The 129,794-nt window shown below is 34.3% G+C and overlaps 9 protein-coding genes across 13 annotated transcripts; 5 read left to right on the top strand and 4 right to left on the bottom strand.

Annotated features, from left to right (window-relative positions):
* Positions 1–874: 874 nt before the first annotated feature.
* On the top strand, positions 875–11,789 carry LOC105342016 (NFX1-type zinc finger-containing protein 1). Its single transcript, XM_066083828.1, has 4 exons — positions 875–1,016; positions 1,722–7,785; positions 7,982–9,070; positions 9,395–11,789. Exons 2-4 carry the CDS (start codon positions 1,725–1,727, stop codon positions 9,460–9,462), a joined length of 7,218 nt encoding a protein of 2,405 aa, XP_065939900.1. The 5' UTR covers positions 875–1,016; positions 1,722–1,724; the 3' UTR covers positions 9,463–11,789.
* A 2,069-nt stretch (positions 11,790–13,858) lies between these two features.
* LOC136275276 (vesicular glutamate transporter 2-like) lies at positions 13,859–20,176 on the bottom strand. Its single transcript, XM_066083829.1, has 12 exons — positions 19,734–20,176; positions 19,248–19,366; positions 19,031–19,148; positions 18,603–18,690; positions 18,095–18,181; positions 17,592–17,725; positions 17,340–17,486; positions 16,117–16,249; positions 15,728–15,838; positions 14,772–14,899; positions 14,596–14,680; positions 13,859–14,193 (listed from the first exon to the last, which is right to left on the bottom strand). The coding sequence occupies exons 1-12, from the start codon at positions 20,067–20,069 to the stop codon at positions 13,991–13,993; spliced, it is 1,689 nt and encodes a 562-aa protein (XP_065939901.1). The 5' UTR covers positions 20,070–20,176; the 3' UTR covers positions 13,859–13,990.
* A 3,334-nt stretch (positions 20,177–23,510) lies between these two features.
* LOC105347399 (NFX1-type zinc finger-containing protein 1) lies at positions 23,511–69,472 on the top strand. 2 transcript variants are annotated; one of them, XM_066083823.1, is made up of 18 exons: positions 23,511–23,631; positions 23,843–23,891; positions 30,108–30,760; positions 30,848–31,165; positions 32,475–32,747; positions 33,666–33,971; positions 34,042–34,326; positions 35,176–35,463; positions 35,587–35,619; positions 41,530–41,652; positions 42,936–43,148; positions 43,693–43,986; positions 51,344–51,463; positions 52,326–52,523; positions 58,652–58,686; positions 59,395–65,458; positions 65,655–66,749; positions 67,075–69,472. In XM_066083823.1, exons 3-18 carry the CDS (start codon positions 30,187–30,189, stop codon positions 67,140–67,142), a joined length of 10,287 nt encoding a protein of 3,428 aa, XP_065939895.1. In that variant the 5' UTR covers positions 23,511–23,631; positions 23,843–23,891; positions 30,108–30,186; the 3' UTR covers positions 67,143–69,472. The 2 variants fall into 2 exon arrangements, with proteins under 2 accessions (XP_065939895.1, XP_065939894.1); XM_066083822.1 differs by having other exon boundaries at positions 30,041–30,760.
* Positions 69,473–71,066: 1,594 nt separating this feature from the next.
* Positions 71,067–85,469, bottom strand: LOC105342017 (vesicular glutamate transporter 2). 4 transcript variants are annotated; one of them, XM_011448798.4, is made up of 13 exons: positions 85,336–85,469; positions 76,497–76,925; positions 76,006–76,124; positions 75,789–75,906; positions 75,329–75,416; positions 74,824–74,910; positions 74,342–74,475; positions 74,090–74,236; positions 73,654–73,786; positions 73,300–73,410; positions 72,442–72,569; positions 72,274–72,358; positions 71,067–71,868 (listed from the first exon to the last, which is right to left on the bottom strand). In XM_011448798.4, the coding sequence occupies exons 2-13, from the start codon at positions 76,830–76,832 to the stop codon at positions 71,666–71,668; spliced, it is 1,689 nt and encodes a 562-aa protein (XP_011447100.3). In that variant the 5' UTR covers positions 76,833–76,925; positions 85,336–85,469; the 3' UTR covers positions 71,067–71,665. The 4 variants fall into 4 exon arrangements, with proteins under 4 accessions (XP_011447100.3, XP_019928436.3, XP_011447099.3 ...); XM_020072877.3 differs by lacking the exon at positions 85,336–85,469 and adding an exon at positions 79,629–79,955 and having other exon boundaries at positions 76,497–76,914; XM_011448797.4 differs by lacking the exon at positions 85,336–85,469 and adding an exon at positions 79,629–79,954.
* Positions 85,470–85,494: 25 nt separating this feature from the next.
* LOC136275275 (uncharacterized) lies at positions 85,495–86,952 on the top strand. The gene has a single exon (XM_066083826.1). It carries the CDS (start codon positions 85,605–85,607, stop codon positions 86,784–86,786), a length of 1,182 nt encoding a protein of 393 aa, XP_065939898.1. The 5' UTR covers positions 85,495–85,604; the 3' UTR covers positions 86,787–86,952.
* Positions 86,953–88,096: 1,144 nt separating this feature from the next.
* On the top strand, positions 88,097–93,566 carry LOC105342018 (MOXD1 homolog 1). The gene is made up of 8 exons (XM_011448800.4): positions 88,097–88,398; positions 89,176–89,305; positions 91,277–91,381; positions 91,477–91,647; positions 91,736–91,914; positions 92,015–92,255; positions 92,340–92,436; positions 92,724–93,566. Exons 1-8 carry the CDS (start codon positions 88,198–88,200, stop codon positions 93,250–93,252), a joined length of 1,653 nt encoding a protein of 550 aa, XP_011447102.3. The 5' UTR covers positions 88,097–88,197; the 3' UTR covers positions 93,253–93,566.
* A 95-nt stretch (positions 93,567–93,661) lies between these two features.
* Positions 93,662–106,837, bottom strand: LOC105342019 (general transcription factor IIH subunit 1). Its single transcript, XM_011448801.4, has 13 exons — positions 106,699–106,837; positions 106,215–106,386; positions 105,697–105,898; positions 105,072–105,162; positions 104,068–104,130; positions 103,511–103,604; positions 103,052–103,201; positions 102,783–102,862; positions 102,209–102,682; positions 101,967–102,057; positions 101,440–101,555; positions 96,166–96,258; positions 93,662–93,974 (listed from the first exon to the last, which is right to left on the bottom strand). The coding sequence occupies exons 2-13, from the start codon at positions 106,366–106,368 to the stop codon at positions 93,888–93,890; spliced, it is 1,695 nt and encodes a 564-aa protein (XP_011447103.3). The 5' UTR covers positions 106,369–106,386; positions 106,699–106,837; the 3' UTR covers positions 93,662–93,887.
* A 14-nt stretch (positions 106,838–106,851) lies between these two features.
* On the top strand, positions 106,852–111,253 carry LOC105342020 (ciliary microtubule-associated protein 3). The gene is made up of 6 exons (XM_011448803.4): positions 106,852–106,991; positions 109,011–109,156; positions 109,518–109,616; positions 109,967–110,103; positions 110,295–110,421; positions 111,038–111,253. The coding sequence occupies exons 1-6, from the start codon at positions 106,985–106,987 to the stop codon at positions 111,104–111,106; spliced, it is 585 nt and encodes a 194-aa protein (XP_011447105.1). The 5' UTR covers positions 106,852–106,984; the 3' UTR covers positions 111,107–111,253.
* Positions 111,254–114,228: 2,975 nt separating this feature from the next.
* Positions 114,229–120,342, bottom strand: LOC105342021 (uncharacterized). The gene is made up of 4 exons (XM_011448804.4): positions 119,017–120,342; positions 118,722–118,904; positions 115,964–116,098; positions 114,229–115,757 (listed from the first exon to the last, which is right to left on the bottom strand). The coding sequence occupies exons 1-4, from the start codon at positions 120,002–120,004 to the stop codon at positions 115,258–115,260; spliced, it is 1,806 nt and encodes a 601-aa protein (XP_011447106.3). The 5' UTR covers positions 120,005–120,342; the 3' UTR covers positions 114,229–115,257.
* Between the last annotated feature and the right edge of the window lie 9,452 nt (positions 120,343–129,794).

The raw sequence follows: 129,794 nt of genomic DNA, 5'->3' as shown, positions 1-129,794 counted from the left end.
TCACAGGAAGGTCATAGTCCTTGGTAATGCAAACTAAAACTGGGAGACACAGCTATATGCAGCTTAACATCATCGAATAACTTTTCAATTTGCATTTTATTTGAACCTAACTAAAAGCAAGTAGATTTATTATTATTTATATTTTATTCATTTTATTATTATTATTATTTATTTTCTATAAGGTTAGTTGATGATTTATCTCATATCGATACTATGAGTTAAGTATTTCATTTGAAATGATCTATTTTTTTTATAAACGTAACATAAAAGATAAATAACGATGTTGCCAATTTTTTCAACTGTGAAAACATCCCATCGAGTTTATTTAAAACATTGTGATTCAGTTGTTTTTAAACATACATATCTTCCGTGGCTTAATTGGTCATGTATAATATTTCGTTATTTAAGCCATGCCATTATGATTCAATATTATGTTAAATATCAGTTTTATTCAAACATGTACATGTATACAAACAAAGAGGGTTGTTATTGAATGGGATACTTGGTCAATCATTTAAAGCAATCGTGGATCGGATAGGGATTTTTTTATGTATTTATGTATTTATCCTGAAAAAATGCTATGTTAAATGTATCGGGTTGAGATTTGACTGTCATTTTATCTTTTATTTCAAAGTAAGTACTAATTAATGATATTCATCTTAAACGAAAGTACAGAAAAAGGCGAAATGCGTAAGTTTCAAAACACCCGCTAAGGCTACATGATATTGATGTGACTACCAGCTTCTTACCCTCATTTCTCTCTCTCTCTCTCTCTCTCTCTCTCTCTCTCTCTCTCTCTCATTCAGTGACCTATTCTGACAGCGTATCTTTAACTCATAAACTCCTTCACTCTGCTACAAACCGACTTTAAATGTATTTGAATATATTCTTAATGTGCGATACATTATGACACAAACTAGTTGTCGTAATTTTAGAAAAGCGATATCCACCAGCCAATATTTACAACAGTGTTTGTTTTTGTATGTGAAAGATCAATTGAAGATGACTTGATATCAGTAAGTATGGACATTTCTCTCTCGATTTTGTCTGGTGCTTACCAGGGGCTCATCATAAAGCATGCAAAGATTTTGACTTTAAGTAGGGTCATAAGTAAGACTTAGGCGGAATCCTAGGACCTACATAACATAAAGCAAACTTAGCAATGTCTTTACTAAGTCATGCTTATATTAATAAATGAAAAAAAGAATTTTTTATTTCTTATATCGAATTTGAATGTATTGGTAAAAAATTTATTGTCTTGGGTTAATACATTGTATCTAGTTTATTTATAGATACAAACATTTGATATCTTTTATATTAGATAGGGGTAGAAGTAAATGTACAGACACAAAACTCAAGGTGGCATAAGTATATATATGTACCTAAGTTATGTGATTAATACAGTGTATTCAAATGCTGAATTGCAACAATATTAACAATGAAACTTCTGAATGTGTGTAAACAAAACTTGAGATAAAAGTAAGTCACCTCTACCGACCGCCTTAGTTTTGGGTAAATTGTCCTAGCTAAGCACTCTTCTATTAACGGCCTTAAGTCTACGAATGTACAAAAGTCCTACTTATCACTGTCTTAGACTTATGTATCCTTTATGTTGCGAGCCCCTGGTCGTGAGGCATTTATCATAGACAAGAATTATATGTCATTAGTTTAATAATTAATATGAATGAGATGGTCATTTTCAACATAACGTTCTATTTTAGACAATGGAGGGAAACAGGGGATTCCGGGGTAGAGGGGGTAGAGGAGGGCGTAGACCATGGCGGGGGAGACCAAAGTCACAAACCAGATCCACAGATAACATGGCGGCTTCAGGTACTTCTCAGGAGCAAGCTGAAGACGAGGGAAACCAAGGACGTCATTCAATTCCAATATATGACTCCTCGGAGTTTGAGGATAATAATTCTGGCTCGCGAGGAAGGGGGAATAGAAGAAGGCCAAACTACAGGGGAAGGGGATCAGGAGAAAGAGGACACACATCCCAACGGAGACCAAGATCTGCATCCATCCAAGACAGGGGTGATAGGCAAGGCAACGGACGAGGCAATTACAGAGGTCAGCGCTCTAGCAGTAGTTGCAGAAATGAAGGACACATGAGAGTCATGGGGTACAGACGACTGGAGGAGCTTTACAAGGAAGATGATCCTGATGCTGTACTTCTTCAGTTGGTCACAGGCAGGAATGGATTTGAAAAGTTATTAGATACACAGCTGCAAGGCGAGTGGATGTTCTTTCTTATACCCATTTTAGCAAAAGCATATAAATCCACAAAAGACCAAAATTGCAACGAATTAACTAAGATATTGAGTGCAAAACAACTAATTCCAATCCACCTCATACCCTTTTTGGATAAACTTGAATTTGATATTATTTCGTTTACTGATGACCAAAAGACGGGAGACTTGTTATGGAATCTGTGTCAACTAACCCTGTGTTTATTTCAAAATATGCAAAACAGCATTCCATTTTTAGCCCCATTTCTGGACAAATTGGAAAAACTGGCTAATGATAAATACAACTCTATCTGTATTTCGTATTGTCCGAAAATATTTACCGAACTTAAAGATCTTCAGGAGGCAAAAACTGAAATTCACAAGAACTATATCAAGAACTTACACAAAGAGGAAAGACCGAAGAGACGCCCTGAACCAGAGAATAAGGAGCCACCAGACGATTTCCACGATCTTTCCGTACTTCCGACCTTGCAAGACCTACAATTTAATCAGAAACCATTCCTGCGAGTTAACAGAACAAAAGGGGGATATAATGACTTACAACAATACTTGGATATTCAGTTTCGTCTTTTGAGAGAAGATTACTTGCATCCTTTGAGAGAAGGTATTTTAGACTATCGAAGAGAACTTGAAGAGGCAAAGAGGGTAGGACGAAAACGACAAACAGACATACGAATGTATGAGAATGTCGAAATACTTCGTCCTCTGTGCTCAAAACAAGGAGTCAGGCACGTCATCAGATTTGACAATACAAAATTCGCAACTATGCGATGGGAGTCGTCAAGGAGACTATTGTATGGATCATTGCTTTGTTTATCATCAGATGGTTTCCAAACAATGCTGTTTGCCACAGTAACTGAACGAAAGGTAGCGGATTTACAGAACGGTATATTGGAGGTACAGTTTACGGAAGACGCTCACTCTTTTAATTTATCAGCAAACCAGTTATATGTGATGGCTGAAACAACAGCATACTTTGAAGCCTACAGATACATTTTGCAAGGACTTCAAGAAGTTGGAAATGATATGCCGTTACAATCCTCAATTGTTCATTGCAAACCCAACGAAAAACCTCCTAGGTATCTAATTCAAGCTGGATCTGTTATGCCATATGACTTCTGCCCCCTTTTACAAATGGACAAAAAACCAAGAGAATTTAAATGCCCCGTTCTTAATACTAGAAAGTGGCCTTCAGCTAAACAACTTGGAATGGATGACTCACAACATAAGGCTTTACAGATGGCTATAACCAAAGAAATCGCAATAATACAGGGACCTCCTGGTACTGGTAAGACATATGTTGGACTCAAAATTGTACAACTTCTTCTGCACAACAAGGAAATGTGGACAGAAAATAGAAAAATGGATCCCATATTAGTAGTTTGTTACACCAATCATGCCTTAGATCAATTTCTCGTCGGAATCTCTGAGTACTCAGAGAAATTAGTGAGGATCGGTGGGAGGTGTAAAACAGAAGAGTTAGAGGAATATTCCTTGCAAAATTACCGAATTAAAGCCCGTGGAGACAAATCGATTTCAAGAACTATCCACGAGAAAAAAAGTGAATGCCGCATGAACATGGCAAGCTGCAGTGATAAAATAGAGCGGGTTAGCGAAAAATTAAAATGCGCAAAACAAGGAATTCTTCGTCTAAATGAACTATCCCAATTTATGGATGATGTGCATGTTAACAGCTTCAAACTTGATTCAGGGAGTGAAAGTCAGCGTGCCAGTATTGATGAGTGGCTCGGATTTGATGTTAATATGATGGAAAATGCTCACGAAAGTGATGAAGATAAACATAAAAATATGCTGATGATTGAATGGGAAAACGAACTATCTAACGGATCAAAGGTTGAAAGAATGAAACAAGACGAAGCTTACCTTGTCAAACATCCATGGCAGCTCAAGTTGCACGAGAGAGGGGCTCTATACAAGTGTCTTCTTAAAGAGTTTCAGGATTTCCTCGGTAATCAAATTACTTTATTGAAAAATGACGCTATCAGAACTAGAAAAGCAAAATCGTCAAAAAGCCCCAAACCACAGGAAGAGATTAATAGCTACTTAAATTTGCTTACGAATTCTGAAAAATATATTGTAGAAGTAAAGTATCTTATAGACTTCATGCCAAAATATTTTAAGCGAATACCAAAGATGATACAAGAGGAAGGGAGCATCATTGACTGGTTGTGTTTAGATGGCTCACCAGAAAACTGCAAGCGAATAGCTGAAGTGTTGCTTGAGGAATACTTGGATGCAAAAGAAGAGGCTGAATATGAAAACGAAGAAAGAAGACTCGAAGAAGAAGATATTGAAGACGATGATGAATTGAAATTTTTTTCTGGATATAGCCAAAATAATGAAAAAGATGAAACATCTTCAAAGAATTTAAGTGATGCGTCTTTTGCAATACTTTACAGTAAAGTTGACAGGTCACAAGACACAAATGGGTGGGCTGTTCAGATAAGTCGAAGCAAACTCCGAAAAAATTTGAAGAAAATTATAGACAGTAATGATATCATGAGCACATCAGAGGTAGCAAAAGTGAATGATGTATGGAAACTGAAACCCTTTGCACGTCAAAGACTGTATCGTTATTGGCTGAGTTGTTATATCACCTATATGAAAGGGTCCATACAAGAAGCAGAAAAACAATACGACGATCTCTGTAAAGGATATAGAGAGGTTTTAGATGCAGAAGATGTGGAGATAATGCGGGGAGCAGATGTGATAGGAATGACAACAACTGGTGCTGCAAAATATCGAAATATCTTACAGTCAATAAGGCCAAAGATAATCATTGTCGAAGAAGCTGCAGAGGTTCTTGAGTCTCATATTGTCACAACGATAAATTCAAACTGCCAGCATCTTATACTCATTGGCGATCACAAACAATTACGACCAACACCAACTGTTTACTTTCTTGCCAAGAAGTATAACCTTGACTTATCATTGTTCGAGAGAATGGTTAACAATGATCTAAACTACGTGACGCTTGGAATACAACATAGAATGCGGCCAGAAATATCCATTTTGATGAGGTATGAACATCTCTATCCGGACCTCAATGACCATGAGGACGTCAAAGTCTATGAGCATGTAAAGGGTGTTACATCAGATGTGTACTTCTTAAATCACAGTGAACCAGAAACGGATAATAGAGAGACAAAGAGTAAGTCCAATATTCACGAGGCAAAATTCGTCAAACGGCTGTGCAGGTATTTTCTTCAGCAAGACTATGAGAGAGGTCAGATTACCATTCTCACTGCCTACACTGGGCAAATACTTGCTCTAAAAAAAGAGATGCCGAAAAACGAATTCGAAGGAGTCCGCATTACGTCAATCGATAATTTTCAAGGAGAAGAAAATGACATCATTATCCTTTCACTTGTTCGAAGTAATAGCATGGGAATTACTGGGTTCCTAAAAATAGATAACAGAATTTGTGTTGCCTTGTCAAGAGCTCGCAAAGGACTATTTGTTATAGGAAATTTTGAACTTCTTTGTTCCGAGAGCGAATTATGGAGGTATGTTGTAAATTTAATGAAAGATAGAAATAGTTTTGGAAAAAGCTTGATTCTACAATGTGGAAATCATCCAGGAAATAGTGCAGAAGTAAGCCGAGATTCCGACTTTGATCAAGTGTCAAATGGTGGTTGTTATCTGCCTTGTAATTTTATTCTCAATTGCTCTCACAAGTGTGGACAAATTTGCCATGTTTCAGACCCTAAACACGAACTATACAAGTGTTTACAGCCATGTCTGAAAAAATGTGACAATGGACATTTCTGCCAACGAAAATGTTTTCAGGATTGTGAAGCTTGTAAGGTTAAAGTTAAAAAGACCATACCATCGTGCGGACACGTCGAAAATGTTCCATGCTCTGTCAATGAAGATCAATGGTCTTGTAAAGCACCATGTAACACAATTCTTCCATGTATTCACATCTGCAAAGGAGCTTGTGGAAACTGCAGGACGCAAAACACCCATGCGCAGTGTTTAGAACCTTGCAAAAAGCGACTGTCTTGCGGACACATTATTGATGCGAAATGTTCCGATGATGAAAAAAGTCTAATCTGCAAGTCACCATGTAATAGTAAGCTTGAATGCGGACATTTGTGCACTGGAACTTGTAACGCATGTCAGCAAGGTCGCTTGCACATTCCATGCCAATCTAAGAGCGATGGAAAACGTCTGTCCTGTGGGCATATTATCGATGCTATATGTTCTGCAGATGAAGAAAATCTCGTCTGCATGAAACCATGTGGTGGTAAGCTGGAATGCGGACATGTTTGTAGTGGAAGTTGTAATGATTGTCAACAAGGTCGCTTACACATTCCCTGTCAATCTAAGTGCAATCGAAAACTTATCTGTGGTCACAGATGCTTAGCCCTCTGTGTCAAAGGTTGTCCTCCTTGTGACCAAAAATGTCAAACTGAGTGTGAGCATAGAAAATGCAAGACAAAATGCAGTGATCCTTGTGAGAATTGTAAGAGTCCTTGTTCTCGGCGCTGTATTCATCAGGCATGTGAAAAAAGTTGTAGTGAAAAGTGTATTAAATTACCCTGCTCTCGAAACTGCGCTAAAACACTTTCATGCAGTCATTCCTGCCTAGGTATTTGTGGCGAAAATTGTCCACTGATGTGTACAGATTGTCACTTGTTAACATTTCAGGATTCGTCATGCGAAATAAACGATGGTGTTCGTTTAGTCACACTTAACGATTGTAATCATACTTTTAGCGTTGATTCTCTGGACAGACACATGTTTAATAAGAGTTCATCAGTTGCATTGACATTGCCACAATGCCCAACATGTTTTGCTCATATAAACAAAAGTGTGAGATATAAACATGTTATTGAAGAAATTAGAAACGATATGGAAATCATAAAAAGGAGAATAAACGATGAAAACACTTCGTCTCTGAAAAACAAACTTAAATATGTTAAAGAAAAGGTGACGATGTTGAAGGGAAAAGACCCAGAAGCTGTGGGTTTAATCATTAAACAACTCAACGAGGACAAGGCAAAGGTCAATGAAAGAGTCGAATTTGCACATGCACAGGTGATCATTTTGGAAATAATTTACAAAATATATCAAAGTATTTTACTATCTGTTATTGAAGATACCAAAGAGGAAAAACAGATAGGGTTGCAGTTGACAAGAATTCGTCAATGGTTATTCAAATGTCATCGGGCTATAACCAAGAAGAAAACGAAGACACTGCAACTCCAAACTAGATATTGCTTCTCTAGGCAGGAGCTCTCTGAGGTACGTCTCGAGTTATTGAGACTGGCATACCTGGTTCAATTTCTAAAGTTCACCGAATCTAGTGGAATAAAATGCACAACAGAAGTTCAAGAACTGTTTAAAAAGTCTCCATTTTTAGAAGCAAAATGTACGCGTATCCGATCGTCGGCAAGAGTTTATGGAATTGGATTTGATGAAGGACTTTTTAATGACTTGGTCAGCCCTGATGTATTACAACACTATAGAATATGGCAATATGGGACTTGGTTTAAATGTAGAAGTGGTAAGTAGGTTAAACAATATACTCTAATTCTCGTATTTTATATCTTAGTATTTTAATTTCGGCGATATTTATAATCTAGTGATAACTCGCAGGATAAACATTACACAAAATGAGTGCATTTGATTGTTTTTGTTAGAGTAATATATTCTTAGTGATTAAAAACAGATTTGGTATAAAAGTTGTTATTCTTTTATAGGCCACATTTCGAATACAGACCAGGACCAAACCAAGTGTCCCTCCTGTGATATAGTCATTGGTATGAAGGTATGTCATGAAGTTATTCCTCCCAAACTGATTGTGTCGGTGCCAAAGCCAGACGATCGGAAAAAGAAAGCAGCGGGTTCGCTTGATGATATAATTCAGAAACAAATGGAAATGATGAAAAGAATGCAAACTGTTGAAAAAAAGATAAGTGAATCAAATCCTCAATCAGATTCTACTTTAAAGAGTCTCCCCGAAAGAAATATTTCTAAAAAGGTAACTGAAAGTTCGCACAAAGAGAACATTGATGTTAGTTTGTTGCCTAAAACAGAAAATAAAGCAAGTGGCATCCTTTCTTGGCAAAAGGTTTCACAAAATCAAGAATGCAGAAAACCCGACACTGACTATTCTTTGGTTTCTAATGATTCAGAGTATCCTACTGAAGTTAAAAAATGGGCTGTACACAGCAATAGAATTTCAACAGATGGGAACATCCCTATGGAAAACAAGCAAACTTCATTAAAAAGTTTTCAACAAGCTTCTCTGGCCGAGGCTCTGAGCAGTCCAGAAATGAAGTATGTTCAGCAAAAGACTGACTCTACTACACGAAAAATTCAAAACGAGATCCCCAATCCTACATACGTTTCAGGCTATAAGTCTGCTTCATCCGGCGGTGATCAAGAATTGACCAAAAAGGTTTATGGTACGAAGGAATTATTAAGTTTTAAAGAAAATCAAGGTGCAGGGTTTGTAGAAAGAAAATTGCGGGAGAGACACGAAGAGGATATGGATGTTGATTACGCTGATGTGAGTGTTCGGCAGGCTTTAGGGGGAGCACGCACTTATACCAAAAGCAGCAAGTCTGTTTATACCAAAAGCAGCAAGTCTGTACGTAGCCCTATTGATTTAGACATACAGTATGACGACCTTGCTAAGGAGAGGGGAGCCCAAGTCGCAGTTATCAAGTCTGAAGGAAAAGAAAACCAACGAAAGGAACCGGAGATTGAAAAGCCTTCAAAACCAGATGTATACCAACCAGATGTATACCAACCAAGGGGTCTACGGAGACGTGAATGTCCTAAAGGTTTGATACTTTTATAAAACTACATTATAATCAAATATATCACGTAGTTTCCGAATTTTTTTTAGACTCACATGTTTATTGAAGTCCTAAAAATAAACTTTAAATAACATTCGAATGATGAAAATTATTTCATCATTTTAAAAAATGCGTTGAGCCAACTGTAATTAATAAATGTTCGCTAATATTGAAAATATCAAATCCATGCGTGTTTATTACTGGTAAAGTTGTATCTCGCTTATCGTTTATAATGCAAGTATATATTGATATATTTTAAGCATCAAATTTAATCAAGAAAAAAAACGATGTGACAAATTCATATTGTAGGTCATATGCTGTTTAGGGATGATGAAAAGTGCCGATGGTGTGATCCATTTCGAGATAGTCCTGTCTAAAACAGTTCTGCAAACGAGACAGGCCCATGTGAAGTATCAAGGCAAAATACTTTGCATTGCATTACATATTTACCTTTATTCGCGATTTAATTTAAAATTATTCTTAAGAGTTAAAACATTCCATTAAGTTCTTTGTTATGTGTTGTTTATATTTTATTGCATACATTTTTAATAGAAATCTGAATCTTAGATGTATGGCAAAAAATTGGTAAGGGGATGTTAGCGCTAATTGCCTTATTTTTTGGTTGAATCATAAAATGTTTATGTTAAGAAAAATAAGACGTCATGCTATGTAGTTATTTAAAGAAATATGAACTATCAGTTCCTTAGCAATGGTTATAGGGATTAACTTGTCTTTTTTAAATAAAACACAACCTACAAGTTGCAAGTGAAATAACGACGAAGTTAAAAACCAGAACTGTCATTCAAAGTACGTGTACATTTGTGATGATTTTGCATTAAATACATGTAAAACTGTATAATCAGTTATTCATAGGAAAGAGTAGCTTTGAAAAACTAAATGATACAAGATTAAAATTAAAGCTAACTAGTACACAAACCTTTGGTTTATAGCCATTCTATAAACCTTTTGGTCAGAGATAGAGATAGAGGGGGTGATGGGCGGCTAAAGAGAGTGAAAGCAATAATTTGTAAAATTAATATTTAAATAAACTCTCATGTATTACATTCCCACTCAATATTGAAATACATATCATTTATTCTGAAGCAAAAGAGCCTATATTATATCCAAATGCGTAAGCTAGTTAAGAAGGGGACAGGAAGAAATCACAAATTAAATGAAATAATTATATGTATGAGTAAGTGAGAACAAAACATGATTAATTGGGGAGGGATGGGGTGAACAAGTGGCAAGTTAGTATGTATGAAAAGTATTGATTTGAAAAAAAAATTGTTGAATTAAGAAATTAATAAATGAAAAATGAAAATAACAAACTATCAACCATCTCAAAAATCCATTAATTTATTTTTAAATAAATTTAGACATGATATCGTATCTCAAATAGCTGTTGTGCAATTGTGCGATGTAACCAATGGGCGCCTATAGTAAAATAATTTTTTATGTAAATTCCTGTATGGTTCAGCTAGAGTAGAGGAAATTTTTCAGAAATTTATTAAACCAATTGTTTAAAGAAATTTTCTACTAGATTTTTAATGAGACAATTTCGAATTACGAAAATATATTTTATTGGTATTTAACTATTGATTCAGAAATGAAATGAAATGATTTGTAACCGATCTTATATATAGTGTTTTAATTTATCGTTTAATATAATTCTAGCATCATCCAAGACTTTTTCAGACAATTTAATCCAATATTCAATTTTTTGTGCTTTAAATAAATATGCGCTATGCACGTATCATCGGGCGGGGTAACTTTTTAAACAACATTTTTTTTCTTATATCTATTATAGACAAAAAAATACAAATTAAATGGCCTCTCATTTCCTGTGTGGTCCCTCCACTCGCTACGATGATTCCTGCCTATGCAGATTTGTGGGATGACTGTAGATGCACATATTTTACTAGCATATGATTTTCTTTTTATTATCAATATTTTTAATTTCTTTCAGTTTAAAAAAACAAATCTCAAGTTCAAATAATGTATATAAAGAAGGGTTGATCCGAAAGTGTTGCCAAGTGATAAAATCGTGAAAAATCGGCGTAAAGTGAAAATTTTTCCTGTTTTGAGATACCATTTCGATGCAGATTTGAAAACTTTAATGCAGAAGAATGATTATTACTTAGCTCCACGGTCCATCAATCCGAATTTCTCATGGAGCTGCACTGCGTCTGCTATAGTTACATAGTGTGATATTATATAAATAGTGCCTGTTTGGGAGGGTAACAGTTGATTGACACCCCGAGAAAACCATTGTTAACCGACGCGAAGCGGAGGTTGACAAGGGTTTTCGAGGGGTGTCGATTTCAACTGCTATCCTCCCAAACAGGCACTATTTATTTTATTATACTGAATGTCAATTTTAAAGAAAACTTAAATGCTTTTCTATAGGAATGACTTGAATTCTACTGCGAACCGTACGCGCATCATTTACGCGCATGTAACAATTCGTTATGTTACCCGTTGCTAAGTGTGTTGCTAACGCTGAGGGTAATAGAACGGATTATTAACTGCGTCTAAACCAATCAGATTCTAGTATTTAACATGAAATTATAATAAAACGTTTTGATCAACTCTTGTATCGTTGAATATCACTTGGAAGTAAATGTTTAAATTAAAGTGAATAAAACTGTTATCGTTGATTGTCAAATATGTCACCGTATAAAATAAACACTTGAAGTGTGCAGTTCGTGCTTTCTTTCATTTCTAAGATTTGACATGATTTTTTTTTCATATGTGAAGGTCATTTAAAGATTTGTTTTCAATCAGAATTTTGTTATGTATCAGTCAAATTATAATGATATCCCTAACGATTAGTTTAAGGTGATTAATCACATAAAGGGGCAATATATGTAGCAATTAAGATATGAAGAGAACAAACACATGTGATAGACTTCTATATTTTTCATTATTTGCCGTTACAAAAATAAATATATTGATTTGAAATAATAAATCAGGGCAAAAAAGTACATATTTCTTAAAAAGCTCGAGGTGAAGACTAAACAGAAAGATAGAAACAATTATGCACAGAAACTAAACTGCGTGGATTCTTTACACGGAGATGTAAGTAATGTTGCGAGCTTTGTGGTTGCCGGTGGGAGGAATCCATATGGATATCGACTCCCGTTTGGAGTGAGGGCTTGGAACGTATGTGTAAGATTTGGGAATGCTCACATGACGTTTTGCGAGATTCTGGTTGCTGTCTGGCAGGAAGTACGTCACACCGATTTCCTTAACAGCGAATTTCTGGATAGGAGACACCCTCTTTTTGGCGTGTTTGTTAGGGACCATATCCTTCTTCTTTGGTGCATAGGCTTTAAATGCAGTTTGCCGGTGGACATGGTCGATGTAGCTGGATTTTCTCTGAGGCGCCCACTGGACCGGTGGTAACCTTGGGGAACACTGCTCGTGCAGGACCTTACACCTAGGGACATAAAGCTCCTGGAGGTTGAGGGCTTGACTCTCCGTGTACTCAGAATCAGGACTACACTTGTGAGATGCTGACCTCCAACCGTCAGTTGAAAACCTGTTCATCTTACACGGTGACACAATGTTAGAATACACTCTCTTGATTGGAGCTGAAGTGGTGGAACCAAGAGAGGAAGTTGGCGGAGCGGGGGGAGGGGTTCTGTGTTTCAATGACAATTCTTCCGCATAGTCCGCGGTGTTGTCACGCGAAGAGAGAGGGGTACTCCGAGACTGGCGGGAAAACTGATCATAGAAATCATGGCTGTATTGCACGGTGTCGATATCCTTGTACAGGGGCTTGGAAGCGAGCTGCTGTATGTCGCACAGAACGCACTCCCCCCTCCCCACGTCGGCCAAGTAGCCCCTCCTCCACTTGATAATGCGGCGGTAGTACTCCTCCCTAGCGTGCGAGACGAGATGTGGGTAGTGACAGAGGGTGTTCCAGACTTTTCTTTCAAACCATTCCTCTGGGACATCCTCGTCGTTTAGAGGAATCTTGTGAATCTTACATTTCTTTTTCTTATTGAGTTTTTCCATTAGCCTTCCTTCTTGCTTATTACATACATGGAGACGAAATATTCCACCGCCTACCGTCTCTTCAGCATGCTTCATGGTGGCCAGTTCTTGAATCGGCATTTTTTTCATTTTGACTTTCATGGTCAATGAAACTTTCGCCTTCCTCCTGACCCGCTGTTTACTTACTTTAGGCACCGCCCTCTCTTCGTCCTCATTTATTGGATCATCGGCTTGCTGTGCCGTAGATTCGTATACTTTTGATGGAATCACTATAACAGGAGAGATGTTTTCAGTTTGCCCCTGATTTGTGTCTACTTTCACCGATTTCTCCGTTAAATTCTTTTGACCTTCAATACATTTGATATTCGCATGCGCTTCTTTTGTACTTCCGCACTGCTTTATTCCATTTAAATCTGTGACTTTTTCTGAGGAGTTTGAGGTATTTTCTGTTTGCAAACTGTTCTGACCAACAGCGATATCATCATCTGATGATAGCTGGTTTTTCTCAACTTTATCTGCTATGTAGATTCTCTTCCGTTTAGGTTTATTGGCTTTTATCCGAGGATCATACAATTTTGGAGAGATTCTCGGACCCCGGTATCCATCGCTGTCCAAATCAACTTCATCGGTTTCCCTCTCCGTCGGGACTTCAGACAAAGACATGATTAGTGATTTGTCATAATGAAAACAACAGCTGTCGCGAACAAGAAATGATGACGTCACAAATAGAATATGAACTTTTCTATCATAATAACGCCACGTCATAAAAAAGTAACGTCATAGTACCAACAATAAAGAAATGAACAGAGCCAAACGTCACGGGTTTTTGCTGATTGCGATGTAAACACAATGATGATAAATTGGCAAATGATAAGAGCAAAGTACACATTTTAAACAAAATAATCAATCTTTATTTGCAGCTGTTGACATTCTGTGGACTACTTTGTTAATCTGTTCGGGTGTGGGATCCAGGGAAATTTTATCATTTTTAGTTTCATTTGTTTTTTTCTGGCTATTTTCAACTGGGTATGGCTTTCTAGCAAAAGGGTCAACTTTTTGTATCAGCACAATATTTTCTGGCGGATTTGCCCATGGCTGCTCTTCCCCTGTAGGTATAGAAAAACATTAAGGAAAAATTTAACAAATTGCCAGAAAAGTCGGTGGATAACCTTACCTTAAAACAAGTCAGAACAAAAAAAAAATAATCAGCAGTATTATGGAAAGCTTAATTTCTTAAACAGGTGTGATTTCAGTAAGTCAGAATAATTGTGGCATCTATTTGTCTTAAATTATCCTTCTGTGGTGTTTGCAGTTATGTTTTAGTAATGTGATACAAATATTGTACATGTTTATTCTATGTTGTAATTATATGTAATGGTATTATGTCGTCGGAAAATAGCTCCTCAGAGCTAATGTTTATTGCTTTTAAAACCCGACTTTAAATAAATATTCTCTTATCTTAAGAAATAGAAAAATATCATATAAAATTTGTAAAATAAAACCAGTACCTGAACCGAAAAATATAAAAACCAATGCGGAAAACAGCACTATGGCACTAGTAATGTAGAACGTCCCATTCCAACCCGTTATATTCTGAAATTTATACAAGATTAGGCGATGAGAGTTATATCAAACGAAACAAGAGTTGTGAGCATCATTCTCAGTTCGCCAAGAACGAACTTACGTTCGGGGACAGGAACTCGCCGGCGACTATGGGGGTGATCACACCGGCCAGAGCAGCAAAGCATGACGAGATACTGACCAGGATGTTGGCATAGCGACTAGAGAGGTCATAGTAGTTCACCTGCCATCCTACAAACAACCAAAGGCTGAATTAAATTGTACAGTGACGTAATACAGCACAGGATTGCAAAAGTTTTGATACAACAGGAAGCCACTTGGAAACTATAAAGGTTCCTTTGTATACATGATTGTATGTTTTTCAGAAAAAACCCCCAAACAGAAACAGATTAAGAAGAAAGTATTTCGTCAATGTGGTATGATACTTATAACAAGCATGACAAAATAGCTTGGGAAAAATTAGAAACCTGGAATTAATTTTGGATGTTATCTTCTTTAAATAAGACGCAATTATATATATTTCCTTACCTCATTCTCCAGTAACTAAATGTTCAAATTGGTATATAAATTGACTGGAGTAAAGAATAACTCTTTATGCGATTGACAAGTAGTTTAGGGAAAGGTATTTTAAAAGAGCTTTAAGATTTTGATTTTGACGAACCCAAAACATAATCAATAATGGAGAGAGATTACAAAATACTAGTAGACATGATTAATTCGCCTTGAAGAACTAATCTAAGTTCCATTTGATGAGTTATACCGTCTATCGATCGCTTGTATCGAATAATTTTTAAAAGAAGGGCCTCAGATACAAGAAACTAACATCAGTGATCATGTAGTATTTAACCGAGACGGAGAAAAAATCCCATGGGAACTGACAGTACCGCTAGTACGGGGGTCCCCGTCTGTAGGATCAGGGAACATTACTACACGTTAATATAGTATTTACCTGAGACAGAGAGACTAAGAAATCCCATGGTCAGTCACAGTACCACTAGTACAGGGGTCCCCGTCTGTAGGATCAGGGAACACTATAGTACACGTTAATATAGTGTTTACCTGAGACAGAGAGTCCAAAGAAGCCCATGGCCATTGACAGTACCACTAGTACGGGGGTCCCTGTCTGTAGGAAGGTCAGAAGGAGGAAGCACGCTGACTGGGATATAAAGCCTGGGGGACAAACACAAGATGGGGAAAAAATGTCCTTTAAAATTGACACGTACATGTATATGTACAAATTATGATTTTAAAAATATAAAATTTTGTATTGACAGATAATATAAGAAGTATTTATAAATTCATTTAGTAGCATTTTCTGTACTATATAGCTGTATAAAAGGTATTTTCTTCTTTTTTTGACATTATTAAATGTATTTATAATACAAATTTTTTAAAATCATGGTTACAACGTTTTCTTTGAACGGTATAGATATACAATGTGATCCTACCGAATCCCGTCAGCAGCTTCCGTATAAACGTGGTGGAGTACTGTGGATTCAGATGGAGATAGTCCGCGATGTACCCACTGGTGAATGTACACAGCACTAACATCACGTGGGGGATGGACGAGTAGATCCCATTCTGGTCCAAACAATCATTTTATATCAATAAAATTGCAAATTATTTCTACGTCAACATTATTCAGATTCAGATATCCGTTTTCTGTTTACATTAAACATATTAAGTAAAATGCAATATGGAGTATATAGAAAAGTATGAATCTGGCACTGTACCTATGCTTACAGTCTTAAAATTCAGACATAAAAAGTAATAATTTTGAATTTTGAATTGATTTCGACAGTAATTCTTAAAGCTATACACGCTATAATTTGCGTCAATTTTGAATGACAGTGAAAACGCATGTGTTTGTGTACTTATAAAAGTTATCCTTAATCTGTAAATTACAATGGTGAATTCCATCTCGTTACAAAGATATAGATTTTTAATTGTTTATTTTCCTGCCAGGAAAATATACCTTTTCATGAATATTGATGAAGGAAGAGCGAAACCGACCTCTTTGCGCATGTCCGCGGAGAACTAGGTGGTCGTTATTGTTTGCCTAATTAAATATCCAACTTGATTTTTAATATGCTTAACAGTTGTTTATTTGAAATACATACATGTATAATGAGTAAAATACGTTTGTCATTCACGATACCCTTAATTCTGCATTAACACCTATAGGATCTATAAATAGCACATATGGGAAACACACAGGTCTACGTCATTTTTTAAAAGGAAGTATTCATATCTACTCACAGGCTTGTATTTTTTTCTTTTGTTTGTACTCGTATATCGGACAAATTTATGCTTTACTGAAAATATCATTTCCTTTGTGAAACTATCACAATTATGAAGATGATGACCCTTCACCAGTTTTGGTATGATAGACTAAATTTAGCTGTCGATATCACGTGATAGATTGATATTCACGAGGAGGCATTACTTTCCTGGCAGGAAAATAAATATTTTTAATTGTTTAATATTTAATATATCTGTTACGTGATCGAATTGAGCATTATAATTAACAGCATAAAGGTAACTTTTATTAGTAATTAAACACATACATTTTCCCCTTTATTCAAAATTGACGCAAATTATAGCGTGTATAGCTTTAACCAAACCCCCTTTACAAAAAATTACATAGGTTAAAAAAAATCAAGGAACGCACCTCGGCTACGCTGAACCCAAACATACTCAGATAATACGGCTCGTTAGTCAGGAGTAATATGATGACCCAATTTCTGGCGAAATGACACAAACATAGTGAGATCACCGGTAATGACGTCAGAATGTGTCGGTACGGGACCTTGAGATTCTGTGGAAAAAAACCAGAAAGTCATACAAATATAGGTATATTAATCATAATTAAAGATAAAGAAATAAAAATAATCAGACTTACTTAAATAAATGGAATATTTACCTCGTATTCTATGTTTTGTTTCCCTTGATTTTTAAAAATATACTCGTATTCTGATTGGCTGATAGAGGGGTCGTGAGAGGGTTTCTCAAAAACAAAACACAGCCATGCAAAATACCACATAATGCAAAGTCCACCTAGAAAAATGGTTCAATGCATAACGTGTACTTAATTGACTTACAGACCATGTTAATATTTCATAATTTCAAAAACAAATTAATAATGAAAATACTATCATATTATTCGAGAATTTACTATAATAAATGTTTAACATATATATTGTAACATGATACATAATATCATCTGTCATACAGTACTATTACCCCAAACTACTCATTATTTAATGATATGTATAAACACACACTAGGTAAATGATGGTCAAAGTGGGGAAAAAATAATTCTAAAATGAAATGTTGATTGTATCAATATCTCTTTTACGTTTACATTCAAATGTTGTTACTAAAACACAGCAATGTAAGCTGTGTAAAGTGGGTAGAGAGTCTTACTGGAGACATAGTAGACATACTCCCAGGAGATGTAGTGTGTTATCAACCCACTCATAGGGAAACCAACAATGGCGCCTGCATAGGTCCCTGAAACCGACAGGATTCACGAACACGTTAAAAAGAGACACAACGAAAGACTAACCAAACAATACCTCTCAAACTTCAGAGAAAGAAATTTTATAGAAAATACTTTGACTAAATTCATTTTTTTTTTCAAAAAAATTAAGTAATTTATAAAACTGTTTAATACAGAACCATTTATGCATTTAAAATGTAAATCAATAAATATTTATAATTTTATATGACATGTTTTGATCAATAAAGATATCGGAGAAATAACTATTTTTGGAATACGATGGTAATTTCATGTAAAGGAAGGGTTGAAAAAAAATTCCAATTTAAACAAAGGATTATCGAAATAAAATTCGCTGACGTAATCACAACACGTGTGGACAGCAGGTGTATAAGCCTCAACACGCTGAAAATAAATCTGATTTAATCAAAATACCTGTAAGAACGGCTGCTACAAGACGCCCACGTTCATTGGTTGTTGTCCAGTGACGTAACACGCCGTAAGAGGCGGGGTACAGGAAACCCTAAAGCATGTCAAATTTCAACACATCATTCGAACATATTAAATATTTTTGACACATTCACTTTAATAACATTTTCTACAGCTTCTCTGTGAAAGCCACGGCAGGTGCAACAGATGGTTGTTTATTAAAAAAAGCAATTATGAATCATCAAAATGCACGAGGATTTGATACACTAAACACGTACTTAATAATAAAATCGATTTGAGGGCTTTGAACAAACTTAGGACTTCTAACACGAGTGTACTTTTGTTATCTTATACTTTTTTGGTGATTATTTCGTGACAAATTTATGACACCTCTCTCTCTCTCTCTCTCTCTCTCTCTCTCTCTCATTCGTTACCTCCCCCGCCCCCTGGAGAAATCTGATGACACAGCTAGTTGTGTAGCCCAGGTGTTCAATACTGACCGGTAGGAGAACGTTCAGACTGGCGGAGAAGAGGATACACGCTCCAAATGCTCTGAAAAACCAAATGAAAACTATGCTGTTAATCAAATCGTACTTAACGCCTCAGCTAGATGATAACGGTTTTATGGTATAATACGACTTTGGGACTTACTTATTGCATGCCCACCTAGAGGTGAGATAACCTGCCGGAAGCTGGGACAGGAAGAAACCGATGTAGAACAAACTATGCAGTAGTTCCGCCATTTTGGTGTCCCATTCCACTGTCGGAAGCTTTAACAAAAATCACAAGTTAATTCAACCTGAAAAGTTTGTAAATACTTTTGTGAAAATTGTCATAAAACGGTTCAAACGTCTCTATGGTTACATTTAAAAATTGATTGTTAGCTCACTTATGACGGACTTGTTAAAGAAACGTATCAGACTCAAATATTTGTTTTATTATATAACAACCAGGGCTATATCTTTTTCATCTGCAGTTGTTTGCAGATTTTTTTTTTACAATTTTGATTAGATTTTAGATTTAATTTTTCTATAAAAATTTTTCTAGAGACCGAACTGAAGTGGGACAAACAAATATTTTTAGAGTCGGGTGGCCTAAACTTGCAAAGATATTTTCCAAAGTGGGTCAAAGTCTTACATTCCATTTGGCTTCTGGTGTCCCAACTTTCATATGGGCCTCTTCATCCAGAATGGTTATCATGGTCACTCCAACGTTTGTTCTCATACAATACACAACCATCATTCCAAGCGTCGACAGGAACACCACAATGTACCTCCTTGGGATGTACGGACAAGAACAGCAGCCGTTAGAACTGGCGTCCGACATGTCAGACTCTTTACCCTTGACTTGACTGTCCTTTAGGGGGTCACCATCACTCGTCTGTCCTTGACCTCTCTTCTCTGGGCTGTCCCGGCTACTGTCGTCTGCCGTCGAACTGTCGTCCGGAGACGCGGTTTCCTGTGACGTCAACATCTCTGCACTCCGGGTTGATGGTCCGAACAGTGCATTATGATTTTGTATTCCAGCATGTGTTATCAGTTGGCATGATCGTGAACTGTCATCAAACTATACATGAACATAAAAATACACAGCTCCTAGAAAGCTAAATCAAATATTGATCTTAAAACCATCACGACTTAGCTAATTCAGTCACTTTTGAAGTGAACAGGTGAATAGATGGAAGTCGTTGCTGAATTTATTTACCAAAATGGACTATGTTTAACTTCATTTCGACGAGTAGGTCCCCTAAATATATCGTTGATAAAGACAACAATGGCTACGTATTTTAATATTATATATGTATTGTAATAGAACACGGGGTAGATTTTACAAAACCATACATCATTGACGTTGACTGAACATACACTGTAAATGAAAAGTTAAAAGTATAGAGAGCAATGTATTTGACTTACCCTGTCTGTACTCCAAAGTCTAACCTTGAAACAGATTAAATGCAATCGTTTACAATTAACAATTAAACGCGATGAATGTGTTATCTTGTTTCTCTTTTGATTTAATTCTTTTAAACGACTGGACTGACTTTTTAAAATGAACCAATAGATATTATTTGTGTAGCAAGTTATCGCTGTGTTGTGTAACTTAAAATTTTCACAGTAACTGCATACGTACGCCTTTTTTGGATCGACAAAAATAATGCCTGATTTGGAGAGTGAAAAAAAAACCCAACAAAAACAGACCTGCTCAAGAATGTGTACTTTAAATTCCACGGATTAAATTCTTATTAAAATGATGTTTTATGTGTAACATAACTTTCCTTCCACGTTTACGCAAGGGTTCTTTTTCCATTTTGCTAAGACCGATCCTTTCATTTTGGATTTCCGAATTAAAATGAATGAAAACGGACTGAACGATAAGTTACGTTCGCTGAACGAATGGTGAACGCAAGGTGAAAGCTTTGTGAGCGCACGGTGAGCGCTTTGTTAACGGTGAGCGCTCACAAAGCGGAGCTGAAAGCGCAAGTGAACACACGGTGAGTGCACTGTGGGCGCACGGTGAAAGCACTGTGAGCGCAGTATGAACGCATGAAAAAATGGAAAAGAAGAACGTTTCAGGGACTGTAATTACGGGCTTCACCGGGATCATTAGACGACCTCGCTGTTGACAATTATTGTGGAAGATTGAAGATCGTAACAGAGACTGTTCAAATCCGACACCATAACATGCGTAATCACTAATTCTACATGTATTACAAATTATCACTTTCTTAAATATATTTTGTAAAATTTGATTGAGTCTATCTGAATTTACTTTATGGTGGTTTGGCCCACTTTGAGATATTAATGTGAATGGTTGTTCATTTATCCAATAAATATTCGATGTAGCTTGAAAAAAGAATGACAAAATATATTGTTTTAATCTTGTATTGAGGTACATCAATTAAAACCTTAACAGTCACGATCTGCATGTGAGTAGCAGGTAATGTAACATATTGCGATACGCTGGTTCAATTATAAATCATAAAAATAACAGAATAAATATATTGATCTGTAGTTACTTTTATTCGTTTCTTTTCAAACATGCATCGCTTTTGTTTATACGGAAATTCCCTATACCTTTTTAACCGACTTTTTATATTGCCCTGTTATATTTTTCACGCATGACGCACCTCCCTTTTTCTTGACCTACATTAAAAAAATGTAAACAACATCAGTGTCAGATTTATAACTTAGGACATCGAGAAGTAGTTACAAAGCACAGTGTATTTATAATGAACGAACAAACTATGTATTTTAGCGACTTTGAAGCTGTACCTTTAAAATCAAAACTTGCAGCTAATTTAATTACAAGCAGAGGTTGAGTTAATTTGTGTACACAATGAATCGTTCTTTCTTTTCAAGGAATCGATGAACTGCATGAAATGCATGCATACTATACAAATTAGATATGTCATTTGATAAAATCAGTAGAAATATTTATTTCAGATTTATACAACGTTTGGAAATTCAAAGATTGAACAATTTTAAAAGAAGGCAAATATTATTTTGGTTTTCACCGTATCATTACCCATGATGTAAAATATATTTCAAAGTCTCTTCTCTCACACAAATAACAACTATGTTTATATGGTTTAGATGTGTTATTGTATATAACCTGTTGTTGATCTCTCACATACAAGTAACTGTTTTATAAAAAAAAATGTACCGTAGATTATACCGGTATCTATTCTGTCAAAAGAGAAAAAAAAATCATCTAACGTGTTTTAAGTGCAATTTGAAGACACATATTTTATGTAATGATTAAATGAAACAAAATGTGCATGTTGTGTTTATCTATTTCTTTGTAGATTTGCCTTGTAACACTACAACTCTAAAATTCCCCTTAAAATTATCCGATTTTTTTGTACAGTTAATCATGATGCATATTTAAAAAAAATCAAAGTCGTCTATAGTTTAAAAAATTGTTCAAAGGAAATCAATATGATTTTAAAAAAAACCTTAATATTAAGAATTTTTTATATCCCTAAAATCTCAGATTTTAACAAATATCCATGATTATATTATCATCCATGATCCATCTTATCCATGATAAGAATATTTCGTATATAATCACTATATATAGTAAGTATAAAGTTTTGTATACCTATTTAATCAATTAATTAGGGGGTATAAAGCTTTTCACAAATGCAACAAGACTTTTCCTGATTTAGCTACACCCATCTAAAAATATACCGGATATTAATGTTTGGAAATATTTTAAAAACCAACTCGTAATGGCGGCAGTTAAGGAGGCTGGGGGGTCCAAAAAAATTGTCTCCAAATTTCACCAAATTTGCAGAAATGTCTCATATACTCTTAATTTACATTTTAATGTGAAAGACCACATCACAATCATCGTTAATTTTATCATTTATTGCATCTGAAACAATTGCACATTATGAAAAAAAAAATGTGAAATATATATGAAAAATTATTTAAGGCCAAAAAAAGATACCAATATCATCACTAAAAATAAACACAATAACAAAAACTTAACATTATTTGTTATAAAGAAAAATTATACAATTTTACCAAAAAATATATTGGACACACAAATGCAAATATGTAAAGAAAAAAAAGTAGCCACAAAATTATTTCCAAATTTTAACAGGATAATAATCATTACATATGTAATAAAGATTGAGCATTAAAAAAGATTTTTGATGGTGAAATTAAAAAAAAAAAGAAAAAGAAAGAAAATATTTGAACAACATATTTGGAGTTTTACAAGTTAATTACCTCCCTTTGAATAGTAAAAAAGGTGCTGAAAAACAGCTTAAATGATTTTTTGGCATCTTGTATCCCTTGGTTACCATCAATTGACTCTTTAAATAATGCTTCAGTACCATCATATCCATTTTTTTCAAAAAATTTCAGTACGATGTAAGAGTTATAGAACATTAAAGTGAAAATCTTTTTTGTGTAGAGATAAAAACGCTTTAATATGGCAGCCACCCCCAGCCTAGTTAAATATGGGGGTTTTCTTGCGGTTTATTATTGCTGGATCACCTAAAAACGGACGAGAGATAATTAAAAAGGTATTGTAGAACACATATTGACAGCGTAATTGATGTATATTTATAAATATAAGTGAATTTAGATAATTTCTACTTTCGGTTTAGAAAAACAAGATTAATAAAACGTAATGTTACTGTTTTAAAACTAATTGTGCATCGCCTTGAATAATATAGCAGGGGTGAGTTGTTTTCGTGGATTTCTCATTAATGTTACGCCGCATCTACATTTTAGAGCCTGTTTTCTACTTGAGGGCATCTATGTTCAAACTGTCGTAAACATGGTAAGTCAAAACTATATATGTTTTTAATTTTTTTTGTTAAGTAAAAAATCTTGGGTGCTTTTCTCAATGATAAAAGGATTTTGTTTACTAATTGTCATTAATAATTTGCAAACGGTGTGCCTGTTGGGCCGAGGGCAAGTTTTTATAGTTTGAAATGCAGACAGTAGGACCCGCCTGCATGCCTACTAAAATCATAAGCCAAAGTTAAACTGAACGTCGCGTGTTCATTCTACATTAAGACGTCATGTGTCATGCGTAAAAACGCGTGAAAGATTTGTATTCGGAAATGGCCGAAGAAAAGTATGTGATTTCGAGAATTTGTATTTCTTCTTTCAATATTTATCCATTTCATAAGATGGTAATTTTCTATTTATACTTATTCAGTATCTAAAAGATCGGTTCCTTGGTTTTAATGTTTTTATTTTCCATCTAATAATTTGATGAGACATACGTGAAACTAGTCTTATCTCCTGATTAATTAAAGCACTTATCTGGTTTGCATAGTCAATTATTTTCATTAAAAGTACTTTCCATTGAAAACTTGCAAAGTTTTTTATAGAGCTAAAGGACAATAAAGATAGAAAAGCGTCACGCATTTAATGAATAAGTTAATTTTTTCGAACGAAATGGCGGCCAATTTGGCGGCACCCATAGCTGGAAGAAAAATTTTCAGCCCTTAAAACCCCTGATTTAACTTCGATTTTTAACTGATTTTCTTATTATATACGTGTTTTCATTAAGCCTCGCCTCGCTTTGCCCGCCTCTTGCTGCGCTCGGTACAAGACCCACTCTATGAATTGAATAAATCAATGTTTTTTTTAAATCCCAATTTAAGCACGTTACTTCTTTGTTTAGCCACACACATAGAGGTCTATTTTTAATTGCTGTGTCTCCTAAACACGAACAATACGGAACATTAAAAAAACAAAAATATTGTATAACTCATATTAGAAGCACCATCAATATGTAATATTAAATCATATATAATTTAAAAAATATATCTACTTTTGTTTTGGAAAAAAGAATGAAGAGGGTTTTTTTACGACTATTTAAAAACTAATTACGTATTTCCTCGATTGATAAAACAGGGATTTGTTGTTTACATCAATTTCTCAGAGATTTTAAGCAGCACCTTCATATTAAGAGCCTTTGTTTCAGGCAGGGGTTGTTTTTGGTTGTTTTTTTTTAGGGGGGGGGGTTGAGTTATTTTGTTTGTTTGTTTGTTTTGTCTTTTTGATTTGTTTTGTTTTGTTTCTTTCTTTTTTTTTGGGGGGGGGGGGGGGGCTAGCGCATTCATTATTCAAGTTATCGTAAACATGGTAAATGAACACAATTAAATCATTCACATCCACGTAAGATAAATGAAATGGCAAAGAATTCCTTTGCTATTATTCCAAAATTAGAAAATGCTATCATACATGTGGGCTCTAAAGTAAAAGTACCTTGTTTACGAATTTCAACCCGTCTTTGTCAATATGAATAGCGAAGCCCTGACCAGTGCCTTAGCTCTATTTACATTCACGCTTACAGTACAAATATGTAATAAAATAATGAATTAATAATATTTGTCCATTGGGTAAAACCTGGTGGGAAAAAGTGTTTCCATGTCAAATTATGGTCGATAGTGATCTGGACTGTACAAATTTCAAGTACACTGATATTCAACTGACAATGATACTGAAATCTAATTACATTTTTAAGAAAAAAGAGTTATTACTTAGGTACATAAAGCGGATTTCTTATCTGTCGAATTTTATATTTTTTAATATTCTTGATAAAGAAACCTCTATAGATACACGGACATATGATAATATTTAACAAAATATTATATTTTAATAGTTGAACTTTCCGTTGTTATCCGCTACCGCCTATAAAGGGTTAACCTGACTTAAAGTAGCATTGAAAATAGCCATCACATTAGATATACACTCAGCGGTATAAGTTTACATACCCATTCATATCTTGTGCAAACAACAGTATCTAGTATTTCAAGTATGATATCCGCCTTACAAATATACATATTCCTTGTTAAATATGATACATATTTATTGTTCTCTTTAAATATCCTTAAAATTTCTCAATTAACGAACAAAAATAAAATTATTGCGATTAAGAGGGTCATATGGGCAGGGTCATTTTTAGGTATATAACGCGTATAAACCCCCTTTAAGTGAAGAGCTATGTTTAATAATATTTAAAAAAAGATTCCAATTTCAAAGAGCCAAAACAGTTGTATATTTCTCTCTACTTAATGAAATTTTATAACCAGAAATATTGTGCTAAAAGTTTATTTTTCTTTTAGTGGTTGTTTTTTTTAAACACACATCTTTCCTAAAAGGGCATGGTCACGATTTTAGTTAAAAATTATTCTTATGATTTTCACGTTTTAAATGTAAGGCAGTTGTCAAAGGCAACCAAGCGGATATGATAAGGCAACTCTCAGCGATAGATTAAGTAAAAATTCTTCTGATCGTCATGTTTTCATAAAAATAAACAATATATAAAATGACCATATTATCCACGATTATTAAACTTAAGAGTTGCCTTAACCCGAGAAAGTTTGAGTGTTTTTCGTTGAGTCATGAGCGAGTTACAAAGCTTACAATGCTTTGCTCAGTAAACAACGCTTTTGATTATATTTTGAATGTTGAAGTGAAAGACGATGGGTAGATAAGGCGTGTGTTACAACGCACTTTGAAAAATTACGCATTTTGAAAAAAATTTTCAAAGTGTATTAATTTTGGGACCAAGTCAACGCACTTTAAAAAAAAAAAAATTTCAAAGTGCGTTGATATCGTCGATATTAACGCACTTTGAAAAAAAATGTTCATGGTTTAGTGAAAACAGATGATAGTTTTATATACAAGAACAGATTGTTTTAACCTTGTTCAGCTTAATGTGATATATTTCAAAAAATTTGCATTCTCAGCTAGCTTGATAAGCAGTTTCTAGATGAGATTATTTTTCCTTTTATCCTAAGCTATTAAGACAATGTCGACAATTTACACCAAAAAAATTCGGAAGGTTTGAATTATCCAATATCACATAAACTTCATTGCTTAGCAACTGCATTTTCTTTTTTGAGTGTGCAGCAAATTTACCTCTTATCTAGTATACTAATTTTGGGCTATGCCCGAACGAATATGATTTATATATCTGAATAATGGAGATCAATGTATAATATATTTCAACTGGCTTATTGCAAATATGATGTGAAAAAGGATATCTGAATTCTGTTTATCAAAAACAATATGATCTCTGAGAAGATCAATGCGACAAAATTAACCCACACCCTAATGCTTGTTTTTAAGTTTATAATAATTTAATGTTCGTTAATGTTAATATTCTTTTATTGAAGTGATTTATTTGATTAAAATACGAAAAGAGGGTTACTGTTGAAACACATAGATTCTTTAACATACCAATGGAGAAATTATTGTTCGGCCAGCTCGTTTTTTTTAATAACACTTCATGTACTTATACAGAGCATATTTCTTTTTCCGATCTTAAATGTTTACCCAAAGTTACTGAATATCATATGTTTTGGAAGGAAAAATGAGGCGTAGGGGACCTTCTCTTTGTAATCAATTAAATGATGCACTGGTATTTGACCTGTATCTTTGGTTAACCCCCGCCCCACCCCCATCCCCGTTCTAAATACGTTATATTAGATTTATGAGTATTAACAAATCATCATACTTACAACAAATTAGAAATTCAGTTCCAGAATTTGTGATGTAAAAATATTTTTTCAAAGTGCGTTAAGAGTGTCGATACTAAAAAATGTTGATGTACATTCATAACGCACTTTGAAAAGTGCGTTGATTTTGTCCAAAATTTAACGCACTTTGAAATTTTTTTCAAAGTGCGTAATTTTTTCAAAGTGCGTTGCCACAGGCGTGTAAAATGCCCATACGCGGTCGGACAGGCTACTGAAAAATTAAAGTATCAATAAATCTGATGGTTTTTTTTTCAAATCATTGAAAACAATATATATTTAACGATTAATTGATTTTTAAACTATAGGTATGTTCAATACTTGGAATATGTTGACTCAAACAGGCATGTACGTATCAAAACCTGCAAATACTGTCATTTTTTAGAACTTCAGGGCATTTTCTTTTATAGAGTGGGTCTGTGCTCCATATTTTTCTCATAGTCTAATTAAACTCTACTGGAAAACAAACCGATTTCAATCAACAAAAACGTGGAGAGATAACCCACTTTACATTAAAAATATCATTTTGTATCCCAACAATTGAACGTTTCGAAAATATAATACAAGTCCGGTAGTTCGTGGCCTTAATCACACATAATATTTAAAAATCCCACTTGGTTGTGTCTGAAATGGCTCAGTGGTTAGAGCACCTGGCATAAGCTAACCTTATATATCTGGGATTTTTATGTTACGGGTTCGATACCACGAAAATTTCCGACAATATTTTGTTTTCTTATTTTTTGTTAGATATATTAAAAACTGACTATAGTTAGACATTTTGCTTTTGCAAAGTTTTATTACAATGTATTTGAATAGATTTAATTGGGGAAAATAAATTCAAAATTGTATTTCACTACTACACCGAATGGGCATTTGCACCATCTTATTCCCCCATCTTCTTCCAGTTTTACACCTAAAATTAATGTTCTTAATGTTAGGAAATGTTTATTTATGCATAAAAAAAACGTAGACAGGTTGGCTTGAAAACGATTTTTACCGGTATATTGAACACATGTAAAGAAAACGAAGGCATGAGCTTTGTTTACATGACAAAAAATTGTGAGCTCTGTATCTTTCTTATAATTCTACAACTATGCTGCCTATGACCTTTACAAAAGATCTGCTGTAGTTTAATCTTCATTAATGTGTGTGTGGTTAAATCTGAAAACATAACAAAGCGTTCTTTAAGATACAAAAATACAACTAAGAAATAGCAGGTTTGCTGTGCAATTCAATACGTGACAGAATTCGTGACTAGACATTTGACTATATTGGTATAAAACAAATGAACTCGATCCATTTAAAAATGAAAATCAACATTTTAAAACATGCCATTTGAACTTCAATTTCGTACAGTTTCTGAATGTTAATAAACAGCCTAATACACATGTTTACTTGTCATTGGGCACTTAATCTTCCCTACAATTTTTCTGTTAATGTGTTTAATCTTAATAGTACAAAATGTTAAGTCAAATGATGAACCTAATTAAGCTACTTTAAACATTGCAATAAAGGGATTTTTAAAACGCATACACTGATGGCACGATAACAAACTCAAAATTTGCATAATATTATAGCGCCTTGTAAATAGGAAAAATACCATTCAAAGGTTAAGTTCTCCGGTTATCTGGTTATCTATTTTCTGTGGTATTTTGCGGGTACAAAGAATTCGCAGAAATTAAAATCATAAAATATTCTTAAATTATATTAATTAAAACTACTTTGTGTCCCAATGCATGGTAAACAAAATGCAGCAGGGCTTGGCTACCCGTTACATGTACGCTGTCCAACTTATCCAGAAAATGTGGTTCAAACATAAAATAAAAAATATACACAGTACAGATAGAATATTGCCGGGGGGGGGGGGGGGGGGGGGGAAGTAGGTAACATTACAACGACTGATTCTAAAATTCCATTTGACCAATAGAAATGTATTCCTAAAGCATTGTAAATAATAAAAACAGAGAAATAGAAGTTGACTTAAATCGTTATCATGCCCATTTAATACAGGGTCTTTGTATTGTACATCTACATGATTATACCATGCAACCAATAATTTAAAAATACATACCCCCGCAAACACAAAAAACTGCTTTTTAGCGTTAAAAAGGATGGGTTGTAAAAGATATTGTTAACCATTGAAAAATCGCCCATGTCGTCAATTTTAAGTAAGATACGCTTAATCTTTAGAGTAAAACCTACGTTAAAAATCGTTGAAGAAACATCATTGTTGAATAATGATTGATGAATTTTTTAACTAATATCCACCTATTCATACTTAAAAAATAACGTATGTGAAGTGTATCTTCTTCCGTGCAGTTTACATGATTACAGCAATTCATGTCAAACAATTAGTTTTTAAATATAGAAATTATCATAATCTATATATCTTTAAATGATGATGAGTTAATTTTAATGTATTATATTTTAGAAATTCCTGAGGGATTGAAGTTGGCTTAAATAACACACAAAAATAATCCAATAAAAATTTTTAAAAGCACAACTGAAGAACACATTTAAGGAGACAAAAGTTCAAGTGAGGTGTCAGACAATGTGAGTTGTAACTCCAAAAGAGACATGGCGTCGTCTTCTTCATCAAAAGATAAACATAACTTCCAGTGCTTTACAGAAGCCAATTTGGAATTAACCAAGTTGCCCCTTGTAGACATTTTTAATAGTCAAATAAAACCTGTGGATCTCTTCCAAAAAATTAGAAGTTTATTGTTGTCTGGGAGAAATACACTTCACACGGACCAACTGAAGCTTTGTTACTTACCACCACCTAATTTACCGGACTACAAGACGTTTGATGTTACTTTGTTGTATACTCTTATCAGAAATTTATGTTCTGGATTGGAACCAACAAGAGGATGGGGAAAAGAACCAGGTCCAAATGATACACAGATAGGTGATGATATTGAGCGCCTTAGATTGTTTAGAAACAAACACTTTGCACACTTAAGTTCAGCAGCCATTCCCGACGATACGTTTAAAGACCTCTATAACACTTTAAAATCTGTTTTCAACAGACTTAAATTACATCCAGGATGTAGTGTGGATTATGAACAAGAATTAATAGAGATAAAATGTTCAAAGTTTACATATGAGAAATTGGAAATTTTGAAAACTTATCTGGAAAGAGACAAAAGAGGTCAGTACTATTAAAACATCATGCTGTGTGTACATGAAATTAGTGCTGCTGATATATTTCTTATATATTGCATTGTGTTTTATACAGCTTGTCTACCAGATGAACCTGATATCTCGATAAGCGGCAAAGATGAAGTTATTTGTGGAAATAGTGTAGAGTTCAAAGCAAATATCGATCACTCAGAATTTCTTTTTTTGTCTATAACATGGCAGAAACGGAGAGGAGAAAATATAAGATGTATTGACATTAGCGAAGAGAAGTACAGCGGAAGTACAAACAGCAAACTTCTCATTCGATCCGCGTGTAAGGGAGATGAAGGCGAATATTCAGCATTTCTGTCAGTAGAATCAAATGGGAAAAAGTACAAGCTAGAAAGTAATACCATTTCTCTTCTTGTTGTCGGAGGTATGGCTTTTTTGAAATAAAATATAAAGGAAAAGGTTTGACTCAAAGTCGGCACGAGTCCAAACATGAGCATCAATTCTCGATTTTCTATTATTTCTCATATCGCTATGCATGTTCTCTATAAAGAAGAGAGTCCAGTTTATGCTTCACCGCATTCAACTATTTCAATCATTAAACATATTACATTAGACGCAAAGGTACTGCAAAAATGAGTTTAGAAGGGAATAAAAATTAGTAGAAAATATCTAATAAATCAACAAGCAAAACACTAAATTTTAGAACCACACGTATGTTTTTTTTTAATTCGTCAATACAGAACGTTTTAATTTTATACAGTTGTATTAGCACGGACTCGAATGTTGGGTTGGCAGAAATGTATTAAAGCTATTTGTTACATGTATTTGGTTTTTTTTTAATGAATAAGCGCTTTTCTATGATGTTAGATAAGGTTAGATAAGATAAGGTAAGGAACCATAAAAATGTACCCGAAGTGAGGTCATTCTTTTTACGCATTAAAATCTGATATTTAACGACAATTTGCCAAATATACCAATGTTTATTTACTTACATCGCATACGTGTGATCGGATTCTGAGGACTTAACATGAACCATTGGGCTTTAGCATAAACATCGGGCTTGGAGTCTCATCGAACTTAAGTGTCATATATATATATATATATATATATATATATATATATATATATATATATATATATATATATATATATATATATATCTCAGATTTGGAACCAAAAAAATATGGCAAAATTTGTTTTATGGATTTGCGTCAGCTTTCATAGAAATTCAAATATCAAATGCATTCCTGTTATGGGTCACATAAACAGCCAATCCAACATGTTTTTCTCTATACTGTTTGTACTACCTCCTATATCACGCCTTTTGCAATATGCGGGTTTTTAATTTAATCATATATTTTAACAGAATACAAATGAGCGAGCATGGATAGATTTTAATCAGAAAAAACACTTTACTAGCCCGTATTCACATACTACATATATCAAACATGTATTTTTGAAAAATATCATAACTCAGCCGTTTTTTATGTATATTTGCAAAAACTTTATCAAAAATTGATAACGATTCCTAATCTATTTAACGTTAACCTGTCCGTTAAATAAACTATCTCATCTTTTTAGCTCTATTTTTTTGACTGATGAACAGGTTTTAATATTTTTTTCTTATATTGTATTCTTTATCATGTTTCCTGCATCGTGTGTCAGTTTTCATATCTATATGTATTAAGAATAAACAGCCTCACTGTAGCTTTATTGGACTGTTTTTATTTTAGAGAGACCATTTCTTAACGATTTAGAGGTTTCAACTGAAGAAGAAAAAATCATCATTCATTACAATTATGGAGTTTTGGAACAATCACCAAAGGTCCAACACATAGAATGGAGAAAAAATGATAAACTTTTGAATTTGGAGGATGAGAAATATATAGGCGGAAATCTTGAGGCAAAAACATTTACAATTTTTTCACCATCTAACGACGACAGATGTAAATATTCCTGTACGGTAACAAATGCTGTCGGACCAGTAACGAAACATGTGGATCTCGGTATGTTCATTGTTATTCCTTTTTAATCTATATCTATATATTCTTACCTAATTTACTGAAAATATTTCCAGAACAAGGTTGTTAGGTGAACCTCACTAATAATGATTGAAATTAAAAAAAAGTGATGAAAGCGTTTGATCAAATTAAATACAATTTAAAAGTAAAAGTAAGGAGGAATTAGATATTCCTTTTTTTTAAAAAGCAAAAAAATTACACAAAACAAAAGTATAGATACACACTCTTTCTTAGCACCCATTTTTTTAAGGAAAAAAAGAAAAGATTCACACTTTTTCTTAGCTCTGATGCTTATAATGCGTATTTTTTAAAAGATGGTTAAAAATATAATTGGAATGCTCTAAAACAATTAAAAAAAACCTTTATGTTACTTCAAAATATGAAACATTGGGCAATTAATCTGTCTGAGACTTTGATTTTAGACTACATAAATAAATTAACTGACATATTTTTTTTTTCAATACTTTGCAATAAAACTAAAACTGCCATTGTTAATTTGTTTTTTGCTAGGTATTAAAAAAAATAGGCATTCTTTGATAAAGAACGATTTGTGATATACAAAAATTGATAAATTTAAATACTTTCTACTTTCAAGCATACTAGTATTCTACGGTAACGATAAACAATCGTTGAAATATTTTCAGTTTGCCAATTTATTTTGAAAAGCTCAGTATTTAACAAATATAGTATATAAGTACATTTTTACGCTTCCCTTGTTTAACTGATTTTAATAAATCTCGTTATGTTCTATACAATACTTTACTTCGAAGGTGCTCAATGTTAATCTCTAGATTATGTGAGGTAAAAATATATTTTTTGCACAAGATCCACATTTTTGGCTTAGTTTTTGTAAGATTCTCTATTTGATCAATTTTTAATAATTGCTTTATTTTATTTTTGTAGACATACCACGTGTTGAACTTTCAGTAGAATCAACTGGTTTCTTTGGATCCAAGGCAACTATAAGGTCCAATGTATTTTCATGTCCATTACCTGAAAGAGTGCAATGGCAGAAAAGTAACAACAAAAGGATTTTCCTTCCCGTCGATATCACAGCACCAGCATATAGTGGGAGTACAGATGTTCCCAGATCTGCGATTCTTGTTATTCCCAAACTGTCGTTTGATGAAAAGCTCTTCTATCGTCTTTTGGTTTGGAATAAGATCGGGCAGAACTATAGTAACCCCATATATCTCAACGTTACAGGAAGTATGAATTAATATTCCTCGTAAATATTAATCATACTATCGAACTTGTTTTTATAGAATGTCTTTTGTAGGTCCTCCAAATATCACTGTTAGTCAGGAGAGTAACATCAAAAATAGGTCAGTAAAACTCTGTGGAAACGTTTTCGTGTATGAAAATTCACCTGGCATTCTGAGTGTTTATTGGGCAAAAGACGGAAAGAAGATAGATATTACAGAAAATGGTGGGAAATTCTCACAAGTGACTATCGATGAACCATCATTGAACATAAAAGATGTCAACCTTGATGACATCGGCGATTATCAACTTACTGCCACTAATGCAGTTGGGTCTACAAAAAGTGATGTCATCAAACTTGGTATCATAGTTTATGTGTATAATTTAACTTTATGATTGGTTTTCATTTTTTATTTTAATATAAGTGTACATATTAGACACGTTTTCCAAACATCAATGCTAAAACAACTTTCAATCGAGTTGTTTTAGCTCACCTGACCAAATTTGACCGGTGTTTATCCGTATGTCCGTCTTGTTTTGTTTTTTTGGGTTTTTTTTTTGTCTATTAACTTTTTACAATTACTACTTCTTCCCCAGAACCACTTGGAGTAGTAACCTAAACATGGAACAAATCATCATTGTGTTTAGGAGATTCAAGTTTGTTAAAACAGAGGCCCACGCCTTCTTTTAAATGGAGATAATTAGTAATTATTGGCATATTTTTAACATTATTGAAACAATCTTCACAAATTATTATAGGTATTTTTCTAAAACCTTCCTAAAATAAAGCATTCTCATTCCTAAAGCATCCTCACGTAGGGTTATTTTTAGTTTGTTTTATCACGATCCTCTCCCCGAGGGAAGGGGCAAGCCACATTTTTATGTCAAAGTTTTATATGAAAATATTTCAAGAAAACAAATTCAAAACCAATCATCATGAAAAGGTGTTTCTTTGGTAAAAGCAACTTTAGATACAACGTAATGTAGATTAAAGGTTGTCAAAACCATGATCTTTCAGTCAAAGCTATACATAGAAGAATGGTTTTTTTTTTTAGATAAATCATTCGTTTTAATAAATTGTATAGCTATATAATGAAAATTATATCTAAATACATCTTAGCACATGGTAAAATACTGATTATTTACATTTCAAACCCTGGTTAATTAGTGTTAAATGATTGGTTTTATATATTTAAAATCATCTTAAAAGGTCCTCCTGTCCTTCTTTTGGAAAAACAAGAAGATAAAAATACTGGGAGACAGCAGTTTACGTTGACTATTAAATCATTTCCTGCACCATGCGATATTAGATGGAGTGCAAAAGTTAATGATGACGATATATTCACACCAATAGACATGAATGCTGAAGAATACAAAGGCACAACAGTATATCTTCCTCACCCAGTTTTAGTTGTGAATCAGGGCAATCAACTAGAGAACTATACCTTCAAAATTGAAGTAAACAGCTTTGTAGGAAGCACTATTGAAGTTTTCTCTGGTAAGAAGTACGTTTGCTTACAAGCGATCTCATTGTACAAATACAATATGATTATAATGAGGATTTCCGTTTTAATATGTTTTCAAATATGATGATTAAGAATGAGTTATTTTTGTTTTTAAGGTCAGAAATACCCGTCAATTGCAAAAAAAGAAGGTAAGCCTAAATTAAAATATAAGGTTTTTTCAGGTTATGTTACGTTAAAACTATATTAGTTAAGCAGCTACAAACGACATACCTAATTTTCAGGAAAATGAGCTTTACAAGATAATTTATTAGCAAATCTTGTGTTCATTTTATCGTACGCCCATAAATTAATTCGAGATTTAAGATTCAAATAACGAGAGCTGATGTACGAAATGTGAGATTTTGATTGCAAAAATTAATTGATCAATCAATATACACAATTAAACACTTTACAACCTAATCTAACAAAAGGGTATTTCGTTCCTTCTCTTCCATACAAAAATTGTTGTAATACTTCTTGTAAATTACATATAGAACTATAAATAACTAAATAGGTGATAATTGATATTGTGAATTATGCAAATTTAAAATTTAAGATGTAGTGTTCACCCTTGTATATAATCCCTTATACTTCTAAAACCAAAGTGCATTTGCGTTGAAAGTATAAACAAAAATCAATCTTATCGAAATACATGTATATTGTAATATAAATGATATTTAGAATGAAAAGTATAAGTTGTTCAAAACTAGAGTGTATGAATGAACGATAGAAATAAACAATCAAAATATACACTATTATAAAGGTTTAAGTTTCAAGTTAAATTGATTTTAGACATTATAATTTAACTTAAAAGTTCTGACGCATAAGGATTTTTAAATAAGTACACATAATGAAACATCATATTATAAATTACAGAGAGAGAGAGAGAGAGAGAGAGAGAGAGAGAGAGAGAGAGAGAGAGATGGCCAGGCTATCATTTATACCAACATAAAGGTGCTATACAAAATTTAACTGTACTCTCCTTGCATACATATGGCATAACATTTGAAGGAAAGAAATGTGTTTATTTTCTTGTAAAGGGACAGGGGTGCAAGATTAATTTCAGGAAATTTAGCAATTGGCCTGAAACAACTACAGTATCACAAAAGATGATATTATTAAACAGTAGTATCCGCATCAAGTGGTGCCGCTAAATAACAGTCGTGCCAGTACCAGCTTAAGTATAAAAAAAAGGCCACTGGTACTTTTTTAAAAATTATAACTTTCCTAAAGGATGACATAAAACACTCATAAAACACACATCTCATCATGAACAATTTGGGGTTGAACTGTTTGCATGGGAATTATAAATTAATTATAAATTCTAACATTTCATGTAAGAGAAAGTATGGTTTGTATAATTATTACAAACAAAATTAAATTATGCCTCTTCGGCGGTTGCCGGCTTTAGATTTTCTTTTGTATGCCAACATCACGTTTGCGCGGAATTGGAATAGGGTGGGGGTGAGAGGTGCAGATCCCCCTTTAAAGAAAATTATATATTTAGTTAAACTACCAAAACATAAACCCATCCTCTCTCCCACGCAAACACAATTATTACACTGCCCCCCCCCCCCCCCATTCCTCATGGATAAAAACAATCCATCAGAATAGTTGGTTACAACGAACGCTAGTGCATGTAATTGCAACAACGAAGATTGGAAGATTGTAAACAGTGCAAAATAAATGAAAGCCCCAAGAGGATTCGAATTTTCTACCTACGGACACGTCGTGAACGCTTTAACAAATTGCAATTCGCTGTTAGGTAACTTTTTTTTTTGGGGGGGGGGTATTATATTTATATTTCATTGTTTTAATATGAAATACGTCAGAATATGCAGTTGTTCCAATTACAACCCTAAAGCTGAAGTGTGTCATTTTCAAGGCTAATTACCTAATAACATTAAGCAACGGATTATAAGGCATATGCTACTAGTAAAATACCCATTGCCGAAATTACGTATACAATGCTGGTCTACTGGTTGCATTAGCAGGTACATTGTACTAGTTTTACCCATTTCTTTGGTTAGATGGATTTTACATGGCGTACATGCATATGTGTTTTCGATATGCAGTAAAGGATTAACTAACATGAAAAAACTTTCTTTTTTGGTAATAAGCTAATGGAATTCATATTGCGCTTTAATTGGATTATCATTATTATGTTGGCAAATATAACTTAGTATAAAACATAAAGTACCGCAATTTTATGAGACACCGGTATACATAATAGTTAAGGTTTACTTCTATTTTCTAAAAAGTAATCTTCCATTGGCAGCATACTACATGTATATCATTATCTTTATTTAAATAAGGTATTCATCATTTAATTTCCAATTGCAGTTGTATAGTTTCTGTAATTTTACTTGCAAAATTTTTTTTTTTAAATTTAGCAGACTTAAAATATTGAGTTGACCTCATATTAACTCTGAAACATTTTGTAATAAATATACGTTTTAAATATATAAGTGTAGATACTTTTAATGTTTATTTGAGTTATAATAGGGAGAGAGGGAAGAGGTCTTAACACCACCATCACACAACAGTAATAAAATCAAAGTACTGAAAGTACTGAAAAGCGCTAAGTCGGGAAGAAAGTGTTAAAAATATAGCGATTGATATGAAAATACATGTAAAGAATCATATTGTTCGTCATTGAAAATTTCTGGAAATCGAGATCATTTGTGGTATTTCTATAATGATATTGCTTGTTAGTTTTAAACAGATTTCGCTACTGTTAAGCAGAGCTACAGAGTGCATGCTTCTTGTGAAGAAAATAAAGTAAAATAAGATTGTCGCCAATAACAACGATCAAATGATGATTAATATTTATTTATGCTTATTTGCTAATTTTCATCATTTCTTTGTTTTTACATCTGACAACTTCCAAACCAAAAAAAAAAAAAAAAAAATTGATGAATTCTAAAAAAAATACAGTGGCAAATTACTATGCCAATATTATTGCAAAATAAAAAGCCAAAAAGTTTTGACAGAAGTCAGATAATACTAATCGCATTTCAGAACTGCCTTGCATGGAATGTTACTTTTAAGTTTGTTTTGAATTTATAACTTGTATCTAAAGATGCGCATTTATGGTAGGGATATATAGTAAACTTTAATACTGCAGTGACACCTTCAATACATACAAGGTCTGCCGGAAAGGCCCAAGAAGTTGCCATTGGATGGAGAACTGTTTTTACCAGCGTATCAGAGGTCGTATTAAAGAAAACTCGTAGCCATGTAATAGGGTATGGGTTCTTTTAGAAAAATTGAACTCAGATAGAAAACTTTTAGTATATTTTTGACGTTTACAAGGAATATTAAATTGGCAATAAGTTTCATTTCATTTATACCAATATACAGTTATCACATAATACGCGAATTCATTTAAATATCTTTATAATATCTTTATAAATATCTTTAAATAATAGTTATATTTAATTCATAGCAATGTTGAATCTTGCACATCACTTTCAATATTTACTGTTACTAAGTGTTTTTATTACTGCGTAATATGTTCATACTGCACATAAATTAAATCATTAATAAAATTGAATTTTCCACATGTTTACTCAGTTTAGTAAACACCTGATTCTGAAGGGGAATACAATGTAATTTATTTCGATAAAAAATTGATAGAGTTTTTCATATAAGAACAAAATTATGGGACGTAGTACGAAATTCTTTAAATATTAAGCAATTCTAAAAGTATTTATTTGAGATAATTACAGTATTTCTATTATAAATGGAAAAAATGCCTTTAAATAGGCATTAAACGTTTTAAAAAAAAAATCATATGACCCAGAGAAGGGGGGAGGGGTCCGACCCCCGGAACCCCCCCCCCCCCCCCCCCCGATCCGCTAATGTATCTGATATATAATAATGACATTTTAGATGTAAATTATTGTTAATTTATAACTGGTAGAACAAATGCATCTGCATGCATGATAACTTGAAGATAATTAAGATCTCTCTACTGCATAGTTGTGATTTTTCCAGAGTACGACTTCCCATTGATGCGACTTCTCCAGCATCCGCCAGTAGGTGGCGATATATAGGAAACGCGAAAACGAAAGTGGAAGTAGGTTTAGAAATCTGGCGACAAAAAAGCGCTGCAGCTATGCTTAGCGCTTTAAAAAGGTTAATGAGAACTATTTTCTTTTTTTGCTAATATTTTTCGTCAAGATGTATCTGGTCTTTATCAACTATCTTTTTTAAAAAACGTTTATGATCTCCGCCCCTTGTGTTAACCTAATCACAAGAGATAAGAGGTTGTCTAGGAATTAGGTTTTTTTCTGGGAGGAACATCATTTTATAAATGCGACTGACCCTCGAATAAAATCAACTTTATATATCTAAAACCTCTCTGCACATTTATAGGTCAGCATATTCCAATGATGTGGCTATTCATTGAATAACAAAAGGAGTTCTGCGACAAGGTTTTTTTTAGAAGTGAAAAACGTTAATTTTCTGGTACTATTTGACTCCCTGGATGAAAATTATTTTGTAAAACCCTAATGCACCTCTACAAAAAAAACCCTATCATATTCTAAAATATGTTGTGTCTTTTCATTCAAACACCAGAGCAGTTCTGGAATCTAGGCTTTAGTAGTGATAAACGTCACTTACTTTTCTTCAACTATTTGACTCCCTGGGTGACAATTTAATTGTTAAAACCTTTTTGAACATCTATAGAATATCCCCTATCTCATCCAAAAAGATGACGAAGATTTTCCATAATTTGTAAATGGAGTTGTCGGAAGCATACTTAAAAGGTGTCAAATTGTGATGCCCACCGACTGCTCATTTGCAAAACGTTGACGTTTTTAAAATCACGCGTTTTCTTTATAAAAATCATTTTCAACCTAAGGACAAAATTAAAATTTCAAAAGCCTTATTGCGCATCTAAAGGACACAACAATACACATTCAAAACAAAACAAGACCCTCGGAATAGCAGATATGTTGATTTTTTTTTACTAACAACATAATGCCCCAAGAGTTTAGTTTGCTGGTTTATACCTGAACTTTAATAATTATTTTATATAAGTTATGCTCATAGTTATGCAGACATGAAATTTCACAAACCTTTCCAATGCCTGTTTACATTACTTAGAGAGCTACTTAAATATAAATGTACGTATATTTCAAATGTAATCTTCAAATTGCTTTTGGATTAAAGATGTTTCAAAGATTCAACAAAAAATCGTTATATTTGTGTAAATGTGCATTCTATTCTTTATTGTTATTAGAATGAATGGCATTCTTAAACGATATAATTTAATTATGAAAGATGCATGCCCTTATATTTTAAGACTTTAATGTGTTGTTAAAATGAATATTGCTTGCATTGTTTTCTAATTGGTAACCTATTACCCCTTTTCTTTGATTGTATATAATTCTTACTTTTCAATGTTGAAAACAATGCCAACAATTTGAATTATTCATGTTTTTTTTATAGAAAGAGGAGTCTTATCTATTGCATAATTTAATGTAGATTTGATGGAATTGAATGGCAATGTTTATACATGTACCTGGTGTAAAGTTATAAAAAGATAACTCAGTTTCATTGCTGGAACCAGACTGATAATTTTTAATTCTTTTTAAACAGATTATAAATAACAGTATTACTCACCAACCACTTTTTTAAAACAATTAAGTCAAACACAAGATTTTCATATAATAGTTTGATGCCGCTATAACACAGGTGTTTATATACCTGATTTTATGATAAGATAATAAATCTCGAAATTAGAATTTTTAATCTCGTATTTCGATTTTTAAATCGTGTAAAATTAATCTTATTGCTTTTTGTGGACTTCAGAAGTTGCAAGCTTTACCTATGCTACTGGGACACAAAATGTGAACCGGATCCCGCTAAACTGTTTCCTTGGCACCCAATCTAAATGCAATGCCAAAGAAACAAATTGTATTGAATGTCATTTTTATTATCATATTACTACTCTCGAAACATGCCTATATATATATATATATATATATATATATATATATATATATATATATATATATATATATATGTATATTTTTTTTTTTTATCAGATTCTATGGAAAATACACTGTACGAAGACAAAGGTGCAGGACTTAAGTTTGCCCTTCTCAATAACGATCTAGCAAACCAATTTCCTGTCGAAAAAGTAAAATTGCTTAAATTCATAATACAATGTAAGTTTTTCTTTTACTCACATTATTTAGATTTTACTTAATCTTTTATATAAATGTAATATAGTTGATAACGTATGTAATAAACAACAACACATATATATTTTGATGGCACTACAGTTGTCAATTAGCGCATTTTGTTGGCTGTACTTAGGTAAAACATATTTAATGCTGTTGAGAAAACTGTTAATTAACATAAAGCGTAGCAGGTATTCCAATCACATAAGATAAATATTATTATTATTATAATTTTCGGAAGTCTGTAATCTTACATTTTTATCTTCTGTTTTTTTTATTTAAAGGAGTAGACTATGAATAACAAAATATTGATTGCCTTACTTTGTATTTCCCGCTACTTTTCAAACTGCCATGAAACTCTATCAATGACGTCATACCATCCATTCCGGGTCGTTTTATCAACAAGTCATTACTATTAGCAAATTACATGTAAGATATTCGCTCTAAGTGGCAAGTTTTGGAAAACAAAAGAAAATATCACTCATCATTAAAGCTGAATCCACTACAATAGCATCAGTATTAGCTACTTAAAATATATGCTCTAAACTGACAAGTTCTGGCAAACATGGAACAATATTCAATTGAGACTGTTCTTTTGCCTTTGCGATTCCGCTAAATTAAAAACTAATAACAAACACAACATGTTCGTCTACCTGACATGAATCTAAAAGCAAAGTTTGTAGAATTGCCATCAGATGTCAAACATCACAGAAAATGTCTGTTTTCGTTATGTCGACATAATAATTCGAAACTTACAAAATTGTGAGTGTGTTTTAAACATCCCGATTACATTTAACTTCTAAAGTTGTAGCAAAGAATTTCGGTCAAATATTTACTGGCGGAACCAATTTTTGTTAAAAAGATACCATAAAATGTTACTCGCAAAAAAGTGTTTTTTTTAACGGATTCTGAATAAATAACTTAAAAACGTTGTTTACAAAGAATTTGGCATAAAACAGTAAATGATTTTAAGGCTAGCACAATTTTGTGCGTCTTTCAAACACGTCTAGAGATGTGGCCACAGGGTCGTCCATTCCTTTTTTTTTAAATCGGGAGCTACAGATCTGGAGCGACACAGAGAATGACAAAAAAGAATTATTTAAAGCATTGCAATATTTCAAACAGAAAATAATTTTGACTTTCCTTCCCTTTTATCAAATGCGAAGCAAATAATCAAAAAATACTGCAAGAATTGGGTTGGTACACGTCTTTAAAATGATTATATTTTTGGCAAAATACGCACATCAATATGTTCATGTCAATTGTAGCCTCTGGTAAAGTTGCGGACGTGACTTCTTTAAAATCAGCTGATTCTGCAATAGAATGCTTCACTATTCTTCAAGATGAAAACATATTTTCTAAAAGGGATGTTATCTTTGTACAATTTCTTTGCAAAGTGACCGGTTGTAAAGAATTGTATGATAAATGTAAAGATTATGCATTATCGCAGAAAGCATTGTGTTGTTTCGAAAGGCAAGTAGGTAAGTTTTCCTTCTTCAATATTTTAAAGGTTATGGCTTCTTGTATTTTGTAAAGGATCATTATATTGTCGTATAATTGTCTACATAAGAACAGAAACCATTTATGAATATAATACTTAGTTTTTAATTAAAATGTAGTGTTCTGAAAGAAAAAACACAGCGATATTTACATATTACAAAAGTTATACGTATCAGTAATTTCAGATCAAATAAAATAATACAAAGCTTTTTATTCAAAGCAGTTACGTAAAAACGATTAGGTAAAAACCATTGTGTTTTTTATTCTTTATTTTTTTTCAAATTGATTTTTTGTTTATCAGAGAAAATTTCTGTGTGAAACAAATCATGTCCTCTTCATTGCACGAATACAAATAAACACGCAAACTAATTGGTCAAACGTTTTCAAATTCATAGAGTTGTTTTTTTTTTATTATTGTTAGATCTATTGTTCTTAATGTTAATGTATTTGCCGTTCCTTAAATTTTTTGAGTTAACTTTCTGTTTTATGCCAAAATTCAAACTACCTTTCCACTTTTTAAATCAGAAAATGGGTATACAAAAGTGCAGTTCCACGTTCAAGGAGACCTCAATAACTACACCAGAGAAAACATTATAAATATCGTTGAGACGGTTGCTGGTATCCTGAATTGTAGGACAGACGAGATTCTAGTAAATGGCGTTTATCATTCAAGAAGTTTTATGCTAGTGTTGTCAATGAAGGATATTTACATTAAGAAATGGATGAACTTAAGTGAACGAGACTGTCACCATCTTACAAGTCTTCATATCGACTATTTTATTCTTAACCAAAAGATCTTTCAACTTGAGTCGTCAAAAGGTAAAGGAAGTAAAAGTAGCAGTCTGCTATACAAAGGCATATGCAGATTTCTAAATGTCATTAAACACTTGAAGATTAAGATGATCTTTGTGATCACTTATCGTCCATCTGTCTGTAAACTTTGAAATAACTCGGCATAACAGGAAAGGGATTTTAGATATTTTAAATAATGGACAAAAACCTTTTAATTAGCAATTGTTGATGGTGAATATTTTAATTATATTTTTCTCAAGACCCATTGCAACAGAAATTCATTTTTTAAAACAATACCTACGTGCATAGTGAATATTCTTTATTACCCAAAACAGTAGTAACTATTAATTACTGATTTTTTAAGCATCATACGTCCTTCGTCGGCCCATCTGTCTATCTGTATGTATTTTTGTTTCGATGTCTATATATTTTTTACATTAATTGTTTTCTTTTTTCTTGAACCATTTTGCCAATTTAACCAACTTTTGAAAATGTACAAGGCATCCTTATGTGAAATAAATTAAAATAATGTGTTAAATCCATTTAAAAGGGATAGTCTAGTCCTAATTTCTAAAAAGAGCTCTAGAAATACGTTTGAACGGCAAATTATTATTATTGTTATACTTTCATGTTAAATAATGAAATCTGATTGGTTAAGACGCAGTTCATAATCCGTTCTATTACTCTCAGCGTTAGCAACGCACTTAGAAACGGGTAACATTAAAAATTGTTACATGCGCGAAAATTATGTGCGCACGGTTCGCTGTAGAATTCACGTTATTCCTATATAAAAGCAGCAAAATTTTCTTAAAAATTAAGACATTCAGTATAACAAAATAAATAGTGCCTGTTTGGGAGGATAACAGTTGAAATTGACACCCCTCGAAAACCATTGTCAACCTCCGCTTCGTGTCGGTTGACAATGGTTTTCTCGGGATGTCAATTTCAACTGTTACCCTCACAAACAGGCACTATTTATATATTGGTCCAGCATGGTTTTTGTTTTCCTAATATGATAATTAATATTTCATGTATTTTTATATGAAGTAAATTTTTAGTCTGAAAAAATATGCTGGCCTTCATGAAAATGGCATTAAGTAGCTGCAATAATGTAGCCCTCTCCGATTTTTTATATCTGATGTTTACTGGAGAGTGCTACAATTCCACAGGATCTCCGTAATGGTGCAAAATTAATTTTTTAATGCGGCTGACTTCGGTCTGAAAAGATCGATTTTATATTTGACCTCCTTTAGATAAAATGATTTCTTAATTCATCAGGTTGAACAAATTAACCGTATATAAACCAAAACCAGATAAAACACATCAGCATGTTTACCAGTCGTCTTTTTCAGCAGCCATGACAGATCTAGCGTGATTTTATGGGATGTGCGCTTGGAGTTTTGATGGGCTTGATAACGTGAATGTCAGTATAAATAATCGATCTTACCTCGTTATATCACTAAAACATCATTTAAGGAAATGGAAAATGGATAATGGAAAATTCATATTTACCGCGTTAATTATGTTTAAAATAGGGGAATTCCTATATTCAATTCAAGATCCGCTCCTGAATTCTCATTGGCTGTCCAAAAATAAAACCGGTCAAGGTCAGTAAACAAGGCGGACAAATTCAACTTTCGTTGTTGACATAAACGAAAAATAACCGATATATGGACTATACTTGATATTTTTGGATTAATTTATGCCATAGACATCTACAACGTTTGAGTTCAGGTCAGAAATGCAAATGTTATTGTCATTTATAAACGATTTGAGACGAAATCGTTGCGGGAGTGAATCACTCCAGCACTTGCACCATTACGGAGATCCTATGGAGTTGTAGCCCTCTCCCCAAAAAAAAAATCGGGAGAGGGCTACATTATTGCAGCTAGGCATTAAGTAGCTCAAATGGCGATTCAAAATTGCGACAAACACTAATGAATTGATCCAAAATAGTACTCCATCATATTCAATGTGTGCTGAGTCTTACAAATTATGCTGGCTTTGCACAAAGGTGGTTAATTAGATCAAAGTGGCGATTTAAAATAACAAAATTTTGTTTATTCGTCTTATATTTCTGAAAAAGACATAGGCATGAGACAAGCAATGAAAATTTAGTCCAGCTATGTTTTTAATCATAACTTACGTGTGTATAGTCAGAAATATTATGCCATTTACAAGAAAATGTCGTAAATTATCTTTTTAAAAAATGACGATTCATAACGGTTTAGTTTCTTAAATGTTGATGCTTTTTATCTCAAAATGGCGGACAGCCAGATTTCATATTTTTTCTTTAAAGTCTTTTAAAACGAAATAAAGCAGGAAACCAACAAGTTTAATTTGGTCCAGCAAAGTTTATCAATATAACTACGACATACTGAGTCTTAAGAAATATGCTAGCTATGATGGAAATTCCGTAAAATAGGTCAAAATGGTGATTTAAAACGGCCTTTAGCCAGATTTCATCACTTTCTATTTAAGTTTTTTAACAAGAAACAAAGCATTAAAACAATTATAATCCATTACAACAAAAAGTTTTGATTCATATTAAGGGTAAACTGGGTTTGACAATATATGCTTACTTTTACAAAAAAGGGCGATATTTGGGTCAAAATGGCGTTTTAAAATGGCCAACAGCCAGATTCATAATTCTCTTTTAAAGCCGTTTACAGGGATGAAACGTGTAAGTATTACATTATACAAATAAGCACATAAAAAAAGATTAGAACACTTTAACGAAGAAAAAGAACAGTTCAATATCTAAACTTCTATATTAAAATAACTCGAATTATTAGGCTTTAATACCAGAGAATCGGAAGAGTTTATGTTTCCACAATTTGCATGGATAAACTCAGAAACGATATCACAAAATACGTGTAAATTTTCATTGAAAACTTAGCATGTATTCTGTTCCTCAAAAGAAAATACGGGATATAACTCTAAATATGTGAATTTAATATTAAAAGCCCCGAGAGTTCCAAATGTCAACATGGTTTGTATATTTGAATCGAGTAATAAACTTTGGTGTTGAAAGTGTTCAATTCTTCATTAATATGAATAAAATTTTTAGATAAAAGGTATTTACAGCCTCAAAATTTTTCATTTTCATTGCAGCTTCTTTAGTTTTCTCCAAAATCGTATGGAACGATTTTGCAATTTTTTTGCTACATTGCGGGTATATGGGTTCCAGGTGAAGGCCTGTCCCGAGACACAATGAGATTATTCTAACTAAGCAGAGTGTAGAGAAATTAATAGCATTATTGTGGGCTTAAAGCTTGGTTATGTAAATGTCACCCATACGGTGTGTCGATGTATCTATTTCATGAATGTGCGATATCAGAAGCAATGTCAACCCGTGCACGCACGGGTCAAAGTCTAGTTTTACTAAAAATTGTTATTTTTTTCTGTTTTGTCTTATTAAGGCGTTTACCGGTATCTTATTTAAACATTCTGTGTTCATGCTTTTCAATGTCCGTTTTAATCCTTAACATTTCTGGGGTTTTTTAAATTATACTTTAAATACCGATTTCTTCGACCTGCAAGTTCGTGAAATACAAAAATGCTTACAGCGCAAAGTTTGAGAGAAGAGAAATATTTCTGCACTATATAACTGGTGTTTTTAGGCTTTAAAGACATCGATGTCATAAGCTTATATTATAACAGAGATACAAGGGTACTTAGGAACAGTGTACGACATGAATAACTATTCTAGCATACATGTATGTTTGTCTCTACCTTTAATACCTTCCCAGCAAATCAATCTAACTAATATATCATCATATACATTTGTACACTGGAAAAGCTTGTGATTTAAAATGAGTCGAGATCAACATATCGTCCAGCTTTATATATAGTAATAAGTATGCGCAATATGTTTTGGGCAACCCAAAGAATTTTACTCGTTTTAACATTCCTAGGCACAATTTAGATATAGTACAATGAATCAAGCTGTCTATGTCTTCGTTAAAGATGAAGAACCTCTTGCAAAATTGTTAAGATGCTTTTAGCCAAATGTGCCGAGGAAAGTATATCAATGTGTGTCCATATTAAGAGGAAAAGTTAAGGTTTTATATGTTAGACATTGCCAGTGTTAATTTGCAACATATCCTCACAAATAAGTTTGATGATGGATTTATGAATCTCTTTAAAGCCGATAAACATCCCGGTCAATGTTGTTTAAGAGAAAATGTTCCCCTTTTATAGAACTTTGAATTAGCACTTGGTTCATTTCATTCATTGATATGATGTGACACAACTTCTTATTTCTACAGCATATCGAGAAAATCGACATAATAAATGAACAGAAAAAGGTATAAAAAAAGGGGAATTAACTGACCAGAAAATCAAAGAGTTCGAGACGTTCTTTAGTTATATGAATAATCAAGACACATTGCCCACTGACACGGTTTAATTTGCTTTTTTCCTAAAATCAAAGCCCGGGAATATGTCCAGACTAAGATTTGCCTTACGTTGCTTATGAAACAAACACACACCAAGGTAATGATAGGGAGACCGGCATATATAATCATGCCCATATCAACATGCCCAGCCGAGATGGGATAAAAAAAATTAAGTGATGGTTGTTTGTTGCTGGAACTAATGACCTTAAGATCTTATACCTAAAGCTTTCTTAGATTTGATAGCTTGCAACTGTCCCACAGGTTGCAGAACTTTTACGTGTGAATGTAAACATGCCTAATTCCCGGGTAAACCATTTACAAATTTCAAATCATAATCTTATCATTCAAAAAAAGATTGTATAAATAACATAATTATATACTATATCTTAACAATTGAAAACAGAAAAAAATTCCAAATAAAAAGCTGGTTGAGTTTTTTTCAATTAATACAAGATTTTTCAGTTTCTCATTAGTATTGAAATTATGATATTCAAACATTTTCCCCATTTAAGAGGCCTTTAGTAGTCTATATAGAGATCAATGCAATTTGGCTACTGATATACACTAATTGCCATTTTTTTCATTAAACAGACGAAAAATGGTGAAATCTGGCTGTCCACCATTTTTACTATTTATCGCGATCAACATATTTTGTTGGATTCACAACACCTTAGTTATGATAAAATGCCATGCTAAACCAATTTATAATCGTTTGTTACCTTACCTAAAGAGAATTAAAGAATTTGCCTGTCGACCATTTTGAACGCCATTTTGACCTTATTAGCGCCGTTTTTGTCATACCAATCATAATTTTGGACTAAGCACAACTTAATTAATATGCAAAAATAACATTGCTGGACTGAAATATTATTGTTTATTATGCGTTTTCTCTAGTTTAATTTTTTTAGGAAAATAATTATAAAATCTGGTTATTTGCCATTTTGAATCGCCATGTTGACTTAATTAATGCTTTTTGGGGAAGGCCTGCAATTTTTGGGAGTTGATTTTAATCAACTCTCCTATGCAGTTACTCTGGCAAACCGAAAGTGAAGCAGTGTCTGGACCTAAGCACAAATCGTCACCGCTGACAAGATTTAGTTCTTGAAAATAATCGATAAATTCGAAGTAATGTGTCTTGAAGCATTGGTTTTTAAGAATTTATGAATACCTTGAATATAGTCAGATGTAAAATAGTACGAACAATTTAGATATTTTTCAGCAATCGTATGTATTCATACGCCAGAGTTCAATAAAGTTTCGTTCAACCATCGGCTCTCTCCGTAAATCTCCGACAAGCAGAGAGTCATTCTATATTTAGAGGTCGCGTCATCAAGCTATCACGTGACCTGGTGTACCCATTCTCTTGCTTTTTGGAGATTAACCCAGCATCTGGTTGAACGAGACATTAATGCTTGGATCCATACAATTTTTTGAATATTTCGATTACTTATGCATAGTTTGATGGAATCAATTCTATCTTTAATCATTACACAACACGATTCATAAGGATTTTTCTCAAAATTCTTGTCGGAAAAATCCGAGAATTCATATTATAAAAATATGCGTAATTCAAAGACAGATTATAAACTACTTTCCAAGCAAAGTAACATATCGTTGATTTTAAAATGAATAATAATCGATAAAATCAACTCCCGTCAGTACTTCAGTACTTTGTTTTTCAATCTTAGCACACTTTAGATATGATAAAATACTAAGCTGGATCATTTCATTATTGTTTGTTAATAAGGAAAATACTTTAAGAAAAAAAATATAAAATTTGGTCGTCCGCCATTTGAATCGCCATTTTGAGCTACTTAACGTCATTTTTTATGAAGGCAAGCTTATTTTTTTTGGAATCAGCACACTTTGGTTACATTTAAAAACCATGCTGGACCAAATAATAATTATTTGCCGTTAAAATCTTTTTTTTTCACTTAATCGGACTAGACTATAATGTCATCCACCGAAATAGTATAATAGTCTCCTGTCTCAGAGAGACAGATAATATCAGAACTAGTATCAAACTTTTAATTTTTAAATATAAGAGAGAGAGAGAGAGAGAGAGAGAGAGAGAGAGAGAGAGAGAGAGAGACAGACAGACAGAGACAGAGACAGATCTAGAGACAGAGAGACTTTGGTTAAAGTCGGCAGACTTGCTTAAGCTATAAAAGCGATTAAAAACATAATTTTGATTTTAAGCAAAAAAATTAACTTCTATTTAAATGAAATTGCGTAAATTGAAAAGAAGTCCCATAAAAATGCATTTTTACAAATTATTGCAAGTGAAATTATCTACCTTAGGATAAGATATTAATTTTATTTACAATACGGATCCAATGTCATCCTATGAATATATATCAAAGAAGAATAAAAACCAATATCATAGTGCATGTTCGCAAGCTCAACCTAACCGAATGTTAGCAGCATAACCTGTGTACGTGTGTTGTGCCCCGTCCCCCGTGTAGGACCACCCCCCCCCTTTTTTTGTATTATTTGTATATATGTAAATACTTATGCTTTGTCATATAATTATATGTGTTGAATGTATGTCTAATTGTATGTTCTGAAATAATCCTCATATGAGGGAAATAAAGTATGAATGAATGAATGAAAGCTTTCAGCTAACTATTTTTTTTTAATGTATCCGAAATTACATGTATAATCTAATTATGTTGTATTGAAAAAATTAATTTGAGTTTCACATGGTCGGGATTGCTGTCCAAAGTTAGTTATAGTGGGATTGTCGAATTGGAAAAGAATTGGAATTTAAAGTTATTTGATAATATTCACTTGCAGACCAGTACATTTTGATTAATATACAAATAATGCTAGTTCATAAAAAGGGCATGTGCCAACAATGCGTTTTTATTAGAACATTACATAGCCGATAATAACTGTAAACGAAATGCGTCATTTACTGTAACAGCTTACAAAATTTACAAATCTTTCATACAAAAAAAATGTTGTATAAAATATTTTTTTAGATTTGGTGGAAAGCAAAATAGCAGTCTTAGACAAAGAACTACAGTTTGCAGAATTATGTGGTGATTTGGCAAAAGATTTTCCACGGCAGAAATTCCAACAGCTAAGGAGTATATTAAGCGGTTAGTAATGAATATAATTTATAATTTTGATAAAGAATCATGTTTGTAATACAATTTGGAGCAATAACAAGCTTTAGCCGACCTTTTAAGCATTTCTTTCCAAATGCAGACTTTAAGCTTGACTACATAGTATAGATATAGTTTTATGCAAGATATTTAAGGTATAAACGCAAGAGTAACAGCATTTGCGCTATGAATGAAGTTTTAATAAACGTTTAATTCAGCCAATTCACGAAAAGATGTGCAATGTCGAACGAAGTCCATCTTGTTGTTGGTTTTTATTTCTTGTTGAAATATGATTGTATAGCATTGTTTGAGTTAAGTAATAATTGATTTTGTAGATTTTATCCATAGGTTTAAAAATTATCTAAAAGTGTTGCGTTTAATTTTTAAAATAATTTCACAAAAATATTATTAAGAGGATTCGTATTAAGTGATTTGTGTATAATGCTTTCCCTTTCTTAAACTCATCAATATTAAGATATTCTCTACAACATATTATCATTTGTCTGGACATTATAATATTTGACGACAATTTTAATTTTCTGAATATACTATTTAGTTTGTCGGAAATTAATTGACATTTTACTTATTTCAAGAAGACAAATAAATTTAGATATTAAATACAACATTGTTTTGTTAACATAGCAATATCAATTTTTTTTTTAATTTCATTTTTTAATAAGCTAAATGAATTAAAATATGAATTTCAACATTGCCGGTTTTCCATAGCAAAATTTTAAGGAAAACTTAAGAAAATTAACACTTCAAATATTCAAACTCGTTCATATCTTATAACACAATATGTCGCACTTACAAAACGTAACATTATAAATATTGTATTATATTTTATGTTTTGTAGATTCTACAAGAAAAATGGAATCCTTAATGCCGGCAAATTCAGTGTTGGAATGTTTTGCTTATCTTCTAGAAAAAAATCTTTTTTCGAAAGCGGACGTTAGTTTCATACAATTTCTTTGTAAGGAAACGAACTGTGAAGAACTGCATAACAAATGTGTGGAATATGCACGAGGACAAGAAATACATTTTTTTGAAAAAGGTATGTGTTTTAGTATTTTAATTCTCATTATTTTTCTACAGTTATCAATTGTACTGCCAAGTTTTACAACATAACGCCTTATATATAATATAATGATAATAATTTTTTAAAGAATATTGATGCATTCATTGCATTGGTATGGAATTCATACTTATATTTATATACTTATACTTATGCAGCTTACGGTGTTTCATTCACTCAATATCACACTTAAGCTAAACTAATTAATATAGGATCTCTCATGATTTGCGCTGGTATATGATTTTTATCCAACGAGTTGTGTGTTTTCTATTCCCGAGCCTTGGTGAGGGAATAGAAAACACACAACGAGTTGGATAAAAATCATATACCATCGCAAATCATGAGATATTCTTTTTATCACATGTTTTACCAAGTATTTTGTTTATCCCAACTTTTTCTGTAAAAATTGTGATTGTGAGCCGCACAACACATTATTTACAACACGTCAACAATGTTACGCATGGAAAAAAAGTTCCTTGAAGTTTAACAAACAGACATTCATTTTCGAACATTTTTTTATGAATTCATGACAAATAACTGAAAGAACATTAAATGTTTCAAATTTATATCTCAACACCCCTCAACTGAATTAATTATTTACTTTTTCATTCTACGTCAATCAACGTAATGATTAACTATGACGTCACGTGGCGTAAGAACACACAGTGGAATATCAAAAATTTATCCCATGAGTGATATCCACCGTATATTGGGATAAACATGTGATAAATATATATATTTGTTATATTCAGTAGTATATTCTCACTATATAACTCTATATGGACAAATAGTCAATAACTGTAATATTAGCTCGTCCGAAAAATATTGACCGGTCAATATTTTTTTGATATTGACCGGCTAGGAATAATATCTGGAGAACATTCCCTCTATTTCAAATAATCTCCTCTGATTTGTTGATTCGTAAACGATGACGTAAATAACTCTTCGCGACTCCAAAACAAGGTGACGTCATAATAGACAGTCAGCCAAGGAAAGTAAACAACGGACGCGCAATGCGACGATTTGCTATGATAACGGATATAAGGATTTGCGAATTACTGTGAAGTAAAATCAGGTACAACATCTGTATGTTAATTCTTACGATCGGCGGAATATCACCAGTGACCGTTTGATGCTGAGGATAGTTTGGAAATGAACTTTTGAATTGAATTCGTGAATTCTTTGTTGAGCTGAGAAAAATTACGGCGATCTGTTTTCAATTAATTTCTTCAATTTTAGTTTGTTCTTTCATATAACAAAACAAATGTTGACTGTGTTTTCGGGCAACATTGATTATATTAGCCCCCTTGGGACGAAAATATTGCCCTCCGCTTCGCGTCGGGCAATATTTCGTCCCTCGGGGGCTAATATAATCAATGTTGCCCACAGCCCCAGTCAATATTTGTATATTGTATATATATATATATATATATATATATATATATATATATATATATATATATATATATATATATATATATATATATTGAAACACAATAAAATCCACAGTGGTCAGCGAGTTATAGATAAAAAGTAAAATAAGAAAACACGAAAAACGTTCAATATAGCTTAGGCGCTTTCATTTTAAAATCTTCAGAAGCTATATAATGGTAACATAGTAACGTGACGTCAAAAAACTTGAACGTTGAACGGCAATGTCTATTATGACGTCATAGCTAGATTTAGTGGAAAAATATAATTTGCAACTTAGTATATAATAAACAATTCAATACATTATTATTTTACTTTATATTTTATTTTATTAGAATTCGACTTCAATTTTCAGTATCTCGATCGTTGTTTTATAATTTTTTCCTAGTATATTGACATGTCACGCGATGTTGTTCTAATACTTGATTAAAATTTCAAATTTGCTCTAAAATAAGTATCCTTATACAAATAGTTTTGTCAGATGGGCAATTAGTAACAATGACAAATCTGTAATTGCCTGGTTTGGATGTAGGTAAAACAAAATAAGGAACATGTTACCGATAAAAATGATTTAAAAAAAGATTAATGTTAAAAAAATTAATCAAAAAGTTGTGAGTCTTATCCAGACTATAAACATAATTTGAATCAAAATGGGATTATTCCAATTTTTATGGAGTTAAATAACTTTTCAAAAACTTGAAAAGGACGAATCAATCCGTGTTTTGTGTTTTCTGAGTTTGGTGCAACACTATCCAATGTAAATACATGAACATTACCCAATTATCATTATTAGCAATACAATGTATGATTTTCAAATGTAAAAAAGGAAATATCATACATTCATGAAATAACTTGAAATTTATACTCAGAAATTAACAAATTAACATTAACAGATATGTTTATCAACATATGTTTATCATATGTTAAATTTATATTAAACGTGCTTTATATAATCATGTGAAAACCACATTTTTATAAACACATGTTAATCATTTGTTGAGCACATGTTAATATCATTTTATGTATATTCATTATGGTTTTCAGTTTCAGGAAGACCTTATTGCTTTTGTAAAGATTATTTTTCTTGAAATTTACTTAGAAAGTACGTAGATCTATAAACAACACTTTTTGTATGAATGACGTCAATTTCGGTCGTTGATTTCCTTAATTTTTTTTTGTAAGTTTGTAATTTTGTCCGCTTAAATTTGAGATAGAAAATTGAAATTTTTCGAGATGTTAGATATATCATTTGTAGAATGTACAAAAAGTATAGGATTGTCTTTTGTCATTTTCGGTCGTGACCTGAAGGGGAACAAAAAAAGTATTTTTTTCAAATGTTGGTTAGTATGATGAATTTTTTCATATTGTTTTCCCCAAAGTTATTTAAGGCACTTAACCAATCCTTACGAGTGAAAGATTTACATCTTTCGTTTAATTATCTTGGATATTTCATTGAAATGTTTCTTTTTTCATTTTGTCCGCACAAAACTTTAAAAACGGCTTGTGGTTGAGCAACCAAACTTTGCTACAGTATAGACGTTAACATGTAAACTGGAAAAAAAGAATCAATATTTTGTCAGCCACTTCCGGTTGTCATCGGATACACATAAACTTTTTAGGATCTACCGGATTGATTTTGAAATTTTACTCAATAAATGCATCATCATTGTGTTCCTTCCATTGAAGTATCCTAAAATCTTATTAAGATTTTTCTTTCCTGATTTTGTCCCCACGAGGTCTCAATAACGTAAAGTGACTGAGTAGCCAAACATCGCTATAAAAGAGACGTGATCAATCAAATGTGCAGAATAGAAATTAATAATTTGTAAAGACTACCGTTCTTTTTCTTTGAAATACTTAGTTATATCATTAATATGTTCTTTTTTGTCCTGGCGAAATCTAAACAAGAGACCCTTGGGACACGTCGCTCATTTAAAGGATAGTTCTTGTATCATTCTATTTCGAAATGTTTGATTATAAATTAATCTCGTCAAAAATATTGTAAAACTTCGAATTCCATATATTCAAGATTGTACAATACGTTAAACTTAAAAGCCTAAGTACATCCAAGATCTTTAAACTGGACAATTTTATTATCTTAGGCTTCAACACATAATTCTTAAATAAACAATAATATATTATAATAAAAAGTGAAAGAAGGTCACGGTGACCTTTAAACAAGGAAATGAAGGTGTGAGGATGCTTACATATTAAACAACTAAGCGTAAAGTAGCATTGTATTTCATGATGATAATGTTTTAAGACAATTACCAATATCTTGTTATGATCTTCATTATAGCGAGCGCAGCTCGGCGGCGCGCAGCGCCGGAGCGAAGCGAGCTCTACCGGCAAGGCGTGTATGAACCATGATTATTTCTTTGTTATGCGGTCCCTAAAAGGAGTTACAGGGTCGGCCCCTAAAACTACCCTCTCAAGATATCTCGAGAACGGTACAAAATTTGTAAACACTTGTTGAACAAAAAGTGTTTGGATTGATTAGAGCTTTCATTTGAAAGTATGAAAAAGGGGTTGGCCCTTCAAATAAGGGGCTGAGGGGGCACTAAAGTATTTTGATATTAACTTTTTACCGTGAAATATTTTGTGATACGTTATAGAAGCAATTATGTTCATTCTAACGTTATTCACCTACAAATGGCAATCATTTACTCCTATGTTACATAATTAAGAGATTTAAAGGGGCCAGAAGTCCAAAAATTTGATGCTCAGTATCTCTAAATGGAGGAAAATTTTGAAAAGCAATATTGAACAAGAGATGCTCAAAATATTGAGCTCAACAATCTGCAACCATAATTTCTTTGTTATGCGGTCCCTAAAAGGAGTTACAGGGTCGGCCCCTAAAACGACCCTCAAGATATCTTGAGAACGGAACATAATTTGTAAACACTTGTTGAAAAAAAGTGTTTGAATTGATTAGAGCTTTCATTTGAAATCATGAAAAAGGGGCTGGTCCTTCAAATAAGGGGCTGAGGGGGCACTAAAGTCTTTTAATGGTAACTTTTATCATGAAATATTTTGTGATACGTTGTACATGTAGAGGCAATTATGTTCATTCTAAGGTTATTTACCTATACATGGCAATCATTTACTCCTATGTTACGTTATAAGGGATTTTCAGGGGCCAGAAGTCGAACACTTTGAAGCTCAATATTTCAAAATGGAGGAAAATTTGGAAAAGCAATATTGAACAAAAGATGCTCAAAATATTGAGCTTAACAATCTGCAACAATAATTTCTCTGTTATGCGGTCCCTAAAAGAGGTTACAGGTTCGGCCCCTGAAACGACCCTCTCAAGATATCTCGAGAACGGTTCAAACTTTGTAAACACTTGTTGAACAAAATATGTTTGAATTGACAAGAACATTCTTATGGAATCAAGAAAAAGGGGCCGGCCCTTCAAGTAAGGGGCTGAGGGGGCTCTAAAGTATTTAATGATAACTTGTTACTGTGAAATATTTTGTGATACGTTATAGAAGCAATTATGTTCATTCTAAGGTTATTTACCTATACGTGGTAATCATTTCCTCCTATATTATGCAATTAAGGATTTTAAGGGGCCAACACTTTGATCTTCAATATCTCGAAATAGAGGAAAATTCTGGAAAGCAGTATGTAACAAAAGATGCTCAAAATAATGTGCTTAACAATGTACAACCATATATTGTTTGTTATCTGGACCCTAAAAGGAGTTTTAGGACCGGATATCAAAATGATTTTACCAGATATCTCAAAAACGGTAACCAATTTCTAAACACTTATTAGCGGTACACAATAATACCTTTTAACTAAAATGAATGAAAAGGAGCTGTTCCCTCAAATAAGGGTCATTCCTTATTCTAAAATTCGGACGGAAGACCTCCTTGTTGCTCGCAACGAGATCGTGTCTAGTTATTATTATTATTTATTTTCTAAAAGGTTAGTTGATGATTTATCTCATATCGATACTATGAGTTAAGTATTTCATTTGAAATGATCTATTTTTTTTTATAAACGTAACATAAAAGATAAATAACGATGTTGCCAATTTTTTCAAGTTTGAAAACATCCCATCGAGTTTATTTAATACATTGTGATTCAGTTGTTTTTAAACATACATATTATCTTCCGTGGCTTAATTGGTCATGTATAATATTTCGTTATTTGAGCCATGCTATTATGATTCAATATTATGTTAAATATCAGTTTTATTCAAAAATGTACATGTATACAAACAAAGAGGGTTGTTATTGAATGGGATACTTGGTCAATCAATTAAAGCAGTCGCGGATCGGATAGGGATTTTTTTATGTATTTATCCTGAAAAATGCTATGTTAAATGTATCGGGATGAGATTTGACTTAATCCTAAATACTAATTAATGATATTCATCTTAAACGAAAGTAAAAAAAAGGCGAAATGCGTAAGTTTCAAAACACCCGCTAAGGCTACATGATATTGACGTGACTACCAGCTTCTTACCCTCATTTCTTTTACTCTCATTCAGTGACCTTTTCTGACAGCGTATCTTTAACTCATAAACCCCTTCACTGTGCTACAAACCGACTTTAAATGTATTTGAATATATTTTTAATGTGCGATACATTATGACACAAACTAGTTGTCGTAATTTTAGAAAAGTGATATCCACCAGCCAATATTTACAACAGTGTTTGTTTTAGTATGTGAAAGATCAATTGAAGATGACCTGATATCAGTAAGTATGGACATTTCTCTCTCGATTTTGTCTGGTGCTTACCAGTGGCTCATAACATAAAGCATGCAAAGATTTTGACTTTAAGTAGGGTCATAAGTAAGACTTAGGCGGAATTTAGGACCTACATAACATAAGGCAAACTTAGCAATGTCTTTACTAAGTCATGCTTATATTAATAAATGAAAAAAAGAATTGTTTATTTCTTATATCGAATTTGAATGTATTGGTAAAAAATTTATTGTCTTGGGTTAATACATTGTATCTAGTTTATTTATAGATACAAACAATTGATATCTTTTATATTAGATAGGGGTAGAAGTAAATGTACAGACACAACATTCAAGGTGGCATAAGTATATATATGTACCTAAATTATGTGATTAATACAGTGTATTCAAATGCTGAATTGCAACAATATTAACAATGAAACTTCTGAATGTGTGTAAACAAAACTTGAGATAAACGTAAGTCACCTCTACCGACCGCCTTAGTTTTGGGTAAATTGTCCTAGCTAAGCACTCTTCTATTAACGGCCTTAAGTCTACGAATGTGCATAAGTCCTACTTACCACTGTCTTAGACTTGTGTATCCTTTATGTTGCGAGCCCCTGGTCGTGAGGCATTTATCATAGACAAGAATTATATGTCATTAGTTAAATAATTAATATATGAAGGAGATGGTCATTTTCAAAATAACGTTCTATTTCAGACAATGGAGGGAAACAGGGGATTCCGGGGTAGAGGGGGTAGAGGAGGGCGTAGACCATGGCGGGGGAGACCAAAGTCACAAAACAGATCCACAGATAACATGGCGGCTTCAGGTACTTCTCAGGAGCAAGCTGAAGACGAGGGAAACCAAGGACGTCATTCAATTCCAATATATGACTCCTCGGAGTTTGAGGATAATAATTCTGGTTCGCGAGGAAGGGGGAATAGAAGAAGGCCAAACTACAGGGGAAGGGGATCAGGAGAAAGAGGACACCCATCCCAACGGAGACCAAGATCTGCATCCATTCAAGACAGAGGTGATAGGCAAGGCAACGGACGTGGCAATTACAGAGGTCAGCGCTCTAGCAGTAGTTGCAGAAATGAAGGACAAGTGAGATTCATGGGGTACAGACGACTGGAGGAACTTTACAAGGAAGATGATCCTGATGCTGTACTTCTTCAGTTGGTCACAAGCAGGAATGGATTTGAAAAGTTATTAGAAACACAGCTGCAAGGCGAGTGGATGTTCTTTCTTATACCCATTTTAGCGAAAGCATACAAATCCACAAAAGACCAAAACTGCCACGAATTAACTCAGATATTGAGTGCAAAACAACTAATTCTAATCCACCTCATACCCTTTTTGGATAAACTTGAATTTGATATTATTTCATTTACTGATGACCAAAAGACGGGAGACTTGTTATGGAATCTGTGTCAACTAACCCTGTGTTTATTTCAAAATATGCAAAACAGCATTCCATTTTTAGCCCCATTTCTGGACAAATTGGAAAAACTGGCTAATGATAAATACAACTCTATCTGTATTTCGTATTGTCCGCAAATATATACCGAACTTAAAGATCTTCAGGAGGCAAAAACTGAAATTCACAAGAACTATATCAAGAACTTACACAAAGAGGAAAGACCGAAGAGACGCCCTGAACCAGAGAATAAGGAGCCACCAGATGATTTCCACGATCTTTCCGTACTTCCGACCTTGCAAGACCTACAATTTAATCAGAAACCATTCCTGCGAGTTAACAGAACAAAAGGGGGATATAATGACTTACAACAATACTTGGATATTCAGTTTCGTCTTTTGAGAGAAGATTACTTGCATCCTTTGAGAGAAGGTATTTTAGACTATCGAAGAGAACTTGAAGAGGCAAAGAGGGTAGGACGAAAACGACAAACAGACATACGAATGTATGAGAATGTCGAAATACTTCGTCCTCTGTGCTCAAAACAAGGAGTCAGGCACGTCATCAGATTTGACAATACAAAATTCGCAACTATGCGATGGGAGTCGTCAAGGAGACTATTGTATGGGTCATTGCTTTGTTTATCATCAGATGGTTTCCAAACAATGCTGTTTGCCACAGTAACTGAACGAAAGGTAGCGGATTTACAGAACGGTATAGTGGAGGTTCAGTTTACGGAAGACGCTCACTCTTTTAATTTATCAGCAAACCAGTTATATGTGATGGCTGAAACAACAGCATACTTTGAAGCCTACAGATACATTTTGCAAGGACTTCAAGAAGTTGGAAATGATATGCCGTTACAATCCTCAATTGTTCATTGCAAACCCAACGAAAAACCTCCTAGGTATCTTATTCAAGCTGGATCTGTTATGCCATATGACTTCTGCCCCCTTTTACAAATGGACAAAAAACCAAGAGACTTTAAATGCCCTGTTCTTAACACAAGAAAGTGGCCTTCAGCTAAACAACTCGGAATGGATGACTCCCAGCATAAGGCTTTACAGATGGCCATAACCAAAGAAATCGCAATAATACAGGGACCTCCTGGTACTGGTAAGACATATGTTGGACTCAAAATTGTACACCTTCTGCTGCACAACAAGGAAATGTGGACAGAAAATAGAAAAATGGATCCCATATTAGTGGTTTGTTACACCAATCATGCCTTAGATCAATTTCTCGTCGGAATCTCTGAGTACTCAGAGAAATTAGTGAGGATCGGTGGGAGGTGTAAAACAGAAGAGTTAGAGGAATATTCCTTGCAAAATTACCGAATTAAAGCCCGTGAAGACAAATCGATTTCAAGAACTATCCACGAGAAAAAAAGTGAATGCCGCATGAACATGGCAAGCTGCAGTGATAAAATAGAGCTGGTTAGCGAAAAATTAAAATGCGCAAAACAAGGAATTCTTCGTCTAAATGAACTATCCCAATTTATGGATGATGTGCATGTTAACAGCTTCAAACTTGATTCAGAGAGTGAAAGTCAGCGTGCCAGTATTGATGAGTGGCTCGGATTTGATGTTAATATGATGGAAAATGCTCACGAAAGTGATGAAGATAAACATAAAAATATGCTGATGATTGAATGGGAAAACGAACTATCTAACGGATCAAAGGTTGAAAGAATGAAAAAAGACGAAGCTTACCTTGTCAAACATCCATGGCAGCTCAAGTTGCACGAGAGAGGGGCTCTATACAAGTGTCTTCTTAAAGAGTTTCAGGATTTCCTCGGTAATCAAATTACTTTATTGAAAAATGACGCTATCAGAACTAGAAAAGCAAAATCATCAAAAAGCCCCAAACCACAGGAAGAGATTAATAGCTACTTAAATTTGCTTACGAATTCTGAAAAATATATTGTAGAAGTAAAGTATCTTATAGACTTCATGCCAAAATATTTTAAGCGAATACTAAAGATGATACAAGAGGAAGGGAGCATCATTGACTGGTTGTGTTTAGATGGCTCGCCAGAAAACTGCAATCGAATTGCTGAAGTGTTGCTTGAGGAATACTTAGATGCAAAAGAGGAGGCTGAATATGAAAACGAAGAAAGAAAACTCGAAGAAGAAGATATTGAAGACGATGATGAATTGAAATTTTTTTCTGGATATAGCCAAAATAATGAAAAAGATGAAACATCTTCAAAGAATTTAAGTGATGCGTCTTTTGCAATACTTTTCAGTAAAGTTGACAGATCACAAGACACAAATGTGTGGGCTGTTCAGATAAGTCGAAACAAACTCCGAAAAAATTTGAAGAAAATTATAGACAGTAATGATATCATGAGCACATCAGAGGTAGCAAAAGTGAATGATGTATGGAAACTGAAACCCTTTGCACGTCAAAGACTGTATCGTTATTGGCTGAGTTGTTATATCACCTATATGAAAGGGTCCATACAAGAAGCAGAAAAACAATACGACGATCTCTGTAAAGGATATAGAGAGGTTTTAGATGCAGAAGATGTGGAGATAATGCGGGGAGCAGATGTGATAGGAATGACAACAACTGGTGCTGCAAAATATCGAAATATCTTACAGTCAATAAGGCCAAAGATAATCATTGTCGAAGAAGCTGCAGAGGTTCTTGAGTCTCATATTGTCACAACGATAAATTCAAACTGCCAGCATCTTATACTCATTGGCGATCACAAACAATTACGACCAACACCAACTGTTTACTTTCTTGCCAAGAAGTATAACCTTGACTTATCATTGTTCGAGAGAATGGTTAACAATGATCTAAACTACGTGACGCTTGGAATACAACATAGAATGCGGCCAGAAATATCCATTTTGATGAGGTATGAACATCTCTATCCGGACCTCAATGATCATGAGGACGTCAAAGTCTATGAGCATGTAAAGGGTGTTACATCAGATGTGTACTTCTTAAATCACAGTGAACCAGAAACGGATAATAGAGAGACAAAGAGTAAGTCCAATATTCACGAGGCAAAATTCGTCAAACGGCTGTGCAGGTATTTTCTTCAGCAAGACTATGAGAGAGGTCAGATTACCATTCTCACTGCCTACACTGGGCAAATACTTGCTCTAAAAAAAGAGATGCCGAAAAACGAATTCGAAGGAGTCCGCATTACGTCAATCGATAATTTTCAAGGAGAAGAAAATGACATCATTATCCTTTCACTTGTTCGAAGTAATAGCATGGGAATTACTGGGTTCCTAAAAATAGATAACAGAATTTGTGTTGCCTTGTCAAGAGCTCGCAAAGGACTATTTGTTATAGGAAATTTTGAACTTCTTTGTTCCGAGAGCGAATTATGGAGGTATGTTGTAAATTTAATGAAAGATAGAAATAGTTTTGGAAAAAGTTTGATTCTACAATGTGGAAATCATCCAGGAAATAGTGCAGAAGTAAGCCGAGATTCCGACTTTGATCAAGTGTCAAATGGTGGTTGTTATCTGCCTTGTAATTTTATTCTCAATTGCTCTCACAAGTGTGGACAAATTTGCCATGTTTCAGACCCTAAACACGAACTATACAAGTGTTTACAGCCATGTCTGAAAAAATGTGACAATGGACATTTCTGCCAACGAAAATGTTTTCAGGATTGTGAAGCTTGTAAGGTTAAAGTTAAAAAGACCATACCATCGTGCGGACACGTCGAAAATGTTCCATGCTCTGTCAATGAAGATCAATGGTCTTGTAAAGCACCATGTAACACAATTCTTCCATGTATTCATATCTGCAAAGGAAATTGTGGAAACTGCAGGACGCAAAACACCCATGCGCAGTGTTTAGAACCTTGCAAAAAGCGACTGTCTTGCGGACACATTATTGATGCGAAATGTTCCGATGATGAAAAAAGTCTAATCTGCAAGTCACCATGTAATAGTAAGCTTGAATGCGGACATTTGTGCACTGGAACTTGCAACGCATGTCAGCAAGGTCGCTTGCACATTCCATGCCAATCTAAGAGCGATGGAAAACGTCTGTCCTGTGGGCATATTATTGATGCTATATGTTCTGCAGATGAAGAAAATCTCGTCTGCATGAAACCATGTGGTGGTAAGCTGGAATGCGGACATGTTTGTAGTGGAAGTTGTAATGATTGTCAACAAGGTCGCTTACACATTCCCTGTCAATCTAAGTGCAATCGAAAACTTATCTGTGGTCACAAATGCTTAGCCCTCTGTGTCAAAGGTTGTCCTCCTTGTGACCAAAAATGTCAAACTGAGTGTGAGCATAGAAAATGCAAGACAAAATGCAGTGATCCTTGTGAGAATTGTAAGAGTCCTTGTTCTCGGCGCTGTATTCATCAGGCATGTGAAAAAAGTTGTAGTGAAAAGTGTATTAAATTACCCTGCTCTCGAAACTGCGCTAAAACACTTTCATGCAGTCATGCCTGCCTAGGTATTTGTGGCGAAAATTGTCCACTGATGTGTACAGATTGTCACTTGTTAACATTTCAGGATTCGTCATGCGAAATAAACGATGGTGTTCGTTTAGTCACACTTAACGATTGTAATCATACTTTTAGCGTTGATTCTCTGGACAGACACATGTTTAATAAGAGTTCATCAGTTGCATTGACATTGCCACAATGCCCAACATGTTTTGCTCATATAAACAAAAGTGTGAGATATAAACATGTTATTGAAGAAATTAGAAACGATATGGAAATCATAAAAAGGAGAATAAACGATGAAAACACTTCGTCTCTGAAAAACAAACTTAAATATGTTAAAGAAAAGGTGACGATGTTGAAGGCAAAAGACCCAGAAGCTGTGGGTTTAATCATTAAACAACTCAACGAGGACAAGGCAAAGGTCAATGAAAGAGTCGAATTTGCACATGCACAGGTGATCATTTTGGAAATAATTTACAAAATATATCAAAGTATTTTACTATCTGTTATTGAAGATACCAAAGAGGAAAAACAGATAGGGTTGCAGTTGACAAGAATTCGTCAATGGTTATTCAAATGTCATCGGGCTATAACCAAGAAGAAAACGAAGACACTACAACTCCAAACTAGATATTGCTTCTCTAGGCAGGAGCTCTCTGAGGTACGTCTCGAGTTATTGAGACTGGCATACCTGGTTCAATTTCTAAAGTTCACCGAATCTAGTGGAATAAAATGCACAACAGAAGTTCAAGAGCTGTTTAAAAAGTCTCCATTTTTAGAAGCAAAATGTACGCGTATCCGATCGTCGGCAAGAGTTTATGGAATTGGATTTGATGAAGGACTTTTTAATGACTTGGTCAGCCCTGATGTATTACAACACTATAGAATATGGCAATATGGGACTTGGTTTAAATGTAGAAGTGGTAAGTAGGTTAAACAATATACTCTAATTCTCGTATTTTATATCTTAGTTTTTTAATTTCGGCGATATTTATAATCTAGTGATAACTCGCAGGATAAACATTACACAAAATGAGTGCATTTGATTGTTTTTGTTAGAGTAATATATTCTTAGTGATTAAAAACAGATTTGGTATAAAAGTTGTTATTCTTTTATAGGCCACATTTCGAATACAGACCAGGACCAAACCAAGTGTCCCTCCTGTGATATAGTCATTGGTATGAATGTATGTCATGAAGTTATTCCTCCAAAACTGATTGTGTCGGTGCCAAAGCCAGACGATCGGAAAAAGAAAGCAGCGGGTTCGCTTGATGATATAATTCAGAAACAAATGGAAATGATGAAAAGAATGCAAACTGTTGAAAAAAAGATAAGTGAATCAAATCCTCTTGCAAGTCCTCAATCAGATTCTACTTTAAAGAGTCTCCCCGAAAGAAATATTTCTAAAAAGGTAACTGAAAGTTCGCACAAAGAGAACATTGATGTTAGTTTGTTGCCAGAAAATAAAGCAAGTGCCATCCTTTCTTGGCAAAAGGTTTCACAAAATCAAGAATGCAGAAAACCCGACACTGACTATTCTTTGGTTTCTAATGATTCAGAGTATCCTACTGAAGTTAAAAAATGGGCTGTACACAGCAATAGAATTTCAACAGATGGGAACATCCCTATGGAAAACAAGCAAACTTCATTAAAAAGTTTTCAACAAGCTTCTCTGGCCGAGGCTCTGAGCAGTCCAGAAATGAAGTTTGTTCAGCAAAAGACTGACTCTACTACACGAAAAATTCAAAACGAGATCCCCAATCCTACATACGTTTCAGGCTATAAGTCTGCTTCATCCGGCGGTGATCAAGAATTGACCAAAAAGGTTTATGGTACGAAGGAATTATTAAGTTTTAAAGAAAATCAAGGTGCAGGGTTTGTAGAAAGAAAATTGCGGGAGAGACACAAAGAGGATATGGATGTTGATTACGCTGATGTGAGTGTTCGGCAGGCTTTAGGTGGAGCACGCACTTATACCAAAAGCAGCAAGTCTGTTTATACCAAAAGCAGCAAGTCTGTACGTAGCCCTATTGATTTAGACATACAGTATGACGACCTTGCTAAGGAGAGGGGAGCCCAAGTCGCAGTTATCAAGTCTGAAGGAAAAGAAAACCAACGAAAGGAACCGGAGATTGAAAAGCCTTCAAAACCAGATGTATACCAACCAGATGTATACCAACCAAGGGGTCTACGGAGACGTGAATGTCCTAAAGGTTTGATACTTTTATAAAACTACTTTATAATCAAATATATCACGTAGTTTCCGAATTTTTTTTAGACTCACATGTTTATTGAAGTCCTAAAAATAAACTTTAAATAACATTCGAATGATGAAAATTATTTCATCATTTTAAAAAATGCGTTGAGCCAACTGTAATTAATAAATGTTCGCTAATATTGAAAATATCAAATCCATGCGTGTTTATTACTGGTAAAGTTGTATCTCGCTTATCGTTTATAATGCAAGTATATATTGATATATTTTAAGCATCAAATTTAATCAAGAAAAAAAAACGATGTGACAAATTCATATTGTAGGTCATATGCTGTTTAGGGATGATGAAAAGTGCCGATGGTGTGATCCATTTCGAGATAGTCCTGTCTAAAACAGTTCTGCAAACGAGACAGGCCCATGTGAAGTATCAAGGCAAAATACTTTGCATTGCATTACATATTTACCTTTATTCGCGATTTAATTTAAAATTATTCTTAAGTTAAGAGTTAAAACATTCCATTAAGTTCTTTGTTATGTGTTGTTTATATTTTATTGCATATATTTTTAATAGAAATCTGAATCTTAGATGTATGGCAAAAAATTGGTAAGGGGATGTTAGCGCTAATTGCCTTATTTTTTGGTTGAATCATAAAATGTTTATGTTAAGAAAAATAAGACGTCATGCTATGTAGTTATTTAAAGAAATATGAACTATCAGTTCCTTAGCAATGGTTATAGGGATTAACTTGTCATTTTTAAATAAAACACAACCTACAAATTGCAAGTGAAATAACGACGAAGTTAAAAACCAGTACTGTCATTCAAAGTACGTGTACATTTGTGATGATTTTGCATTAAATACATGTAAAACTGTATAATCAGTTATTCATAGGAAAGAGTAGCTTTGAAAAACTAAATGATACAAGATTAAAATTAAAGCTAACTAGTACACAAACCTTTGGTTTATAGCCATTCTATAAACCTTTTGGTCAGAAATAGAGATAGAGGGGGTGATGGGCGGCTAAAGAGAGTGAAGGCAATAATTTAATTTGTAAAATTAATATTTAAATAAACTCTCATATATTACATTCCCACTCAATATTGAAATACATATCATTTATTCTGAAGCAAAAGAGCCTATATTATATCCAAATGCGTAAGCTAGTTAAGAAAGGGACAGAAAAAATCACAAATTAAATGAAATAATTATATGTAAGTGAGAACAAAACATGATTAATTGGGGGAGGGATGGGGTGAACAGGTGGCAAGTTAGTATGTATGAAAAGTATTGATTTAAAAAAAAAATTGTTGGATTAAGAAATTAATAAATGAAAAATGAAAATAACAAACTGTCAACCATCTCAAAAATCCACTAATTTATTTTTAAATAAATTTAGACATGATATCGTATCTCAAATAGCTGTTGTGCAATTGTGCGATGTAACCAATGGGCGCCTAGTAAAATAATTTTTTATGTAAATTCCTGTATGGTTCAGCTAGAGTAAAGGAAATTCTTCAGAAATTTATTAAACCAATTTTTTAAAGAAATTTTCTACTAGATTATTAATGAGACAATTTTGAATTACGAAAATATATTTTATTGGTCTTTAACTATTAATTCAGAAATGAAATGAAATGATTTGTAACCGGTCTTATATATAGCGTTTTAATTTATCGTTTAATATAATTCTAGCATCATCCAAGACTTTTTTAGACAATTTAATCCAATATTCAATTTTTGTGCTTTTAAATAAATATGCGCTATGCACGTATCATCGGGCGGGGTAACTTTTTAAACTACATTTTTTTCTTATATCTATTATAGACAAAAAAATACAAATTAAATGGCCTCTCATTTCCTGTGTATGGTCCCTCCACTCGCTACGATGATACCTGCCTATGCAGATTTGTGGGATGACTGTAGTTGCACATATTTTACTAGCATATGATTTTCTTTTTATTATCAATATTTTTAATTTCTTTCAGTTTAAAAAACATATCTCAAGTTCAAATAATGTTATAAAAAGAAGGGTTGATCCAAAAGTGTTGCCAAGTGATAAAATCGTGAAAAATCGGCGTAAAGTGACAATTTTTCCTGTTTTGAAATACCATTTCGATGCAGATTTGAAAACTTTAATGCAGAAGAATGATAATTACTTAGCTCCACGGTCCATTAATCCGAATTTCTCATGGAGCTGCACTGCGTCTGCTATAGTTACATAGTGTGATATTATATAAACAGTGCCTGTTTGGGAGAGTAACAGTTGAAATTGACACCCCGAGAAAACCATTGTCAACCGACGCGAAGCGGAGGTTGACTATGGTTTTCGAGGGGTGTCGATTTCAACTGTTATCCTCCAAAACAGGCACTATCTATTTTATTGTACTGAATGTCAATTTTAAAGAAAACTTAAATGCTTTTCTATAGGAATAACTTGAATTCTACCGCGAACCGTACGCGCATCATTTACGCGCATGTAACAATTCGTTATGTTACCTGTTGCTAAGTGTATTGCTAACGCTGAGGGTAATAGAACGGATTATTAACTGCGTCTAAACCAATCAGATTCTAGTATTTAACATGAAATTATAATAAAACGTTTTGATCAACTCTTGTATCGTTGAATATCACTTGGAAGTAAATGTTTAAATTAAAGTGAATAAAACTGTTATCGTTGTTTGTCAAATATGTCACCGTTTAAAATAAACACTTGAAGTGTGCAGTTCGTGCTTTCTTTCATTTCTAAGATTTGACATGATTTTTTTTTCATATGTGAAGGTCATTTAAAGATTTGTTTTCAATCAGAATTTTGTTATGTATCAGTCCAATTATAATGATATCCCTAACGATTAGTTTAAGGTGATTAATCACATAAAGGGGCAATAAATGTAGCAATTAAGATATGAAGAGAACAAACACATGTGATAGACTTCTATATTTTTCATTATTTGCCGTTACAAAAATAAATATATTGATTTGAAATAATAAATCAGGGCAAAAAAATACATATTTCTTAAAAAGCTCGAGGTGAAGACTAAACAGAAAGTTAGAAACAATTGGAAACTAAACTGCGTGGATTCTTTACACGGAGATGTAAGTAATGTTACGAGCTTTGTGGTTGCCGGTGGGAGGAAACCATATGGATATCGACTCCCGTTTGGAGTGAGGGCTTGGAACGTATGTGTAAGATTTGGGAATGCTCACGTGACGTTTTGCGAGATTCTGGTTGCTGTCTGGCAGGAAGTACGTCACACCGATTTCCTTAACAGCGAATTTCTGGATAGGAGACACCCTCTTTTTGGCTTTTTTGTTAGGGACCATATCCTTCTTCTTTGGTGCATAGGCTTTAAATGCAGTTTGCCGGTGGACATGGTCGATGTAGCTGGATTTTCTCTGAGGCGCCCACTGGACCGGTGGTAACCTTGGGGAACACTGCTCGTGCAGGACCTTACACCTAGGGACATAAAGCTCCTGGAGGTTGAGGGCTTGACTCTCCGTGTACTCAGAATCAGGACTACACTTGTGAGATGCTGACCTCCAACCGTCAGTTGAAAACCTGTTCATCTTACACGGTGACACAATGTTAGAATACACTCTCTTGATTGGAGCTGAAGTGGTGGAACCAAGAGAGGAAGTTGGCGGAGCGGGGGGAGGGGTTCTGTGTTTCAATGACAATTCTTCCGCATAGTCCGCGGTGTTGTCACGCGAAGAGAGAGGGGTACTCCGAGACTGGCGGGAAAACTGATCGTAGAAATCATGGCTGTATTGCACGGTGTCGATATCCTTATACAGGGGCTTGGAGGAAAGCTGCTGTATATCGCACAGAACGCACTCCCCCCTCCCCACGTCGGCCAAGTAGCCCCTCCTCCACTTGATAATGCGGCGGTAGTACTCCTCCCTAGCGTGCGAGCCGAGATGTGGGTAGTGACAGAGGGTGTTCCAGACTTTTCTTTCAAACCATTCTTCTGGGACATCCTCGTCGTTTAGGGGAATCTTGTGAATCTTACATTTCTTTTTCTTATTGAGTTTTTCCATTAGCCTTCCTTCTTGCTTATTACATACATGGAGACGAAATATTCCACCGCCTACCGTCTCTTCAGCATGCTTCATGGTGGCCAGTTCTTGAATCGGCATTTTTTTCATTTTGACTTTCATGGTCAATGAAACTTTCGCCTTCCTCCTGACCCGCTGTTTACTTACTTTAGGCACCGCCCTCTCGTCGTCCTCATTTATTGGATCATCGGCTTGCTGTGCCGTAGATTCGTATACTTTTGATGGAATCACTATAACAGGAGAGATGTTTTCAGTTTGCCCCTGATTTGTGTCTACTTTCACCGATTTCTCCGTTAAATTCTTTTGACCTCCAATACATTTGATATTCGCATGTGCTTCTTTTGTACATCCGCACTGCTTTATTCCATTTAAATCTGTGACTTTTTCTGAGGAGTTTGAGGTATTTTCTGTTCTGTTCAGACCAACAGCGATATCATTATCTGATGATAGCTGGTTTTTCTCAACTTTATCTGCTATGTAGATTCTCTTCCGTTTAGGTTTATTGGCTTTTATCCGAGGATCATTCAATCTTGGAGAGATTCTCGGACCCCGGTATCCATCGCTGTCCAAATCAACTTCATCGGTTTCCCTCTCCGTCGGGACTTCGGACAAAGACATGACTAGTGATTTGTCATAATGAAAACAACAGCTGTCGCGAACAAAACATGATGACGTCACAAATAGAATATGAACTTTTCTATCATAATAACGCCACGTCATAAAAAAGTAACGTCATAGTACCAACAATAAAGAAATGAACAGAGCCAAACGTCACGGGTTTTTGCTTAGTGCGATGTAAACACAATATGATGATAAATTGGCAAATGATAATAGCAAAGTGTACATTTTAAACAAAATAATCAATCTTTATTTGCAGCTGTTGACATTCTGTGGACTACTTTGTTAATCTGTTCGGGTGTGGGATCCAGGGAAATTTTATCCTTTTTAGGTTCATTTGGTTTTTTCTGGCTATTTTCAACTGTGTATGGCTTTCTAGCAAGAGGATCAACTTTTTGTATCAGCACAATATTTTCTGGCGGATTTGCCCATGGTTGCTCTTCCCCTGTAGGTATAGAAAAACATTAAGGAAAAATTTAACAAATTGTCAGAAAAGTCGGTGGATAACCCTACCTTAAAACAAGACAGAACAAAAATATTGCAACAATTATCAGCAGTATTATGGAAAGCTTAATTTCTTAAACATGTGTGATTTCAGTAAGTCAGAATAATTGTGGCATCTATTTGTCTTAAATTATCCTTGTGGTGTGTTTGCAGTTATGCTTTTAGTGATGTGATACAGATATTGTACATGTATATTCTATGTTGTAATTAAATGTAATGGTATTATGTCGTCGGAAAATAGCTCCTCAGAGCTAATGTTTATTGTTTTTAAAACCCGACTTTAAATAAATATTCTATATAGAATATAGAAAAATATCATATAAAGTTTGTAAAATGAAACCAGTACCTGAACCAAACAATACAAAAACCAATGCGGAAAACAGCACTATGGCACTAGTAATGTAGAACGTCCCATTCCAACCCGTTATATTCTGAAATTTATACAAGATTAGGCGATGAGAGTTATATCAAACAAAACGAGAGTTGTGAGTAGCATTCTGAGTTTCGAACTCACGTTCGGGGACAGGAACTCGCCGGCGACTATGGGGGTGATCACACCGGCCAGAGCAGCGAAGCATGACGAGATACTGACCAGGATGTTGGCATAGCGACTAGACAGGTCATAGTAGTTCACCTGCCATCCTACAAACAATCAGAGGCAGAGATAAATTTTACAGTGACGTAATACAGCACAGGGTTGCAAAAGTTTTGATACAACAGGAAGCCACTTGGAAACTATAAAGGTTTATTTACATGATTGCATATTTTTAAGAAAATAAAAACCCAAACAGAAACAGATTAAGAAGAAAGTATTTCTTCAACGTGTTTTGACACTTTCAATACTTATAACAAGCATGACAAAACAGCTTAGGAAAAATTAGAAACCTGGAATTAATTTTGGGATGTTATCTTCTTTAAATAACATATATATGTTATAGTTAAGTTTAAATTGATAAATCTTAAACTTTTAATGTAACATATACATTGACTTGGGTAAAGAAAAACTCTTTATGCGATTGACAAGTAGTTAAGGGAAATGTATTTTAAAGAGCTTTAAGATTTTGATTTTGACGAACCCAAAACATGATCAATAATGGAGAGAGATTACAAAATACTAGTAGACATGATTAATTCGCCTTGAAGAACTAATCTAATTCCAGCTTGATGAGTTATACCGTCTATCAATCGCTTTTATCGATTATTTTTAAAAGAGGGGCCTCAGATACAAGAGACTAACATCAGTGATCATGTAGTATTTAACCGAGACGGAGAGTCAAAAAAAAATCCCATGGCAACTGACAGTACCGCTAGTACGGGGGTCCCCGTCTGTAGGATCAGGGAACACTATAGTACACGTTAATATAGTGTTTACCTGAGACAGAGAGTCCAAAGAATCCCATGGCCATTGACAGTACCACTAGTACGGGGGTCCCTGTCTGTAGGAAGGTCAGAAGGAGGAAGCACGCTGACTGGGATATAAAGCCTGGGGGACAAACACAAGATGGGGAAAAAATGTCCTTTAAAATTGACACGTATATGTACAAATTATGATTTTAAAAGTATAAAATTTTGTATTGACAGATAATATAAGAAGTATTTATAAATTCATTTAGTAGCATTTTCTGTACTGTATATACATAATTACATGTATTTATAAAACAATTTTTTTTAAAATCATGGTTACAACGTTTTCTTTGAACGGTACGGATATTTAATATGAGCCTACCGAATCCCGTCAGCAGCTTCCGTATAAACGTGGTGGAGTACTGTGGATTCAGATGGAGATAGTCCGCGATGTACCCACTGGTGAATGTACACAGTACTAACATCACGTGGGGGATGGACGAGTAGATCCCATTCTGGTCCAAACAATCATTTTATATCAATCAAATTGCAAATTATTTCTACGTCAACATCATTCAGATTCAGATATCCATTTTCTGTTTACATTAAACATAAGTAAAATGCAATATGGAGTATATAGAAAAGTATGAATCTGGCACCGTACCTATGCTTACAGTTCATATAAAATTCAGACATAAAAAGTAATTTTGACAACAACCGTATTTGTTTATTCTACAGAAGTGATTTCGACAGTAGTTCTTAACCCCAACCCCCTTTACAAAAAAATTGCAAAGGTTAATAAAAATCAAGGAACGCACCTCGGCTACGCTGAACCCAAACATACTCAGATAATACGGCTCGTTGGTCAGGAGTAATATGATGACCCAATTTCTGGCGAAATGACACAAACATAGTGAGATCACCGGTAATGACGTCAGAATGTGTCGGTACGGGACTTTGAGATTCTGTGGAAAAAAACCCAGAAAGTCATACAAATATAGGTATATTATTCATAATTAAAGATAAAGACCAAAAAAAATCAGACTTACTTAAATAAATGGAATATTTACCTCGTATTCTATGTTTTGCTTCCCTTGATTTTTAATAATATACTCGTATTCTGATTGGCTGATAGAGGGGTCGTGAGAGGGTTTCTCAAAAACAAAACACAGCCATGCAAAATACCACATAATGCAAAGTCCACCTAGAAAAATAGTTCAATGCATGACGTGTACTTTAATTGACTTACATACCATGTTAATATTTCATAATTTCAAAAAACATATAAATAATAAATGTTTACCTATAATAAATGTTTAACATATATATTGTTACATGATACACAATATCATGTGTCATACAGTATTAGTAACCCAAACTACACATTATTTATTGATATATATAAACACACTAGGTAAATGATGGTAAAAGTGGGGGGAAAATAATTCTAAAATGAAACGTTGATTGTATCAATATCTCTTTTACGTTTACATTCAAATGTTGTTACTTAAAACAGCAATGTAAGCTGTGTAAAGTGGGTAGAGAGTCTTACTGGAGACATAGTAGACATACTCCCAGGAGATGTAGTGTGTTATCAACCCACTCATAGGGAAACCAACAATGGCGCCTGCATAGGTCCCTGAAACCGACAGGATTCACGAACACGTTAAAAAGAGACACAACGAAAGACAAACCAAACAATACCTCTCAAACTTCAGAGAAAGACATTTTACAGAAAATACTTGGACTAAATTCACTTTTTTTCAAAAAATTTAAGTAATTTACAAAACTGTTTAATACAGAACCATTTATGTATTTAAAATGTAAATTAATAAATATTTATAATTTTATATGAGATGTGTTGATCAATAAAGATAACAGAAATAAATATTTTTGGAATACGATGGTAATTTCATGTAAAGGAAGGGTTGAAAAAAAAATTCCAATTTAAACAAAGGATTATCGAAATAAAATTCGCTGACGTAAGCACAAAACGTGTGGACAGCAGGTGTATAAGCCTCAACACGCTGAAAATAAATCTGATTTAATCAGAATACCTGTAAGAACGGCTGCTACAAGACGCCCACGTTCATTGGTTGTTGTCCAGTGACGTAACACGCCGTAAGAGGCGGGGTACAGGAAACCCTAAAGCATGTCAAATTTCAACACATCATTCGAACATCATAAATATTTTTGACACATTCACTTTAACAACATTTTCTACAGCTTCTCTGTGAAAGCCATGGCAGGTGCAACAGATGGTTGTTTATTAAAAAACGCAATTATGAATCATCAAAATGCACGAGGATTTGATACACTAAACACGTACTTAATAATAAAATCGATTTGAGGGCTTTGAACAAACTTAGGACTTCTAACACGAGTGTAATTTTGTTATCTTATACTTTTTTGGTGATTATTTCGTGACAAATGTATGACCTCTCTCTCTCTGTCTCTCTCTCTGTCTCTCTCTCTCTGTCTCTCTCTCTCTCTCTCTCTCTCTCTCTCTCTCGTTACCTCCCCCGCCCCCTGGAGAAATCTGATGACACAGCTAGTTGTGTAGCCCAGGTGTTCAATGCTGACCGGTAGGAGAACGTTTAGACTGGCGGAGAAGAGGATACACGCTCCAAATGCTCTGAAAAACCAAATGAAAACTATGCTATTGATCAAATCGTAATTAACGCCTCAGTTAGATGATAGCGGGTGTATGGTATAATATAACTTTGGGACTTACTTATTGCATGCCCACCTAGAGGTGAGATAACCTGCCGGAAGCTGGGACAGGAAGAAACCGATGTAGAACAAACTGTGCAGGAGTTCCGCCATTTTTGTGTCCCATTCCACTGTCGGCAGCTTTAACAAAAATCACAAGTTAATTCAACCTGAAAAGTTGGTAAATACTATTGTGAAAATTGTCATAAAACGGTTCAAACGTCTCTATGGTTACATTTAAAAATTGATTGTTAGCCCACTTATGACGAACTTGTTAAAGAAACGTATCAGACTCAAATATTTGTTTTATTATACATGTATAACAACCAGGGCTATATCTTTTTCATCTGCAGTTGTTTGCAGATTTTTTTTTATAATTTTGATTAGATTTTAGATTGAATTTTTCTATAAAAATTTTTCTAGAGACCGAACTAAAGTGGGACAAACAAATATTTTTAGAGTCGGGTGGCCTAAACTTGCAAAGATATTTTCCAAAGTCGGTCAAAGTCTTACATTCCATTTGGCTTCTGGTGTCCCAACTTTCATATGGGCCTCTTCATCCAGAATGGTTATCATGGTCACTCCAACGTTTGTTCTCATACAATACACAACCATCATTCCAAGCGTCGACAGGAACACCACAATGTACCTCCTTGGGATGTACGGACAAGAACAGCAGCCGTTAGAACTGGCGTCCGACATGTCGGACTCATCACCCTTGACTTGACTTTCCTTTAGGGGGTCACCATCACTCGTCCGTCCTTGACCTCTCTTCTCAGGGCTGTCCCGGCTACTGTCGTCTGCCGTCGAACTGTTGTCCGGAGACGCGGTTTCCTGTGACGTCAACATCTCTGCACTCTGGGTCGATGGTCCCAACAGTGCATTATGATTTTGTATTCCGGCGTGTTTTATCAGTTGGCGGGATCGTGAACTGTCATCAAACTGTACATGAACATCAAAATACACAGCTCCTAGAAAGCTAAATCAAATATTGATCTTAAAACAATCACGACTTAGCTAATTCAGTCACTTTTGAAGTGAACAGGTGAATAGATGGAAATCGTTGATGGGATTTTGAATTAGTTCGAAGACACCAACATAAACCTAATCTCCTATTATTACAACTGTACTGACAAACCATGTGTGGGATTTAAAATGCGACTTGTCGACCTTATACATAAACAGTATCTATATATATAACGGATTTCATCGTTTGGTTTAAGTAGTTAATTTTGTGTGTCACTTGTTTACACAAACAGCAAATAAAAAAATAAAAATAAAATCATGATAATTTTTGCGCAAAACACAGCGTACATAAGTACAATTTGAGATATACCTATAGCATCAACATCCGTATAGAGGAAGACAAATTACAGTAATTCTCTATTACTGACAAATCAGATGGCCAATTTTGTAAGTCCTTAATTCTTATCATCCAATGGTGGAAAAGATTGGTTTTTTTGTTTTGTTTTGTTTTGGGTTTTTTTGCTGTCATTTTAAGATTTTATTCACACAGCTTTTTAATCTCCACCAGAAAATAGACTATAGCTGCGTTCGTCTGTTCGATACGTGTGTTCAACGACAGAGGAGTCAAGGACCTACGTACAATACATTGTATTTTTTATTTAGTTCAAAATTCAATGTTCGAATCAACTGAAATAACTTAAATTTGGATTTTTTAGCGCACCTTGTATTGGTTTTTTTTCACTTTATATGTGTGCTGAACATACTGAAATACAAAGAAAGAATGAAATCATCTTTAAATGTTTGGATTTCACCTACTCTTACTGGTATTTTTGTTCCAACTTGGCTAGACAGGTTGAAATCACGTATGCATCTTTCTCATGCCTTTATCTCTATCACGGAGTATTCAAACAAGCGGAATTGATTTAAAGTAGAAAGTAGAAACCCCTACGTTACCACGTAACAATATGCACTTATAGCATTTTTATTGCCTAAAGTGCGATGTTAAAATCGCTCAAAATAATATCTTATTTACGAGTTAGGTGAGAATAACTTAGTCAAAGTTCTGTCATGACTTCACATGATATCCAACAAATCATAACAATTTATTTCATCATTATTCTAACCTGTTTTAATCACTATAAATCTTATGATCAGCTAGAAAAGTACACACACTTGATAAAGTGAATACGAAATCATTTAATATTTATTCGTTTGATGAGATATCGGCGCTTCTGATTGGTCGAAAAATTTCTTTGATACCTGCATCAATAAAATTTTTGCCGGATCTACTTTTCTCAACTGTTCTGATCTAACACTATTTATAAAACGGGAATTTCCAAAATAAACACTGTCAACAAAGTGTAAAGTTGTGTCTGTTTTATTGTCAGCAAACAAAATACAACTTTATAAACATAAAAACTTGAAAGTTTAACCTTCAAAAATAAACAAAACACAATATCTTATTCACGAAATAGAAAATTAAGCGTCTTCTCACGATTTCGTCTGCTTCAGATCAAATCAACATTACTGCGAGGCTGGCTGTTCCTTTTCCAGAATAATCATAACGAACATATAGGCCCATACACTTTCACGGTAACACTGCCGTTCAAATTTGGTAACGATGATTTTTAAATTTACACAGTACCCTACATGATCGGTCATCAGAAATTCAGAATAAGCATCGTTTTGAGTACAATGCATCAACTCCTTCGGCGCATTCCAAGCGGCAGATACTATAGTATACCATTTAAGTACATCACTGGCTATATAGTTACCACAATGTTTACAAAAGTCGCTTATACATACTATTCTTTGTCGACATATCAACTATTTTCGTCCATCGCCTCTCCTTGGATGGTTACGTCCAGTTGCATTTTCCACCGATCTCACATGAAAACTAGTTTTATTACGAAATTTTCTGCACAGTGAATAATATCACAAGCTATCGCATGTATTTTCCTTTCGTTTTCAATACAGCCGGTTCAGATTTTAACTCACTATTTGTGTTTAATCCAATAGCTCTGCATCAGCTGAAGGCGCATCCATTTTGAATATTTTTGCTGTTGTTATTTTGTATTCATACGCGCCGCTTCATTTACATTATTTACAATTTGTTCTATGACACTTCACATTTTTTTATTTGAAAATGTTTATTAAATGATAAGAAATGAAGATAATAATTTTTCTATTGATCGACGTATCAAAGAAAAAATTGACCGGAAAACTTTTTCATCAATGCGCTACGCGCATTGATGAAGTTTTCCGGTCAATTTTTTCTTTGATACGTCGATCAATAGAAAAATTATTATCTTCATTTCTTAACTATACCTTTTTTCCAGATTTAAAGTGTTGCACATCTGATATTGATTTAGTTTGAACACATTTTATTGACTGTGAACCAAAGGTTTCAAGTCATAACGCAGATATCCTTCCCATATCGGAACATATTGTTATTATATATTAATATCAAATAGATCTTAAGTTAATAAGAAAATGTGAAACCTGTACATATACTCCGCAAGTTTTAAATAATTTCATTGATCTAATGTAACTTGCAGTTTGAATGAACTTTGACAACTTCGGTATGGCTATAATCTTATGAGACCCCGTTCATCGTCAATATTACCTAAGCTATAGCGCCCTTTTCTCTCTATACAAAAATTGCCCCCTGAGTCTTACCCTTGGGATCACTGGGTGGGGTGCGTCCAGTTCTAATCCTCTGAGACAACGACTGCTGTCGTCTCACACAGATGATTAACTAAACACAGAGAGGCAGATACAGTCGGCAGAAAAACAGCTGTTGACGAGAGATCGAACTCACACTAACGGCTGATCACTGGGGCCGTCAAGTGATACCGCGAGGACCTGATACACAGTCTTACATGTACAACACGCACCGGTCCACGCCGGGGCCGGAGAAATCCGGGGACGTCCGGATTCTACATGTGATGCAGTTTATATTTGATCATCGTCTGTGATTGCGATGATTGGCCAATCATCTCCCATTAAATTAAACAATTTCACTGTATAACGGAGTACTTGTACATGTATATATTTGAAGGATTATGGACAACCATATATAAGAAGCTTAGTGCTATTGTTATTACAGACAATAACACACAAAATAGAATAAACAAATACACTTCTGGTTAAATGTCCAAACTTCTCAGGCACGTAGTAGCATCGTTTTTGAAAGAAAAATCCAACTTCAAAATTCTAATCCGGGGGGGGGGGGGGGGGGGGGGGGGGGGAGGGGGTGGCGGCTGGCGTAGTATATCTATAACTTCAATTTTACTATTTTCACATACTCTATCCCAAAAAAACTGGGGGGGGGGGGGGGGCATTAATTGATTAATTCAATTTTTATATGCAAATTTAAGTATTTAAGATGCTGCGAGAAAGGGGTCCCCCCTTCATCTCCCCCCTTCCCTGATGCTACGTGCCTGCTTCTAGTCTACTATTATTACACCAATTGCATGGTTAGCATCATCGTACTCCATGGCGTATGTATGGAACGCCGGGACTGTCTTATATGGGGATTTAACATTATACGCAGTGTTCTCCTCATTATATTTGGTAGTATATTCATTATATGAGGTCTTTATTACATTATATCGTGTGCATTTTCCATTATATATAGTACTTCTTTCATTATATGATGTAGTTATTTCACTATATTATGTACATTTATCATTATATGAGGTGCTTCCAACATTATATGAGGTGCATCTAACATTATATGCGGTCGTTCTAACATTATATGCGGTGAACACAACATTATATTATGTACTTCTCACATTACATACAGTATATTCATTATTATATGTAGTATTTCTGTTATTATGATGATGATGAACATTATATAAATAGTGCCTGTTTGGGAGGGTAACAGTTGAAATTGACACCCCGAGAAAACCATTGTCAACCGACGCGAAGCGGAGGTTGACAATGATTTTCGAGGGGTGTCAATTTCAACTGTTATCCTCCCAAACAGGCACTATTTATTTTGTTATACTGAATGTCTTTTTTAAAATTTGTAAGAAAATTTTACTGCTTTTATATAGGAATAACGTGAATTCTACAGCGAACCGTACGCGCATAATTTTCGCGCATGTAACATTTTTTAATGTTACCCGTTGCCAAGTGCGTTGCTAACGCTGAGGGTAATAGTAAATATTATTAACTGCGTCTTAACCAATCAGATTTCAGTATTTAACATGAAAGTATAACAATAAATATTATGTCCGGTCCTGTCAGCATTCCGTGCGGTAGATTTTGCATTTCGTTGTGATGTAGACACAGTATTATATTTACATCTCCCAAGTATTATTCCCTCTATTTCTTACGAAAACTTATAGTTAATTTATAGCTCTATAGAAACAGCCAGACTGAAATCTACACGCCCATTTATTGATTGGTCGAAATCTACAGCGGCTGAAACTGACAAGAAAATGACAGGACAGATATCAACACGCCCTGTTTATCGATTGGTCCAAATCTATAGTGACCTAGGAAAAATCACGGACTGCACGAGATAATCATGACGATGTCAGACTCAAAGTCTCACAGGAGACGATTTGGCTGTTTCTTTTAGCTAACTTACTTACGTACATCAACAGTAATTTAGTGAATTTTACTTACTTTGTTTTTAGTATGACGAATCATTTGATAAAGTCTGTTTCGGTACGACTCGGTTTGGGTACGACTTCACTGTAAATCTATCATTGGAGATCATTCAGGGTTATGATTAAATTTCATGTTGACAATTTACAATTTGGCACAATTCAGTGGCGTCGGAAGCAAATTGAAAGTAGGGGGGGGGGGGCTAGCTAGACTAATCATCAGAAATCTTGACAAGATCATTAAAATCTGGCTCCAATTTTCGATATCACTTTTAATATTTTAATCTTTTTAGGGTAAATTTAGGAACAATTTTACTTGATGCGAAAAAAGTGAGGGGACTGAACCTTCCATGATGCTATATTCCTAATGGTTAGGTCTAACTTTGCAAAAAAAAAAAATTGGGGCTAGCCCCCCCCCCACCCGGTTCCGACGCCTATGCAATTGAAGTAACAACAGTTCCATTTATTTATTGAAACGACAGCAGGATACAATCTGCCGGGGGAGAGGGGGCATCTCCTGTGAAAACAGAAATATGTACATTTATATTCTATTTTCATCACAGGAGAGTTGTACTTTTTTTGGTTTACCTGAAAAATAAAATTAAATGCAAGTAGAGGTGTGAAGCTGAACTCTCGTACTTGTGTGCATGAGATCTAAACCGGACACGTGGACATAAAATCCATCAAAAATAGTTTTACTAAATATAAATTATCAAAATTAAAAAAATATAATAGAGGGAACAGAACATACCTTGTCAAAAGTTGTCAATATTTAATCTGTATGTGTGCACGAATGAAGGTCTTATTTCTTTATGAATTCAATATGCCAATTATATAATATGCAGACATTACCGATGATTTTTCAAGCTCGAATGGCGTGCATCGAGAGAAGAATGGAAGGGGGAGGGGTGTCTTAAAATTTCAGAAACTGCTCATTCATCTTCATTAAATGCAGATGTAAAGTTTACTATCTGGGATAAATATAATCTAAATTACAAATTTTAAGTAAACGATATTTATTAATTTGGCGGTACTTCAAGAAAGTTTTGTCACAAGTGTCCTTTCTGATATATTTCATTTTATCAAACCAAATATACAACATGACTAAAGTAGTCATGTTGTATATTTGATTTGATACAAGGAATACATCTGTGAAATATGAAAGCAATTGCCCCACCAACTCAAAAGTTAAGGCCAAGATCTATATTTTTGCGGACAAACAGATGGACGAACAGGGCAAAAACTATATACTTCCGAATCTTCGATTAGGACGGGGGCATAAAAAAGCTTAAACTTAAAAATTTAAAATGTCTCTGTGCTAACTAACCGTACGAATCGTGTACCTTTGGCAAGCGAACATGTATATCACGGGAAAGCCCAACAATGAATATTGTATTAAGTATAAGTATTCAGGAGCAGATCGAATATTTATTTCCACCCACCTCTTTTCCAAAACCAAGAAATAAGAATTCCTTTAACGCTAAATGGGTATTTTTAAAAGAATAATTTAAAATTCTGGCAAGGTCCTAGAAACATGTATAAAAAACTTAACTTTAAATTATGAATTGTGATTTGTGCAAAATTGAAATTATTTTTTTAAAACTTATCATGAGAAAAACTTAAATAGACAATGTGCAGATCTATTTTCACGCCTTATAATTTGGAAAGATATACTGTAATCCTCATCAAGTATTTAAGAATGTTTAAGCAGGGCTAGACAAATAGCATTGCCCGGCAATAGGTACATCCATCTATAAATTGAGCCATTTTAAGGTCCCGTAAAATCAATCGCAACTTCTCGGGCCTTTCCTGCATGCTCGGAAAAACACCTCGAATGTATTAACATCACCGGATGTTAGGATTTTATACAAAATGGAGTCGCTTCCCATTAAAATAAGTATCGGCTAGACAGTCTTGTATGTCGCTTCTGTGTTATATTTTAGTGTATATCGTTTACTTTAATGAAGTATAGCTCACATCTAAACAGATCATGAAATGTGTTGTATTCATATCAAGTTCTATAAAAAGGGGGGGTTGTCATGGACGCCTAGGTAATACATTCGAGGTGTTTTTCCGAGTCTGCCGGAAAGGCCTGAGAAGTTGCGATTGCCCGTAAAATATCATCCATCTTTTTCATAACACGACTTCCGAAAAAAAGCTTCCGAAAGATCATCATCATAAAGATGAAAGCACAACATATAATACTGTGTCTACATCACAACGAAATGCAAAATCTACCGCACTGAATGCTGACAGGACCGGACATAATATTTAATGTTCATCATCATCATAGTAACAGAAATACTACATATAATAATGAATATACTGTATGTAATGTGAGAAGTACATAATATAATGTTGTGTTCACCGCATATAATGTTAGAACGACCGCATATAATGTTAGAAGCACCTCATATAATGTTGGAAGCACCTCATATAATGATAGATGTACATAATATAGTGAAATAACTACATCATATAATGAAAGAAGTACTATATATAATGGAAAATGCACACGATATAATGTAAAAAAGACCTCATATAATGAATATACTACCAAATATAATGAGGAGAACACTGCGTATAATGTTAAATCCTCATATAAGACAGTCCCGGCGTTCCATACATATGCCTTTTGCTGTTGTAACTTTACATACGTACTGTAGCTAAGAGTGTACGACGAAATTACAGTTATGACAATATAAAACTTCAAAAACTGAATTCAAGCAAGTATCACTATGCATATATGCTTTCAACTCCTTCCACATATGTAGATTTCATTATAATGATTATGTTTAACGTTTGTAGAAACTTTATCATTGATAAACCATAAATATCTAACATATAATCATAAGTTTCTCGCCATGTTTATCTATGAATACATTCATTAAACCGATAACTTGTGATGAAGCCATTAAATTAACTGGTAAATTAAAAAAAATGTATCCAATTAATAATTAGATAAGAAATTAGAGGTGTGTTGGCCTGGGTGGTCGCTATGAAAAAAATAAATTAATATCAATTTAAAGGAGAAGGGGTCCAAAAAGGCGGATCATAATTCCTGAAACATACATGTACATACTCATTATTTATGAAATATAAAGTAATCAATTATTTCAAATGATAGAAATCTATTTATAGGTATCAATATACTACATATACCATAACGTTCAACTTATTTACCTTTTTTGTATATGTCAGTGTTATAGTCCAATCCACACTTTACAAAAGTTGTTCCCCTTTGCGGGGTCAACCCAAAGGTCAAAAGGGAAAAAACAACTTTTCTCTTCTTTATGCAACCAAGTATTTGGGCGTCCTGTGAAGAAATCTCTCTTGGAATTTAATTTATTCCTTCGATGTGTGGGTTGCCCCAATTTGGGGCAATAAAATTTACAGCGGAAACGGATTTCTAATGTCTAATGACGAAGTTACAGCCCTCTAAACTACAAAGGCTACTGTGAGAAATATATGGGTTTTTCCCCAAAGATGGCGGCCAAGGGACAAAACTTTTGTAAAGTGTGGATTGGTGTTCGACAGTTCAAGTCTTTTATGGAGACAAATAAGTTCTTGAAACCTTTCTTTATGGCAACATTCCATAATTTCAAGCTTATATTGCAACATCGTACAGAAAATCAGGCTAGATTTCTTCAATATCATCGTTGAGAATTGCGAGGAAATTCGAATTTATTCATACCTGCGAGTAATATTAACGTCACTTGTATTTTATCGCCCAATTATTTTGAATGATTTCATAAAATACTTACGTTGGCGAAGCACTTGTTCGGAGCAACTGTTCATTCCTTGATTGTGGCAGCAGCACGTTGCAGCGTTGATACAACACGCTTCAAGAGTTGTCTCCCTTTTCTTCATTGAAAATTTTTGATATTCTAGAGTTAAACCAGTATCAAAAATCATAATATCACTGTCAAAATAGTACGCATTCATTTTGTATTTTGTGATCGAACTTATTCAACAACGAAATCTCACACTCAAAACTATGATTTACGTCATATTCGTGACGTCATAAAACAGCATGCGAACGATAAGCAGCTCTTTTATATGGTGCCTGGTTTTCTCAATTTCATTGTGGAAATTCGTTGTAAACCAGACAACGGAAACGAACAAAACCATTTCGAATAATGCACTTGGACCTACCAAAAAGCCAAAAGTTAGCTGGGTTCATCCCATTTCAAGAGACGATCCCAAAGTTAAAGATATCCTTATGAGCCCAGTGAGACAGAAGCTAAAAATAGTAGGACCATTTCTGGCGGCTCACAAATACTTTGCAGTGGATCCACGACAAATCAGAGGTAAAATCCAAAGAAAAGGAGGGCTCCATAAACATTTTCCTAATCCACGAATCGTACAGATGGAGCCAAGTTTGACTCTTGCGTGTGAGGAGAGTGAACTGGCATGTATCAACGAAATTTTCAAGAAAGCTCGTGACTCAAAATCTGTGAGTAAAATTCAAGGAAAGGAGAAGCTTGCCAAGCGACACAATTTCTGGCCATTCGAATCCGAACTTGATATATTTCGCTATCGCGCCACCGCTGCGTATTACATGTGTTGGTTTACAGAACTGAAAAGTCCTCTCTTACGATTTGTAGACGATAAGGCAGATGGATGTCTTGATTCTTTGTCAATGACGGTAGAAGCAGCTAATAGAACCGTGGTCGACTTTAGATCCCAGTACGGGGGGAACCAGTCGGAATGGGTCTCTTTGTGGACCTGTGCCTTCCTGTGGTTCTGTCCGGATCCGTGTTACGGCAAAAGTTCAATGGGAAACGTGAGAGACGAAATATCTGCTCCAGAGGACCCACTAAACCCATGTAAAACACTAAAAAACAAGGCGTGTACGTGGAGCGAAGGACAAAACGTGGATTTTGAGGACATGACCCGCAACAGATTAAACTTCTCGTGTGACTGTGCCTCAGAGAAGCCGGGACACGTGTGGAGTTCCCGGTTCTCTCTGTGCATAGACCAGGACGAGTGTTATGATCAGGTGGGGCAGTGTGCTGAAGACAAGATCTGTAGGAATACAGTCGGCTCGTATTCTTGTGGCTGCAGGCGAGGATATCGTATGGATAAATCGGATGGAACTTGTGTTCGAAGCCCATTATTTAAAGGTTCGCTTGACAAAATTCGTCTTCGAGGAGAAAAGAAAGCAGGGAACGTACCTTTTTGGGTTAAATTTCTGGAAAAAATTATGGGATGATAACTTTGAATTTGTGTACAGGTGTAAACCAATTCGCCAGGAAGTGTAATATTATTGATGACACGTACACAATATTCATGTACCATATATCTTTTAGATGTATACACATCAACTGTACACATGATTGTGCTGAGTTTTTGCAATGATATTATACTTATGAACTTAGTTCTTTGAATTTTGTACTGCTTTAAGTGCACTTGCAAACTTCAAAATCTTTAAAACATTAAATGGGTATATAAACTAATTAACTAATTGCGTACACAAAGTATGATGACCATTTTGTGAATTTGTTTTTAGCACATCTTAAATTATATGTTATATGTTGTATATATACTTAAATTGGGAATCTCTTCCATTTTTGGTAGCGACAGTTCATCATTCATGATATTTATGCACTGGTTAACGCTCAAAAGTCAAAAGGTTTCATTTTCACCTTTCTTTATTTTGTGTGTCATTGAAAAGAGCTAGAAAAAATTCAATAATGAACTTCTTTTTATTATCAATAAGTTTTATAATAAAATCCGTTCATAAAAGTTTTTAAACATTGAAGTTGCAGAAAATTAACCCACATTGTCAGTAAGAAGCACTGACAGCAGTATCAATGAGGAATTCGATATATATTTTATTAGAGAAGTAATGTCATTTATGATAAACATGGTTTTCATAATAAAATGCATAACTATATTTTTTTATCGGTTTGAGTGTCGATCCTGTAGGCCTAGGAATTAGGATTTCGAAGAAAGGTATACTCTATTTTCAGAACTGCATATCCTAATTAGCAACACAAACAACTCTACATTTGATACTTTTTGGGGTTAATATTTATTATTTTTTAAATATACTGACATATTTCATTTTTTTTTCATATTGTTAAAACTAATGATCTTAAAGTCAACATTAGAGTTAGGTGTTTTAAAGTCTGATTTAAATGAATTAATTAAGACATGGCTCTGTTCTGAATCTAGCATTTTTATATGATTTATAATAATGGCAGATTGTGCCTTTAAATATAGTTGCATTATAAGTTGACAACGCCTAAATTGTTTATTATTCCTAAAAATTACCATCTTTATCGTTCAGCTAACAATTGTAGCATTCTCATTTCACATACACTGAATAAATGTTTATGATGGAAAGAACAATTTTTAGCAATGTATTAGAATAAAGAAGGGACGAGTACTGTGGCTTCGAAACTGAGTGACTAAAAACTTTTTTTCCATTCAACGCGAAACGAGTCTCAGCCTATATTTAACGTTTTATTTATCGTTTCACAACTTTGTGCATAAAACTTTCACAAGTACATCATGCGCAGTCCAATTAATTACTTTGAGTGATTAGTCCTTTTGCATGAATTAACATCAGAAAAAGAAGTAAGCTATAGCTAGGACGAATTCTGACACAAGAGCCGAGAATGCACGTGTTGGGTTTGATAGGTTTTTTCTTGATACCGGTCGCTCGAGGATGGCCCACGTACAACGACCTGATCCCTAACGGAGATAAAGTGCCCAACCCCTGTAACCCCTCCCTCATATGGAACGGGGTTGGCCACTTAGGACCTTACGGGTCAGGACCAAGAAACCAGTTCGGACATGATTTTATTAAAGCTAATAAGGTAGGTGAAATAATTCTTAATAACTACATGTTTAATTGAAATATTCCTCCACTGAGCGACAGCAGTGAGTTTGAATCTTGTGAGTGGTCAGACAGTCCTGGGTTATTCCGTCCTCGCTAGAGTTTTGTGGTCAGTGACCAGCTTGTTACAGTCATTGTCAATGGTAATCAGTGTACGTCATTACTCGTTTCCCAGCATGAATGTTTTATTACATGTACATCCCGAACGTTGACAGTTAATGTACAGGTAAATATATATAAAACGGTAGTAAGTAAAGGGAATTAATATTAAACCATAAGTGCATGGATTTTTCAATTATAGACAAATGGAGTCTCTTGACTGAATTATTCATTTAGATTATATCGTTATTATATACATTTACTCACATTTTGATATTTTATATGAAATCTCATTTACATCACCTGAGCTTTGTTGTGAAGTAGACTAGCCCCTCAACCCCCCCCCCCCCCCCCCCCCCATCCTGACCCTGAAAATTAACTTCAGTGTAGTGTCCGGGCATGAGAGAGAGTTTAAACTAAAGATATTTTTTTGTGGAGGCTTTTGGGGCTTTCTTTAGAACCTTTCTTTTGGAAAGGGGAGAGGGGGTACTTGCATAACGATTTTGTATAGGTCGGATATAGGAATGATAAAACAATGAGAAAGGTAAAATACATGCACATATACTTAATATTCCTTACCCATTACTACTAGGGTAAATTCTTACCAATTCATTTGGATACCTGTACTAAATCTAACACCTATTTGACCTCCCAATAGATATGGAGCGACATCTGCCGCCTGGATTCTGATGGGGACGGGAAATACAATGGACTGGAATTAGGGGACCCTAACTGTGAATGGTCCACTTCCAACAGAAACCTCAGCCTTCCGGCTTTCTCCCACCCAGGTATACTAAATTAATACAAGACTTTAAACACAACTGTAAAATGTTAAATGGTTAAATGTGTTTCCGGGGGGGGGGGGGGTCCAAGGCATATCTTCAGTAATTTTGCTATGTGAATTAAAAAAATCATGACCCCTTGATCCGCGGCATGGCTCGTACAATGATTCAAAGAAAGCTTTACCATGAAGTATACTAGTATACTATATGCATGACGTAGGGGTCGGTAAACATCGCGAGGTAATTTGTCAAGTCTGAATAACGAGAAACATTGAGTGGAGCTATAACAGCATTGAGACTGCTTTAAAGTTCTGGATGCATACAAAGTTATCATGCCACTTGTTTAAAATTTTGAACCAACAATAAATCATAGCATGCATCAACACAGAGATGAAAAATGTTCGTGATATGCAAACCCGATATTCACTGTGATTGCGACAAAACTACTAAATATAATCATGTCATCACGTTAAATGTAATACTATGTTATCAAAATTGTTATCATAGCGTTCAGTTTAAACATTGAATATAATAATGACTTAACCTTTACTTGTATATGTAATCATGACTTGATCATTAATTGTAAATGTAAATATGATTTGATTATTTAGTGTTATAATGACTTCCTTAAATAAAATCGATATCATTACTTAAACATTAAATGTAATAATTACTAGACCATTAAAAAAGACCATGATTTAAACGTTAATGTATTCATGGTATGGGAATCATAAATGTAACCGTGGTTTAACATTATTTATTCATGATTATATCACAAAATGTATTCATTGCTTAATCACAAAAGAGTCTAATGACTTTATCACTAATTGTAATTATGACTTAAACATAAAATGTAATAATGAATTTATCACTAAAGGTAATCAAAACTTAAACATTAAATAAAATCAAAGTTTAAACGTTAGATATAATCCTGACTTAGTCACTAAACTAATCAAGACTTGAAAATTTAATGTAATCATGATATTATGACTAAATGAAATAATAACTTTATCACTAATTGTAATCATGATTTAAACATTAAATGTAATCATCACTCGGCCATAAATATAAGCATGCAGAAATTATCGAATATAGATTAGCAATTATATGACTGGTTGTTAGAGTGACTAACAAATATATTAATTGTAATAATAGTATAGATATTTAAAGCAAGACATTACTTATCAATAATTTAATCACTGTAATTAAGTTTTATTGTAATTTGCAATTACGACACTGTGTCAAGTGCCTGGCATATATTTACATATATATGTGCCTCCTATCTAATAATACAGTCCTGTGTTACGACACAATTTTACTTTGTAATGATTTTCATATATATATATATATATATATATATATATATATATATATATATATATATATATATATATATATATATATATATCAAACTTAAAGTGCATAAACTTTAAGTAATCAATAAGCTAAACAACACACGTATAGTGCTACAAGTACATGTTAAAAATGACATGGCTGGCTAGGTGAACTGGTGATGCAATTTATCATTAATGAATATTCAAAGAACCGTTTGATTAAATGTAAACAAGACACGATCGAGGATACACAAAGTGCCCATTAGTGAATTTGTTATTCTTGCAAAGTCATCTCAACAGGTGAGACAATAAAGCCTTCAAAAGGTGTGTACAGGCTGTAGGTACAGGTATATGTTGTAACGTATTCCTTGCACATGCATAAATGAAAAAGCCACGACACACGAAAGAATAACACTCTTGAAAGCCTATACAAAGTACTTTTGACAATGATATCAAAATAAAAAAGCATATGTAAATATACTATTAGTATTGACATATGGCAGCAACTCACCACTGTGCTTTTGCTTTATTTTTCTGGAAATCTTAGAGAAGTTGTTGGTCCGTGTGTTTGTTACAATAACATTGATTCAGCCACCAATGTCTATAAGCTCAATACTATTTTAGATGTTTTTGTCTCACACAGGAGTCTGTGAGCCCTGGGATAGCCCTACATGTCAGGCAATGAACGCCTCGCTGGACTGCAGTGCTGACAAAGTGTCCACAGACTGCGAACAAATAGACGAACCAGGTTACATTACATCTCTTCACTATTTTCTAAATTTCCATTCCTTGAAAATAAATAATCTGATTTGAAAATGTTTACTTTTTCATTTTTGAATACAGGTGTGCAGAAGTATGACATGTTCCTTGTTAACTATTCCATACCTCTGAGGGAATCAACCTTTGCATGTCGAATTTTTGATTTACCCGTGAAAACTGACTATCACGTGATAGCATCTAAACCAATCAACTATCAGCATAAACTTCTGGGGCAAGTGGCGGTTTATGGTTGCAGTAAGTGGTTAGATCTTTTTCATCTTTTTGTGTGGAATTCTTTTCACGGATGCATTTTGCCGCGTTTTAACTCATATTTTGTTTGTAGACCCAAACTCTGGCGAGATAACAAGGAAGTCGGTGTTTGAATGTTCCTCTTCTGTCGCTAAACCATGCCAGGACTTGATAGCAATCATGGACCAAGGTGAAATGGACCAGGGCAACTGTTTCCCAAGGGATGTCGGTCTTTTAATAGGCCAAACGGGATACAAACAAGTCCTGATGAAGGTAATACATATTATAAAGTTATTAGTTCTTCCGACTTGCAAGGAATGGCATTGAAAATCAGTGTGGTTTCTTTAAAAACAAAACAAACTTAATTTTGTAGTGGACGTTCCTAAACCCACTGAAAGAGCCTGGTACAACAAACGCCGGAATGTCTTTGTACCTGACACCGAACCTGAAGAAGTATAACGCAGGTGTAGCTATCCTGGAGGAGACACACTTCAGCATTCCCGGAAATCTCCCCAGCTACTCGGTGTCGTCTGCTTGTCCCAGCTCGTGCACACAGTTTCAGATGAGGTCACCTGTGACGGTTGTGGCGGGAGTCAACATCATGGGACACTATGGTATGTAGCGAGATACGTCACAACCATACTTCTCATTACAATTAAGTAAAGGTTGATTAAAGAATCAGTATTTTATATCTTCAGGGGTTAAACAAAGGGTTGATGTTGAAAGAAACGACAGGATCTACAACTCCATAACAGAAGACACCAAATATGACGTGTATAATCCAAGAGTGTTCTGGTCAGTGTCAGTGTGTTATTAAATACAGAGCTGCATTGAACTGTAAATTATAGATTTATATGAATTTATATATATCATATTTTACTAACGTGATAACACTGAAAATTGAAAAAGATGTCAAATTTTGAATTGAAATTTGTACCGTATCAGTGAATTTTCAAGGATAAGAAAGTTTTATTTAATTTCACGACTTTGTTCCGAAATACTCATTTATCCCAAATGAGAAATTTGTGTACTTGTATTTCATTAGAGAGATGCTGTATCTTTTAGCTCTCTATACAAAACAGGTACACTACCCCCGTACCGGTCCTCCCAGGTGACATGTTGAAGCTGACATGTGAGTATAACACAGTGGGCGTACGTGATGATATCACGTGGGGAATGGGGCCCAAACAGGAACTGTGTAAAACCATCCTCATCTACTACCCAAGGGAGAACTGGGACGACCACCACTGTGAAAGCTTCAAGAACATCCCTCTGTGTGCGCTGGAGATCGGGGACTCCGTGTTTGGGTGTACGTACCGTGGGTTCATGCTGGCCCTACACAACGACCCGCTGTATGACATGACGGGCTGCGACAACACAGCGACCTGCTCTAACGAATGTCTGCAGAAGACGATTGCCGCCCGCTCCACGCCCTGCCTGTCTGGCGACATGTACGACTTGTGGAAACTCATGGCCATGTCTTTACGGAACGATAAACTAATCACCCTCTTTAAAGCCCTTGTCGTCTGCGAGGAGCAGTATATGACCGCCATGTTGGAGGCACGGTCACAACGTGGAGGACGCGGAGGACGAGGAGGACGAGGAGGATAGATTATGAACATCTGTTCGATTGTTTAAATAAGGTCCATTCCTTGCAATGATACTACTTGACTTTCATTTATGTAGGATTCAAACATAGTGGAATTCTTCATGTATACATATATACATACTGATCTCCAAACAAAAGGAGTCTCATAAAAACGACCATTTATGATAAAATAAACTGCTGTAGTCTCTAGAAAGATGTTTCTGTTCCTTATTTTGACTCAACAAGGTAATGTGACAAACTACACAGTCAGCAATACGTTATTAGTATATAAAGAGATCTGCATGTTTACATGTTGTGGTATTAAATAAATGATGTCATAATCAACATTCAATTTTTACTCATACTGATTGTGTTCTTCCAACACTTGCATAAACATTCCATTAAATTTTAAACCACAAATCGTTTCACACATGAAGATAATTAGTTTATTGCATTGAATAAAGTAAGACACAAAAGAAACACTAAAATTTAACAGTCTCTTCATTCATAGCATCAAAGACCACAGCATAATCACAGAAATCAGGTCTGATTGTCCTCTGTAGTTAACATTATGCTCCCATACGGCATAGTATGACATGCTCCCATAGTGCGACCTGCTCCCATTGTATAACATAGCACCAACAACCTAGTGTGACCATCACCTTTTGACAGTGGACTTCCTGGACTGCCACATGTCAAACTTCCTGTTTGCTGCTGCCAGCAGTTCCTCCATGTGACTTGTCAGCTGTAAAAGAAATTGTAAATAATTTAATTAATTAAATCGACAAATTCAGAACCCTGAGATTTGTGATTTTGCTTCCAATCCCAATTGATTTTTAGTAATTTTATAAACACTTATTGCAATGACTTACCCTGATATTACAATGGTTTACACTGATATTATTATGACTTACACTGATATTAAAATGACTTGCACTTAAAATCACATACACTAATATTGCATTGACTTACACTAATATTGCAATGACTTACACTGATATTACAATGACTTTCACTGATATTACAATGATTTATACTGATAATACAATGACTAATACTGATATTGCAATGACTTACACTGAGATGTTACAATGACCTACATCGATATTACAATGACTTACACTGATATAACAATGACAATTGCAATGACTTACACTGATATTACAATAACACTTCGCGGGTATGATAAGGCAACTAACAGCGATCAAATTCCTCTGATCGATATGACGTCACAATAAGCAGCATGATGTCATATTTTACTCAGAAACATGTCGATTTTAACTTTATCTCTGGTTTAAATTATAAAAACTACAGACATAAAATATCACTAAAAACTCTTCTAACTGAATATATCTTTGATTTTTCTCTATTACGTATAATTATCATTGATGACGTCACAAGCATGTTTAATAGAGAAGATCATGTCGGGAGACAAATCATCGGAATGCAGTGTAAACAATGCCGAAATAAGACTTATTTAATACAGATACCTAAGATTTAGATGAGTGTCAGTTAGGATATAATCAGGATAATACAGGCATGGATATTTTGTTTAATCAGCGAGTGTTATAAGGTAAGCAGATCGACATTTATATGGCTTGACCAGCCTTTCCTCTGTCAGTGTGTACAGAAAAAGGCAAAAGTGTAACACTACCCCGGATATTATGAAAGATGACTTTGTTAAATATCAACGGTGTATGACCTAAACTACTTGAAAAGTACTGCTAGAATCCTGTGAATTGTTGTTTTAAATGAAATATCCGTAATATTTTCAATGAAATTATAGAAGTTGAGAGGGTTTCCGATAAATATTTACAATATTTATTTCATGCGATTAACAATAGGATTCTAGCAGTAATACTAATAAACCTGAACTAATTGACGATCGAATTATTGTAACAAACAGACAAATGAACTTCGGGGTAGTGTTACACTTTTTGATTTTTTGTTAAGGTAAAAAATTGATCTATTTATAACTGTCACGTGATACCATGGCACGGCAGCTTCAAAGATCGAGTCGATTCCGAAGTAGAAAAATAATATCTTGGTGAACACGTTCACTTGGTATTAATATAACACACTGTTTTCATAAAAATAAACAGTTTTCAAATAGATCATAATTTTGACGGTCATTAAACTAAAAGTTGCCTTAACCTACCTGCGTTGCAATGGCTTACACTGATATCACATTGACTTACACTGATATTATGATGACTTGCACTGATATTACAATGACTTAATCTGAGGTGTTACAATGACCTACATCAATATTACAATGACTTACACTGATATAACAATGACACTTGCAATTTCTTACACTGATACTACATTGACTTACACTGATATTATAATGACACTTGCAATGACTTACACTGATATTAATATTACATTGACTTACACTGATATTATGATGACTTGCATTGATATTACAATGAAATGACTTACACTGATATTGCAATGACTTATAAATCTGAGGTGTTACAATGACCTACTTCAATATTAAAATGACTTTTGCTGATATAACAATGACACTTGCAATGACTTACACTGATACTACATTGACTTACACTGATATTATTATGACTTAATCTGATATAACAATGACACTTGCAATGACTTACACTGATATCACATTAACTTACACTGATATTATAATGACTTGCACTGATATAACAATGACACTTGCAATGACTTACACTGATATTACATTGACTTACACTGATATTATAATGACTTGCACTTATATAACAATGACACTTGCAATGACTTACATTGGTATTACATTGACTTACACTTGCAATGAATTACGACTTATATTTGCACACTTATACTGAAATGACTTACACTGATTTAACAACAACTAACACTGGTATTAAAATGACATACAATTGTACACTGACGTTATCAGGACTAAAACTGATATTATGATTACTTACATTAACAGTGTAGTGGTACTCCTGAAGTCGTTCTTTGAGGGGAATTAGCTTGGCCATCTGAAATCTCTCTAATGTTGACTTCATTTTTACAACCTTACAGGAATAAAATTACATATAAGTACTGACAAAGGGGTGACAATATCTAATTTCATTTTCTACATGGTTTTTGTCATGACAGATTGATGAAAATACATTTGATTTAGGGTAATACATCTAAACAGCAGATTTTTAAAATCTAAAAATTGTAAGATCACATTAAAGTATATTGGGAGAATATGACACAGGTACGCCACACCATGCTTTTTTTAATAAGTCATAGCAAAGCAATAAAATATATGTGGCAGATAAGGTCAGGATGGGGGACTACACAGAATTTATTCAATAATTCTAAGTTGTGGCTGCGGCCAACATTCTTAAAATTTTAAATCTGTCATGGTGTGTAATTTTGAGTAACGTGTTTTAGAGTTAACTCATGCCAGATGACAATTAATTAGCGAGGGTCAGTCTACTCTCCTAATTATCCCCAATTAGTCAATGTAATTGTTCTGAGTAATTATCATGAGTACTGTGCCTCACTTTCATTAATTATCTTTTAGAATATAAATACAGTTAGAAATTTATTCAATTCAGTCAGAAACTTTCGACCGCTACCTCATGTTGCTTATGTCTTTATACTGACTATCTAGTTGACTGTCCACCAGTCTGTCAGTAAGACTAAGCAACATCGAGCTAAATTTCAATCTGACTCATTTCGGCCGCTACCTCATGTTGCTTATGTCTCCATACTGACTATCTAGTTGACTGTCCATCAGTCTGTCAGTAAGACTAAGCAACATCGAGCTAAATTTCAGTCAGACTCTTTCGGCCACTATCTCATGTTGCTTATGTCTTCACACTGACTATCTAGTTGACTGTCCACCAGTCCGTCAGTAGACTAAGCAACATTGAGTTAAATTCATTCTGACTCATTTGGCTTTTTAAGAAATATTTATTTTTATCCTGTTCTTTTGACTTTATTCTATTTGATTATTGTTGATATTTTATAAGTTAATTAAAATCACTTAATCAATAAATTGTGAAACCTGCCTTCGAGTTATAGCTCTATGCATATTCGACTTAGAGGTCAATTTAAGCCTATTGACTAGGCTGACCCCCTGTCTCTTGGGTTGGGCCTATACAAGTTAATTCCCCTTTTCCTATAGTGCCCTTTCCCCTCGGTGACAGATGCTTTTGAAACAAATTTAATATGAAAAAAGAAAATCTTAAAAAGAAAAACTAAATGTACATGTGTATAAGGTCATCTCAAGCAACAGAATTCCCGGCACAAGCGTCCAATTTTCACAATTTTGGTAATTAAAATAAAAATAATGAAACAAAGTACCGGTAATAAAATAATAAAATTTGAAACCTATATTCCTGTGACCCTACCAATGTTTCAAACAAAATATTTAGACAAGAATCTTTTGTTCAAAAGTTTACAAATGATGGATGACACACCTAGACAAATGAGAGTAATGTCAATATGTCACCAGTGACACTCAAATACTGTAACTATAATGACAAACATGTAAGAGGGTTGATCCAAAAGTAATGTCACAGATCCAATGAAATAGTGAATTATAGAATAATCAGTGTAAAGTGACAGAATTTTCGCTTTGAGATAGCCACCTATTTCAATTTAGATAACACATGTATTTGAAAATTTTAGTATGAATTTTTTTTAGTAAGTTATGATTACTACTTCTGAAGATATCTTTCATAGAGAATGGAATAAGGATAGTTGCCGCACTTTAGCCAATCTAATTAAGATTAGATGTTAGATCCGCTCACTAGGATCCCTACACTAAGTTTAGCGATCAAGATCTAATTTTAATTAGATTGCACTTTAGCAACATCATTTCTGGACTTTATAATTTAGTCCTTTCTAAAACGATTAGTGGAGCACATGGCTCAAATGGAGCACATGGCTAATGATCACAGGCATTAGGCTAGTAACCGAAAGGTCACTGGTTCAAACCCTGCTATGGTCACTTGATGTTGTGCACTTAGACAAGGCACTTTATCTAAATTGTCTCAGTCCACCCAGCTGAAATTAAGCAATGACTCTCATCCACTACAGAAACCAGGAATAAGCACCTGCCTTATTCACCTTCATGGCACAGAGAAGGATTTAACTTTCTTAAAAAGATTGGTCATGATGGCCTATTCACATATTCTTTATCCTTTTGTCTTAATCAAGTAACTATTTTAGTGACATATGAAGTAGTGTATCGGATTATTTAATGTGCAATCAGTAAACTTCAATGTCAATCCTAATTTCCTTATTTTCATATTAATTTTTTACATGCTCCCTAAAAGTGGGGGGGGGGGGGGGGGGGGGGGGCAACTCCATGATAATTCAATTTTTTATATGTAAATTCTAAAAAATTAGTTGCTCCAGAAAAAAATGGGGGGGGGGGAGGGGAGCCCGGGCCCCCCCTGGCGCCCCCCCCCCCCCCCCCCCCCCCCCGATGCTACGTGCCTGGATAAATGAAATCCTCAACATTTTTGAGTGATTTCTATCTATCAAAGCAATTAATGCTTCATATCACAATTCCATGTCCGACCCTTTAAATAACGGTACTTTACCTAGAGACAAAAGAAACTGCACATTATCTAAAATGGACGGTAACGCTCCCTTTATAATATTTTTTGAAACGTCTTTGTTATATCTATTTCAAAATATTGACATTTGTTGTTGAGAGCTTCTCAACTTGTGTAACTTGAAATTTATTCTTAAATTAAAACCTTAAACAAGAGGCCCAGGGGCCACATCGCTCACCTGAGCAACAATTGCCTTAATTCTGATCAAATTAGCATTACAGTATCAAAATATCTTGACAACTAAGTACAATAGATCTTGCTAAAAAAAATATTAAAAATCTGCCAATTTTTATCCATCTCTTTTTTTTTTGTAAATACCAAACCCTTTTTGTTGTTGTACCTGTAAGAAGATTTTTCTCTATTCCTATATACCCCCCCCCCCCCCAATTTCGTGGCCCCACTTTTCTCTAAGAAATCATGGTTTCATCAAACTTAAATCTGCATAACCTTTGCTTTCACACTAAGTACTGAGTTTTGGACCGAAAACTTTCCTAGAATATTTTTAAAGATTTTCTCTAGATATTCCTATGTAAAACTTTAAACCGCCATCACGGCCCTGCCTTATCACTAGGGACTGTGATTTTGCAAACTTGAATTTACACTACCTGAGGATGCCTTTACACAAGTTTAAGCTTTTTCTGACCAAATAGTCTTTAAAAAGAAGATTTTTAAAGATTTTCTCTATATATTCCTATGTAAAAATGCATCCCCCATTGTGGCCTCACCATACCCCTGGACTATTATTTAAACAAACTTGAATCTATACGATCTGGGGATGCTTCCACTCAAATTTGGGCTTTCCTGGTGTAATAGTTTTGAGAAGAAGATTTTTAAAGATTTAATTCTCTATATATAAAAATTTATCCCCCATTGTGGCCCCGCCCTACTCCCAGGGACCATGATATGAACAAACTTGAATCTACATTATCTGAGGATGGTTACATGCAAATTTGAGCTTTCTTGGCCAAATAGTTTTTAAAAGAATTTCTTTATAAGATTTTCTCTATATATTCCTGTATAAAAATTTATCCCCTAATTGTGGCCCCACCTTACCCCCGGGGACCATGAGTTGAACAAACTTGAATCTACACTATCTGAGGATGCTTCCACTCAAATTTGAGCTTTCCTGGCCAGATAGTTTTTGAGAAGAAGATTTTTAAAGATTTTCTCTATATATTCTTATGTAAAACTTGATCCCCCATTGTGGCCCCACCCTACCCTGGTTACCATGATATGAACAAACTTGAATCTACACTATCTGAGGATGCTTCCACTCAAATTTGAGCTTTTCTGGCCAGATAGTTTTTGAGAAGAAGATTTTTAAATATTTTCTCTATATATTTCTATGTAAAACTTGATCCCCCAATTGTGGCCCCACCCTACCCCCGGGGACCATGATTTGAGCAAACTTGAATCTACACTACCTGAGGATGCCTCCACACAAGTTTAAGCTTTTCAGGCCGAATAGTTTTTGAGAAGAAGATTTTTGAACAAGAATAGAATTCCTGGGTCCCCCGCCGGTCAAGCAGTATACTAGTATCGAGTCTATCGACCAAGGCTGATTTAGGAACTTGACCAAGGTATTAGTGGTATAAACATTTGGTATAAATTTAATGAAAATCCGTCAAAATTTGTAGGCATGAGAGCGCTTACAAGGTCAATTTTTGGATAAAACGGAGTCATTATTGTGGTCAAAGTCCCATAACTCCAACAAAAAGTATCGACGAATGCTGATTTTCGAATTTGACAAAAGTATTAGTGGTATAAACATTTGGTATAAATTTAATGAAAATCCGTCAAAATTTGTAGGCAAGAGAGCGCTTACAAGGTCAATTTTTGGATAAAACGGAGTCATTATTGTGGTCAAAGTCCCATAATTCCAACAAAAAATATCGACCAATGCTGATTTTCGAACTTGACCAAGGTAATAGTGGTATAAACATTTGGTTTAAATTTAATGAAAATCCGTCAAAATTTGTAGGCATGAGAGCGCTTACAAAAAAGTGTGACGGACGAACGCACGGACACACGCCCGGCATTTCTATGTCCCCGCTCCGCGTTGCAGCGGGGGACAAAAATACCAACAAATTTTCAATAATTCTCAATTATCTCCCCTTTAAAGAGTGCGTGGCCAATCATTTGAACAAACTAGAATCTACTTCACCTAGTGGTGCTTTGTGCCAAATTTGGTTGAAATCTGCCCAGTGGTTCTTGAGAAGAAGATGAAAATGTGAAAAGTTTACGACGACGACGACAACGCTGACAACGACAGACAACGGACAAATTGTGATCAGAAAAGCTCACTTGAGCCTTTGGCTCAGCTGAGCTAAAAAGATGTAAATTCATGATGCAGCAATGTCATACATATATCATGTTATTAATATCTTTTTAATTTTTTGATGAACTATGATCAAGTTTTTATTTCGAATTAAAATTTTGCTTAAATACGTTGACACATCATTTTACGCAATACAGCGCTCATGAAAAGTGCGGTGAATTGTGTGACATTACTTTTGGATCAACCCTTGCATATGTACAAATCAGCCAATGTACTATAAATGACAAGTCACCCTTCTCTATTTACAACATCTACTCCCCCCTTTAATATTAAATAGATTCTCCCTCCATTACCTTCTCTTCCAGGGATTTGGATGACACAGGGAAACAGGTCCAGAAGTGGCGCAGCAGTTCCAACAGGGCGCTATAATTGGCCTTCACCTCCTCCTGGACATCAGGGGGAACAATCTCTGTCAACAAAAATGGGTCAACTTTTAACTGAAGAAGAATCAAGACATCCAACAACTACTGTTATTAATACATCTGCATGTGTATTTCCTTCTCCAATTTATAAATACAATACTTAATAGAAAAGCTATGAAGGTAAAGTTAAAGTTTACTTTTTAAATATTATCAGTAAATTCTGTAACAAGTGTTGGGAAGTGACATTCATATTAATCATATAGCATAATTTGGTATTTAATGTGCATTTGTCGATAGTTTTTAAAAGCATGGTGCATGCATGAGATCTAGAACTACCCCATCACAAAAAGCGCCCAGAATGCAAAGTGCATTTGAAAGTGTCAATTTATCCAAGAGCTAACCTTTGCATCGATTGCATTTAAAGATTACTATTAGTAAATAATTAGACAAAGACTTACGATTCAATTCTTGATGACTTGTTCCTTTCATTAGGGCCCCTCCTGGTGAGAGTTCACTGAGGATAACAATGGCTTGTGACCCAGACAGCACCTGTATCAGAAATAAACACAAAAGTTGTGTTTAACAATACACTGAATAACTACTAGTACAATGAAATATCATCTGATCGAATTAAGACATGAAAGTTAGATTTCTGTCCACAACAGAAACAGAACATTGACAGAGAACGTGGTTGACCTACATTTGACAGGTCAGGTGACCACTGGTAGACGTCCTGCATCACTGACTCCGAGGATTGAACCAGGTCCTCACTGGTTGTGTAGCGAGACATCATGAGAGGAGTGGGACCATGTAGATAACCCTCCATCTTGTGTAGGCGTAAATTCACATTCTTTTTACTCTTTAAGTCTCCTAAATCATCCATGTGAATCTTCTCCTGCATTTTCTGTTTTTTGGCCAATGGTTCCCAGTAGTCTTTGCTGGTACTCGGCCCCTGCTCTCCGTTTACTACACCATTCACTTTGGGTGTCACTTCTCCATTTTGAGTATCACTGGACTGAACAGAATTGTCTGCTGCACTTGAGCTCTGAGCATTTTGCGAGTTTTTTGTACAAGCTTTCAGCACCATAGTAGAATGATGATTGAATCTCCGAATCATGGTTCCATTTGTCACATTATTACTAATCCTTGTGTCTTCCGTCAGACCTCGATAATCCTGAAAGTTCAGATTGTCATACATTACCTACTGTTTATTATACACATGGGCATTTTTAGACATAATTGCAATTGCTTAAAATTTGTTAATATTTTCATACCTCATGGAGAGAAGAGTCTGATATTTTTGTGAGATCCAAAAATGGGTCAACCATTTTACAAGATATTTCTTCTTTCATATCTAAAAGAAAAAAACATATGATAAACTGAAGCCAAGAAACACACGCCAAATCTGAAAACTTAACAAATACTAATTGGTCTGCTAAAAACTAAAATTTTCAGGGCAACAAAAAATATTATAGATATTTTATAAGTACAGCTTTGTTATATTGAATAGAAAATCATTTCTTAACTGAGAAATCTGACTGACCTTTTTCATCAACTTTGGCACATTCTGTGAAGACATCCTTTGATCCCATCACTGTCCGATCTCTGTGGAAATAATGGGACTGGAAGAATCTGGTCCAAAACTCACTCTCTGTCATGTTGTGAGGAACATGCTCAGCATGCATCTTTTTCACTACAACAATTTTTCAATATAATGATCATCTATTCCAAGAAATATGCTGTTGCTAGCAAATGTAAGAAAAAATTAAACAAGGTTTTGATAATCTCATATTTGCCAAGATTTGCGATTCAGTCTTTAAATCAGTGTAGTATTTGTTATTGAATATCAACATACATGTACCCTAGATAGGCTCTGTTGCAAAAAATTATAACTGCAAACCAGCTAATCATTAGCTGTCACATCTAGAAATAAAATCATTGCCAATAATTGTTGGTTTACAGAATCTGAGACAATTTGATTGTTGGAGCTCAGCAGGCTTACCCATGGGATATGTGCGGAATATCGACTCAATCACGTCAGCAGTAAGGTTGTACTTCAGTCCATTACAGCCATCTGTCTGAGGTTTAATATCAGCCTGGATACATAAAAGAAAATGAAATAAATTGCATGTATTACTGTGGTTTTATTAATTTTCAAGGGTATCAATTTTCGTGGATAAAGTGAAAATCATAGCTTCAAGGATACGTAAATTCGTGGCCAATGACCCTATCAATAGAAAATGTTAATAGAAATTACACTTCAATGGACATTAAATTTCGTGGATCAACTTAACAACAAAATCTACGAAAATTGGTATTCAATGAATATTGATGAAACCACAGTACTTGATCGACCTGCAAATAAATGTAATGAAAAAACAATTCTGCAATAGCAATAATCGTATGACCTGTCATTTTCTTGATCACTAAAAATTACGAAAGATGCATTAAATTTACCTTAAATTTGCACCGAAACAATAAAATGAATACACAGTATTTGCTTTTTCGAAATCAAGTAATCTGAGAAAAGATACCGTTCCAGTTTATCTAAATTCATACCAGGAAAGCGGCTGACACTCCCACATTCTGTGACTTGTCTGTTTTGACAGTACTCTGATTCTTCTACAACAATAATGAGACAACTTACAAACAGGCTTGTGATATATGCCAAAACTTTAGAAGCACTGCTTAATTGAGCTTATGTGATTGTTTAACGAGGCCGAATACAGAACGAGTACGCACGCTTTCGCGCAGCGTTTCATTTGTATTGTGACGTCATCTTTTTGCGTTGTTGACCCCATGGCGTGATAGTTTCAACTGCAGATATTCAGCGAAATTTGTTGAAAATAGCTCGTTTGATGCGTAAAATTGACTTTTATTGTGGAATAAACATAAATGTCTCGAAGTATAAGCTATATTTGGGCTCGGGTCGAAAACGTGAAGAGGGTTCAGCAAGCCCAGCCCTCTCAGGTTTTCTTAACCCGCCTAAATATAGCTTAATTCATATATTTCAAGACAGAAACCATGTATTTTATATTAATGACCCTTAATATGTGATGTTATATATTTATTTATTGCTTAAATATGTCTGAATGTTTTAATAATACTATAAAGATCACCATTTCCGCTTTTGTCAAATAAAAAATAGCCATTATCTGACAAACTGGGAAATTGGGTATACAAAAAACAACTTTGAAAAGATCCCTGGAACAAACCAGGAGGTAAAAGGTTTTTTTATTTGACCATTTGATGCCTTTTAGCAATAACTTTAATATGTAGAACAGAAAAAGAAATCCCTAGAGCAGAAGTTTTTAAAAAATGTAAAAAATGTGCAAAATTGATACATTTCAAGCAAAATCCCATAGGGTCCTATGTTAAAAATTAACAAACTTTGAGATGACCCCCTAAACAAACAGTGTGGTAAATGTTTAATTTTTTTTTCTATTAAAATAATAATTATATCCGTAGAAATTCATGTAAAAAATTTCATTCAAAAATCTAGGGCAGAAAAAATTAGACCCGGCCTCGTTAATACTTGAGAAGAACAGGCTGCTGCCATTTACCCTTGAAGCCCAAAACTCGTCAGCAGTGATAACTCCTGTCACCACAAGATCCTTGTATAACTGGAACAACTCTGGGTTTTCCTGGAGCATCCTACATTAAAAAAATTTAATTTTATTACTTGGTTATTATATTCAAACCTGTTATGCACAATTTAGTACATAGTGGTGGAGGCCTACTATTAAGGATTGTATATCACTTTTTTATAGCAAAGATTAAAATGTTATTTACTCAAGGATTTATTATCAAATCATAGTGAGTAGATTCATACTGTTCAGATGGTGCCACACATTTTTTTGTATAAATCTTCAAATGGTTAAGAGAAAAAATGGTTCACTCCATAGTTACAATAGATGAAAAGCCCAGACCCAACAAAGAGATTTCATGAATATACATGTAGTTTAAAATGCAAACAATGCATTAATCAAATATCGTATTCTTACTGACAAAAACGAAAGATTATTAAAAAATATTTATTCAGATGCCTGGATCCCACAATAAAAGAACTGTTTTTCTTCTCTTTTATACATATCAAAATATTTATTTCTGCTTCCCATTAACTATTCGCAACAAACTGGAGTCTGAGAAATATACCAGTGCATCTCACTGAATTTGTTTTTAACACACCTGTTTTTCTCCTCCAGCTCACTGCTGAGTTTCCGTCGGAACTTTGGAATCAGTTGTTGTAGTAGATCCTTCACCCCGTCTCTGTCAGCAATGGCCGCTGACCGTCCCTTGGGATTGATGAAATGAAATGTGTTTGCTCCTCCATCATGCAATACTAACTGAAGCTGAACTTTTTCTTTTGAGTCAGGTGAAATTTTCTGTGCTGAAAAAAAGAGGGCAAGTGTGTTTCTGACACAATTTATGGCCATTTTCTGTTCTCAATACATTGAACCTTAATACGATTTATTCAATTCTAATCCATTCCATTTTTCAAATTTTTTGGTCTGGTAATATTTGATCAACTTTTGGCAGTTCACAAATATAAAATATCTCAAATAAATATAACTTATCAAAACCACCAGTCTTTTCTGTTGTTAAAAAATGAAGAGGAAGGTTTTTGTGACTGAGAAACATCGTTAATGCTTCAACTGCTTAAAGTTCAATGCCAGAAACATACACTGTTTCAACTATCTCCTAACCTTTGATATCAGCATACATATAGCTGATGGAGAAGGTGCTCTTGCTGCCCTGCATCCAGCCCATCCTCTCCCCCATCATGTACAGCGTGCCGTCAGTCTTCTTGTTCCGCACATGGTTCACAATCAGTAGTACCTCCTCCGACCGAGCTGCCATTTTTTGGGTATATGAAACCTATATAGTTTAAAACTGTGTATAGTTGTGTATTTACAGACAAAAAATAACAATAACAAAATGTTCTTTATGTCTCTGATACTTACAACTGTATAAGTTAAGTGTTGACAATTTTATGAAAGTATATGTTTAAAACTGGGAAAATTCAGATGTTGTGAATATAATAGTCTTCAGAAAAAAATTAACCCTACAATGTATTGAACAATTCTCGATACTGGACTGGCCTGTTACTGTCTATCACATGGTCAGTATTGTGCAACACAGACAATTCGAACGGTTTTGCGTCTGTTATTTAATCTCTATTAGGCCTACCTGTAATGAATTTTAAATCAAATGGAGATTTTATGTATCTGAGATTTCGTCATATTGGTGGTATTGGAGGTTCTATATTAGAACAATGTTGTCAAACCGCCTTTTGTGTGCTTTTACAATTTTTCCCGTAATATTCAGTTTTCACCGGGGATTTCTCGGATCCGGAAATTAATGTTCATGACGCATGCGCAGATTTCATAGCAACATCGAAGCATTTTGAGAAAAATCTTTATTCATATTTTAATGTTTTGATAATTCTAGTATATCCTGAAAAATACATACCAAAATGGAGGGTAAGTTTTACATTAACATTTTCTTCATAAATTTTGCGTGCCAATATAGGCCTTATTCAGAACCTCCAGAGAAAAGTTTTTCATAGCAAACTTGAGATGTTTACAAAAATTTTCATTCCGCATTTTCTCGAAACATCATTTTCAGCTTCCAGAACCAAAAGATTAATTTGATCTGTAGACGGTGTTAAAAAAATGCGCTTATATATGAGAGATCAACAAATAATATCAATACAAGGGATAAAAAAACCCAGTGAATTTACACCATTAGGGCAGAACTCATAAAGATGTTTAAAAATTAAGTGTTATAATTATGCTTGCTATAATTATAACCCTTTAAGACCGAATGTCTCAGAAAATAATTCTCATAGTGGACTGTATTGTTTCCCCCTCCCTGTTAAAAATAAACTCCATGATCTATATCTATACTGGCGTGCGACCAGTTGTCGCCGAGTACCATTTCTCGCCAGTACATTGTGACGTCATTTTATCAACACATAAAATGACGTCACAATGTACTGGCGAGAAATGGTACTCGGGGAGAACTGGTCGCACGCCAGTATCTGTTCCAAGATATTTTTGCTGCACATGATCTTAAAATTTATCTACGTTTATAATACCTTCGGGTTCAAATGATGTTCATTAACAGTATGTAAAAATCACAAGATTTCCTTTTAAAACGCCCCCTCTAGCTTGTCAGGTTTTAAAATAAAAGGTCAACGAGGATTTTGCATATAGCAAAGGAGATGAATAAAGGTACCCATATGTTAGTGTCAAAAAGTTGTGCGAGGTATTTTGAGTGACTTCCAATGGAGAAAAGATGTAAACATTTCCTATCATAAATCTTCGGACGATATCTGTTTTCGTTCTTGTTAATTAATTATTTTTCCAAGCGCAAAATGATAAGGTGTATGTGAATAAATGTCTTTGATATTTTTCTTTTTTTTTTTATTTCAATGTGCTGCATAAATATCTTAGGAAAGACTATAGATTTAGCTGCATAGCTTGAATAACCTACATAGCTTTATTTACCTACCTGAAGTATTGCATTGGTTTATTCACTTTTAGTTACTCATACTTTTTCTTAAAGAGCATTTGTACAAAAAGTCGCACATAGGTGCAGCAATAATTTTCAACTTTGAACTAACCTGAATACAGTTTATGAAAAAATATTGCACCTTCAGCATAATAGCAATCAAAGTTCTGAAAGTTTGGAGGATGTGAAAAACTGCTTATGTGTGACCAAACAGCTTCTTCAATCAAATCACTATGAAAAACAGTTCTACAAATATAGTTAACATGATAATTGATTGATAATAATTCAGCACAATGTGAAGTACTGACACTTAACCATTCCTTATTGCACACAAGATGGACAGATATAGTTACTCAAACAATGAAAATGCATTAGAACTGCTCAAAAGCAGCATGTTTATAAACTTTCTGCTCTGGGCTGCTTTTCAAAACTATGATTGTAAGTACAAATATAGGTTGTCAATTAATTTCTTGCAACTTTTTGTCAGTTTTTAATTTTTACATAAAAATCAAATTTGCGTAATAGTAGCTAAATAAACATATTTCAGGTAGATAAATAAAGCTTGAATGTAATTCAATTATGTAACAGCTAATCTAGTGATTTTACTAGTCCTGCTAGATGTGGGTAACCTGAGTTGGAAATCAAACTTAAGTAAACTTAATTCATTAGTTAATTTACAGAAAATAGGCGTTGTCAGCCCACCCCTTATGAAGAAAATTATTTTCTTTGCACACCCTCCACCCCATCCCTTGAAAAAAAAGAATGCTGGATCCTTTGCACCCATAGAAAAAAACCAGTTGTACTGAATCTGATTTAATGTGTATATTATTGGCAAATCTATAAGAATTGGCCATTCTGGTATCCAAAGATTGCCAAAAATTATTCATGTTATATATGAAAATATGTACTTGAGTTTGTAATATAGTTTATGGACAAATGTACTTAAAATGTGAATAAGCATATGTTTTTCTGATTGTTTGGTACAGTGGAAAAGAAACAGAAGGTTTCTTTTATGACCACTATGGACAGGGAGCTCTTCCCTGTGAAGATGCCTCCAAACAGATTTGGGAATGAGATTGTGCCTCTTAGAGGAGCTCCACACAGAGGGCCTGGCTGCTACGAAAATGAAGATGTAAGAAACAAAGCGCATCTATTTTTTATAAAGAGAGACCAGCTTTTGACATATTACAAATAAAAGGACACTTGAACTCTACGCTTAATCTTAAGTGAAATCTGACTTGATATATTACATGTATTTAATATCACCAAAATTAGAAGAAAAAAAACATGCATTTTTCAGAAGACCATGAGAAGATTTTATTTTCAGATCATTGAATACATTTTACATGCATATAAATATTCATACAAAAACAAATCAGTAAACACAGTACTGTTCAATTTTTTCCCTCATCTCACTTTTTTAAATCGATAATATATGAATATGGTCAAATTCTTCTAGAATAGTAGTGAAGAATTTTTTTTTTCTTTTGTAGAAAACAAATTTTATGTACCAGGTAGAACACAACCTAAACAGTGTCAAAGGATACACTCTAGGAGCAAGGACGTCCAGGAGGCTCCCCAAAACTGTGGTGGTAGGTGGAACGTTTCTGTGATGCTTTCGCTCTTTTTATGTCTAATAATCTGCATCTACATCTATTAAGTGATATGTTGATTAAAAAGCTAAACACTTAGTATGCTTCCTTGAGAATTTTTTGTTTTTTGTTAAAAACTCTATTTCTAAAAAGAGCCAGCCTAAGATTACATTGTTATTGGCGGAAACAATTGTTACTGACTATGGTTGATTAATTGCACATTTCCAGTAATATCACTCAAAATATTAGTTTGTTATATTTTTTCATACCTTATTCATGAATCCATAAGTATGTTATATATAGCTAGTAACTGGTCTCAATTATTGTATATCAATGGTTTGAACTTTTAGTTTGAGACACCATGCCCAACAGAATATCAACAGGAAAACTCAAAGCTCATGGACTTTGACACAGATAAGAAACCTTTCCTGGTGGGAGCTGACAGATTCCCCATCTACAAGCGGGACATTGTGGATGTGCTACCTGGGTAATTATTTAGCTGTATATCAATATCAATGATTTCTCAAAATGATATGAATTCCTTCTAGGACTTAAAAAATTATCTGAACTGTGTTTTACTCAATATGAAAGATACATGGTGTAGTTGTAAATTACTTGTTTTCTGCTTTATAATTATTACATAAACTATTCTGTCATTTTTTTTTAATTTTGTTAAAGACCAGGGACATATGAACACGAAATTCCCAAAAACCGTAAGGTGCAGTGGCATCAGTCATTTGGTGGTACCCCCGTTTTTCTGCCTGAAATCACAGTACAGAGCACAATAGGCCAAAACACAGAAAAGGTAAATAGATGAGTTTTCACACAATATTCCACCAAACAAGTCCAGATTGTTATAATATTCTCCAGTTCAAAAGAATATGTCATTATTAGCTAGGTCACCTTTAATAGAACCATTTTAGCAAGAGCTTGGACTTTGGGAAGTTGTGTCAAAGAGCGCTGTGATGTAAGCCTGTCTATTTCATTGCTAGCCACTCAGCGATAACTCTTTGAAATCAACAAAATTGGTCTGGCTTTTGAGCTAAGACTATGCAATCAGTGCATCGATCAGCGTCATTTTTCAACTTGTTTTGATGAAAGAAATAGATAGTAACGTCCTACCAAAAGTTCAAGGTCTTGTTAAAACGGTTCTAAACTTTTTGTCTGCCCTTTTGAGAATCAGTGCATGTGTAAACTTTGGGTCAATAGGTAGCTAGGAAAAATCATTTTTATTCAAGTTGCACAATAATTAAATTAATGACTTGTCTGCAAGAAACTGGATTTCAAAAAAAAATTATGCTCAGAACGTTGATAAAAATATGTTGAGTCTAGAACTTTTTTATTATTCATTTGTCATATTTATTGAAAGAAAATCAGTTTTGACAGTAAACCTGTTATTAATCATCTGGTTTCCATTGCAGTTATACAGTACAAAAGAAGAGAGGAAATTTCATCGGAAACTTGCCTACCTTAAACTCTATTGGGACTGACATCATGTCTAAAAATAGACTCAATTATCCTGATTATTTTAATTTCTGTGGTATAAAGAGAAATGATGCAATGTATTTATATTTTACCATCTCACAAATTTCATAACTTGCTGGTTCTTTTTTTATCAGTGCTGTTTATTCAGCTTTTCCGGTTTTAAAAAAATATACACTTTTTTTTAACTTTTAATGTTACAAAAGCAGAATCTGATTAATTAAGATATCATTATGCAGTGCTGAATTCACTGTTGCTAGTTATATAGAAATAACAAAATCTTGCGTAAAAATGTATGATACTATACATGTACATTTGTATTATTAAATATAAAAAATGAATAATGAGAATTAATGAATCTCTTTTTAGACTCTGTTTTAATATTCTGTACTGTTCATTTGCATTGTGTAATGTATAGATTTGGTTACATCATGAGATGATCAAGTGTTGTGTGCCAGGCATTGATTATATTATATGGGGATATATATGTATATAATGCTCCTCACAGAAAAGATGTAAACTCAAGTATAAGGTTGTTTATTCTTGATTGTTTAAGTTGTACAGGGATTTTTTGTTGAGACCTTGTCATCATGTGAAGTCTGTTGTTATCATTTACATTTATAAGTATTAACTCTCTTTGAATAAAGATATGATATTGTGTATATTAAATCTTTATTGTTCAAGAACAAGAATATGGCCAGGATAATCGGGGCTTGATATAAACCATATCAAGTAGTAATAAAACATGATGACCAAGTTTATTATCTGAGTCCTGAGAGAAGTGTTAAAGATAAACAAGAGGCCTATAAGCCAACTCTGTGGACACCTGATACAAAAAACGTGCATATTCAGGTGAGCTTAGATGTACCGTGTCTCTATTGACACTAATTGTATTTGTATTTAATAATGTGACTGGGTGCGTACTTTATTTTGTAATAAAGAAAATTCCATGTTAGACTTGCATGTAGAAATATGACTGATTACCTTACCTTCAGAAATTCATGGCAAAAATGTACATGTCATAAGAATTTAATTTAAAAAAAAAAAACTAATACGGTGATTGATGCTAGGGCTGTTATAAAAAGTGTATTTCTACACACCTGTATCGAAAACTGATGAGATACTAGTATATATCAAAAATCATATCAGTAAATGTTGCCAATGATACCTTTTATGAGCTTACTATGCCATGAAAATCAAAACTTTCAGCAGTAATAAAAAAAAATTACGGGGTGATGACTCATGTCATGTTTGTTGTGACGTGTAATAGCAACTGAAATCAAATCTCTGATGAATCGACAGAGGAAGAAAGTGCTAAGAAAACATTGACCAGAACAATTTCTAAAACACGAACAAAGTTACGGGATTTTTTTTGGTGCTCAACTCCATATTTCAGCAAATATACAGTGATCATTTGTTGTGAAAACAGGTTTGAATTACAGTCAAAACATGCTATACTATAAACTTTATATTTATTTTTTTCTGTAATTTCCTATATTAATTTTGGTCACCTTCGGCAACATATTTTGTCAATTGTCGAAACAAGCACAACAACGTTCTGTTCCAAGAATTTCTCTCTCGTATCACATTTTGCTTACTTTTCTGATTTATTGATACCGCATGGTTAAGACAATGTCATTCAAATCGCACCTTTCAACTTGTCAGGTTGAAGAGTGTAGCTAAAAACAAATTGTGTAGGAAGTTTGCATTAACGAACGCAAGAAAGTATCCAGCTGATAATGTTTAGAAATTGCGCGAGGAGTCCTTATTTTCGAATGTAAAAGCAAAATGTAAGATTTTTCAATCTCCGTAAAAGACCGTTTTCGTTTGTGTTAATTTCTTTAGGTATAGAAGATGGTATGTGAATGGAAGAAATCTTTGAGTTTTTTTCTTTACAAACCTTTTTACACTGTACTTTTTTGACAGGTTTTTGTATTTTGGTTAAAATCATCAAAAATTGACAGGAACGATATTCTAAAGCGGAATATCTAGACGAATAATATTTTGCTGACTTCAATCTCTCTGAACAAAACCTTATGTTTAATATCAATCTGTAATCTCATTAATTCTACATAACAGTACAAAACAAATCCATTCAACAGCGAACCAAGGATCGTCTCCTTTACCTGATGTACATATGTATGTTTTACGACCAAATAGATGTGGAGAACAATGTCTAGTGCATGCTGATGTAATTACTATATTTTTACATTATCATATGTGTTGTGTTTATCATATTCTAAGTTTTAAATGGATCTTAAAAGATAATAATAATTTATAGGAGTGAAATAGGAAATGAAACTCAATCCTCTACAGATGTTTGAGAACTGTGCCTTTTACGGTTTCTTCAGCAATTCTTGACCATTCATTAATGTGGTCTTCAGCAGTGTGTTATATCAGAGACACATAAATAACATGCTATTTATGTCTCTGGTTATATCTATTGGAGATCGATTTTCATTTAATTTTTTTATGTTTTATCTTTTGATTTATAAGAACAGTTCTGTGTAAACACAGTGTGCATAAAATACAAATAAATCAAATAATAATGTTCCGTCTTTTTGTTTTATAAACAATGACTGATTATACAAAAAACTATAATCTGCTTTGGCTTGGTTTTCCAGCGATTCATCAAGATCAGAAGTTCTTTCCACACTTCAAAGAGAACGTTAGTTTGTTATTCAGCGAGTGACACCTGGAATAAGAAACAAAACAGACGGGCAAATGTCAATTTGTCGACACAGAGTGATCTTTATCAGATTTTCAACATGTTCAGAACCATCTAATATGTATGCACGTGTTAACACTGATTTTTATCTTATTTATTTTTAAATATTATATTTTTTTTTCTTGCTTGTATTTTTGTTTTTTTTCTGTTTTTGTTTGTTATTTTTCTGTTTTTTGTTTTTTTGTTTGCTTTTTCGTTTGTCTTTTGGGTTTGTTTTTGTTTGGGTGATTTTTCTAGGGAGGAATGGTTTTGCATTAGTTTATGTTCTACAGAACAACCTTTCACTTCTAACATGATAACATTTTCAATCCATTATTTGAGAGCATTGGGACCTTTTCAGAGAAAGAGTCCTTTTATTAATCATCATGTAACATTATATAAATTTACTATAAAGATATACATGCGCGCTTCTGTAACTTAATCAACAATCGTCTTCAATTCAAAATCTAGGTAATGATAGATGCCTCCACGATTTGGATTTGTTAGAGAGAGAGAGAGAGAGAGAGAGAGAGAGAGAGAGAGAGAAGACGTAAATAACAAAACACTTATCAGATGGATCAAAGTTACAAGGTACATAAAAACCTTAATTAATTTCATAATTAAGCCTCGTTTAACGACGCTTAATTTGTTTGAAAACCTCTGGTACAGAGTGATTCACTTTTAACATTATCAAATTTAAATGCAAAATATGAACAATTTCGCAACAACACTTTAGAAGCTGCCAAAAAGCTGGCGGGTCGGTGCCCTTAACAATCAGCAGGGTCCAAAACCTAATGTACACAGATTTTATTCACAGCAAAAATTGTTTTCTTGAAATGATTTATACATTATACAGGTCCGGGTTTTTGAAAACGTTGACTGGTCTACTGATAAAAATTTTGAAACAAATCTGCAAACTCAAGCAATGGCTGTCACTTTTGTCTTCATAAGATACAATGCATACGGTTACCTCTGCGTTATTTGAAGAGCAGATACTTCATATGCAGATTATCTCATTGTCAGAAAAGTTGAGCTAATGTTTAAAAGTAATTACCGACTGATTAATTCGATCACCCTTCTACTTTGACATCCTTAAGGTCAATCCACACAGAGACCCCGCCATGCTCAACATCGACACTGAAGTGTGGTTTGTCAATCGTGGTGACATATAACAAAAAACCAAGTAAAATACATGCAACAGGTGTAAATGATATAGAGCAATTTATACATAAAATAGTGATATATAAAACAAAACCAAAACTTTAAAATATAAAAGCAAAAATTTTAAAGAATAACGTTAAATAAGAGGTGATACACGTACAAAACATGGCGTCATTTATCAAAATGAATACAGTGTACATGTATTAAATTTTTATTGGCACCAAATCAGTCAATGCATCGAATTTAATCAAATGTTATAATAACATTTTAAAAATGTATCTCCGTGATGGGCTAGTTCCCTTTGAAATATGGCATGTTATAAGGGTTATGGTTGAAATCTACAGATTGCAGGAAGTCAATTTTGTCCTTCCAGAGCAAATGGTTCCCGCCATTGCTATGAATTGTTCCGTTTTCAGGATCTTTCTGTAATCCTGAATCGTCAGGATTTTCCTTCCGATCCGGTTCCTTGTCTGCTGTTTCCTTTGGGAATCTTGTCTTCTTCGGCAGTGAATATTTCACTCGGGTCAAGTTCTTCGTTTTGTCCTTTTCTAGATCTGACCACGTGATAAACACGCTTTTTGAAACAAGATCTTGAAAACGTTTATCTGCGGAGTAACAAAGTTTACTAGCTTCCCCCAAAAATATTGGAACAATTCGCTTTCTCATTCTATCAAAGCTTTCCTCGGATATTTCACTAGAAAGCAATGGCCATTCCCGGTAAATGAAATCACTAGAAACCAATAAAACAAGTCTATGACATTTTTGGATAGCACCATTGTCGTCCTCAGATGCTAAAAACAGAAAAAGACGACGTGCTTTGGTTAAAATAGCTTGAAAAGAGATAAAATCAAAACTATTGAAATGTTTGATTTTGAATTTTATCTGGTTAAATTAATATAAGAGCGTTGTTAAGGGGAATTGAGACATGCATTCTTTAAATAACCCATATAATAGCGTTTATTACAAAGTAGAAACAGGATAAGACATGAAAAGTTACCTTTTTGGTTTCCCCGGAACTTGACTTTGAACCCACACTGATGACGTAGATATGGATATATGACGTCTGTGGCCACCGTGGCGTCCCTGTCTGATTCAGCACTGTACGCTATCAGGGCGTCATACATAGTCTCATCTACAAAAGTAAGATCGATGCATGTATAGTTAAACAATATTATATTATTATACATATGTACAATTCAAATCGCGCAAAAACCCTTCATGCAACAACCTTTATCTTAACCAGCCTGCAATTTTTATTGTATTAAAAGTTCACTATAGAGACACAATGGAGAGTTGACGGGAACGATCGAATCTGTACTTTATTTATATATCGATAAATAAATTAAAAATTGACAGAATTTAAGTACACATAATAAGTTTAAAATTTTCCAATTCCAATTTTTTGTGACCGTCATAAAAATGTAAAGCACAAAGATTTAAGTTTGAGACTTGCATGTGTAAGTACAGCTTTATCTGTTTCATTATTTTGACAAGTTCCTTTCTCATACAGATTGGATAGCCCCGTGTAATACAGGTCAATGCGAAGTTAGATGTTTATACTCTGTATATATTTGATGTCAGCAGTGACTAAGTTGCACAACAATTCAAAAGTTTTCATTCTTTAAAAATGCAATTAATTCTACATTGCAGAATTGTGAGCAAGCACTGCAATACTAGTCCATTCGTAACTTTTACAATACTTAAAATTGTCTAGATTATGTCCTAACTTGCAACATTATTCATGTAGAATAAATCAAAAATTGCAAGCAGAATACAATAAAAGGTACATAATGTTGCATAGATTAGATTTTGTGGGTAAAAGAACGTTGTTTCAGGGAATTGAGACATGCATCCATTAAAGAATCCATTAATGTTGGTTATTTCATTGTTCTTTACGGATCAAAATCTTGATGTTTCTATTCTATTTATTTATTTTAAAAAGGAAAAGAAAAAAATAAAATAAAGTGGTTTTCGATAAACAAGAGAATCAGTCCTGCAGTCTGACTGGTCCAAATTACGGGCGGCTGAAGGTCATCCCTGATTGTTCTCATTGAGATCTTTAGCATTGCAGATTTATTCAGATCGCCTGTCATTCAAACACACAATGTTTTTCTTTATATTATAGGACAACATACGATAATTTATAGTTGTCCTGTTTTAATTTGATAAATGCTATTATCAGCGATCTGACACAGATGGTCCGCTAAAAGATACACTTGTAAAGCTTTCCATAAACAACCAGGAGTACTATTGCACAGTGCATTGTATTCTGTTAAATATTACTGGCACTGCGAGCATTTCAGTAAAATTTGTTATTGTAGTTGGTTGTAACTTGATCACCTGCTCAATTTTATTTCATACATTTTAAGATAGAAAACCCTTTTCTTCGCCAGTTACCTTGAAATTCTCTTTTAAAGAAAAGTTTCTGTTCGGAAACAAATATCAATGGGATATTTTTATTTTTAATTATCAAACAAGTCCATATTTTATTTCAGAAACCCCTTCCTGTGTAACACTTGATGGATCCCTAGCTCTCCTGATCCCGAGGGAAATCTTTAATCACGTGACAACTAAACCAGAGTGACGGATGAAGGTCACGCTAGAACTCCGTTAGTTTCTGCTGTTTCCATGCACCTCGTGGTGCGATTTAACACATCAGTTAGAACGGCGCCATATTTGTCAAAGTTCCTCTCTTAATGTTTTACATAACCAAGCCAAAAATTCGGTCTTGTTCGCTTGTAGCCATCCATTATGATTTTTATTCTTTAAAGTTGCTTGTCTCTTCTATTTTTGCATGTAGTTGGTTAACCGAACAGTTATGCTCCTAGATTTCTGAGTTAGAGTGATTATGAGGAAATACACCGTAGTTAATTTATTGTGTCATGTTTGAAGTTTTAAAGACTTTTTCAAAAATTATTAATATATATCAAAAACGATGCAAAATACATAGTAAGTATCCAAACTTTCAGTGTCCCAGTTTGTTTGCATTTTAAAAAAAGTACATGAACAATAAATTTTAAAATTACACATGTATGTACATTTACTGCCTTAATTAATTATTTAGTTAAAAAATCTTATCTCAAACTTCAAGCCTTAAGCTGCATAAAAACGAAGCTGCGGTCGTAAAGAAATGTAAGCGTAATTAAATATCTGAATAGCAATTACGACGTAAAAACAATCAACATTTATTCTACAGTGTGCTTTACGATAAACCACAACTCGCCAAGAAATAAAAGTGTTCATGAAAATAAAGTGACAGAGTGACACGGGACAAACACATTACCAGATTAAGGTACAGAATATTGTGTGTAGATTCGGCATTTATTGTTGTTTAATAACCGGTTTACTTCCATAGTGTGTTAGTGGTATACACTATAAAGAATCATAGGCAAAACACGATACTAACGGTCACCCACTAAGAGAGTTGGAATTGGTCCCCTGCATATGTACACATAAATCTCAAATAAAGTGAAAATAAAAAAATCTAACCATTCAGAGAGCTCGAGAATGCAAGACTTTTGCAACAGCCAGCATAACTTAATGAATACATATATGTTTAAGTTATTGTAATTTTGGAACCCCCCCCCCCCCCCCCCCCCCCCGACAGAGACAGACAAAAGACAGAAACAGAAAGAAAGAGAAAGAGACTGAAAGACAGAAAGAAACAGAGACAGAAAGAGTGAAAGACAGACAGAAAGAGACAGGGCACATACAAAAGGGGGCAATGGCAATATGCATTTATATGAAAGTCTTACCGTTGTCCTCCGTGGGTTGGAGATAATGAACAATTTTCATTATAAGAATGAATCCTCTGCGCCACAATAGATAAGGAATGATGACCACGGTCACCAACAGGACGACCAGAATCAGAGCGCACACCCCCAACATCCAGGCGTACCAATTACTGGAGCCCCCGGACACCTGCTCCTCCACGTCACCTAAAGATCAAACACACGTGTATAGATAGGGGTGTTCGAAATACCTGAACATTTACAATCGAGCTATATATGCATTTAAAACTTGTATATAGCAACGTAGGAAACAACTTACTCTCCAGTATCGTTTCGTTGCAGATTTTGCCCACGAATCCGTACTGACAGCTACAGAGCTCCTGTCCGTTACTGAGAACACACTCCCCGTGCTCTCCACAGTCACGGCAACACCGGTGTTCGCACTGCTGACCACTAGCCCGCTGGTCACAACCACAGGAGTATCTCACACGTGCCGGTGACTCCCCGGCTTCTTCCACACAGACCCCGTACTTACACGTGAGGGAGCCCTGGCACTGTCTCTCAGAGAGCGGTCGGAGCGAGTAATCTACGGAACACACATCTCTCATGTCTTTTTCATCTTTTTCTTCTTCTGTTGTTTGTGTCGTGGTGGCCAGCCTTTCGGAACAGAATAACCCGGTGTATCCATCGTCACAGTCACAGCTGATCCCGCTGTTTTTGCATACTCCGTGAATACATTCAAACGTCGGCGCACACAGTCGTTCTATCAGCGGCCGTAGGACCATTCCATCCGGAGGACTCGTAGTTTGTACCGTTTCCTCCCTTGTTGTACTCGGGGTATCACACGTTATCTCGCCACAAGATGTCTGCTGACAGGACACACCTGTTCCACAGGAGGAACAGTCCAGCAGGGAGCACCTGTCCCCCGTCCAGTTTTTATCACAGACACATCTCCGTCGTCCGCCCGTGCTGTTGCAGTGTCCGCGTATACAAGGGAATGGGTAACACAGGCGATCCTCCAGCGGTCTCAGTGGACACCCATCCCTAGAGGACTGGGCAGTCACGGACACCGTGGTTTCTCCTAGTGTCTCCTCACATCGTCTTCCAGTGAACCCCGGCGGACAGTCACATTTGAGGGGACTACACGTTGAATCGTCCTGGGTACACGTTCCTCCGTTCCGGCAATAGTCTTTGCATGGTTCGAACAAACATTTCTTATTGGCAGGCTTCTTTCCAAACCAACATTCTGCACATTCAAAGAGAATTAAGATGTTCAAGACACAGGCAACATAACGCTGACTGTTCATAGTTTCACCAAATTATTTGACTCCTTTAGCACGGTTCCTCATAAAGTGGGCACTAATTACAAATCCTGCTTGATATAATAAATATTTGTTTACGTTAATAGCAAATCACTGATCCATGTATTTCTAAGCAAGCCGTCGCTTCATGTACGCGTGTTATTGTCTCCAAAATCAACACAGTCCCAACTTGACGGATGGTTCTAACACTCTGTTTGAACCTTTACATTGTTCAGGCTTTATCATGAACACTGAACAAGGTCTGCGGCTCCAACAGTCTTCCCTCGTCCGATGAAGATCCAAGACTAAAGCTGATGTTACGCACGATGTGACCTAGGGGTAAGAAAACAAATGAGCCCTGTATGACACCGATAGTCGCTCATGCGTGACGGATCGTGGAATGCCTTGGTGGGAGACTTTCTCGCTACCTGTCATGTACCTTTATGTTCAGGGAGACAGTTACTGTTTAAAAACTGTCTGCACTTTTACACAACTATTTAAAATATTTTGTTAATTTTTAAAATAAATTGGAAATTATTCTTTATTTTAGAATTGTCATGTAAACTGTATAGGAAAAAGAATAGTTTAAAAAAATCTAAAGTTTTTTTTTTAATCTCTTATAATTGGTTAAATGGTGAATTTAATATTTGAATTTTTTTTTCTTTATCATTATAATCCGTTCAAAAAACCTGTCGTAACGTTCTCTTTTCCATCAATGCAAGAAATTGGTTTCTCTTTGCTAAAGCTTTGGTAATGCTAGACTATTAGACCTGTTTATTGAGTAAAAAAGCTGGTAATTTTTGTTTAAGAAAATACTAATGTGATTTAAGTTTTAGAAAATAAAATGAAATACGCTTATAATTCGGTGTCTCTTGTGCATCTTTAAAAAAATAAATTATTGATAAAATTCTGTAAAATGCATTGTACCATTGTACTTTGTAATTTCAAAAAAATAAATAAATGATATTTCTCGTCAAATGACAGATGGTTAGGACATTAGAATAGGTTCATCAAGAGAGTCATAAAACTCTAAATGAAGAGCTGAAACACCTCCCTGTGGTTTCTGATACCGCAGCTGATGACGTCATCCTGACCAGAAGCCATCAGTGTCCACATACCGCACGCGCTGGTCTTGTTCTACAGGCAGATTGTGGCGCAGTGTCAATAAATCAACCCCTCGTTTAACAATCGTTTGGACATTAACATTCTTCAACAAGTATGATTCATTTTTTTAAAAACCTGAAATAATTAATCTTCAGTGAATGGATTGCAGTACCTACTGTCGCAAGAAATCACCTGATGGCTAGGGTCTGGATTTTATTTGATTCACTTTTAACATCTCCTTTTGACGATGTCGACAAGCCATATCCTGTATCGTTTTTTACACATCAGTAACAACACTTTAGGAATTCGACAAAAATTTAATGCTATATCAGCGCGTCTCACAAGGGCCTGCTTCTCTATATCTTTTTTAAAAAAGGTCTTGTCTTTTGTGTTTAGAAATATATATGGTTTTATACTGGTATATTCTTTCCGTTTCTTAAATTTTTTCTTTTTGGAAAGGTATGGAGAGAAATTGTTTATTCAATTGTCGAATCGATCGAAACTATATTGCATTGAACGAATTGTTTTCTGGCAATTTAAAATTGTTCTTTTTGGCATTATCTTCTTATCACGGTGTGTAAAAATAAAATGTCAAAACCTTTTCTTCGAGGACAGTTTTTTAAATTAATTCTGTTGCAGGTATGAATATCTGATAAACGAATTCAGAAAAGAATAAATATAAATGAGTTTATTCCTTCGGTATGAATTCGTAATTCGGAGATCAGAGAGACAAGGTTGAACGCTGCTCCATTGGTTCTGTTGTTCTCCGCTTTAAGTAACCAATGTCTCGAAGAAACCAACAAACTGTCATCTTTGACAAGTTTTTATCAAGGTAAGGCAAATCTGTGGGCTAACGAATTCTGAAACAGATTAGTTTTTTCGCTGATTTACATCGAAGTTTTCAGAAAAACACTTTCAATACAAACCAACCATGTAGAAAAAATACTGATCTGATAGCAGGACCGACCAGTTCCTGCTACAGCTGTAAAATTCCGGGTTGTGTGGGTTTTTTTGTAGGGGGGGGGGAGGGAGGTAAAATGTGGTTAACTATATGTAGTTCTATGGTCCCATTCTCTCACCAGAGGTCGTGCTACACAAGCTTTGCTTGCACGAAGCGAAGTTTGCGAAGCACGACCGCTGGGGAGAGAATGCCATGGTCCATCGAAAAAGGACTCTGCTAAGGTCAGATCTAAAAATAACAACTGATCCAAACATAATTTTGTCACTGTGTATACAACTTTATATAATCTAATTCTCTAAATTATATACAAGACTATAAAAAAACCAACAACAATGAAGCCCGTAACGACAGAACATTCCTCTCCGACTAACAACTGATACACGTAATGTTAAACCGTTGACATGTGACACTGTATTACATCTTTCAATTTTACTCCAAATATGCCAAGACAATCAGCCTGATTCTTCTATGCAGAAAGCTATGATAATCAAATACTTCATTTCATTGGTCTCAATATATTTACTGCAAATCCTTGTTTTCGAAGACAATATAAAATGAAAAGTTTTTAAATATTGAATCCAGATAGGGCCACCTAGTTTAATATTGCATCATTGCACCATTGAGGTTAGCTTCACTGGGGCCCGTTTCACTAAAAGGCGTACGCCTGGCGTAACATTACGCCTGTCGTAAGTCCGGACGTAAGTCAAATATTTGGACTAAGGTCCGTTTCACTTAAAGGCGTAACTTTGCGTCCGTCTTAAGTTAAGACAAAAATCTACGCCTAGCCAAGGGTAGTCGTAACTTAAGGCGTAAACGGGAATTGACTGCTAATTCTGTTGCTGAGAATATCGGTGCTGACCGTAATGTTAAATTGTACAATTTGTCATGTAAATTTAATTAATTTCATATGAAATTAACAAAATAGAGAGTTTTGATAGGTGGTACCAATTCTCGAATAAAAACTTTCTTAGCATGTGTTATGCACATTCTTTATATTTGCACTTGCCGTTTACATGTTAAATGACATAATTAGAAAATCGATATTTAGTTTTCATTTGATTATTTTTATTCAATAATTTGATTTACGTATCATATTTTTTTTTAGTAAATTGGGCAATGAATAATGCAGAAAATATACATACAGGATGCACATGTAGTACAAAGGTATATTTCTATAAGAAATGTCTAGCATTGCAAGCATTTCATCCCCCCCCCCCCCCCCGCACATTACCTCCACGCAAAATATGTGTGAGCGGGATATTTTGAAATTTAAAACTCACTAAGCGAATTATTGACTTTTATATTTTCCTCTTTTTTTATTTCTTTTTTATGTGAGTAAAAGGTGTAAGCTTAGGTACTTAAACTAAGGTTAATAATAAAAGTATTTTCAGTATTGTTAAAATGTTAATTCCAAGATATGATGGAAGCTCCACCTATGTTTATTCGGGCTTTATTGGATTTGATCCCTCCCCGGCCAAAATTATCTCCTCATAATACTCAAAGAATGATTCCTTATTCCTTATATGAAGCCTCGTTCAATATACTAAATACACATGTAAGTGTACTTGGGTAGTTTATGTTGAGTCCATCATAGGTCTGACACATACATCTGTACCTTGGATCTAATAACTTTGGTGAAACATTTACAAATAAACGTGCATGCACTTTTAGTTTGTATGTACCCTTTCACTTAAATAATTCGAAAAAAAAAAATAACTTCGGAAACAAATTGTGTAAAAAAAAAAAAAGAAGAAGACTTGGAATTCATCAATTATTTCCGAAGTCATTTTTGCTCCACATTTCACCTTGACACAAATCTTAATAAGTAATAAATATATTTATCCGAGCCTCTTCCTTTTTTTTTTCTTTTTTTTTATTGTTTTGTTTTTTATTTTTTTTTCTTTGCATGAAATATTCAAATTTCGTTATTTTAAGTATCAGTTGTATAATTTTTCGATGCTTGCTTAATATTGTCCAATCCATGGTTAAACAGCTCATTATTACATTAATTCGCTATATTTTCTATTTTTAAACTAATTCACTGATTTTCTTTCAATGATATAGCAAGAGGAAACCAGGAAATTTAATAAAAAAATATTTATACTCGGGCAATAATTGACGCATGATCAAAAGAGAAATTTCAAGGGTGTTCGAAGCATGGTTAAATCACCGTAGATATCGATAACACAATAGTTCTGTTGAGTTAATGATTCTGAATGAACATATCCTATATGCCTCATCAAATATATCTTTCAAATAAAACATTTTAGCAAGTTTTGCTGTGTGATTTTGTTACTTTACAGGATTACTATGCCTGAATACTTTAGACAGTCTCTCTCTCTCTCTCTCTCTCTCTCTCTCTCTCTCTCTCTCTCTCTCTCTCTCTCTCTCTCTCAAACACAATTGACAAGTTTGTATCTTTTTATCTATCTTAAGAATATATATCTATCTATATATCTATATGTTTATCTATCTATCTTCCTCTCTTCTGTTTATCATCTGTCTGATCATGTGCATAAGCTCGTTGTCAAGGACGTAAGTCTGGCCTTAACTTAGTCCGGTACTAGTGTTTACGGCCAGGCGTACGCCTCTTAGTGAAACGCAGTTTACGCCGGACTAAATTTTGGCGTACGCCCTAAGGCCTAACTTAAGTTTCGTCGTATCTTACGCCTTTTAGTGAAAAGGTCTGTAGCTCCTGGTCTGAAAAAATTCAGATGGATGACCTGAGAGCTTCAATGCCACCCATTTAAATTTTTTTTATTACGCACAAAACTTGCCTAAGTTTTGGACTGATTAACCTTATTTATACGCAAATTCTGTTAAAACAATCAGTACTATTACATTCTTCATGTAGAGAAGCATTCTCCAAAACTAGAGCACGTTTTTGTGCGTATTAAATATACATTATTTTCACTGGGTGGCACTGTAGCTCCCAGGTCGTCCATCCGATTTTTTTTTTCAGACCGGGAGCTACAGCCTTGCAGCTACATCGAGGTTTGCGTCCATAGTACGATGATAAAATAATGCAATAACGATGAAGCGATGCTGCATGAAGATGAAGCGATGTTGTAATAGCACAAGTAATGTCGATGATGCGACAATGCGATGACGATGGTGCGATGGCACGCCAATTCGATAGCGCAATGGTACGATAGCGATAACGCGATGGTGCGATAGTGATGACGCGATGGTGCGATAGTGATGACGCGATGGTGCAATAGTGATGACACGATGGTGCGATAACAAAGACGCGATGCTCTATCATAATAATCACACCCTTCTTGCCAGACATATTAATATCTAAAAGAGCTAAATAATAGTTTAATATATTCAGATAACAAAACAAGAAAAGAAAATTGCATGATCAAGGCAAGGTTATTAAACGAGGAGGGCGATAATTCAATTCTTTAAATATTTGAGCAAAGTAACTAAGAGCTTATTCCCGTATAATGGTGAGCTAGATTATACTGACCGGTTGGGGGGGGGGGGAGAGAGAGAGAGAGAGAGAGAGAGAGAGAGAGAGAGAGAGAGAGAGAGAGAGAGAGAGAGAGAGAGAGACCAAAATATGTTAGTATTCTAATTCATCTGTTACAAAGTGAATGTAATACAGTGTGTGAATTTTTTGTGTAATAAAAAGGGGACGGTAGTGAGGGCATATACGTACTTACTAACATTGTCAATGTTTTAACAACCTGGTAAAAAAAATGAACAATTTTTAAAGCCAGTTAGCTTAAGAAATTCATTTTATATAGTGAAAAAGAAAAAAAGTTGATTGAAAACCCCCTGTACATATTTTTATGTATTCGTTAAAAACTTGACCTATATTTTGTATCATTTTTATGAAAAAAAAAATGAATAGATTTTAAGATATTTATTTTATTGAACTTTGATATATCTGAATAAAGATTACACATGAGTATTTAATTACAGTGTGTGTATATATATATATATATATATATATATATATATATATATATATATATATATATATATATATGTACTTGTTGATTTTAAAACATTTGGTGTTGAGATATAATGTGCATATTACTCCTTCGAAATATGTTGTAGTTTTATATATTAAAAAATGATAGTATACGTAAAAGTGCTTTAATGACGGAGGGGAATTAATTAAACGGCAGGAATAGGCAGGAAGGAACATCATGGAGAGACAGGAGATAGTGATAAATGTCCCACACATTAGAATAGAGCTTTCCATGAACAATCATATGGATATTAATGGAAATTTCTCAGAAATACATTTTTCTATGAACAGTCTTTCTTAATGGCATTCAAATTGATCCTTAGTGTTTTTATTTTACTCTGTGGGATATATTGTTTTGTAAATAAAATGATTGAACGTTCATATTTAATATGTACTGTCAAATAATGCAAAATATAGATTTATTTAAATTATTCATTTTCAGTGTGTTCATCTGAACTATAGGAATTTGTTCAGAAAGTTGGATTTGTTCGGACGAATTTGAATTTGTTCAGACGAATTAGCTATTTGTTCGGGTGAATAATTTATTTGTTCGGGTGAATAAGTTATCTGTTTGGGTGAATAAGTTATTTGTTCGGGTGAATAAGTTACTTGTTTGGGTGAATAAGTTATTTGTTCTGATGAATTAGCTATTTGTTTGGGTGAATAATTTATTTGTTCCGATGTATAATTTATTTGTTTGGGTGAATAAGTTATTTGTTCGGATGAATTAGCTATTTGTTTGGACGATGTTTTGTACGGGCAAATGCGTTAATTGATCTAGTAAAATTATTGTCAGAAAGCATCCCGTCTTCGTTATCGCAACATCGCGTTATCGATATCGTATCAACGCGTTATACTATCGTACCATCGCTTCATCCCGCTATATCGTCGTGTCATAGTCATCGCATTTTCGCTCCATCGTCATCGCACCATCGTCATCGGATTATCAACGCAAACCTCGATAATATGAGGATGTATTTGTGAGTTACATGTCCCTTATCCGGATTCCATACTTATAAGAGAAAAAAAATATGTGTCTTATTGTTGAGTGATTTTGTTTCCTTACCCTTGTGGATCATTTTCAATAAAGGGTAAAAATAAATGTTGCTGATGTAAAGTTTTAAGACACAAAAAAAAAAATCATATCATATTAAACAGATTCTTTTGGAGGAGTTTCTTAAAATATCCCCACCTATTTATTCGATAAAATCCCTCTGCAGGGATTATGACAATTTTAAAGGAATGCCGTGTGTATTCGAGACATCATAACAAGATCTTCCACTTTGTAGCTATGTCAAACAAAGTCCAGTCTTGTTATCACGAATCTAAAAAGAACAGAACGAAATACTCTTGACAAGCTGACATTGAACAACTTGAAAAGCCACACATTTACCTCTGTACAGATTTTTTAAAAACAAATTTACAGCCGTTTTGTGAATTCATCATGAGTTCAATTGCTGTTGCACCATTATATTCTTTTTATCGTACGTGAAAGGACAGTCGGTAATGCCATTAGAATAAATTAGTAATTCTAACACGTGCAACCTTTAATGAAAGATAAGAAAAAAAAACGAGAGAATCCTCATTAAGAAACCGCACCAGCATTAACGACAATTAAGTTATATCGCCGTACAAACAACCCCTTCCAAACATGTCACTCGAAACAAATGAACATTTCGCCATTTCTGCTTATTACTTTTCTTCAATTACTTACATTATATTACACATAAGAAGAATTGGTTTTTAACTCCTGTAATTTGCTGAATTTCGTTTAAATTTCTTCCTTACGCCTTGGTTTGGGTCTAATTACTAGTACATGTAATTAGAGCAGCATTGGCAAGAACACACCGCTGAGGTTTGCTGATGTATTAGACACCGGCGATAATTTATTGCTCTAACAAAAATTATATCAAAAGTGATTGGACCTGACAATTATAAATAACACGCAGATCAGATCGTTAATATTCAAATTTGAATTTAAATTGCCCGAAGCTGTCAATTCAACCACAACTCTGCAGCATTTCAAAATATAGGAAAGCAATGTCTAATGGCATTGACCAAAACCCTCTAATGATTTTCCTTAACCTTATCCGGTTATTTGATTGCAATCTAAAGTACATCGTAAATATTATCGATTTTAATATTTAAAAAATGATTACATATTTACTGGCCTGGATTACTACACTCGCGACTTCGTTTAACATGTCAAATAGATCATTTTCCAACAGGTGTACAAGATGAACCATACAGAAATTCAATAGAAATAAACTTTTGGTGAGGCTTTTACAGAAAATTTACTTTTGTTACGGCATGCATCATGCGTAACAAAGTATCATTGCTTTTATTCATTTTATTTTCGAAACTGCGCATCATTTACACTCTGGTGCAACAGATATCGTAATAGGCAGAGAATATTTTAAGTGGAATTCTAACGGACTTGAATTTTGACCAAAAATAGTGTACATTAACTTGGAAAAAGAATCTAGCTGTCATGTAATAAATGTAGATGGGGGGACACCTAGTCGACTGCTTGGGTCATTATATATTTAAATCTCACCTCGGCTCTCTCTGGGTGCACGACCGTGGCAGGATGAGTGTCAGACAAAAGTAGGCAGAGACTTTGATGACAAATTGTCCATTAAGACTTCAGTGCTGGGTTACAAAGTATCTGTCCAGTTATATAGATCGACTTAAATAGTCCAGGTGGAACCCTGTACACCTGGAATACTGACAGGTTGTCTCAGAGAGAGAGAGAGAGAGAGAGAGAGAGAGAGAGAGAGAGAGAGAGAGAGAGTGTCATCACTAATGAGCTATTTCTTTTCCCGTTTAATACAAACGTGCACATTAAATGATTATTATATCAAAGAAAGGTATTTCAGAAGAAGCTACGGTCAGAAAATACGTGTATCAATTTGTTTGATCATCTTTTGATCATGATATGCATAAAACCGTCAACCATTTCTTTATATGAGAGGGGCTAACACAGTCCCGTTGTAACGTTGTCAAATTGATTGGGATCATTAGACTATGCTAATTCTTGGACAAGATCCATGAAAAAATGATCCAGCATAACAGCATACCAAACAGTTTAGCAACATTAGCGGCGGGGCGCGTGACAAAGTAAACCACAATTTGTTTTCGTTAACAAAGATTCTCAAGGTCTGCACAAACAACGTCTGAATTAATTTTATCATGACTTTTACAAAATGACATTATTCAGCTTCTTTTATGTCAAATCGCCTACTGCGATAGAGCGGTGCAAAGATGAGGTTCTTGAATAAAACATAGAGACCCTCGCACTATACGTCAGCCAGGTACCAAGATAACTTAGAATTTTAAGAATGATCAAAAACCAATCGCAACTTCATGGGCCTTTCGAGCAAGCTCGGAAAAGCACCTCGACTGAATTAACATTACCGGATGTTAATCAGAACTTTATACAAAATGAAGTCGCTAAAAATAAGTATCAGCTAGGCAGACTTTTATGTCGCTTCTGTGTTAAGTTTTAGGGAATGCCATTGACTTTAATGAAATTTAGCTCACATCTCACCAGATCGTAAAATGCATTGTATTGATGTAAAGTTTTATCAAAAGGGAGGTTGTCTAGGATGCCTATGTAATACATTCGAGGTGTTTTTTCGAGCTTGTCAGAAAGGCCTGAGAAGTTGCAATTTATCAAAAACATAATACAAATTCTTGGTAGACTAGAAAAAAGATAAATATTGCTGCAATACAGTATAGCAATTCAA

Source organism: Magallana gigas, chromosome 5 (assembly GCF_963853765.1).
Source record: "Magallana gigas chromosome 5, xbMagGiga1.1, whole genome shotgun sequence".
NCBI lineage: Eukaryota > Metazoa > Mollusca > Bivalvia > Ostreida > Ostreidae > Magallana > Magallana gigas.
The sequence above is the reverse complement of the archived record's forward strand: the minus strand, read 5'-3'. Positions and strand labels throughout refer to the sequence as shown.

Coding starts and splice junctions, on each gene's coding strand:
- LOC105342019 (XM_011448801.4), bottom strand. CDS start 106,368: ATGGCAGCTCGGTCGGAGGAGGTACTACTGATTGTGAACCATGTGCGG. Junction 96,259..101,439: donor CCAAATCCCTGGAAGAGAAG/GTAATGGAGGGA, acceptor TATTCCTGTAAG/GTTGTAAAAATGAAGTCAAC. Junction 93,975..96,165: donor AGTACCACTACACTGTTAAT/GTAAGTAATCAT, acceptor TTTCTTTTACAG/CTGACAAGTCACATGGAGGA.
- LOC105342018 (XM_011448800.4), top strand. CDS start 88,198: ATGCACGTGTTGGGTTTGATAGGTTTTTTCTTGATACCGGTCGCTCGA. Junction 91,915..92,014: donor ACAAACAAGTCCTGATGAAG/GTAATACATATT, acceptor TTAATTTTGTAG/TGGACGTTCCTAAACCCACT. Junction 92,437..92,723: donor TATAATCCAAGAGTGTTCTG/GTCAGTGTCAGT, acceptor TATACAAAACAG/GTACACTACCCCCGTACCGG.
- LOC105342017 (XM_011448798.4), bottom strand. CDS start 76,832: ATGTTGACGTCACAGGAAACCGCGTCTCCGGACAACAGTTCGACGGCA. Junction 75,417..75,788: donor TTCTCCAGGGGGCGGGGGAG/GTAACGAGAGAG, acceptor GACATGCTTTAG/GGTTTCCTGTACCCCGCCTC. Junction 74,237..74,341: donor AGCAAAACATAGAATACGAG/GTAAATATTCCA, acceptor TTTTTTCCACAG/AATCTCAAAGTCCCGTACCG.
- LOC105342016 (XM_066083828.1), top strand. CDS start 1,725: ATGGAGGGAAACAGGGGATTCCGGGGTAGAGGGGGTAGAGGAGGGCGT. Junction 7,786..7,981: donor TTGGTTTAAATGTAGAAGTG/GTAAGTAGGTTA, acceptor ATTCTTTTATAG/GCCACATTTCGAATACAGAC. Junction 9,071..9,394: donor GAGACGTGAATGTCCTAAAG/GTTTGATACTTT, acceptor TTCATATTGTAG/GTCATATGCTGTTTAGGGAT.
- LOC136275275 (XM_066083826.1), top strand. CDS start 85,605: ATGCGAACGATAAGCAGCTCTTTTATATGGTGCCTGGTTTTCTCAATT.
- LOC105342021 (XM_011448804.4), bottom strand. CDS start 120,004: ATGAACAGTCAGCGTTATGTTGCCTGTGTCTTGAACATCTTAATTCTC. Junction 118,905..119,016: donor CAACGAAACGATACTGGAGA/GTAAGTTGTTTC, acceptor TTTGATCTTTAG/GTGACGTGGAGGAGCAGGTG. Junction 116,099..118,721: donor CCAACCCACGGAGGACAACG/GTAAGACTTTCA, acceptor TTACTTTTGTAG/ATGAGACTATGTATGACGCC.
- LOC105342020 (XM_011448803.4), top strand. Junction 109,157..109,517: donor GCTGCTACGAAAATGAAGAT/GTAAGAAACAAA, acceptor TTTCTTTTGTAG/AAAACAAATTTTATGTACCA. Junction 109,617..109,966: donor GGCTCCCCAAAACTGTGGTG/GTAGGTGGAACG, acceptor TTGAACTTTTAG/TTTGAGACACCATGCCCAAC.
- LOC105347399 (XM_066083823.1), top strand. CDS start 30,187: ATGGCGTCGTCTTCTTCATCAAAAGATAAACATAACTTCCAGTGCTTT. Junction 32,748..33,665: donor AACGAAACATGTGGATCTCG/GTATGTTCATTG, acceptor TTATTTTTGTAG/ACATACCACGTGTTGAACTT. Junction 51,464..52,325: donor GCTAAGGAGTATATTAAGCG/GTTAGTAATGAA, acceptor TATGTTTTGTAG/ATTCTACAAGAAAAATGGAA.
- LOC136275276 (XM_066083829.1), bottom strand. CDS start 20,069: ATGTTGACGTCACAGGAAACCGCGTCTCCGGACGACAGTTCGACGGCA. Junction 18,182..18,602: donor TGTAGCAGCCGTTCTTACAG/GTATTTTGATTA, acceptor TGTCGGTTTCAG/GGACCTATGCAGGCGCCATT. Junction 16,250..17,339: donor TTGGGTTCAGCGTAGCCGAG/GTGCGTTCCTTG, acceptor TGTTTGGACCAG/AATGGGATCTACTCGTCCAT.